The 139,060-nt window shown below is 33.6% G+C and overlaps 10 protein-coding genes and 2 long non-coding RNA genes across 14 annotated transcripts; 8 read left to right on the top strand and 4 right to left on the bottom strand.

Moving 5' to 3' along the window:
- Nucleotides 1-8,893: 8,893 nt before the first annotated feature.
- On the top strand, nt 8,894-24,592 carry LOC134267004 (uncharacterized). Of its 2 annotated transcripts, none has more exons than XM_062749326.1 (2): nt 8,894-9,157; nt 23,281-24,592. In XM_062749326.1, exon 2 carries the CDS (start codon nt 23,315-23,317, stop codon nt 24,113-24,115), a length of 801 nt encoding a protein of 266 aa, XP_062605310.1. In that variant the 5' UTR covers nt 8,894-9,157; nt 23,281-23,314; the 3' UTR covers nt 24,116-24,592. The 2 variants fall into 2 exon arrangements, with proteins under 2 accessions (XP_062605310.1, XP_062605249.1); XM_062749265.1 differs by having other exon boundaries at nt 8,894-9,335; nt 23,281-24,560.
- Nucleotides 24,593-39,463: 14,871 nt separating this feature from the next.
- Nucleotides 39,464-56,487, top strand: LOC134267620 (fatty acid synthase-like). Its single transcript, XM_062749857.1, has 29 exons — nt 39,464-39,565; nt 39,829-39,999; nt 40,378-40,518; nt 41,502-41,675; nt 41,775-41,975; nt 42,111-42,221; nt 42,595-42,825; nt 43,031-43,464; nt 43,743-43,973; nt 44,291-44,480; nt 44,784-45,013; nt 45,362-45,663; nt 45,748-46,130; nt 46,249-46,518; nt 46,798-46,977; nt 47,132-48,371; nt 48,461-48,582; nt 49,764-50,017; nt 50,204-50,564; nt 52,730-52,840; nt 52,969-53,186; nt 53,331-53,678; nt 53,758-54,001; nt 54,312-54,560; nt 54,701-55,051; nt 55,136-55,254; nt 55,362-55,619; nt 55,868-56,107; nt 56,287-56,487. Exons 2-29 carry the CDS (start codon nt 39,861-39,863, stop codon nt 56,410-56,412), a joined length of 7,458 nt encoding a protein of 2,485 aa, XP_062605841.1. The 5' UTR covers nt 39,464-39,565; nt 39,829-39,860; the 3' UTR covers nt 56,413-56,487.
- A 416-nt stretch (nt 56,488-56,903) lies between these two features.
- LOC134267708 (PRKCA-binding protein-like) lies at nt 56,904-65,252 on the bottom strand. Of its 2 annotated transcripts, none has more exons than XM_062750016.1 (10): nt 65,102-65,252; nt 63,874-64,114; nt 62,530-62,596; nt 62,298-62,387; nt 61,933-62,049; nt 60,149-60,282; nt 59,325-59,417; nt 58,845-58,945; nt 58,327-58,421; nt 56,904-57,894 (listed from the first exon to the last, which is right to left on the bottom strand). In XM_062750016.1, the coding sequence occupies exons 1-10, from the start codon at nt 65,146-65,148 to the stop codon at nt 57,650-57,652; spliced, it is 1,230 nt and encodes a 409-aa protein (XP_062606000.1). In that variant the 5' UTR covers nt 65,149-65,252; the 3' UTR covers nt 56,904-57,649. The 2 variants fall into 2 exon arrangements, with proteins under 2 accessions (XP_062606000.1, XP_062605941.1); XM_062749957.1 differs by lacking the exon at nt 65,102-65,252 and adding an exon at nt 64,562-64,846.
- Nucleotides 65,253-67,803: 2,551 nt separating this feature from the next.
- Nucleotides 67,804-69,585, top strand: LOC134267871 (SPRY domain-containing SOCS box protein 3-like). Its single transcript, XM_062750100.1, has 3 exons — nt 67,804-67,936; nt 68,267-68,416; nt 68,765-69,585. The coding sequence occupies exons 1-3, from the start codon at nt 67,804-67,806 to the stop codon at nt 69,148-69,150; spliced, it is 669 nt and encodes a 222-aa protein (XP_062606084.1). The 3' UTR covers nt 69,151-69,585.
- Nucleotides 69,586-73,468: 3,883 nt separating this feature from the next.
- LOC134266949 (uncharacterized) lies at nt 73,469-79,266 on the bottom strand. Its single transcript, XR_009992072.1, has 2 exons — nt 78,985-79,266; nt 73,469-74,566 (listed from the first exon to the last, which is right to left on the bottom strand). It is a non-coding gene; the product is annotated as an uncharacterized LOC134266949 (long non-coding RNA).
- An 11,744-nt stretch (nt 79,267-91,010) lies between these two features.
- On the bottom strand, nt 91,011-97,887 carry LOC134267528 (zinc finger protein 107-like). Its single transcript, XM_062749759.1, has 2 exons — nt 97,772-97,887; nt 91,011-95,209 (listed from the first exon to the last, which is right to left on the bottom strand). The coding sequence occupies exon 2, from the start codon at nt 95,130-95,132 to the stop codon at nt 91,743-91,745; it is 3,390 nt and encodes a 1,129-aa protein (XP_062605743.1). The 5' UTR covers nt 95,133-95,209; nt 97,772-97,887; the 3' UTR covers nt 91,011-91,742.
- A 196-nt stretch (nt 97,888-98,083) lies between these two features.
- LOC134266850 (baculoviral IAP repeat-containing protein 5-like) lies at nt 98,084-108,830 on the top strand. Its single transcript, XM_062749090.1, has 4 exons — nt 98,084-98,240; nt 99,038-99,147; nt 100,522-100,642; nt 108,520-108,830. Exons 1-4 carry the CDS (start codon nt 98,127-98,129, stop codon nt 108,607-108,609), a joined length of 435 nt encoding a protein of 144 aa, XP_062605074.1. The 5' UTR covers nt 98,084-98,126; the 3' UTR covers nt 108,610-108,830.
- On the top strand, nt 100,865-106,063 carry LOC134267424 (putative nuclease HARBI1). Its single transcript, XM_062749665.1, has 5 exons — nt 100,865-101,331; nt 101,729-101,841; nt 102,362-102,473; nt 103,428-103,801; nt 105,781-106,063. The coding sequence occupies exons 1-4, from the start codon at nt 100,905-100,907 to the stop codon at nt 103,799-103,801; spliced, it is 1,026 nt and encodes a 341-aa protein (XP_062605649.1). The 5' UTR covers nt 100,865-100,904; the 3' UTR covers nt 105,781-106,063.
- Nucleotides 108,831-109,446: 616 nt separating the features above from the next.
- On the bottom strand, nt 109,447-120,123 carry LOC134267267 (coiled-coil domain-containing protein 57-like). Its single transcript, XM_062749522.1, has 21 exons — nt 120,034-120,123; nt 119,646-119,800; nt 119,342-119,510; nt 118,536-118,657; nt 118,124-118,212; nt 117,816-117,973; nt 115,660-115,734; nt 115,003-115,203; nt 114,669-114,827; nt 114,007-114,169; nt 113,579-113,713; nt 113,212-113,383; nt 112,914-113,117; nt 112,427-112,527; nt 112,111-112,311; nt 111,901-111,960; nt 111,565-111,784; nt 111,075-111,226; nt 110,543-110,654; nt 109,909-110,187; nt 109,447-109,677 (listed from the first exon to the last, which is right to left on the bottom strand). The coding sequence occupies exons 1-21, from the start codon at nt 120,105-120,107 to the stop codon at nt 109,487-109,489; spliced, it is 3,192 nt and encodes a 1,063-aa protein (XP_062605506.1). The 5' UTR covers nt 120,108-120,123; the 3' UTR covers nt 109,447-109,486.
- On the top strand, nt 116,096-117,157 carry LOC134267364 (uncharacterized). Its single transcript, XR_009992150.1, has 3 exons — nt 116,096-116,309; nt 116,573-116,752; nt 116,942-117,157. It is a non-coding gene; the product is annotated as an uncharacterized LOC134267364 (long non-coding RNA).
- Nucleotides 120,124-121,280: 1,157 nt separating the features above from the next.
- Nucleotides 121,281-129,015, top strand: LOC134267172 (leucine-rich repeat protein soc-2 homolog). Its single transcript, XM_062749427.1, has 8 exons — nt 121,281-121,525; nt 122,885-123,973; nt 125,054-125,202; nt 125,418-125,549; nt 126,724-126,864; nt 127,111-127,399; nt 128,488-128,613; nt 128,787-129,015. The coding sequence occupies exons 2-8, from the start codon at nt 122,887-122,889 to the stop codon at nt 128,972-128,974; spliced, it is 2,112 nt and encodes a 703-aa protein (XP_062605411.1). The 5' UTR covers nt 121,281-121,525; nt 122,885-122,886; the 3' UTR covers nt 128,975-129,015.
- A 2,014-nt stretch (nt 129,016-131,029) lies between these two features.
- On the top strand, nt 131,030-139,056 carry LOC134266749 (DNA (cytosine-5)-methyltransferase 3B-like; the record flags this gene model as incomplete). Its single annotated transcript, XM_062749006.1, has 16 exons — nt 131,030-131,176; nt 131,501-131,616; nt 132,121-132,429; nt 133,261-133,758; nt 133,918-134,076; nt 134,315-134,428; nt 134,574-134,685; nt 134,953-135,045; nt 135,209-135,253; nt 136,655-136,740; nt 137,057-137,104; nt 137,327-137,391; nt 137,785-137,839; nt 137,951-138,082; nt 138,351-138,423; nt 139,045-139,056. Coding segments are annotated over exons 1-16 (2,038 nt in total), but the record flags the coding sequence as incomplete, so codon positions are not given.
- Nucleotides 139,057-139,060: the final 4 nt, after the last annotated feature.

Genomic DNA, 139,060 nt, shown 5'->3' with positions numbered 1-139,060 from the left:
AGCCCTTGACAATCCGATTTTGCCTCTGTAGACATTTCTTCAAAGCAAGAGTATATATAACCATGTGAACATTCACGAAGAAATAATGGTCAACCCTTCTTAAGGAGGGAATTGATTTGAAGTGACTCTAGTTTTTACGACTTTTAAGCAAAAGAACATATTTGAGCATAGAATTTCAATAAATGCTAATGATTCAATCCTGCGCAAGAAAAAGCTCTTTGAATACATCAACAAGTAAAATTTTATTAGGATTCACTTTTCAAATACATAATTTTTTTCAATCAATGCTGTATTTAAAAAATTAGAAATATAAATGAATTTACCTGAATTGAATCCATTTTCTGATTTTAAAAAATCCTCGCATTTTTCCTATACGTTTATTTGTCCTATTCTATATACCTGCCTATTAAGTAACAAATAAATGAGAGTCTACCTTTAAATACATTACTAGATCATAAATCAGTTTTAAGAAACCTTCTCGTATATGAAAAAAATCTTTCTAAATGTAATTTCTTTATTTTGTTTTACTTTATTTTATCTTTTTAACCTCCACCTTCAAAACAACCAAAGTAAAATGTCTATCTTTAAAAAAATATTTAATGAAATTTTCTTGCCTGACAAATAAAAAAAATTTGATTTCTTCTGCTTTTAAATACGTCTAATTCTTTTTGCTAAGAAGTAGAGATTCTTTTTTCTCCTTCGTATTAGTAGAATTTTAATCCATTAGATGTTCTCCCATTTATTCTTGCAAAAACTAGTTTATTACATTTTTTAAAACAAAAAAGCTATGCTTTTTGCCCCCTGAATAAGCATTTGTTGTCTTTTACAAGCTAAACAGTGAAAAGAGAAAAATACATCGACATTTTTGGGCAAGGTTTCCCGATAGGATTCATAAGAAATACAATAAGTTTTAATTAAGAAGTTGTAAATGCTTAGAAAGAAAAAAAAACAATCGGCAGTAGCAGACAAATAAAAAGAACAATTTTCGGAAGCAAATGACAAATCGATGTTGATGCTAGGGGCTGGTAACATATATTGGTTAAAACTTGAACCCAACTAAGAATAAAGATTGTCTAGAAGTCATGATGTCAATACTCAAAAAAGATGCATTTTCTTAAACTGAAAATTAATCATAAAGCAAGCAGTCGATTCTAGAGAAGTGCATGTAAGTTTGTCTTATGCTAATTATACCCTCACAACGGATATAGTAATGCAGTTTATAAGTGAGTTAGCGCTTTACAAAACGGAAGTTAATTTGCATTGGGAGGATCCAATAAGCGACGGGCAATATAAAGGTTTATTGTGAGGAAAGTAATGAAATTAACTCTACAAAAAAGACCAAAAAATATGTCTTTAACACAAATCCCCCCATAAGTCAGCTTTAAGCGGAGTTAAAAGTTTCTTATATTCGCATCAAGATCCAAGGTCGAGGTCATAAGATGAAAAATTAGGTATGCTATAAAAATGACTCAATAATTATATCTCTGAAATATTTATGCCTAAACAACAGCCATTCAAATCTTATAACCAAGATTAAATTTCAAAAACTGTAGGTCAAATTCCAAGGTCAAAGAATCAAATAAATGGTACTCAAAGAAAGTCCTTTTCATTGAAAATATACGTGTGAAATAATGAAGCCCTAGCACTAACTGTAATGTCAATGTCAGGTAATGTTTTTCCAAAGTAGGTCATCTCCAAGGTCAAGTTCAAAAAGCCAAAATAGGTTCGTAAAAAACAAAGATTATGTCACAAGAAATGTATCTGTTAAATATGAAAGTCCAAGTGCTAACTGTTCGAAAGTTATGACCAAGCTCAAAGTTTATTTGAAGTGGGTCAAACTCAAAGATCAATGTTAAAATGTAAAACATATTTATTTCCCTTAAAAAGGACTTGTCACAGAAAACATACATATAAAGTATGAAAGCCTTAACATCAACTGTAAAAAAAAAAAATAATGACCAAGGTTAATTTAACCTTTTTAACAAAATAAATCAAATTCTTAGATCAAGATCGAAATATCAAATATGTTGGTACTCAGAGAAAGGTATTGTCAAAAGGAATACACTTGTAAAAAATGAAAGTCATAGCTTCAACCAATCAAGAGCTTTGAGCAAGGTTTAAGATTTTTCAGAAAAATAGACAGACCGACTGACAGGGAAAAAACTATTTACCCCCGAACCTTCGATTACGGGTTCATAAAAATGAAACAAAAATATATTATGCAATACTTGATATATGAAAAAGTTCATTCCTAATAAATAATGTTTAAACTTAATTACCAAAACTGCTATGACACGTACATCTGGTTACCGGAAAAAACACACGTTTACGGATGTTGAATAGATTTAAGTTCAGTCAGCGAGCATTTTAGCGAATATGTTGGCACACGCTCATAGTGAAAACAATAGAAGTACAGGAATCGCCAAAACCTAGACAGATGCTGGGTGTTGAGTTGTTGATTGTTTGAGATATCGGCTAGGCATGGCTTCTAGCTGCAATTAATATTAATATTTTGGAATAATCTTTTGCAGTTATAATCGGGATTTATGAATTTTTATGCAGAGCTTTTCTTACTATATGTAACATTCGTGTACTTTGAGAAAGTTAGGTCTTTGACAATGCCAACAATAAGTCATTATATTTTTCAAAAATGTCCAAAAAAGCGCGCTTCAATTTTGAAATGCTCGGCAACTGAGTCTTGATGGTAATTATATTCCTTTGTGATGCTAAGAGTTTTCATAGATATATTAATATTTAATTATTTGATTAAATGAAATCATTTATTTTGTTTAAAAGCAATATGAGCTGCAACTTTGATGTCGGAATTTTTGTTGCAAAATTGTAAATAACTATTTCAATGACAGAAAAAAAAACGTTAATAAACTTCTGTTGTTCATATTTGCGATCGAAGAACTATTTATAAACTTCGATTGGATCAAGATTACATTAATGTCGTCCTGTACAATAATGATTTTTTATATAAAACTGTATATTGGATTGTATATAGAAGTCTTTCTTCTACTTTATTTTAATCTAATTGATCATATAAAGGTTTAAGTTACATACAAATTTATCATAATAGCACATTTTAACAGAAAAATAAAATTTTCAAAAATGCAGCTCATATTGCTTTAATTCTATTTTTATATAAACACGCATTATAATGAAATGTGTAGAGATAGCGAACAATTTTCGAGCTCAAAAATCCATTAAATAATACAAAATAAGAGCGGAGCAAACACGGACCTCCAAAATATCAGAGGTGGGATCAGGTGCCATGGAGGAGTGAGCATCCCCCTGCCGACCGGTCACACCCGCCGTGTGCTTCTTGTCATGATATAGGTAGCTGATAAAGTTTGACTCAGAAGTTTGTCGTGCCTCTATGTTATAATTTTGGACTAAACATTTGTTTAAATTCTTTACAAAAAACCTTCGTAGCAATCAAATGTATATTTATTTTCAAGTTAACAATGTGGACCTTACTTTACCTATTAAAAAGAATAGGGAATACCGGTTGTTTAACTACTGTAGAATTTCTTTTTGTAAAATATTACGCAAAAAAAAGATCCATTGTTAAAAGAAAATCTACACACTCTGCCAAAATGGATACTAAAAATATATATAATAGATCTTGAAAGCTCTTGTTTAAACGATTGAGGGGTAATATGACTTCCTTCTGACTTAAAAAATGCCGAAGTGAAAAAAAACCCAGAGAAAATACGATCAATATGTACTGGTCGCAACTGACAGATATAACAAGATGGTTTCAGTTTGTAAGACAGGTTATTACAATTGCATTTAAGTGACTTAAGTTCAAATTAAGACTTATTTCCCTTTCTAAGCTTGAAGGAGACAAAAGCATGTTTACGTTTAAAATTTGTCTTTAAATTGCTTTCAAACAACCAAAATTGATAACTTCATAAAAATCCTTACACATAAAGACACATAGCGGACTCTAGTTTATAGATACATGTATACAGTGACGTGTAGATATTCTTCGAATGTAGCATAATTATGCTTTAAAGACATACACAACGTAGTTTGAATGTTTTGGTCTTTTTTCCATAGAGTTGAAGAGTTCCAACTCTTGAAGGAACTATGTGCTATATTTTAATGTCTATGAATGGTGTTGTACACTTATTTTTAAAACAATATTTGATAAAAGAAACACCTGGAATATATGTTTAGTATTTCTTATACATTTTTTTTAATCATCTGCGAATTTCCATAAATAGATATCTTTCTAAAACCCCTGGTTACGCATGCTGATTTTTTTGTCTATGAACATTTTAGGACACTATAATCTTAATTTAGGAGTATCTGGAAAATTTATCAGTAGGTAAGGTACGTTGCGTATGTCCTTAAGGTATAGAATGACGGACTTATACCTCATATACTGGTGATAATGCTTGATTGCTACATAAAAAAAGAAAGTTGACAACCATTAAATTTTTCATTAACTTACTACTCACTTGTCTTTCTCTATTAAAACAATCAGATATGATTGCATGCTCTGAGGATAATGCTGCACAGTTCATCAAAATGCTACATGGTTTGAATGATCTGAGCGAATTGGTTTGCACGAAAAACTGATCCGCTTGCAATGAAAGGTTGCACTTTGTACTAGATTCTATTACGCTCTGAGTTTCTTTTTTGTCGTGATTCCCGTTCTAGAGTTATAAAAGGTCTTATAAAATAGCAAAAAGGCAACTCTTTCATACAAAGCAGCATTGCAAATCTTCTACTCAAGAACATTCTAGGAAAAACTACACGCCAACTCATCCTGCTGGACACGTTATTACTGGACGTAAATATAGTTAATAATGGAGGCCTCATATCCCATTTTCTGATAAAATTAAGGAATCTTGATCTTTCAACTGACTTCATAATTTCATAAATATTATGTATTCCGTGGAAGATTAAGTGATGGACAGCAAAAAATAGAAGACTAGACACTTCGTTAGAATGGATTAAATGTGTAAGATGTATGTATAAATCTCTCATTAAGCGATTGAGGAGAATACGAAAACTATCTATTTTTCTCTGTCCCATAATCCAGAAGTGAAAAAAAAGAATAAAATGGATTACACGATCAGTATTCTCAAGAGAATATTCTTCAAATATCAGTTTAGAATAATTTTTAGTTAAAAGAAAAAAAATGAATAACGATACCTATAATGGTTTCCAAAACTTCATAAAATTCCTTTCAAAGATCCATAACAAGTTCCGATAAATGTTCTACCAAGCCTCTCTTTACTCCTACAAACATTTCAAGAAACGTTTGGAAAATGTGAAATCATGAAATTTACCAAAATCAGTAACATCAACAACTTGGACTTTTCAATTTTTATATAACCATTCCCTACGATAAATTGAAGTCCTGGCTTTTTGACATCACTGAGAGCTATTTTTTTAATGGAACTCTTAAATTTACTTATCAGGTCATTAGTCATTTGCAAAATTATTTTGTGAAAAGTGATTGTACACACAAGTACTCTAAAGTTGATAATAAAGATATGCTTGAGATCCTGACTGTCAATGTCTATGTTTTATTAAACCAGGTCTTCGAACAATATGTCGAAATTCTCAATGATATCAATTACATCTGGTTTTTAGCAGACCTAATTTTCATATGAATCAGACTTTATTCAAAATCTGATACATGATAAGAAGAAAACACTTGTCGTGACCTTCAACTCGACTTTTAATATACCAACGACGTTTTATCAATAAACAATTACAGTTTTTTTTGCGTTTATATGTTGACAAAATACATAGTTGTATATCCCTGTAAGCTTGAAATAAAAGATTTACAGAGTTTGACTCATATTTAACATATGAAGGTATTTTACTATACGGTAACCTATCAATAAAGCTGTATAATAATAGTAATTCTTTCTTTTTCAACAGTCAAACTTCCCTTATGTAGCAATATACCCTTGAACCCCTTTTCACCTGCATAAGGGGTTTCTATCTCTCAGTTGATTCAATATGCAAAAGCATGCTTTACGTGCTAACAGTTTCTAAAACAAATGTAGTCAAGTTGATGACAAGGAGCACACGGCAGCAGAGAATGGTCGACAGGGGATGATCACCACTCCATGGCTCCTGATCCCACCATTGATGCTTTAGAGGTCTCCGTTTGCTTTGCTCCTGATTTCTATTGTTTGAATAGACTTCTGAGTTTTAATGTTTTACTTTTTGAATACTAGTGTGTAGGAAGTTAGTTTCCGGATTGCTTTTTTTCTCATATAAAATATTCATGTTATATCTTGTTTCTAAAAATCATATGTCGTCACATACTTGATATTAAGCGTATGTTGTATTTTTTTTTAAAATTTTTATCAGACGACCATTAAAAGGTTTATTTCTATGTGAATTTTATTTCATTATTATTAACATAAAACTGCAGATAAAACAATAGAGAAAATTCAAACAAATTGATAAACCAGCTTTAAATCCGAACAAATGGTATATAACATTCACTCAAGTTAACAATCAACAGCATTAATTTGTAGTTCATTTTCTGTGTGTACGCATTACTCACTTTAAGCATCAAGAATCGAATACAACCCTTTCGCCCACTGCCTCTTAATGTAAACCAATTCATATAAACAAAGAATAAAAGAAATTTTTGTGTATCGTCCACATGATTTAATTGCCAGGCATATGCTCTTTTATTGTCGTAGCAATATATTCCTAAATAACAGCAGACAATAACATGTACAATAAAAGAATGGCATTTAACAAGTGAAAAATATCATTATACAATCAATAGAATTTTACGACATGTGCGGAAACTGAGATAATTAAAAATGTTGAGATATGAAATTGTCGACAGCAGTATTGAAATAAAGCTTTCTTTTTTAAGATTATGAATTCTACATTGTGGGTATTATATTATGACTTTCTGGTTTTCTTTGTTTCCAAAACAAATGGCAAGAAAATATTTGGTGATGAGAAATCGACCCTCAGAGAATACAAGGCTCCATAATTTGATGTCTTAAGAGAAATCAAGGAAAATCCATTATAGAGTAACACAAGATCCCTAAATGGTTCCCTTGATTTGAAATCAGATGCAAACTGATTTTCAGGAAAGCAAGGCTCTTGCTTGGAAGACTGTTTCGAACAATTATACCATCTGTTAAAAATGGAGTGCTTTCACTTTTCTAATTTACGCTGCATTGGAATATTGCACGATATAGTAAATGGGTAACACATGATGCGGTCAAAACTAAGAAAGTAAAAGACTTGTAAACATGGTAAAGCAAGATAAGCTGTGAATTCTGTATATCAGTCGCAAATTTACCAAAGAAAGGAACAACAAGTCTGTTTGCTTGTATGCGTGTGTGCATCCTCATCTTGAATTATCTGCATTTAGCGAAAGCAGTTGGGAGCTAATGTACATTTTCCCCCTACAAAAAGATAATCATTTTGACAACCAAGAGTTTGTTATTAAATGATTCAACAATATGAATGTTGAAAGTATACTTTTGGTGGCTACTTTCTTATGACTTTTAGATATTAATATAAATGATTAATTTTATATGTTCCTATCATTAATTTTTTTTTTCAGAATATGTATAATTTCATACACGAACTTGTTTGCATAAATTGTGCCTGTCATTTTTTTTTATGAAATCTGTTTGTTTGAAAGAACCAAGAAAGGGGTTTATCTTGGCTTCGAAACCTAAACATCACATGTACAAACAAACCACTAAATGCTTAAACATTTCCTCTTTACAATTCTACAGGTACGTACGAATTCGCCGGTAGATTGAGTATATTGTTCAAGATGTGAACAAGCGAAATGTTTTATGGCTTGTTTATTTTTATAATTCCTGAACCTTTGTTAAGGGCTATATAACTTAGCAGTACCAAAGAAGACCTCGGTCGTTTATTTGAGTTAAATTACATATTCTGAGAACAGATAATCTGCAGATAGCATATCATTTTTTTTCGAAGCCCACTGTGAAACTGGTTTTCGAGTTAGTTACGAAAAAACATGCATCTCAACAGAAGATTTCGACGGCTCTTAAACAATGTCTCTGGCTGCAAGAATTTAATGAAAAGTTATTGGGAAACGAAAAAATATCAGCATGCTGTTGATATCAACCCCTAAATAACACAAGTGCATTTTATAAATCGAAATTATATGAGTTATTTTCATATTATAAAAGCTTTTATGAATTTCAAAAAAAAATCTTCCCACTGCTTTTGAGATTATCAAGTTACGCTTACGTTTGCATGCTTTAAGCTCTTTTTATTTGCCATTTTCATGATAACTTCATCAGAAAAATTCAAGTGCAAATTCAAGTATTTATGAAAAACTTTTGATATTTTCAGTTTTTCAATTCAATTAAGAAATACCATTATTTCTGATAAAACTTAATTATGAATTATCCATTCTATAGTTCTAATGGACCCTCATCACTTTTACGTTATCCTATAGAGCCTGCATGATAAAATTGACGGACTAGTCTATCATTTCAATGTTGCCCTTAGAGTTCTCAGCTGACCCGGAAATTAATTAAACGTATTCTTCTATTTATCGCATTCATCAAACACAAAATCATAAGCAAAAAAAATTAAACCGAGAACATCAGAAAAAAATATTTAACATCTATTGTACAAAACCAATCGATAAAAAAAAATTAGATCCCATTAAAAAAAGCTCCTATGATGTTCTATATTGTTCTATATTGATCAAGTATAATTACATGTGTACCCCCCGGTTTAAAACAACAGCTCTGAGGCTTAAAGGATCCCCACTCTATTTGTGTACATGTGTTAACTGTCAAGTTGTTATGATCAATATCAGGTAGGATAATGCTTTAAAAATTCATAGCCGTCATAACATAAGGAAAATATCTCAAGTTCTAGCTTCTTTTCAAGTGGAGGAAGAGTAAAGAAAAATTGAAGAGTAGATGAATTATGTATCAAAACATTGATTTCTCACTTGACAATGGTGGCTTTGGTAGATAGAAAGCAGGGAGGGGTGAATGTGTATAACCATATCAATTATTCATAAATGTTTGCTGGGTGTATCTTGAAAGTTGCTGGCAGGGAACATCTCTGAAAGAACAATTCTAATGGGACACGCCATTGTTTCTCGTAGAACTACATCGTCGACTTAGAGAAGGAACTTTCGGACATGGTAAAAATGATGTTTGGCAGCTAGGCATGCTGCACTGTATACTACCGGAAAACATATATGATAAACATGTATACATTTAACCCTCATCTTAGCTGTGTGCTTATGTCTAGATCTACAGCCCGTGATTGAAGGCTTTCTGATGATCGTTCATAACAGGGATGAAACTTTCTTAACACAGGTATGTACGGCTATTACAATAATATATACTTTTTATGATTTAAAAAAAGAAATATTATAAGAATTATGATTGTGAAGCACAAAAAAATATTATAATACTTATGATTGTGAAGCACTGTCAGGATTCTACACCAGTGTTAAAAATGTTATTTTAATCAATCTACCAGCTCAATGTACTGTTGTACAGATGATGAAAAAAAGATATTAAAAGCAGAAATATTGCAATATCTACGCAGGTTATTAGCTTTTAACTATACGCATAGAGTAAAAGGTTGCAATCAATTACGGGAGTACGTTTTTCTCACAATATGTTCAGAATACAAAACGAATAATCCATTAATGATTAAAAATGTACTTCATTAAAGAATCATTCAGCCAATAAATAAGGAGAGGTATTTAAAAGCATTTCAATAATCGATACTGGAGTTATCTCAGTTATGGATCTATTTTATTAAACTAATCAACAGCTGGGTATGTATAACATTGATAAATCGACTGCTGGGCTTCGAGACGTTTCAGTCATCATATTAATTGTAAATACTCAAAAAACGTTCTTGTAAAGCTATGTCAGGCTTTTCTTTAACAACAGGTTATGTATCCCTTGAATACGAAATTGTTGCTAACTAATTTATTAATATGATATTATTAACCATTTTGTCTTAAATTTATATATCTTGAAGTTCAGATTCTTATCTAAGCCTATTTTTTCCAATGAAAATAAATGAAATTTTATTAGTGCTGTTAACTTATTTTGATTGATCGATTGTTTATAACAATAAAGAAATTGTTTTTTCAATATGTTATACAAGTCTATAGAACGTTTCCAACTTAAATTTCTTTCTAAATACATATAGTCATGCCGCAGTTTAGTACATTTTCATTCAATATTTTAGTTTTTTGGAATACCGAACTGTTTCTGCATGTAAGGTCGAACGTTAGCAAATTTAAAAGTTAAGTTGCACCCCGTAGCCATCATCCTTTTTTAAAATACTTTCGAGCTTGGCTTGGAAAATTTACCTTTTCTTGCCAAACAGATTGTTTTTGGTACCCCACCACCACCATTACCACTCTAAAACTGTTGCAAGGGCCTTAATGTGTCTGAAATTTTCAAACACATGTATCATTTTACGTGAATCTTTGGATTGATTTAAAGGTTTCAGAACCACACCAGACTATCTAGCTGCTGTGTCCTGTAATTTGTAACGTCTCCTTCGTCGTAGTACAAAGTATACTGTTATAATTGATAAGTTACCAAGAAACCTGTTCATAGAAGATTAATGGGAGGACATGTAAAGTATTTTTTCTATCGAGCTTATTACGATTTATCACCAAGAGATTTTTTTTTCCTGCGTCGTCGCAATGAGTAGCGAATTATAGCATTAATTTCCCTAGAGAATGTTTACATAAATAATTTAGTATGGAAAATTGAAAATATAACTGATGATAGTTCCAGATGATCCGTTAATCCTCGTGAGATGTAATTTATAAAAATTCAACATGAATGTTTATCAAGTTTTAAACCAATGCACAAATAGTAAATGTATTTTTGGTATGATGACCCTACCTTTTGCGAAATATCATACAGTTACATTATAATTTTCAGACTCTGTGGTGTAAACTATGTTATTTTTCGACATCGAGTGTTACTTTTCTATCTGAGTGGTCTCTAGAATGTCATTCCTGCTTTGTTAACGCCTCTGAAGATTTCTTTCACGCCACAGTGGTGTTAAGAAATCATTTTGATATTTAGGTCCCTTTGTTTAATTGAAGCAAACTATTACTACAGGGGATTTTTTAAAATCGTGTTCCTAATTAATAAAATGTTATATTTTTAATTTGAGTTAACATAAACGCAGAGAAAAATATTTAATTAAAATTAGAAAAAGTTCAGATAAATTTATTTCTGCTATAAAGGTACATTTTATTACTTTATACCGTACAACCTTTGTTGCCTTCGAAACAAGGATTTTTGTCAAAAAAGCGTATCGATCCGCTTGCCGTAAATTTGGAATTTTATACATTTTGTAGTCATTAAGAAAAGAAAATTGAATTATAAACGATGAATGAAATATGGAGGTAGTGAACATTAACCTAACTCAAAGGTCCATTTTAACTATACAGATCGCAATCAGAGCAAGCAGATAACCTCTAGCAATATCGAATCTGGGATCAGGTACCATAAAAGCGTAAACATTCCTTGTCGGTCGGTCACACACACCGTATGCTCCTTGTCATTGTCGGTCAAACGGAAAATCTGTAGAAAATTCGGTGTGTAAATTATGATTTTACATTTGGTATGTTAAAGACAATCAGAATTCAGTGTTAGGTTGTATTTGCTGACAAAGCCATTGTTCCAACCAAAGAATTTCCTAAATGAATGCTGATCTTTGTCAATATCTTCCTGCGATTTAGAAATCGTTTCTATATATACATAGAGAAAGTCTTTTTGTTTGGAATCAACTGGTTGGCACAATCCCCAAATTTAGAAGATAACCTTCAGGGTATGTTGGTACAAAGAGTAGGGATGCTGACAATAGAAAAGCTGAAGTCAGCTCGTTTAACATAAATTGCTATTGTTAGTTTACCATTTACATTTTTCTAGTAACATATCCAAATATGAAACAAATGTTCTAGTCTCTGTGGTACCTCAAACCCATTATTTAATTCGCCAGCATATCCATTCATTTTTTTTTTTTGGTACAATAAACGTCTAAAATTTTTAATTTAATTTTTCAATGAAATGAAACTCGATAGATCCCGATCCAATTTCCACCAATCCAATTTCTCTTTTCATATTTAGACGAAAAGTAATTAACAAGTTATGAATTAATTTATTAAAACAACTACTCTGTCCCATGATACCGTATGTTCGGGTTATTTTTTAAGGCCTTATACACTTACACTGTAAATTGAAAAGATGCATGTGTTCCTTTTTTTTAAATCAGCTTATTGTCAATTATATAAATGGATTGAACATCAGACATTGCCTGTGCAAGTCCCTTAGCAAAACATTTGTATCTACAATTAAAAATAACATATGTTTTTTCACTCGTCTTTTTAAATAGGTACAAAAGTTGGCTACAAAAAATATTCATCATTCAAAAAATAGTAATGTATCGATTTTAATGTTGATATATACGCAATGAAATAAAACAAAAACAGCTACCTATTAATTATTTTACACATGCTTCCCCTCCCATCTCTGCTTGGTAACAAGTAGACATTATCAAGATTTGTAGACATGATTATAGTTTGTAAAAGAAATATATATAATGGACCGGAGTTGTTATACATACAAATTTTTTTTTAATATTTTATGATCTGTTTCCCATAGCTCTGGTTCTGATTTCAAAAAAACTTATCTAAACCAGTAATATCCACGTCTTTTCAAATTGACCTGAATGTACATGTATACTTAATGAACAATTAATCTGAATTTATTTCTAATAAACAGTGAATGTATATATATATATAGCTATAGATTTAACTAATAAAGCATATTCCTAGGCTTTCAAAGTTCTTTACAAACGTTAATTATATCTTATTTGTCGATTTTTTATTTCATATCTTATGATTTAAAAAATCTATTTTTTAAGCTTTTTTTTTCAAATTTTGATGGTTCAACTATGCTCAGTGAAATAAGTCATCAAGATAACATCAGTTTTGTTCCTTTGATAACAATAAATGATGAACAAGAAGACCTATATTCCCTTTTTGCTGCTGTAATGTCAATAACTGCTTTAATTCAAAGCTTTAAAAAATATGTATCAGGAAGTAACAGAAACGCTCAATATCTCCCACAAATTATAACTAACTGAGTAGGACATTTTACCCGATATTTGCTTGTTAGTTGTTGTTTTTTTTTTTTTTTTTTTTTTTTTTGTTATGTTGTCCCCAGTTTTTTAAAACCATTGCTAGGGGCATAAAAATATTCATCATTTTTTTATCTTATAATTGCTTCCTTGCTTTTTCTGTCTCTTTTGAGTATAAGTGCAACAAGTATGCAAAATACATTATTTTCGCCATTTTATTAAAAAAAAAAAGTCTGATTAAAAAGCAATCCCTATATAATGACTGAAGTTATTTTTAATGCTTTCTTCAATGGGCTTTTTAAAAAGAGTTCTTACAATTGCCGTTGTCATTTCAAAATTCAGAAAGGGAATTAAAAAAATATATTCGCCTACTTTAAGTCTTAATAAGTGGGCTAAAATCACGTTAGAGATTCCGGTTACTGAAATTTCAGTCATGAGTCATGACTTTTGTTGAGCACTCTCCGGTCTTTTTCATGTCGGGAACTCCTAAAGGAATGATTGCAAAGACAGAGTACCTATTGATTTTCATCTTACTAGTCTTTTAGATCCTTCTAAGTAGAAAAAAGTGGCATACTTGCATGCATTATATGAAGCCATTTTTCACTTACACATCAAGAACAGTTTATATTTTATTGACTGTAAATATTTTATGAAGACGGTTCACCTCTAAGTGGGGGTATTTGCACGGATGACCGGGATGAAACAGCTTTTGGTGCTGTGAGTATACAAAATGTTGGCATTTCTAATCTGATAGTATCTATTAAGTTTAAGAAATTGTTCTGTTTGTGGTGTGATGTAGAATGGTTTTAACAATCATGATTTATCTAATGATATTGTGCAAATTGAGGGATGATATAGTTTTCTTGACATTCAATTTTTTTTTTCTGAAGGTATATTGAATACGACCCAGTCAGTGAAACTTTCATTCAATTTTTGTACACACTTATGCCATCTTCTAAAACTGTTTGTTTGCCCTTCCCGACCAACTGGTAAAAAACACGTCTTCAAGAAACGTTTTTTCTTCACTTTTCCTCCTTTATTATATTAAGAAGTATGTTAATATTTTCTGAAGAAAAATATTCTCACCTATCTACTGACTTAATTTTTCTACTATGAATCGGGAGAGGGCAAAACAAACATTATTTTTAAGATGGTCTTAAATATATAAATAACCCTTTTTTGCAAATAAATAGAAGATTAAAACGCTGCACCTGTCTAAATGTACAGATAAGGAACACTGACCAATCTCATACACCCAGTAAACAAAACACACCAGAGGTGGATCAGGTGCCGACGAGGAGTAAACATTCCCTGTAGACTTATTACTTTAGTCATTCTTGCATCTCTTTATCGGTATACGGAGATCTCCTTATCGGTATACGGAGAACTATAAAGTAGAAAAACAATGGCACAACAAATGGCAAAGAATCTCATTTGAAGATAAATACAAAAAATTAAATACAGGCAAAATATATGTAAATATAGATTCTTCATGAATTAAAGACACGTATAATTCATTTAGATATTGGTCTTTCTAACCCGTCCTTAAAATACACCAACAACCTAGAAATACTACTTACTTCCGATCATGCCGACAAATGTTCTGACTTGGGTGTTCGTCATGTCGTATACTGAAAAATATTCAAGCAGTAACATGTACATTGATAAAGCAAACTTCAATGAAAAAATAAACAAAAATTGTTCTTGGTCTTTCCTTTACATTTCAAATTAGCAGACATACATTCGAATTCATGCACCTGGTTTTACTCTTGGATCAGCTAAAACTATCCTCTGTATCGTATACTTCTTTATTCTGCTCTTCCAATTTCAGTTGATTTTTTTTCTTTGTCTGTAACCTTGTTTCAAGACATGCAATACATGGACATGCAATCCAATCTTCATGTAAGTCAATTGTGCCTTGTGTATTGGATTGTATAACACTAAAATTTTCTTTCAAACTGATGGAGAATCTCTTTATGATAAACATACTGGCTTAACTTTTCAACTGTCAACTTTTCTTACTTATGCAACACTATTCCCTTATTACTTGCATATAGAATTTTTATCTTTCAGTTGATCCTATACGCATTAGCATACTCTAAGTATTTATAAAACGAGGTAAATTATTGACAAACAAGTTGAAAGTCATCCTTCGTAAGTTCTTTGGTCGATACAGTGACCTTGTCGGCAAATATAATCTTTCATTAAGTCAAATACTGACTGTCGTTTTCCACGCATTGGTTAGACCATTATTTACACACAGGATTGTCGAAGGATTTTTCCGTTATTTCGCGACCATTACAAGGAGAAAGCGGTGGATGTGACCGGTTGGCAGGGTATGATCACTCCCCAATGGCACTTGATCCCACTTCTGCTGTTTTAGAGGTGTTTGCTCTGCTCTTGATTTGTATTGTTTAAATGGAATTTTGAACTCGAATCCTCATCGGTATATCCATTTATCTCATTCACGATATAGAAATAAAGTTTTACTTGCCTGTTTTTAAATCAAATATTTCTTCTTGCAGTTCAGTTTTAATGCACTATCCCTGGCTCATTTAATTTCATCTTCAAGTATTTAAAATCAGTCTGCAATGAAATTGAAGATAGTTGCAGGTAATTTAAATATAGTCCAACTTATATAGGATAGACATTATTCATATTTGTTTTAATTCATTATTCATAGGATTTTCCTTTTGTACATGTGGTTTAATTATTCAATGAGAGGTAAAAATATTTGAAGATTTGTACATATATTAATAAAAAAAAATAATTCCATCATTAGCTGTATCGTTATCACCTTTGGTTTCTTATGGTTAATTTGGTTGTTTTTGATACTAGCTTATCATTAAAATTTGTTTTGAGATAAAATATTGAATACACTCTACGGAATATGTTGATAATAAATTAACGAGCTAAATGAACTTAACATAGAGTGCAAATGTTCCATGTTTCACAGTAGCATTTACATCATCCAAAGGTTCCAAAGCGTTGAAGTTTCGTTTTAATCTGCCAATCACATGGATGTAATTTATACACCTATAAGATAAGACCTTGGAACCCATCGCAATGTATCATAAAGTTATCTCCTAAGACATCAACAGGCCGGGGTGAGGGCATGTCGTAATCGACTCTGAAATGTATAACTAAATTAAGCTGTTTTGCGTGTATATCTTACCATTTTACAATTGCAGGCGTAACAGAATATTTTTAAAACAAATAATATGCCAAATTTTAATAGTAACTAGATTCTTTTTAATGTAAATACATAAATACATTATTTTATATTTCTAACATTATATCCAATAAAATTTCGAGAAAAAATAGAAAAATTTACTGCTCAATAACTTTTAAGAAAGCAGACATACTATAATCTGCCCATACGAAGCATTCAAGTCCATATCTGCATGTGTGCCTTCGATGAGATCGTAAAAAGCCAGATCCAGTGTCGCAGTATTGGTATGAAAAAGATCACCCACAGCAAAATGGACCTGAGTGCTGATTTGCAGCTCTCTACTAGTTCTAGTCGATGGTGACGTCTTGATTTGAGTGAATAATTCTTGAAAGGGACTTTAAAGAAACAAATAAGTCTGGATTAATACACGGAATTCATTAATTTTGCTTGACTTGAAGGAATTTATTAACAATCAAGTTCTTCAAGAATTAAATTAAACATTAATTTCTTTTATAAAAAAAAAAAAAAAAGATTTGGTAAGTTCATTTCTTCACAGAAATTGAAGTGATTGAAGATTAAATTCATATGAAATAAGCTGAGAGAACTTTCCGAGTATTCACATGTACAAGTACATATATGCAAGAGTGCAATTAATCATTTCCTTTAAAGTACTTATTCGTTGTCTACCCTAGAGGAATAATCAAGTAATTAGTTGGCATAGTGAAATTGCAGTAAGAGGATTAGGCAACGAGAGATCCAACTCTGTGTTCTTTCTGGCTACACGAAATAAGCTAATCATTGGTTAATCATGATACATAACCTCTGGGGAATGTGGAAAAGGGGGTGTTGACAAATCAATACAAATATATTGACAGTTAGGTATAACACTACAAATGTCAAATGTAATGATCAATTGTTTCTTTATAACAATCAGTAAGAATATCTGTCGATTTGATTAAAATATATCAGATTGATTTGTGTTTGTAGAAAAACAGAGCAAAATGAATACTTTTCTTGACGCATTATTAAAAAACCTTATTTTCAAGAAACAATATATATTAATACAATAAAGAGCATACAAGCCAGAGATCCTGTATCCCTCTTACTCCATTTCTTTAACTCATAAAGCCTTAAAATATATAAACACAATGGGTATTGTATTCAGATATCTTTAATCTCCTCGTTTTTACTTTCAGAGATTTGACCTGATAATTATAAGCCAACAAAATATACTATCATTGTAACAAGTTTTCTGAGTTTTTATAATTTATTTATCTATTTATTTATTTATTTATTGCATTTCGTTACAAACTTATTAATACCCCCATACGATGAGAGTTGAGAGAAAACTATATGAAATAAAAGCATTAATCACTGTCATAGGTCAAGTGTATCTCCTCAACGCAGTACTGTTTCAGTTTCCAACTGCGTAGATATCTTAAAGATCAAAGAAAGAATGGCTTACAAATCGGTTTTACGTATATGTATTTTATCCCCTCGTGTTTTAAAGAGAATGACCGTGCAAGAACGGATAAAAAACAAATACCCAATAAAAACAAGCCATAAGGAAGGCCCATACTTTTACGGATCCGGTTTTTATTTTACACATCAATATAAAATTCTGATGATGACTTGTCTATTGAAATAAAACCTTTTGGGTGATTGAAAATAATTTAGCAAGTTTATATTTGTTTATTATAGTGTAACTGTGTAAATGCACAAGACATTTAATATACAGTACTTATGGAAATTCAAACTTTGCACTCTGTCAATAGGATCTATTTATCATTTGGTACATATACAGACATAAAGTTCTTAATTGCTTTTATGGACCTAAAGCTTTTTGATTTTATTTTTAGCAAACTAACTTGAGATCTATTTTTTTAATTGATTTTAAGCCTATATCATCCCTTTAATATTTACTTTTTAAAAATTTTGCAATGATTAATTGAAAAAAATTATATTCCAAAATTGGGGGTATACGTCTTCAAAAGACTGTTTTGTTAAAATTCTCTGGTCAACCACAATAAAGTTTGTGTTTTTGTTAACTTTAGATATTATTCTTAATAGTTTTAAAGAAAAAATGGCATCTAAACAGTTTAGATTTTGAGAATGATAAGAAATAAAGATATTTTGATATTTTTTTCTGAATGACATGGACAGATTCTACATCAATTTGTTAATGTTTTGCAATAAAAATTTCAAATATTCTCTTGGCAAATGAACATTTTTGATTTTCATAAGTTTTAAAATAAATAAGATGTGATTTGGTGCATAACTTAATTAAATATGATATCACTCTTCTTGATGTTCAATTTTGGCTGTTGAGCTTTTAGAGGTATGTGCTCTGAGACATGTTGTATGAAAATTAACCTGCAAAAATATGTGTTTTATGGGTGATTTAGTAAGTTTAAGACTTATTCAAGGTATTCAAATTAAAAAATGATGAGTTTGACAGAAAATTCTGAAAGTACGGACCTACCTTAAGCCTTATGTTTTTTCTATGAAATACTTTATTTAAACGTTTCTTTTTAAATATATTGGGAGTGATATTGTTGCATATATTGTTTTCCTATTTTATCAAACATTCAGGGTATATAGTTTTGCCCTGTCCGTCTGGCTGTTGTCTATTTGATGTCTATTTGTCCGCAAAAATTTAACATCGCCCATAACTTTTGATTGGTTTGAGCTATGTCCCTCATATTTCACATGTATAGTTCTTGTGATAAAGCCTTTTCAAGAATTTACCCAGCTTTAATCTTGAAAATAACTTTTGAACAGTTGTTAGGTGTTAGGGCTTTCATACTCTACATGAGTATTCTTGTGATAATGTTAGATTTTTTCTATGAATGTAAATATTTTGACCATGCATGGTCTTTGAGTTTGACCTACTTTTTAAAAAACCCTTAACTTTGGTCATAACTTTTGAACAGTTAGTTCTAGGGTCTTCTTACATGTAAGCCACGGGTGTATTTCATGTCATACGGCCTTCTTGGATATCAACAATTCTGACGTTTTGATCTTGGAGTTTGACCTACATTTAAAAAACTTAACCATAACTGGCATATATCTTTAAACGGTATTTATCAGTTAACCTATGTTTTACAGTAACAAATGAATGTATGTTTTACAGTATCAATATGGAAATATACAGAACAGTACCTCAATTCTAAAAATTCTATTGAAACAATACTTATTGGCAGCACAGCAAACATATGTTGTTAGAATACCATCAAAGTCTTTTTCTATTAAAATTTTCAAATATGAAACAGCTATATCATACCTAGTTTTATCGTTCAGTTTGAGTTCATAGGGGGATATCAAATCAAAGAAGGATGAAAAATAAATTTAACATGAATATTAACAATTTATAAAATGTCTTTGATAAATCTAAATGTCGAATTGAATGCCACACCAAAATACCTTTATTTTCCTAGTTAGTATCCATGGGAATTCCATAAGATTGTTTGAAGTCGTGGTTTCCAAAACTTAAACATATACGTTTTGGAAACCAAGTCTTCCAACAATCTTAATTATTGTTCCTATTTTGATTCTTAAGCCACTCAACAATTTACCACAAAAAAAATAAAAATCTTAATTTAAGCGAATTGCATATCATATGTCGGAGAATTACTGCAATGAAGATTGCAAAGAGTGTCAATCGTATTAAAATTTCATGAAATGTTTTATTTTTCTTTTTCGATCAATTACCTTTCCAAGTCATTTTCAAAAATCATTGAGATTTTTTTTATAAGATCCTTGAAATTCTTGGGAAAATTAAAACATTTTATTCTTTGAAGTTAAGTATAAGGTTGATAAGTGAATTGTTTTCTGCATCTGGCATATATTTTTAAACAAAGCGTAACAGATGCTGGAATCGTTTACCAGTTAGCATTGATTATGCAGCATATTTAGTTAATTATAGGATGTAAAACATTTTGTGTTAAGTTTATATTGCATTTAAAAAAGAATAATACAAAAGAGCAAGGCTGGAAATGAAAATAAAAATTTGCACATGGATAAAAAAAAGTTAGAATGACACTTCAGATACGCTGTGTTCGTGTTTCTTTTAGAATGAGGAGCTAACTTGTGAGCAAAATGGCGAAAAGCAACATATTTACAGAGTCTGAATCATTTAGAACTCAAAATAACGATTTGCTCTTTTGAACTTTGGAAAAGTAGATTTTAGATGATTTCATGTTTATGATGTGTAGCATTTAGCACGAACTTGAAAGTTATAAAAACTAAGCACTAAAAGATTTAGCTAGGAAACTTTAAAACATCACGGAAAACCGTGCCTCCATTGATTATTCTACACTGTGTAATCTTGTTTTTATTAATAAAACATGAACTAAACGGCACACTCCGGAAATTTATTTCTAAACATAGTTTATTGACTTACTGGATTGAAAAAAGTACATGTTAACAGGTGTCCCTATGTGTAACTATAGGTATTGTCCATTCCGCCGTCACTACGCAAAAGAATAGAAAGAATTAGGCGTTAGTTAATTGCTTACTATCTGATATTCTTCATTATAGACGTTTCTTACGTCTTTGATGATTCATTTTCAACGTGATGATGTGTTTCTGATACAAAATCCCTTTTCGTCAATTTTCTCTTGATCGGATATAACTGACATTTATTGGTGTTGTGTTTTACTTTTGGTATTTACAAAATCATGTATAAGCAAATTATATCATGATGTTGCCAGTCAGTTCCTTCTCTTAAAATTAATTCCGTTTTTCGAGTTTCTAAGTCGAGTGATGAAACACAGGTCTAAATTCTAAAATGATAAACTAATAAGGCATGTGACAGCATCTTCGTTGGTTTTCTCTAATTAGATTGTAAGTTTGCTATTTATTTTTTGCCGACTTACCTTGGCAAAATAGCCTTATTTTCATTTTTAAGATTTTTAACTTTGGTGAAATATGCTATATTACTAAGCTTTTAACTTTATCAATATGTCTGTTAGCTTTTCGCTTTTTGACTTTTTAAAATCCCTTTCTTTTGGTTCTTCTTTTCTCCCTACGTACTGCTTTCTCGTCTGAAGTCAATAAAACTTGGTATAAAAGTAAACCGAACCAAGATTTTATCTTCTGGTCTTGACGTAGGTACATGTACTTATTTTCACCCTCTTTTATTGTAAATTCAAAGCAGTAGAGCTTAAATCCAAATGAGATATATCTTATCATTTTACTTGATTTTTTTTCTCGTTTCTTCTCTGTAATGATACAGCTTGTAAATCAAGATGCGGAATTCTCTCGAGTGCAATTAACTGTGTATTTCAATGCTTCTTTAATGTTCCTTTCATTGTTTAACTTTCATTTTATGGATTCTCACTGACAAAAATATATCGTTGAAATATTGATTATCTTGGAGGCCTATGCTGTTTTCCCTTTTATTTAATACTCATTCAGTTTCATTCTTTTTAGTTTCATGTTTTTATCATCGTCGTTAAATCAATACATTGTTCATTTTACAAAGCAATGGATAGAATATTTACTTTCTTCAATTTAGTTATCCACAAACAAACCCTGATTACATTTGTTTGTGCTTCAGTCCCTTTCTGTATAAAGAGTTGTTGCTGTTTAATTGAATTTCTATAGTTTCTGTCACATCCTAAGCTTTGATTAATGAATTACATTAATTAAACTTGTCGCCCAAATCCTGAAAAAAAGAAAAGCAATTTCGCCCAAAGTATTATCCTATGCAAATCTAAGTTATATTGATCCTTGGTTTCATTTGTTAAGTCTTGCTGACCATTATCGTATATGGGTGAGGAATTTCCATTTCTGTCATTCTGTATCGACACAGGTTCTCGGATTGGTTTTGTGCAAATGAAACACAGTATGATAGTCATTAACTCATTGACCTTGTTTAATTGTTAGAGAACTATACTAGGGTTGTAAATGTACTTGTCCTTTATGATTTACTCTGTTTGGAAGTAGATTTTTCATTTCAATTCAGGTATCGTAATTAAATGATATGCTTGTTAAGTATTATTTTTTGCATAAATTTGACATAAAATATGATACTACGTATGCAAATCAGATAAATGTTGCTCCATTTTGAATGATGCAGAGTTACTTTGTAAAACATTGATTGTTCAAATGAATATTGGGAAACACATGGTGGGCTTTTTATCAGGCCTATGTGTCCATAATATTTCTTTTTTCAATACGTTTGGAAAAGATTTAATTAACAAACGAAGACGAATTCTTGACATTTTTTTTTTTCAAATTTAAATAACAAATATTTTTACTAAGATTTTTACTTCTCACGAAAACATTTAGTCTTTGTGATAAACAAAACGGATATATTACAGGATAGTCTCTAAACGAGTCAAAATAAAAGGCGTTCAATTTTATCATGCCATGCAAGTATTTTTGAAAGTCATTCACAAAGACAAATACTAACCAACATTAAATCCGTGGGAAAAAGCTAAACGGTGCACAAATATTTTATATTGACAAGGCATAGGAGAAGAATTTTTCAAGAATTTTGTAAATAAAAACCAATTACTTTACTACAAGGATTCCGAGGGATTGATTTGTATAACGGTTTTAATGGGGAAGAGTGAATAAAATGTCGAACCGTGTATATCAATATAATTGCAATAGTGTACTAAGTAAATTTAAAAAAAAAAAAGTGCTTGACAGCAATCTGCCATTCATGAGATGAATTTGTAAAATGTTACCATTGTCAGTTTATGAATCATGATCTATATAGATTTTTTTAAAGTTAATTGAGTTGGTTCAACTTACTTGTAAGTACAGCTGTAACGTGTCGTTTCAACGTTTCAATTCAACGTATCATTTGTGACAAAACATGGCTAAACTTTCAGCCTTATATTAGAAATAAATTGGAATTTTAACTAAGAAAAAGCCAAATCTCTCTGATTTAAAATTAACAAACTCTCTGAGCCGTGTTTATCCATTAATGGATTCATTATCTGTTTCAGCTTGGGAAAATGTTCTTTCCGCCAGCTAATTAAGATGGTCCCTAACAGGAACACGACTCATAGCTGTTCCACCGAGCAGACTACCGAGGCCAATATAGCGCCACAAGAGTCGGAGATCGAAGCGGTCCTGTATATAGTGGTAACTTTGTTATTTTATTCGCTGGGTATTATCATTGGAATTATTCTGTATTTGAAGAGAGAGAAGCAGGAGATCGAGGAGGATAAAGTATATGACGAGTTTTTATCTTACGCAGAAGATCCGTATACGGCTCTGCGGTATGCGAGGGTACAGCAAGTAGTAGCGAGACTTAATTACTTGGAACAGCAGAAGAAAAGGAGGGAAAGGGTCTCAGCAGACAAAAAGTTATCAATAATGGACGACAGGCGGGCGAATTGTGAGAATGTTACAAAAGTGAAGGATTTGAATGAGGATAGTAAAAAAGTTGGGTATCCGCCTAAAATGTGTGATCAAGATTGTGATTTTGTCGATGAAGGTGAAGAGACAGGGGATTACAATGTGTTCGAACAAGACGGGGAATCGATCACTGCCGTCGTTGCCAAATTAATAGATCCGGAAAAAGATAAATATCTACTCGAGGATTCAATTGAAGACAATGTTAAAGTAGGCATTCCAACTTCGAGTTCATTGCAGTCCATTAAAGATTATGAAGAGGAGCCGCGGCGAAGTGAACGATCTTCTGTGTCGTCTGCAAGTGAAGAAAATGTGTCTGGTGAAGAAAAAACTAGATTGATGAGTGAAAACGACTCTGTTTTTGAAGACGCTACAGAACAAAAACAAAAGAAAATCAAAGGTTGCATCGTCACAAACGTTTAGCAGTAAGAAACAGACGTGTGGATGCGAGAAGTCTAGAAAATTCAATTATCATGCAATGTATTCCATGGGAATGTAATTTGTTTACGACGTTTTTATTACTCGTATGAATTCAACAGGGCACTGATATTATTGATTGGGTACAGATGTAAGAGAAATTATTGTTTGTTGTATGGTTTTCAAGTTGACCTCTGTGAGACAACATTTTCATCGAATAACGATATAAACTCGATTAGCAAGTAGACCTCAGACGAAATCACTCCTATTTTGTACTTGTATTTTATTTTCCATGTTTTGTAAAACAGTATTGATATTTGCACGATTTTTACAAGTAAAAGTGAAATAGTCATAGAATCGACTTGTACGCTTAAGGAATTTGACAGATTGGAGTCATGTAAAAATCACATTCAAATTTTATCCTTTCCATGATACTAGTATAATATTTAATGATATACATGTACAAAGTTTTGCCAAAAGTCAAGGATCTTCAAACCGATTCCAATATAGCCTTTACAGTAACAAGTACGTTTTTTCAACTGTTTTACTAAATTTTGTCTTTGATTATTGGCAGAGGATTTAAATATAAATGTGGTACATTATGCAATGGTACGATGTATGCAAGTATAAATGTTTTATTTTTTTTAAGGGGGTTAAAATACAACACGAAGTCTTGCCATCCATTATTACATTATATTGACAAAGTTACTGCCATGGAATGCTCTAAATATATTTTGTTTCAGATGGTTTTGACGTAAATTGGAATTCTAGACACTTTCAACGGTGAAAGTTTTAACAAGTTTTGTACATGTTGCAGACAAAACTATTAGTTGTTGCAATATCCAAGTATCCATTTTCTTCGAGAGTGAAATTAGAAATTAAAGTAGACCTTGAATCATATTTTTTTACCTAAACAACACCATCACAGATCATGATTTATTTTTTAAAAGAGACAACAAATTTAGAATTTTTAAAGCATCTCTGATATGATCTTTTTGTATTAATCAATCGAATATTTCTTCAAAATCTTAGGGGATAAACATGTATGCAAGTGAACTTCTAATTGTGTTCAGGATAAGACAAAAAAGAATGAAAAACTTATTATTCTAAATGAATTTTAGCTAATATTAAATGAATAAAGATTAGTTAGGCAACAAAAATACTTGGCGAGACGATATACATACGAGTACATGTATGCAAATGTTCAAATAGGGAATGAAATCTCTAAACCTCAGATTATAAATGGTCTTAAAGCTATCAACATATACTATTATGTAAAGATTTCTCTTATACTTGTCCATGCTTATTGAGTTTGCGAAGAATTTTGTCTGCAAATAAGCCGGACGATTTCTACCCGGCCTCCTTGTAAGTACAGCATCAAAGACAAATTTGTTTATTCGGAACCAATATAAAAGCAAAGGGAAATTTAAGTAAGAGTTCTCTAGCATATAAACATGCATTTTGTTGCTTCAAAACATCATAAATTTGCCTCTTCGTTATTCCTAGAAGAATGTCAAGAAAAAATGAATTCAATGATTTATTCTGGTTTTCAAAAACTACTAATGAACTAGAGATAGGAATTTTTAAAACCCGACATAAATCAGTTCGCGTAATGATTACTAATGTACAAAAACCCCGTTATAATTGAACAGAAGATTTCACACGAAGAGTTTATGAATAACAATTCTCAAAGATCGTTGAGTCTGAGTTTTTTTTCCGCAGAGTTGTTAGTGTGCTTAACAACTTTGTCTGAAGAATAAGATGCAAACCCAATAAGTCATGAAATTCTGTGTCTATTGAAGCTAGCTGTTTTCTGATAACTTATGCATAGTTTGCTAATTTTGCTGGTTCCAGAGGACAAAATCAGATTTTCTGGACAAGTCAGTTGTCGATAAATAATTTTTCAACGCTATAATCTATGTCAACATTTTCATTTGTCAAACATGTGCTTAAAATCAAACAGACAAATTTAAAATTCCATTTACAGTGCGTGTAATCTGAAGTCAGACGGTTACTTTTACTTACGTAGCATGTTTGTTTAATTCGATATATGCTCTGGTAGACAATCTTATTTCAATTTTAGATCTCATAGTGTAAAGAATACTGGATATATATATTTAAAGTGGTAAGGAAAAAAGGGTCGAGGTTCACGGTGAAAAATACAATACAGGTGTCAGATTGGATAGGTTTTCTGTATTCGCCCATTCTCGGACATTAAAGCTGACATGAATTCTGAAAAACGCAACATTTTCATCTATGTACGACTTGTTTCATACCAACGATAGCCGTATTCCGCCATATTTCTTTCAGATACCTTGTCTCATTGTAACGATGTATACCCCAATGCGCTCGTTACAGTTCAATGATTTTTTGGTTTGGGTATCGACTTGTGCACATCTCCGATGGTAAAGCATATATGAGATCACATAAGGATATCAAGACATTTCAAAACCACAATAAACAAAATAATAATCATATTTCTGAATAATTATTGATTTGAATCAAAAGAAAAGAAATGCAAGTTTGGTGAGAAATTTAGATGCACGAGTACGTATTTTTACAGTGCGACAATTTATGCAGAATAAACTTGAAATAAAAAGCAGTAAAATCTGCAACACATTTTGAAATTATTATTATTTGAATGGCGTAAAACAACCAACGTCTTTGATTTGCAGCCCCTATGCAATTGGTGCATATCGAGAAAACGCCTCGAACGCTGTAAACGTACCCATGTACCTGGTAAAAAGGTTACTGCATCGGTTCGAAGATGTGCACAAGTCAAGTGATATACACCCTGAATTCCATTTATTGAAATATGCATCACAATAAAGAAATAAACTCCGTAAAAGCTCAATAGTAAACACACTGTCATTACTCCGTACAGACAAGCACGTCGATACACCTAGTCCGTGCTAATCAATCATATTTTGGTCAGGGAAAATATCACAAGTGGAAAGAGAAGTTATTTGGTTTTTGCGCGGCTGAAGGGGGGGGGGGGGTTATAACTGCTGTTCAGAAGCTATAATTGTGAATTGTCTTACATGTAGTTCTAATATACATTATAATCAAAGTCATGTATATAGTCTGCAGTTGGTTTGCGTCGCAAAATTCATTTGTCAATTATCATGATTATAACTGATAATTGTAGTACTAATCTCAAATCTAAACCAAGTAATTTGATGTACGGCAATTATTTACTACAAATCTTAAAAGCAATGACCCAGAATATTTTTTTTATGTGTATATAGATCTATACGTTCTTTAACACACAAACACACGAAGAAATGCCATCCACTGTTCAGATTGACATTTAGGCATTTGATTTTTTAGGCGGGGTGGGGGGGGGGGGGGGCGTGCAAAAATAATTGACATGACCGTTATCAAAATATTCTTGGAAGACGGACATCTTGCCGAATTCAATTTTGAAAATTTTATTTTTAAATGTGTCACTCCGACCACAATGTATGTGCATTTTGAGGTATGTATAAATGTTCTATAATTATGGTGTTATAGAGAGGCTTTTGAGATTTCACTATCCTTGTCTGATAGTGTAGGTACTTTTTTTATATTTAAAAATTATCTCTGTAGGAGTATTTGGGAGATAATTCTAAAAGCTAAGATACAAAGTCTTGACACTGGTTGAATACGGATAATTTTATTTACTAATTGTATATTGAACTAACTCTCTCTCTCTCTCTCTCTTCTCTCTTTCCCTCTCTCTGTAACCATCTGTAACCATCTCTTAGGGCAATAATAAGTATAAGATCCTACGCACTTTGTGCCGTCCATTTATTAATCCTTAGGACAGATCAAGGGTTTTTAAACTAGAGGTATTGTGAGCAATGAGCTCACTAAATGATACCCCCGCCGCCCATATGGTTATAAGAGGATTTGCAGATAGGAGATGGGTACCCTAAAGCGTAGCAGACCTACGGACGGACATAACTATTATATATACCCTCCCACTTTTCAAGCGGGAGATAAACGTGAAATATACATCACAGGAATGGGTACATCGGGAACTTTCTCAAATACCTTCTCAAACGCATTGGCGTCGGAAGCAAATTGAAACTGGGGGGGGGGGGGCTAAGTGCAAAGAAATTTTTTTATACATTCAAAATATATAACACAAATCTCCTATTTCGTGTGGGGGAAAGGGGGGTGGGGGTGGGGTGGGTTCGAACTTCAGTAACAAATTTTTTCTCCAAACACCAACACATTCCTCTTTTTTAACTTATACTGCGACTTGTCTGTGAAAAGCGGGGGGATGGGGAGGCTAAACCTACGCAGCAATATTCAATGTCTATACTAAGTATATATTTGTAACCCCCCCCCCCCCCCCCCCCCGGTTCCGACACTCTAATGCTGAACCTGGACAAGAAACAAGAGAATTTTTAAAAAGCTAATTGTAGGTAGAATGTGGATTTCTCACGGGGAGTTTCCTCTCTCTTTTTATCTGTTTTTTCTAGTAATCATTAATTACTTATGTCTAGAAATTTAATTCACACTAAATTATCATTTCATTATTATTGTACCACAGAATCAAACTAGTTTATTATACTCCGCGCAACAAATTGCGTGAGGTAACATGTTTTGGACCCATCAGTCAGCCCTTTTTTTTGGGGGGGGGGGGGGGGGGGGCAGCGCAACTTCTTATAAACTAATGCACAGAGTTTTGTTGAACTATGCTGATATTCATAGGAGTCAATGTGTCTGTATTTGTACACCACCAGGAAATTCCGAAATCTTTATTTTTTCGGGAATTTCCGCACTTTTACATTTAGATTTTGACCATATCTTGAATATAAAGATGAGCAGTTTGTCAGCACAATTCCTCATAAACCGGTGCATATAATTTCGTCAAACTTAGCAGATAATTAGGACACAACGTGTATAGATGTGCATATTACAAGGAAATTACGATTCCTTTATTTTTTCTGTGAATTTCAGCACTTCGACTTTTGTGGGAGCGTGGGGTATGTGAATTTACTCACTTTTTCTTTCATTGTGCATAAAATTATAAATAACTTTAAATCAAATTATATTTTGTCTAATAAAGCCAATACACAGTATTTATTTGATTATATTTGATCACAAAGAAATCCCATCTGTTTCAGACGTTTTTCTTAAAATGTTTTTATGAGAGGATATGCATGTTCTATCCCCCCCCCCCCCCCTTCACAGGAAAATATCTTCATATCTTCAAAAGTTGAATGATTCGTAATGATGCATGCTTTATTATAAATTTGATGAAGTTAAACCATGTTTTAAAAATTTTATTTACACCATTTACAGACAAGAGTAATGTTTATTCTTGAAAAAAAAATTATTTGCATTTTCTTCAGTCAGCCCCACGGCGCTTTCAACCTTTGATATTTTCCCTGAACAAATAAAATGATCGGCATGGACCACGTGTGTCCAAGCAGTTTTTTTTACTGTTGAGTTAGCAATGGATAACATGATTTCTGAGATGCATTTTTCAATAAAAGTAAAATAGGATAATTCTTTCGACATGTGCACATCCCTGTAACGATAGCAGTATATATTCAGGTAAATATTTCTATCACTGCGTTTGACGCGTTTTATCGACTGACCTGCATGGAATTTTTGCTCTACTTGAATGTTTTCCATGTAAGTGTATTTTCTATATTGCAGCAAATGCATTCAAAAATAATTTTATTCTCGGTATAGTTCTAGTTTTTGTTGAATTTTTACTTTTCAACCATGTATTGCATGGTCAGTTTATGGACTCCTCTTAAAACTATGATATCGGAGATGTGCACATGTCGACAGCCGGGATAGAAAATCACTCAAGTGAAACAGTTCTAAAAGGCTATATATAGCAGGTACAAGTGGCCAAAAATGTTCGATTAAATATGGCGGAATCGAAGAAATATGGCGGACAAAGGCGTACAGGAATGAAGTAAATCGTACAAAGATGAAAAATGATGCCTTTTTAAGAGTTCATGTCAGCTTTAAGACATAAATCGTCCGAATCGTGTTTTATTTATACTTTCAAACATCATGTGATGTAAACTTGTGACAATTACAATTTTAGCCATCTCCGGTTTCATTAGTTGTTGGTAATCAATATGGTAGCGTCAACTGTAGGGACCCTCGATTAATTTACCGCGTTGTACCACGTATCCCTCTGTTTGTGGAATCGATTAAAGTTTTGGTGAAGAGCAAGAGGAGGGGAGAAAAACTTAATCCATCACAGAAAATCAATGACAATGAGACAAACAACTTCCGGTCCTTATCATTTATGACGAATTTCAATTTATTTGCATCTCTAATGTTTCATTTTAAAGCAAATAACTACATCATTTTACGCAATTTTAAAAATAATTGCATCTATAGGTCAATGGTTTATATTAGTATTAATTTTTATCTTTGAAATGTTTTCGTCTGTCACAGAGCATCGATGCCAATAAAAATGTTGGTCTGATAGATTAAATTTCAATATTTTTTTTTTTTGAATTCTTGTATGACAACAAATGAGAAATTTACAGACTAGCATAGTCATCATTTTTACTGGCAGTGTTCATAAGTACAGACACAGGGAGGCAGAAGGGGTAGAAAATATTATAAAGTGTATGAATGTTTTTATAAACAGAAAAGTCATGAATATTGCTTGTGTAATAATATTGCCTATGTTGATAATTTTCTTCGAAAACTAAGGGTGTTTTCGATCTCATTTGTAATAGGACTAGGCTTGTACCGGTTTTTCATTAGATAAAAATTAATGACTGTACGGGCGCTGTGTCAGGTGATATGAGTAAGTGGGTTTGATGCCCTGAAATGAAAGAGTATAGGTACATATAGAGCAACTGCATTAATTCCACAGTCACTCTAAAGGATTTTTAAAGAGGACAGACCAAGTCAAAAATTCAGTGACTGGAAAATGAAGTAAAGGACAATTCTAACATGGCGTTTCTAGGAGATATAAGACCACATCAATATGTAGTCGCTGTAAAAGTAGTACAGCATGCTAGAATTACATTAGTATTACAAGTATTAGGATATGAAAGAGCAAATATACAAAAGATTTGATTGTTTCCTCAAGTTATTATTAAGTTTTTCTTTAATATCGGACATTTGAAATTACTGTATTTTATTGAAAGCACTGGTCAATATCAAATTTATCTCTTTTTCACGATGAATACTTTCATGAGCTATAGCATGTGATATGCCAGTAAATTTTACAGGAAGTACTGCAAAATCGCTAATTTTCGTTGGGGTTAATTTTCCCTGTTTTCCATGTATTGAGAGATCCACAAATTTATGACAACCACGAAATGTAAAATTTCATTTGCATTACTTATTAAACATTTCCCAACCACGAAATCAAATCCCCACAAACCAATATTTTTTCCTCAAATCTCGACATTTGACCCCATGAAAATATGTGATTTTACTTCCTTCAAATTTACTAGCATATCACATGCTATAAGCTCATGAAAGTATTCATGTTTAAAAAAAATAGATGTAAAAACCAAAGAAGACCATTTCTATTACAACTCTACTCGTACGATAAAAGTTTAACAATAGTAGATCCTCATTTCATTGTTTTAGAATTTTCGTATCTATAGAAATTTAAACATGGAGAGATGACCGACTATACCTTTTAAGGATGCTATTTAGAGCTATAACATTCGAATCTGAAGTAAATAAAACGTAAAGATATACAAGCCAAGCTTATGATGACAACACTTGTTACGAGACAAAACCCGATGCGGTTTGTACGGATTCAACCTCAATGAATTTATTTTATCATAGAGGATTATGAATACATTTCTATAAAATATATTTTGTATCAGCCAAGTCCGATATCACCAGTAATCAAATTGATTCTTAGATATTGAAGGTTTAACCTATTCAAACGAATCCAGTAAAAGCACAAAAAACAATATTGTACATAAATGCTATTAGAAAACAAGATGTTTGTCAGTGAAACACTGATGCCCCCATATGGCAGCTTACGGCGAAAGTCAAAATTTCCCAAATGCAAGTCAAACTCCGAGAGATCAAAGTGGTTGTTACCTAAAGTTTTATGGCATCCCAGACAAACTGGTCAAAATGGTGAAACTCCTATACGAATCATTCCAATGGCAGTCCTAGAAGATGGAGAAGAAACAGACTGGTTCCAGGCAATAACAGGAGTGAAGCAGGGTTGCACAATGTCTGAATTCCTATTCTTGTTGGTTACAGACTTCGTAATGAAAAGAACTACAGAAACAGAATCGACTGGAATAAGGTGATAAGATCTAGAATTCGAAGGTGATCTTGCTCTACTTTCCTCAAAATTTCTAGACATTCAACAAAAGACACAAAGACTAAATGAAATTGCTAGACAAGCTTGTCTCGGAATAAACATCGAGAAAAGTGATGAGGCCCAATTCTAACATAAAAGAGCCAGCCGAGAGCTGGAAGATGTAGAAACATTTACTTACCTTGGGGGTGTGATTGCAACAAAGAGAGGATCTGATGAGGACATTACCAACAGACTGGGAAAAGTAACGTCTCAATTTGGAAGGCCCAAATCTGGAGCTCATCAAAATTTTCCATCTAAACAAAAGTCAAGTTATTTAACAACTTGGTCCTGTCGGTTCTCATGTGTGGAAGTGAGTATACATAGTGCGAGTATACTCGAATACCGAGGGATGCACTCACAGTAGAAGAAGAATCATGGAAAACAAAGGAAGCGAGACAAAAGAAAAATTGACACCTTCCAGAATAGATGCTTTAGAAAGATACTGAGATTAAGATGTCCTGAGAAAATGTCAAATGAAGAACTCCGTCATAGAGCAAAGACAGCTAGAGTAAGTGATATAATAACTCTTAGGAAGTGGAATTGGATTGGTCATGTATACTAAGGATGGATAACACCAGGATATTTACCACCGCATTGGCATCCAGAAGGAAAGAGCAAAGTAGGCCGGCCAAAAACAACTTGGAGGAGGACCACGGAGCAAGAAAGGCTACAAGTGGGATGGAATAGCTGGGCGTCAGCGAGGGCATCAGCCAAAGACAGAGATACTCAGTAGTCATACAGGTGGAGGCAGTGGGACCTTATGTAACGGCGAAGAGTACGAAGAGGATATGTGAGGTGGGGCCTTCTTTAAGATCATACATTTGAGATTACTGTATTTTATTGCAAGCACTAGTCAATATCAAAAAATTTACTAGCATATCAAATTCTATAAGTTCATGAAAGTATTCACCGTAACAAATAGATGTAAAAACCAAAGAAGACCATTTCTGTTAACCCTTCGATAACAGTTTAACAAAAGTGGTTCCTCATTTCGTTGTTTTAAAATTTTAGTAACTATAGAAATTTAGCGCGGAGAGAAGACCGACTATAACTTTTTAGGATCCTATTTAAAGCTATGGCATTCGAATCTGAAGTAAATAAAAAGTAAAGATATACAAGCCAAGCTTTTGATGACCAGTTTACCAGTTTATTAATATCTCTTTAGTTGTTATTTAACAACCTAGAAATCAAACATATTATTATAACATTTATACATACATGCGTGAGCATAACATATATACAAAGTGTACATATAATCAAGTATTTCCATATAATAATTGTTTACATTGATGTTAACCTGGAGGTTTGACTCTCTCGTTTACAATTTTAATAAATGAACAAAGTTTACTCAATAGTCCAACATTTTTGGAAGAAAACAATTCATTAAACTTGATAACATTTGATCTTAAAAAACAATATTTTGGAATATACAATTTTCTTTCATCTTTTAACTTTTCACAGCATAGAATATAGTGGAATTCGTCACCAAGATAATTTTTACATAAAAGACATATTCTATTAATTCTTTCAGTACCTTCCCATCTTCCTGTTTCAATTGGTAATTTATGGGTTGCTGTTCTAAATCTAGCTAAAATTTGTTTCTTATAATTACTTAAGCCGCTATCTAAATAAAATTGGCATCCAAAGTGTAAATTTGTAAATAGATTATATGTCACACCTTTTGAAGAATCATTACAGGTTGAATTCAAATTTTGTTGAAACTGATCTAGTAATTTTTGTTTCAAACTTTTAATAAGCCAAGATGACAACACTTATTTAAAGACAAAAGTCGATGGGGTTTGTACGGATTCAACCTCAGTGAATTTATTTTATCATCCAACACAAAAGCCCTTGATCTTAATTTCGGGGCCAAGAAAACATTTTGGGAAGAGGCATCCTTGCGAATCATAACCATGCACATACTACTAAGTATATGTTTTACAAATCCCCGGGAGCAGAGAGGATTTTCAAAGAAATGATTCATATTTTTCTGTATACAAGTATTAAAAAAGCCCCACCCAAAAGACAAAATTCCTCTCACAGGGATTATGAATATCTTTTTAAGGCATTCTTGGTCAGCATAATCATGCAGTTACTAAATAACCAGTAAAAGAGAAGAAATAATGCATTTTTATCTATACACATATTTCAAACAGACCCTCTGTATCCTTGATCCAGGGACCAAAAATTTCAAAATTTTGGAAGAAACAGCCTTGCTTATAATAACTATGCACATAATTGATCTAATTACCGGTATTTCCATGGAAAAGATAAGACTTTTCAAGCTTTTAAGAGAAACCCTTGCTTATCATAACAATGCACTTGGTTGGTTCGTTTGGGATCCATGGGCAGAGGAAATTCTCAAATAAATAAAACTATTTCGCTATGTACCAATACATTACTCTTTCCAACAATAAACTCTGACTTTTAGGCCATACATTTCACAGCTCTTGATAATCATAACCATGCTCTTATCTGCTAGAAGTACAGGAACAATGCACTAATAACATTTTAGCATCTTTTACATATAAAATACATTGATACATTATTTTATATTTTCAAAGAAGGGCCAACGTACCTGACTCTTTGCAATCCTTCAACGGCAAGTGGTGGGGTTTCAATTAATATGATTGAAAAATTCTTAAAGGGACGCCAAACAAACAAACCATTTACGGGTATATAACTATTTCTTCGGAGGAAAATTCTTGATTATTTTCTAGCCCGCAAGAATAATTTACCTTTTTCCAATATACAGTGGAGTCGCCAATTCCGGGTCGTCTCCAATTCCGGGTCACTCGTGTGTATTTTATGCCTAGTGTTAAAAACTTAATGAATACGCTGTTCATAAAGAACTGGTCTTTCTGTATGTAATTAATTACAAAATTTTGAATATAAACTTTAAGAGAGCATCCGACAATCGAAATTCTGAAACGCACTCATTAAAGACTTGGATGTTTCTGCTGCGGTGACAGGCTACTTTCGTTTTTGTTCACTGCAGAAAGGCTGATATAAAAGATCTAGATAAACATTGATAGCTCGAAAGTATGGCAAATGCATTTAGTTTTAACTCAGAAATCAATCATAATGATCGCTGCTCAAATAAAAGTATAATGATTATTAAATCAAACTGTAGTAGTTTCTCCAATTACTAGTAGTCACGCAATCTCGTGGCATGAACATGTCAAAATTATATGGACAAAACCAATCGACAACCATGTATTTACCTTGATTATCAAAAGTATTCTAACTGGAAAATATTTTTTCTAAAAATTAAAATCGAATTAACCCTTCAAATGCATTTTTTTTAATAAATGAATTTAATTGTATTATTTTTAATCCTAATACATTTTTTTTAATTCAGCATGTTTTGTTGTAATTGTTTTAAAAATAATTTAAACATATTTCTGTGGTTGTTTTACTTTTTTCCCAAGCTGCATGAATTGTTTACGGTGGTATATTTAGGACACGCAATTATTTTTTTTTAAATACCAGAAAAAAATTATCTTGTGAAAACGAGATAATATCTTGTGAAAACGACTTATTATCTTGTGAAAACGAGATATTATCTTGTGAAAACGAGATAATATCTTGTGAAAACGAGAAATTATCTTGTGAAAACGACTTATTATCTTGTGAAAACGAGATATTATCTTGTGAAAACGAGATAATATCTTGTGAAAACGAGAAATTATCTTGTGAAAACGACTTATTATCTTGTGAAAACAAGATATTATCTTGTGAAAACGAGATAATATCTTGTGAAAACGAGATAATATCTTGTGAAAACGAGATAACATCTTGTGAAAACGAGAAATTATCTTGTGAAAACGACTTATTATCTTGTGAAAACGAGATAATATCTTGTGAAAACGAGAAATTATCTTGTGAAAACGACTTATTATCTTGTGAAAACGAGATATATCTTGTGAAAACGACTTATTATCTTGTGAAAACGAAAAATTTATCTTGTGAAAACGAGATAATATCTTGTGAAAACGACTTATTATCTTCTGAAAACGACTTATTATCTTGTGAAAACGAGATAATATCTTGTGAAAACGAGATATTATCTTGTGAAAACGAGGTAATATCTTGTGAAAACGAGATATTATCTTGTGAAAACGACATAATATAATAAGTCTTTTTCACAAGATAATATGTCATTTTCACAAGATAATATGTCGTTTTCACAAGATAATATCTCGTTTTCACAAGATAATATCTCGTTTTCACAAGATATTATGTTGTTTTCACAAGATAATATCTCGTTTTCACAAGATAATTATGTCGTTTTCACAAGATAATATGTCGTTTTCACAAGATAATAAGTCGTTTTCACAAGATAATATCTCGTTTTCACAAGATAATATGTCGTTTTCACAAGATAATAAGTCGTTTTCACAAGATAATATCTCGTTTTCACAAGATAATGAGTCGTTTTCACAAGATAATATCTCGTTTTCACAAGATAATATGTCGTTTTCACAAGATAAGTCGTTTTCACAAGATAATATCTCGTTTTCACAAGATATTATGTCGTTTTCACAAGATAATTATCTCGTTTTCATAAGATAATATCTCGTTTTCACAAGATAATATCTCGTTTTCACAAGATATTATGTTGTTTTCACAAGATAATATCTCGTTTTCACAAGATAATTATGTCGTTTTCACAAGATAATAAATCGTTTTCACAAGATAATATCTCGTTTTCACAGTCTTCTCGTTTTCACAAGATAATAAGTTGTTTTCTTGTATTATGTCGTTTTCACAAGATATTATGTCGTTTTCACAAGATAATATGTCGTTTTCACAAGATAATAATTCCAATCTTAATTTTATTTATCGATTCCCTGTGTTCTGATTGGACGAAAACAAATTCAAGAAAAAGTTTACACATCGATGAATTCTTCAATCAGAACTACTTTCTTGACTGTTGTAAAAACAATGAAAACAGATACTTCAAGTCCGTTTTAGCTACAAGAAACTTGAAATAAAAAATAAATGAATGATCGAATGAATAAAAAAGGACTGACAGACGGGAATATTATGTTTATGTCACTGTCGCATCACGAGTGTGAATTTTAAAAACTCGCTGATCATGCTGTCATTTTCTCGACGTTCCATATCAGCTCAGTTGGTATCGTTGTGATAGGGAAAAGAAACGTACCTCAGACTCTTGCCTTTCTGGCATCAAATTCATATGTTTACATCCTACAGATCCCATATTCTCCCTAAATCTTTGAACGAACCAGAGCAAATCGAGGACGTCGTCGGTCTTCAACTTTCGTCATGACGTCAACATGGCCATGGTCAAGGACGAATTATTCTGGAGAATACGCGTATTTACGATATTTGTTGACTTAAACAACATTCAATGAATTTTTATAAGTTTATTTATTGATTGTTTTGACAATTTAAGTTGGATTTTATCGATATTCATCTTGTACACGTTTCTTTGTGGCATCGGTGGCATTAAAGTATTCCTACGCCGTACAAAATAACGGATTGTATGGCGGCCTCAAAGGGAAATAATTTTAATAATTTAAAAACTTCGTAATTGGAATTATAAGAATTAAACGTTCTTTTTTCAGAATTTATCGATGTGTAAACTCTGCCTTTTTACTCACAAACTTTACATAAAAGTGCTTCGCACTTTTATTCAGTTTGTGAGCAAAAAGGCAGAGTTTACACATCGATAAATTCTGAAAAAAGAACGTTTAATCCTATAATAAGTCGTTTTCACAAGATAATATCTCGTTTTCACAAGATATTATGTCGTTTTCACAAGATAATTATCTCGTTTTCACAAGATAATATCTCGTTTTCACAAGATAATATCTCGTTTTCACAAGATATTATGTTGTTTTCACAAGATAATATCTCGTTTTCACAAGATAATTATGTCGTTTTCACAAGATAATATGTCGTTTTCACAAGATAATAAGTCGTTTTCACAAGATAATATCTCGTTTTCACAAGATAATATCTCGTTTTCACAAGATAATATCTCGTTTTCACAAGATAATAAGTCGTTTTCACAAGATAATATCTCGTTTTCACAAGATAATATCTCGTTTTCACAAGATAATTATGTCGTTTTCACAAGATAATATGTCGTTTTCACAAGATAATAAGTCGTTTTCACAAGATAATATCTCGTTTTCACAAGATATTATGTCGTTTTCACAAGATAATTATCTCGTTTTCACAAGATAATATGTCGTTTTCACAAGATAATTATGTCGTTTTCACAAGATAATATCTCGTTTTCACAAGATAATATCTCGTTTTCACAAGATAATAAGTCGTTTTCACAAGATAATATCTCGTTTTCACAAGATAATATCTCGTTTTCACAAGATAATTATGTCGTTTTCACAAGATAATATCTCGTTTTCACAAGATAATATCTCGTTTTCACAAGATAATATCTCGTTTTCACAAGATAATAAGTCGTTTTCTTAAGATATCTCGTTTTCACAAGATAATTATGTCGTTTTCACAAGATAACTTTTTTTTCTGGTATTTAAAAAAAAAATAATTGCGTGTCCTAAATATACCACCGTAATTGTTTTATTTTTCAACATCATAAAAATCGTGTTCCGAAACGTTCCATGAATATTCCAGGACCGTAAAGTCACATGACCCGAAAATGGAGAAAATGATTCGTAACTGGGGAAGCTAGGCCTTGCTGAAATACCCCTGTAAATATTGTTCCCGTGCAGCTACTTTGAAAACGAAAAGGTGTTTGGATGACTCACTATCTGTTCTTTCAATACATATATTGCATAAAATATAAATTGAACAGATTTGCAAAATATCAAAGAAACACCCTGAAGTGACCCGGAATTGGCGACTTCACTGTATAATCTGAGGGTCCATTTTAACTTTTCCGAAATTTCGATGAAAATTAAAAATTTCTGTTTATCACTGAAATATTTTCTTTCAAAGGCCTAACAAAACCCAACCTTAAAATGTCCAATACATTTTCACACCGTACGTCATGTCGATGAAGAATGTTATGTACAATCCGAAACGGCAATTAAGCCCCCATATGGAACCTCTTAGATTGGCTACCAGACTTATTCACGCACGAGTGATTTCCCGGTGAAATTGGACTTCTCAGTCGCAGATGGATGGTATGTTATATTTCAGATTATGTTATTCTTGGTAATTTTAATTTTATGACATTGATCTTAAGAATACACATATATTCGAAATATTTTTTTTTTAAATACATGTATATTCAAAATCATTTCAAATAGGAATTAATTATTAAATCACTAACTTCTCCAAAACGTGATTCTTGAAAAAGATTGACGACGGGTAGTCTGAAATACCCGACATCCATAGACACCATTTTATTTAAGATGTTCAGAGTTAATTCTGTCATTACTTTCAGAAAGTTTAAAAACGACGAGGTAACCCGTAAGCATGGAGGAGGAGGGGGAGTCTGTCGTGATATCGGGGGTCTCCTGTCGTCTCCCCGAGTCAGATAATGTGGAGGAATTCCGCAATCATCTGATTAAAGGACAGAATATGGTCACCCACACAAGGAACCCAGAAGATATTGGTAATGCATACATAAACAAGCTGACTTAGCTAAAAAGCTCATATTAGCATTATTTTGCTAAAAAATGTAAAGTATTATTTGGCTATTCGAACACACTTCTCTCTTTGTTTAGTATTTCATTGATTAAATTGTAGAATGCATGAAAAAGAACTGCTTTTTTCCTAAAGAGCAAAAATTTTATTTTGTCCATCCTTTGCTAGAATGAGCATTGTGGCCCAAGGGATTTTTGTGCAACAGTGTGATAAAAAAAATACTCATAACTATTTCTGAACAATTTGAACAGTTTATTTCAACCATTTGAATCATTTTATCACAGTATCTTTATACTAGTAATACATGAAAATTTAGTATATAGTTTTGATTTTAACTACAACACAGCTCCTCCAGTTGGAGGTACCATCAGAGATTTGACCAAATTTGATGCTGGCTTTTTCGGAATCCCTCCCAAACTGGCTAATGTCATGGACCCCCAGTTAAGGATGCTACTGGAGATTACATATGAAGTGTTTGTTGATGCTGGTAAGATTACTCCAGCATGCTAGAGGTTCACGGCGAGATACTTTTGACTTGGCGCCGCGTAACCTCTGGCATCCATTGTAAAAATTCTCGCTGCTGAAACCAAGTGGCAATAAATTATTTTATTAAGAAATAAGGCTTTGTATATTAACGAATGGTACGAAATAATAAAATACTCAATATTTACGATAAAACTTACGCATAAAACCCTGTTAACCTCTCGCATTAGCAATAAATCCATTATTTTTTAAATCGAAGCAGAAATTGAAACAAGTCGTCTGTTTTAAATTCGGAAATGGAATTCAGAAAATCTGACGAAATGAAACTAGTGTAATGCAATGAAAATTTCGTTTTCTGACAAGCAATCCGTAAAATTAATGTGAGGTGAAATCGAAAGTACTTCTGGTGACAAATTGGAATAATGACAATTTTCATTAATTAACAATAATAATGCACAATGAATAAAAGGGATTTTATTATTTCGTGTGACTTTCATACCCCATGCAAACACGTAGGTACCTGAAAAATACTTGTTAACAATTTATTTCACGCATAATACGTTCCGCCCAAAATCTCAGGCGGAACAAGCTCGTTAGAAAATGGCCTTCGGATGTAAGAGTCCGAGGTATATAAGGAGCGTAGGGACGTTAACCGAGGCTCTTACTTGTAGGAGTACTGATAAGATATACTAAAGAGCATGTTAGATTTGCAAGACTAAATAAATTCAGTTTGTAAATATATCTGTGGGCAATCTGTGTACAATGTACATTGGTATAGCTCCAAAATTTAAAACTTAAAGATACAATCAGAAAAATTATTAGTTATTAAATTAAACTGTGGGCAAAGTGTTTTTTTAACTTTTAAAACATTCTAACTGAGACTTAGTACTTTATCACATTTCTCCTGTACTAGATTTGTTTCAATATGATTGTGATTAAAAGATGGTTAAAAAGAATGAAATAAACTCTAAATGTTCCAATGTTCAGGTGTGAGCACTGAGGCAATGAGGGGTTCTAACACTGCTGTTTTTATTGGATGTGGACTCTCTGAAGCATTGGAAGCATATGTCAGTGATCCAGATCACATCAATGCTTATGCCCCAATAGGAGCCAGTTCCAGCATGCTTGCCAACAGGATTTCTTATGCTTTTGACTTGAAAGGTATAGTTTTAAAATGGTAAGTTCTTCCAACTTAGAATAAACACTTCCTATGGTATGCATTTTGATGTCAAGTCATATTTGTGGTACATTGACTTTTAGGTCCTAGTTATGCCTTCAGAAATGGGAGTGGGACTAGTTTTTTGGCACTAGATAGGGCCCTGGATAGCATACGTCAGGGTCGATGTGATGCGGCCATTGTTGGGGCCTGTAACCTGTGTATGAAGGCGGCCACTTCCTTCCAGCTGATGATGCTGGACTTATTGTCTCCTGATGGAAAATGCTGTTGTTGTGATACCAACAGTAAGTATTAAATATTGAATACTTTCATTTGAGATGATTATAAAGCATCACCTGCAAAAGATAATACATGTGTTGTAATTATAGCTTTGTTTGTTGCAGATATAAAAGTTTCTGGCTTATTGTTTCTCTCCTCAGGTTGTGGTACAAATAGAAGTGATGGAGTAGTTGTCGTGCTGCTTCAAAAGCGCAGGTCTGCCAAAAGAATCTACTCCACCATAAGGCACCTCAAATGTTCCTCTATGAAAAGTAGGTGTTCATCTAAATTTTTTTCACCTGAGCCAAATGCTCTGGTGAACTTATCTGACTGAACTTTTTTCAAGTGTCCTCATCTGTACATATTTTTTTTCAATTTTGAAAAGAGACACATTAAGTAACATACTGAAATTCTCTTTCTGTATATCTTAATTTTATCCTAAATTTTGGAGGACTTATTCTCTCCAGAATCAGTGTTTTATTTCCTACCAAACTCTGTTTGGAGAGAAAAAAAAAACAAATAAATTGCCATGTAGAAAATTTCCAGAAATCACCATTGCATTATAATGTTTAAATATTTTTATTTCAAATTAGTTAATTGTTGAATTTATAATTTAAATAATCATTAGAATTTATTTTCTTAAAGAACCCTATTACCCATCACATGAAGAGGAGAAGAAGCTTTTCAAGGAAGTTTATGAAAAAGGCAATGTTGATCCAACTAAAGTGAGCTATGTTGAAATCAATGGCAGCTGTAATGTTAAGGCAGATGCACAGGAAGTGAACAGTGTAGCAGACATATTCTGCAGAAATAGGGAGAGACCTCTGATGATTGGTTCTGTCAAGACAAATGTAGGAGACACAGAAACGGCTTCAGGTAAAGTGCAGTTGAACTTCAGAACTTAAAATATGTTTTTGAGCAACCTCTGTACATTAAATTGTTAAGAGAAAATAATTGCAAGCTTCGTTGCACTTGGCATAATAGTACACAAGGTGTGAAAGTCATAATTTTGAGCATAGTTCCATGTACCCCAATTAAAATTCACTGCTTTTGAATCAATTAAGCTTCTTTTTCATTTTAGGCTTAGTCTCCATTCTCAAAGTGTTGCTAGCAGCCCAGGATGGGATGATGCCTGCAAATCTTCATGTCAACTCCCTTAACCCCTTAATTCCATCTCTCTCAGATGGACGAATAAATTACCTGACTGAGAGAACTAGATGGTCACCTACAATTGTGGGGGTCAACTGTTATGGAATGGGCCATTTGAATGGTCACTGCATATTAGACTTTACACAGAATCCCACTCATGTCGAAAAATCAAGGGAGAAAAGATTGGCTGTTTTCTCTGCTACTACTGAACATGGGGTTGGATCAATATTGGGACACTTAGAAAAGAACTCAGCAAATTTAGCTCTTCATAGCCTGCTGAATGAGAATTCCAAATCTCCTCCAGTCCAGCATCAGTTCAGAGGTTTCACCATTTTGAATTCAGTGCTGAAATGTCAGGAAGTACAGGTAAGGAAATGAAAACTTGTCATATGATTGTACGAGGACTGCACTGTATAGAATTAACCTGCTCTGGTAAATATGTGTTAAATTCACTTGGCATGCATGAACACTGCATGCATTGGATAAACTAGCAATTTTATTAAAGAAGAGTAAAGCACATTATGAATTGACGTGTAGTAAAATGTGGGTTAAGACTAACATCCCTGGGAAAGTTGAATTTTTATAGACTGTTTTAAAAGAATTTTTTAGATTTAAAAAAAAATTTACTTTCTTCAACATGATAGAGATGTTTGGACACAAACTGCCCGCTCTGGTACATTTTCTCTGGTATGGGATCACAGTGGCCCTCAATGGGGAGGAAAATGATGCAGATGAACATCTTCAAACAGTCCATTATGAATTGTGACTCCATTCTACAAAGTCATGGAGTATCTCTGTATGATATCATCATGAAAGGTGGAGATAGTATCTACGATAAATGTCTGAATTCTTTCCTTGGAATCACTTCCATCCAGGTAAATAACTCATTTTGAAATTCAATTTTATGGAATAGGTATAATCCAGTACTAACGAGATAAAAATGAAGATAAGGTTGCAAGTACTTTTATTCCTGAGTTGTTCTTGTAAAATAATGCATGAGTAATTACTCCCTTACAGTCATGCATGGTTTCTACAGTAATTTCTTAAAGTTGGTGAATGCATGTTTTAAAAAGTTTTAATACTTTCCTGAGTTTAGAATTGAGTCATCAATGACTTAAGTTAAATCGACACACAATTAAAGACTGAATTGGTTTTTTTTTTACCATTGTTGAAAAATGCAGTCTTTTAAAAGATAGCCATGGTGGACATGTTGAGGAGCATTGGTATGGAGCCTGATGGTATAGTGGGACACTCGGTGGGGGAGCTGGGGTGTGGGTATGCTGATGGCTCCCTCACTGCTGAGGAGACTCTACTGGCCGCTTACTGGAGGGGGAGGTGTATCCTGGAGGCAGACCTCCCCACAGGGGGAATGGCAGCTGTTGGTAAGATTTTAGTCTTACAACTTAAAGCAAATTGGAGCATCTGTTTGTTTGGGATATTAGATGTTGGGTAAAAAGAAGGGAAAGGTCAGGGATGAAATTGTTGATATAATTGTGATATATGTATGCCTCAACTGTTTACTTCTATTGTTAAACTTAAAATCTCATGAAAATATTATTACCTGGTAAAACATACACTGTCTGTTTGGACTTTTATTTGTCATAAAAACCAATAGTCTAAATGAAAAATAGAGGACTTGTGCTCTTTAGAATATCAACTGTTAGGAACAATAACTTCCTTTACAGGCCTTACATGGAAGGAAGCTAAGGAGCAGTGTCCCAGTGGAGTGGTTCCGGCTTGTCACAACACTGAGCACACTGTCACCATTTCTGGACCTCTGAAGGATGTGCAGGAGTTTGTGAAGACCCTGAAGGAAAGAGGGGTGTTTGCCAGGGAAGTCAACAGCTCAGGGGTAGCCTTCCACTCCTACTTCATGGAGAAAGTGGCTCCACTGATAACAGAAAATCTAAAAGAGGTTGTACTTTTAAGTTCTTAAAAAGGGTAATGAACGTAAATTTTTCATCATCATCAAAAGAGAATTGGTAAAAGAAATTCTGGCTCAACAACATACTTGAAAAATTGTACTGTTGAACTTTGGTATCTGGTAAATTGATGTGCCGAATGCTAGGGATATGTCAGAGGAGTTTATAGTACTAGCAATACAATTTGAGTTTGAGATTCAGATTCATTGTACCACAAAACAATATACTGTAATGCACAATGTATCTCCAAGGCTTCATTTGTCAGTTTCACTTAGTTAAGATACAAAAGAGCTCTAACTGTAAATAAATGTAAGAAAAATTGTGATGTGTATAATGAACAGGTAATAGTGCCAAAGAAGAGGAGTAAGAAGTGGATAAGCTCATCCATTCCAGAATCTGAGTGGTCCTCAGATCTTGCTCAGATGTCGTCTGCTGATTACATCGCCAACAATGTGACACACCCAGTGTTGTTCCAGGAAGCTTTGAAGCACATTCCAGATGGTGCTGTTGTCCTGGAGATAGCTCCTCACTGTCTGCTGCAGGCTGTACTGAAAAGGTCACTGGGGTCAAAGTGCACAGTCATACCTCTAATGCAAAAAGACAATGAGGATAACTCAGATTTCTTTTTGTCTAACATTGGAAGGTAAGATTAGAAAAAAAAATTGTAATTTTCTGAGAATTTCGTTAAGAGAAACAAATTGTGAAATGATCATGCCATTCTTTGCAGGTGCTTTAACTCTGGCATCAACATCAACCCTCTTGGAATGTTTGATCCTCCCACCTTCCCTGTCCCCTCAAACACCCCAAACCTCTCCTCCTACATCCGATGGGATCACTCCACCTCTTGGCAGATCCCCCAGCAGGAGGACTTCCTCAGCGGACAGTCAGGCCGGCAGACAGAGGCCGAGTTTGAGATTGACGTCTCACCCGAGAGTAGGGACAACTTCCTGGTGGATCACTGTATTGATGGCCGGGCTCTATTTCCTGCCACAGGGTATCTGGTCCTGGGCTGGAAGATCCTGGCTAAATCAAAGGGGCTGCTCTATGATAGGATGTCTGTGGAGTTTAAGAATTTTAGCATACATAGAGCTACTGTCCTTCCTTCTGTAGGTAAGTGTAGGTAACATTGCATTTAAAAGACTTGAATTTTCAATTTGTTTTCTTGTTGCATAGGGTCTGTGATAAAATTGCAAAATCCAGTACCCAGAGAATTTTTTTCTCTATACAGGTGTGGTTAAGTTTACAGTCTCTTTAATACCTTCCACTGGGGACTTTGAGGTTTGTGAGGGAGGGACCCTGGTGGCTAGAGGGGTAGTGGAGGCTCCCTATAAGCCCCTCACAACCCTGAGTGATGAAACAGAGTATGTCCTGTCACCAAGTAAACAGACCAAAAACGTCACACCAGAACTAAGCTTGGAGGAAGTCTACAGGGAGTTTAAACTACGAGGATACGAATATGGAGCCAAGTTCTGTGGAATACTTAAAGCCACAGTAAATGGTAAAACATTTTGACTTCTACTTATTCATTGTTATACCTCAAGTCCAAAAGAGAGAGGGTAGTGTACTGTTTTACCCTTGTGTGTCTCTCCATCTATCTGATCATATGTTCGTTTATCCACAACAACAGTCACATAAGAGCAGATTTATAACTAGTGAGTAATGGCTAGCAGTTCTTTCAGTTCATATCATATTTTGACTATGAAGATTTTGAAAATAATTATGGTAAGTAATGGCAGATATTTATTGTGCGTTATTATTTATACCTAATTCATTGAAGGTGAAGAAGGACACCTGCTATGGGAGAATAACTGGGTGGCTTTCTTGGACACCATCATGCAGATGAGTCTTCTGAGTCAGCCTGGAAATCATTTGATCCTCCCCACTGGAATAAAGTATTTATCCATCAACCCACTGCAACACAAGAATAAGGTCTTACCCATAACTGGAAACAAAAGTGGTAAATAAATTACTTAAATATCTAGCTCTGTGAGAGAGGCCTTTCAGAAGAAAGGGAATTGGTCAGTTTTTAATCAGTTTGAAAAAGTATATAGTAACAAAAGAAAATTTGCATGTGTTGAGTTTGATCGCAATCTTTAATATATTGTTTTCAGGAGTATTGGTGAAAGTTTATAAGTATGCTGATACCACAGTGTCTGGAGGAGTAGAAATGCAGGGCTTGGTCACCAGGAGGGCACCTGTTAGGAGGACCCAGGAACCCCCAGTCCTGGAGGAGCATGTCTTTGTACCTTATGTGGAGGAGGGCACAGATTCCTTAGTCACAGCCAGTCTACAGAGGTACTGCCAGATCTGTGTTGAACAAGTGAAACAGGTGCTGAAGAAGTTACAAAATCAAGGACTGTTGGCACAGGGAAATTCTTTTCTGACTTCTTGTGAAAAAGAGTCCAGGGAAGAGGATAATAAGCAAATGGAAGAGGACATTCAGATTTTCAGGAAGAAGATGGACTGTGTTTTGCTACAGACATTACTGAAGGTGAATTCTGTGGACCAAAATGATAACTTTATGACAAATGTTAAGAATATTCTCTCAGCATTTAAAGGTGACCTGTTGAAGGACAGACTATTGTCAAATCACTTGCAAGCAAGGTTTTTGAAGACATGCATTGATGTGGCAATAGAAAACTCAGAAAATCACCTGAAAGTTCTAGAGGTGCAGATTGCTGAAGCAGGACTTTACAAACAAGTACTGAATTACCTGAAGGTTTCCCCTGGTCTACATTACAGCTACACAGTGGCTAGTGCTTCAGTGAAAAGTATTATTGAATTAGAAATTCCCTCAACAGAGATTGATTCCATTCAGTGGGATATTGGGGAGAAGCATGTGAAGGAGGAAGAATATGATTTGGTAATTGTCAGTGACATTTTGCATGAACAGAAAAATGCAGAAAAAGCAGTAGCAAATCTTCATCAAGTGATAAAAGAAAATGGTTTTCTATTGGTTACTGAAATTACCCACAATGCAATTTTGCCAAAGACTTTGGACATCATCAATTTTAGCTCCAAAGAGCCTGCAGGAGAACCCCAATACATGTCTGAAACGGAGTGGGAGACATTGTTTGAGAAGAGTGGTTTTTGTCTTGTGGCTAAAAAAAGTGATTGTCTGTTGATGACCACTTTCTTGCTAAGAAAGATGTGTCAAGAACCTGAGGGTAAAGTTTTATCAGTTAGTGGCTCTCACAGCTCATGGCTCAGCAGACTGAAAGAAGAAGTAGCTGCCATTCAAGAGAAGTCCATTGGATACAATTTATGGTTGACTACTGATTCAGTGGAGCCTTCTGGCATTGTGGGAATGGTCAAGTGTCTGAGGAAAGAGCCAGGAGGGGAGAGGGTAAGGTAAGGACACCTTGTTGAAGAGTTTTGGGGGATTAATATTCTTTTTAAATTGTTACCAATGTTATTTGTATGTATTTTATAATTTTTAGGTGTATTTACAAGATGGATCACAGTTCAACTCTTACTAAGGTGCCAGAGTCTTTGAAGAGTAAAGATTTGGTCATGAACATCATGAGAAAAGGAAAATGGGGTTCTTATAGACACATTCCAGGTAAAGTTGTGAACACAATGAAAATCAATCTATACTGTTTTTAGGTCACCTGGGTAACTCAGGTGACCTATTGCTATCCGTTTTCGTCCGTCGCCGTGCGTCGTGTGTCGTGTGTTAACATTTGAACATTTTCAGCTTCTTCTCTGAAACCAGTGAAACAATTTCAACTAAATTTGGTACACAGCATCTATGGGTGAAGGGAAATATAAATTTTGAATTTTATGGTCCCCGCCCCCCTGGGGCCTGAGGGGAGGGGCCAAAACCACTAAAATTATTGCAATCTTTAAAAATCTTCTTCTTTACTCCTGGACATCAAGCAGGCAAACTGTTGGTATGAATGTAATGAGCATTGAGTCCTCTACCAAAATTGTGAATTTTATGGCCCCAGGGTCAGGGGTTCTGGTGTTAGGGCGGGGCTCTATTGATCATATAGTGAAAATGCATTAATTCTTTGAAAATCTTCTTCTCTGCTTCTGGGTATTAAATAAAGTAACTAAGTACATAGTTATGATGAGTTAGAGTGCCTTTTCCAAAGTTGTGACATTTATGGCCCCAGGGTCAGGGGTTCTGGTGTTAAGGCGGGGCCCTATTGATCATATAGTGAAAATACATTAATTCTTTGAATATCTTTTCCTTTGAATATCTTTTCCTTTGCTTCTTTATGCTAATGATCCAAGGTTATATATTTATGATGAAGAAAGGTGCATCTAGCAAAATAGTTATTTTTTTGGCACCCCTAGGTCAGGGGGTGGGGGTTTACATAGTTTGAAAATAAATTAATGCTTTGAAATCTGCTCTTTGGTATTAATCAACCATTTTATGATAAAATTTGCAAAATTTTGAAATATGTGGCCCCAGGTTCAGGGGTTCCTTTGGGGTGAGGTGCACAACTGGTTATAAAGTGGAAGTGCATTTTCTCTTTGTTACTCTGGTCTACCTCTGGGTATTAAGTAAACAGAGTAAGCATGCTAAGTTTATAATTATGATAAGCAATGTTGCCTCTTTCAAAATTGTGAATTGTTAATTTCATGGTCTCTGGTTTAAAATACGATCCACAATTTAATTCTCTGAAAGTTGTTACACAATACTCAGGTGACCTATAAGGCCCGTGGGCCTCTTGTTATAATATATAGAGTGTCTATTTTTATGCTTTAATTTTTATGCTTTCATCTTCATTATAGTCACTAATGAAAATCAGGTCCCCAGAAAGAGTGATAGGTGTTTTATGACCCAAGCCCAGTCTGGTAAGGGCTTTGTGTGGAGAGAGCTGCCAATGGAGTCAGAGAACAAAACAGAAGATACTGAGGTGTGTCAGGTGTTCTATGCTTCACTGAACACAAAGGATCGATACAGGGACCAGAGGGGACCAGGACTCGGGAGTGAGTTTGCAGGAATCACCAGCAGTGGACGAAGGGTCATGGGACTACACTGTCCAGTAAGTATTGATTTTGCATATCTGTTAAAAAGTATTCTCAAGGGAATTAATAATGGAAAGGTTGGTCAAATGTACTGAATTTTGACTCTCAATAAAAGGTATTTTGAGGTAGGAGCATGTTTAGTCTATTTGTTAATATGTAAACTTTATATTATCTCAAGTTCTGAAAATCTGCAATATTTTCAGGCAGTGGCAACAATTGCAGTTGTAGAGAAAAGGTTTTTAGCTGATGTACCTGAGGACTGGTCCCTACAGGAGGCTTCCTGTGCATTATGGGCTTATGGGATAGCTATTAAGGCTCTGATTTTGGAAGGAAAAGAGTCTGCAGGAACAAAAGTTTTAATCTGTGAGGGTCACACTGATATTGGTATAGCTGCCTTGTCAGTGGCCTGTAGTTTGAATTGCAGTGTTTTCGTTACTGTCCCCTCCGCAGAAAAAAAGAACTACATCCAGACCTTCTTTACAAAACTGAATCCCAGCCAAGTAGTTGTCGTGGAGGAACCTTCCATGCCCGAGTTTGAAATCTTACGGCATACTGATGGGAAAGGTAATTCAATGGCAAAACATTTTTTAACTCGCTTCATTGAATTTAGGAAGAGCTTATGTCATTTTCTTTTTTTTAGCTCACCTGAGCCAAAGGCTCAAGTGAGCTTTTCTGATCAAAATTTGTCCGTTGTCTGTCGTCGTCGTCATTGTCGTTGTTGTCGTTGTTGTAAACTTTTCACATTTTCATCTTCTTCTCAAAAACCACTGGGCCAGTTTCAACCAAACTTGCTACAAAGTATCCTTGGGTAAAGGGGATTCAAGTTTGTCCAAATGAAGGGTCATGCCCTTTTCCAAGGGGAGATAATTATGAATTAGGCCATCCTTAAAAAAATGTTTTTTTGCGGTAACGCGACCGACTCACCAAAATCCACCCGACTGGATTTTTTTTATCGGTTCAAAAATCTTTTTTTTTTTACGTATCCATTTTCCGATTTTATCAGATTGTTATTTTTTTTTTACATCTTGGTTACACCGACGCTTTATCTTTCCCCCAAGTACTATTAAAATGTCTTTGTGATCTACAAATTTAGAGATGGCGTCCGAGAAGATTGCGGGAAATATTGACTCTATAGTTCTGTCAGTTACAGTAAATTTTAAAGGAAAATCATCTTAATTACTAGGCCAAAAAAAAATATAGTACGTCAGTTCCACCTTACAGATACATGGTATGATGTTTACGAGATCGCCACAAAATTGGTGGCAGACAAAATTCCACGTGGGATGATTGCGGATTTGCAGCTAATTAATAAACGATCAAAATCTTAAACCTCGTAAATATCACACCCCCGAAACACTACATTAGTGTGGAGTCAGTTATTTGAGGTACGTGGCTGATGGGAGTCACTTTCTTAGAAAAAGTTTGCCTAAAAAGAACTGATGTGTTCTGATATTTGAGCAATAAAAGATTGAATTCATTTAGAATGCTTTAATTTTCCTGTTTGATAAGTAAGGTGAAAATTGAGACATAGTTAATACCTCTATATCATCGAAATTTATTTCTGACATTTTGTCTCAAAAAAAAAAAAAAAAAACCTACCTACCTACTCACACCTAAAATGATGAGGCGCGTTACCGCAAAAAATAAATTTTTTAAGGATGGCCTTAGAGAAAAATTAATGGCATTTTTAAAAAATCTTCTTCTCAAGAACCACTTGGCCAGGAAAGATGAAACTCATGTGAAATCATCCTCAGGTAGTGTAGATTCAAATTTGTTCAAATCATGACCCCTGGGGGTAGGGTGGAGCCAAAATGGCCGATCAAAGTTTTACATAGGAATATATAGGAAAAATCTTTAAAAATCTTCTTCTCAAGAACCACTGGACCAGGAAAAATGAAACTCATGTGAAATCATCCTCAGGTAGTGTAGATTCAAATTTGTTCAAATCATGACCCCCAGGGGTAGGATGGGGCCAAAATGGCCGATCAAAGTTTTACATAGGAATATATAGGAAAAATCTTTAAAAATCTTCTTCTCAAGAACCACTGGACCAGGAAAAATGAAACTCATGTGAAATCATCCTCAGGTAGTGTAGATTCAAATTTGTTCAAATCATGACCCCCAGGGGTAGGATGGGGCCAAAATAGTTTTACATAGGAATATATAGGAAAAATCTTTAAAAATCTTCTTCTCAAGAACCACTGGACCAGGAAAGATGAAACTCATGGGGAATCATCCTCAGGTAGTGTAGATTCAAGTTTGTTCAAATCATGACCCCCGGGGGTAGGGTGGGGCCAAAATGGCCGATCAAAGTTTTACATAGGAATATATAGGAAAAATCTTTAAAAATCTTCTTCTCAAGAACCACTGGGACAGGAAAGATAAAACTCATGTGAAATCATCCCCAGGTAGTGTAGATTCAAATTCAAATCATGACCCCCAGGGGTAGGATGGGGCCAAATGGCCGATAAAAGTTTTACATAGGAATATATAGGGAAACATTTTAAAATCTTCTTTTCAAGTACTTCAAAGCCATGCTTAGTGATATTTATAGGCAATCATTCTCAGGTAGCGTAGATTCTAGTTTGTTCAAATCATGACCCCCTGGGGGGTTAAAATTCAAGCTCCCCCCCCCCCCAGTAAACTTTCAGTTCTGATCTGATATGTGCTTTTCCTAGCCAATTGCTCAGGTGAGCGATGTGGCCCCTGGGCCTCTTGTTCTAATTTAGGTGTGGATCTTGTGATGAATACTGCTCTGGACAGATCACTGTCAGTTGATGTCAGCATCTTGTCCTCTGGTGGAAAAGTGATGGATTTTGCTCAAAATGCAGTGCAGAAAAGTAAGAGGCATTTCACTCTGTAACTTGTGCTTAAATGATCACTATAAATTCATATTCTTTTACAATAAAAAATTATATTAAATATTATAAAATTATATATAGTTATTTTGTGCTTGTATTTTTTGTAGATGTGGTCAGAATAGTTGATGCTATGGAGTACAAGAAATTGGACTTGGAAAAAATTAAAATTGATGACTTCCAGGTGATATTGGAACACTTTTCTAGAGGAGTAAAGTCAGGGGCTTACAAGCCAATCCCTCACAAATGCTTCAACAGTGACGATATACAGAGAGCTATGACAGATCTAGAAACAATGAAGGGATATCATTCTAAAACTGTTATTAAGGTGCTGCATTGTACTAGAGTAAATTACTTGTTAGAAAAGACTAAACACAGTTTTTTATAATTATCTTGCATATACTTATTCCATTTTCTTTTACATTTCAAGATTCTAAAGTGCAGAATTAGTGGTAAATACTTTCATTAATAGATCCGGGATGAGAAAGACCAAGTTGGCAAACCTGTGGACTCAGTCTTAAAACCAGTTCTAAGCACAGCTGGATGTCATCCAGACAAAATCTACATCATAACAGGAGGATTGGGAGGTTTTGGTCTGGAGCTGGCTAACTGGTTAGTAGACAAAGGAGCCAGAAAGCTGGTTCTCACATCCAGATCTGGAATCAGGACCGGGTACCAGGCAAGAAAGGTCAGGCTTCTGAAGGAGCAGGGAGTGGTGTCTGTGTTGACTGAAGACATGACATCAGAAGGAGGTTGTCGCTGTCTGATAGAGGAGGCCATGAAACAAGGACCTGTGGGAGGAATATTTCATCTGGCAATGGTAAGTCAGTAAAGTTGAACTCTAGAAAATGAAGTATATGGGTGGAGTACAGTTGAATTCAAAAGGCAATTTTTTTCAGGTGTTGAGGGATGGTATGCTTGAAAACCAGACCAATGAAAATTTCAAAGATGTCCTTGATCCAAAGGTTCTGGGTGTTGTTCATCTGGACAACTGGAGCAGGACCTTGTGTAAGGATCTGGATTGGTTTGTTGTCTTCTCTTCAGTGACCAGTGGCAGAGGCAATGCTGGTCAGACTAACTATGGTTATGCCAACTCATTTATGGAGAGGATCTGTGAACAGAGGCAAGCAAATGGATTTCCAGGTAAAAGAGGCACTAATAAGATTAAAAGTTACTTAAGATTTTAAAGCACAAAGGAATTGGAAATTTTGTGTTCTATAAACAGGAAAAACTAGTCACCAGTGGTTCAAAAAATATTGGTTTGATGAGACAGTCAAATGAATTTACCAATAAGGACTTTTAAAAGTTATCCTCATATTTGGCAAGGTTTCAGAATACACTCTATTCATATAAAACAGGTTTTACTGTACAGTTGTTGAACTGTTTCTGTAGTTAATTATAGCCTTTACAATTTAAGCATCTAAGAGAAATCATATTTCTGTCATTTTTACAGCTCTAGCTATCCAGTGGGGTGTGATAGGAGATGTGGGTGTGGCAGTTGAGAAGTTTGGGACCAAGGTAACAGCTGTAGGAGGGACCCTGCCCCAGAGAATGTCTTCCTGTCTGGACTCCCTTGACCAGTTCCTTTGCCAGTCTAAACCAGTGGTGTCCAGTTTTGTTCCAGCTCCAGTGTCCATGAAAGCAAGAGCACAGGAAGACAAATCTGAAAGGACATTAATGGAATCTGTCATGAAAGTCTTGGGTAGAACTTCTTCTTTCTTTTTTGATCAGGAAGTTTTTGTAAAAAATACATTACATAATCATTTCAGAAGTACATTTATCAAAAAGGGAGCTCATTGATTTAATTGTTAGGTATGGGGGTGAGGTTCTTTTCTACTTCAGGTTTAAAAGATCCTGCAGCTTTGAGACCAGAGTCCACACTTCTAGATCTTGGTATGGATTCATTAATGGGAGTAGAAATCAAACAAATCATGGACAATCAGTATAACATTGATCTGGCTGTCCCAAATATCAGGAAACTAACCATTCAAAAACTCAGAGACATGTCTGAGGCCAAGAGTGGAGGTAAACAAGAGACTGATATCAACCTGAATGAGGTCAAGGAGGAGAATGCAAACATAAATATAGAGCTGGAGGAGACGAATTCATTCAGCATTCCCTTGGATTGTGTGGTTCAGCTATCTCCAGGACAACCAGACAAAACCTCCATTATCATCCTACATGGCTTAGATGGTATGTCACTGTCATATGAATGTCTCATAAAGATCCTTTTTGATGATGATGATAATGATAGATTTGGTTGATCTTTCTTGAAAGGTACTTTTGGATCATGGAAGTCACTTGGTCAGTTCCTAGACAACCCACTATATGGAGTTCAGTGTACCCCAACAACTCCTTTGGTATCAGTGAAAGCAATGGCAGGATTCTATATTACAGTAGAAATCTATTATGTAGTTGAATTTTTGACACTGATGCAATTAAGTAGCATAAATTGTACAAAATTTTTATTATTGAACACCTGCAATAAAGAATTGTTTTGCAGAAATTGGCTCCTCTTCTGGAGAAGGGGTGTTTCCTTGTTGGAGTGTCCTATGGATCTCTGTTGGCTTTACACCTTGCTCAGATGGTCCAGACATACTGGAAGTCTGCTGTATGTAAGATAGTTGCTGTAGACAGCAGTCCTGAGGTACTGCCAGATCTGTGTGGGCAGACACTGAGGGAACAGAGACACCTGAGTGCCAGTATGTGTGATGATGTCATTCTACAGAGCTTCCATCAACTTGTTGGACTGGATACATATGTAAGTTGTCTGTTAAAATTGTGAAATATTTCATGATTGAAAATCTGTTATTTCAAAGGTTTATGTATTTCATTGTCATGCAAAGTGTTAACTTGGTGTGCTTTTGGTAATGAAATATCATTTAATACTCTAATATTTTACACTTTGTTCAAATAAATTCAAGATATCTATTAAGGTATAACTGCAGATGTTATTTACCAATATAATTTCATTAGCAAAATGAAAAAGATATCAAATATCCCTTACAGAATTACCAGATGGAGACTTCCTTACATGAGAAGCTGAGACAGACGGTCCATGCTGTGATAGATGCCGGCCTGGTGACCAGTGCTTCTGATGCTTCCTACACCATACAGAACTACCACAAGAGGGCGCTCAATGCCATGCATGACCACCCCCCTACTGTACAGTGTGATGTCATTCTCATCAGACCTCAATATTCAGGGTTTAAATTTTGCCAGTTGTATAATGACTACAAATGGAGTGAGGTGGGTTTTTGTTTTGATATTGCAAACTTATTTTCTTCCAGAGCTGCATGTCAGAGCAATGTATAACAAGGTTTAACTGAAATTCAATCTCTGATCTCTTTCAACCTTTGTACTTTATGGAGTTTGATAATGTTCCAACCCATATGTGTTGAATTTTTCCTCCATTTTTATGTCTTCAGCACTGCAATGGAAAGGTGACTGTTCACATGATTGACTTTACACATGAAGAATTTGGAAGGAACAAAGAGTCCTTTAGAGAAGTGGCCAACATCCTCAAACTTGCACAATTCTTGGACAGTGTATAACATTTTCTGTCATTAATCAGCCAGAAATATGTGCTATATTGTTTTGCTCAATTATTTGGTGTACAAAATTATTAAATTTGCAAATTTCCTCAAGAGTTGTCTATTTTGTTTACCATATTAAGTACAGATTTATAACTATATTTTATGCTTTGTTTAAAATTATGATAAGTGTAGTGCAGTTTTGCATTGATATATACTCCTCATCGAGAAATTCATTGCAAATTAGAACTTTAAAAATACATGTACTTCCAATCTGCAACAGCCAGGGGTGTAGACAGAGACAGAAATATGATTACAGCAAAACTTGAACTAATAAACAGCAATGTCCTGGAACTGTTCAGTTTTTTTTGTTTTTTTTACATTATATCCATTTTTTGTCTCGGTAAAAATTTTCATTGTATAATGGATAGTCTGAATACACTTTTGACTTCACAATTCATCATGTCATTATACCAAATTGTACTCCTTATTTAATATAAATTAGAACCAAGTCAGTATTTCTACTTTTATTACACAACAAATTCTATAAATAACAACATTTAATAATAAACAAGAATTGTATAATCTGAAATAAAGGATTTCAACAAAAAGAGATTCAAAATATAGTACCCCAGTAAAAAAAAAAATGAAAAAATTAAATAGAGATTACAAAATTAATGTAGAAAATAAATCACAATAACTGGAAATGCCTTTGGAATGATAAGATCAAAAGTTACCTCCAAAAAAGTATTTCAAGATTACAATAATATTGGAAAAATTGTTATTTTGTGGACCAAATTGCAAGAATGTATGTATTTACAATTTCAAAACAGACATCTCAACTTTCAAGGTGAGCTAAAAATATGATTTGATGGATTTCTGAAAGCATTCTTGTGAAGAACACAAGCTTGTTATGATGGAAAGAGAATTATCTTGTACATTTATAATAAGAAATGTAATCAGTGAATCACAGAAAACTTTTCCTATAATTATTTTATGACAGTATTGAAAAAGAAAATATTTTGCATTAATACTTTGAAGTCAATACAACGCCATAAAATAATAAGTTTGTAATAAGTTTGTAAACTGTTCATACAAAAAACTTTTGCTGTAGTTGACATGTGGGATTTTCTTTTCTCCAATGGACAATTGCACAAAATGAAACTTGTGGCAAAACAAACTTTTTCTTTTCCAGTCCATCCTGTTAAGATATCCCATTAGGTTCTGGCTTCCTTTCCTATCACCTCTTCAATTGGTTTCAATCTGTACTTATAAGGTCACCTGTTTGAGTCTCGCTCGGTTCTGTCACTTCTCCTTCTTCCTCCTCCTCCTCCTCATCTTCCCCATCATTAAACTGATTACTGGTGTCGTAGGTAAAGGTGCCTCGTGACAGGTCCACCTCAATAGGGAACACCACCGCCTCCTTCATCACTGTGTGACAGTCATTGTGATACTTAGCCATGGCAGACACAAACCTTTGTAGCTGGAACACAATGTCTTGCACTGAAAGTAGAAAATGTATTATATTTCAACTACAATAAGCACTGAATGCTTAGATCATAAAAAATTCTATGGTTACAGGAAAGTACCTTGGAGAGAATTGGAGTCATATGAATTAAATAAAACCCTAAAATAATGGGATTTTTCATCCAAAAAAAAAACCTGATCAAATTTTGACCTTAGCTAAGGTAAAAAAAGAACAGATTTCATAATTGAAACATCAAAGTCAAAGAAAAATTACAAAAGTTTTCAAAGAGTCCCAATTTATGTTTCACCTTGATAAAGTGAAAGAGTTGTCATCCTTTCCAAGAACTATGGAAAATTGACATATGATTTTTTTCAGCCTTTTAAGTATGTCTTACTCCTGCAATACATTAACATACTGTCACTTTATTCTACATCTTACGATGTATTATAAATTCAAATAATATTTACCATGTTTTTGATCTAGCAATTCAATCTTCACTAAAACATCAGACCTCATCTTGGCAAATCGGACCCTTGCGTCTTGTCTACACCTAAGGACTAGTCTGTAACAAAATGAAATAACATGTACAAAATTTAGAATATTTTATTGATAATGTATGCATGAGTAAGGGACTCACATACAGCTAATTTTTACTGAGAAAAACAAATGTCTAAGCAACCATGCTTTCCTAAAGAGTTCCTATTTCAAGTTTGAAAAGCATTCATAACTACCGGTAAGACATATTACACAGGATAAATTATCACAGGAAGTGAATGTACTGAATTATTTTATATCCTGATTCCTCGCATCAAATTTTTAATTTTGCAGATAAATTGCAGCATCAATGGTCTGACTAAGATTGGATGAAACTATGTTTGAATAATGATGAGGATTTTAAGGGAGATAACTCTTTCTTTAATTCTACATTTTTTCAAGTCAAGTGTCCAATTCCTATTGCCTCATCTCCCCCTTAGCAGATGCAGACCTGTACTCATAGTTTCCAGTTTCCACCCTATACAGAGGTTCCTGAAGGGCAGCGTAGCTGTATTCCTCATCATCCATCTCCTTCACTTTTAGGCAGTAGGCCTAAATGAACAAAAGCAAATATCCAGTGAAATTTTTATAATTACCAAATGTACAAATTCTGAAAATTCTATAATTGTAACTCACTTATATCAAAGTGTATAATTGTAACTCAATTATTTCATGAAATAATACCATATTTCAGCAAAACAATTAATTTTGATATTATCATTTATATTTGTTACTATGAGAATAAGATTACTAAATTGCAGACTTTTATGCTTGATGGGATAGACATGTTAAAATAATCTTCCAAATTTTCATTTATTTTCTTGTTATTTTCTTGTTACTGAGAAAAAAATTGTGCCTAGAAACAATACAAATAATGATTGATATAGAAAATATCATTAAAAAAACAAAAAAAGAAGAAAAAGAAAATTACCAAATATTCAAACTTGACATCTAGATATTTCTTTATAGTAAGCCGTGTGTCTGGAACTGCCTTATTTAGGTATGTGTTCAGATCACTGATCATCTGGAAAAAAATACGAAAGTTCAGTAAAATGCAATTACAGGGCAATAACTCTTGCAAAATGCCAAACATTTTCCAGCATTAAGCATATTTTCTCTATCAGGAAGTTATTTCAAATGTGTTTATAAAAGTCATAATTATATAGCTGTATAAATGCATTTTTTAAATCATTCGTTTCATAAAGCCATTTAATTTTAAGTATACAGTAAAACTCGGTTAAAGATAAGTCCTGGGGATCTGTGAATTTAATTCGCTATATCCGTAATTCGTTATATCCGTATCACAAATTCCTATAGACATAACGAATTCGCAATATGCACGTTTTCCTTCAGGTATTACTACCAAATATGTTAGGAAAGCAAATATCAAAAAACATATCTTCAATAACTAAGGTTATATTATGAATTGGATTTTATATACAAATGCTAAACAAAAATAGAGTCAGTTTAATTAACCATTTTTTTTATAATCTTTGAGAGTTCGTTATAAAGGATGTAAATTTCATTATATTTAACCTCAAGGGGACTCAAAATCAGTTCGCTATATCCGTAAATTCGTTCTATCAGAGTTCGTTATAACCGTAAAAAGAATTTTGCCGGGTACTCAGAAAAACTTAGCTATATCCGTGAATTCGCTATATCCGTGTTCATACTAAACGAGTTTTACTGTATATGTGAATTAATTATAATGTTCCCAAAATAGAAAGAAAATAAAATGATGTAACAAGAACTTACAGGTTTGACTTTCTTTAACATTTTGATGGCAAATCTCTCCATATTCCTGTGTGCCTCCCCAAACCTTGTAAAGGCCTCACTGGCTGCTGGCTGAGGTTCCCTCACACCTATGGACCCAAACACTTCCCCAAACGCTGCAAAACAAGGAAAATTGATGCAGTGTATAAATATTTATTCTTTTTATGAAAGATACTGGTACATGTATTTATAATACTGTAGATCACTATATATTTGTGACACCTGATTTTTGCAAGAAAGCTATTGTTTTTAAGTCAGATAAAATTTTTGTGAGCTCTGGTGTTTGTTGTTTAAAATCCTTACTGATGTTAGTAAATGCGAAAAATTTTTCACGAGCAGACAAACCTGTGTAATTATGCAAAATAAAGTTCTCTCAAATAAAAAGTTATTTACAGTAAATCATACATGCCAACTTTTGAAAATTCCCATGGGGGATTTTGCACGTGACGACAATTTTCAAAGCTTTAAATTCGCGACATTTTGTCGTGAAAATAAATGATTATGAAATACTTTTTTTTAAATTATAATATTGATAGCACTTATTTATACAGCAAAAATAATTCAATACAAATTAAAGTTTTATTTTTCCAAATTTAAATATCTTTGCTTAATAGTTGTCACTCTATTCTATCAATTTACATTTTGTTTCTGGTATGTACCCTTAAAATCAAGTGTCACTTTATTTCCTATAAGTAAGTATATAGACACTGCATGATAATTTTTATCTCACACACAAAACAATTTGGAGAAATAGGCCTAAATAAATCATGAATTTTTTAACACAAGCCCCACTCCCACCCATCCCAAAGAAAAATTAAAATTGTAAAAGACTACATCATGAACATGATGAACTTTTGCAGTCCCAAAATGGGACTGTGGCAATGCCATATGGGTCTCTGATATTTCCTTGACATATATTTAACAAAGAAATACAATGTACAATATGAGTATGATCTATGGGAGAACGGGGGGAGGGGGGGGGGGGGAATTTAGTGTACTTAACATGAGAGTATTATTTAATCTAAATTATTTTCAATATTTTTTTTTAATTGACAAACTATACAATGATTTTATTAATAGCAGTCAAAATCAGCAGCTATATATGCTTTGAAATTTTCTACTTTCGTTTTGAAAAAAAACGATCTTCTTGGATTTCAATTTTATTGTTTGATTATCATTTTATTGACTTTAATTTTTGTTTTTAATACAATTACTAATAATTAAGCCCTTAATCTATGTGTTTCACTTCGCAAACCCCTTCAAACTACAAAGATTAATCCCCTAACTGCTCCAGGCTATAAGAGCTTGCTACCTGTACCTGGACAGCAGCGTGTGCGTTGAAGCGAGAAGTGGTTTCCTGTGGCTAATTAACTCTGCATGCTAAATAAACAATGAGACTTATCTGTGTGCATTGAATAAACAACTCTGATATTCTTATCCCAATTGACAAAATTCGGCGGTAGGGAAACTGAAAATCTGAATTTTTTCAAATCGGGAAATTGGGGCAATTTTTCTCTCCCGATCGGGAAGGCGGGATGAAAGGGTAAAATCGGGAGAATCCCGCCTAAATCGGGAAAGTTGGCATGTATGGTAAATTTAGAACTGGAGCAACCGTTACTTGATGGTCACAAATCAATGAAAGGTATAAAGTTCAAAAACTGGCCAAATGTGTGACCTTTATTACATAGAGCTTCTCTTTAGACACATGATCTGGCTAACTAACATGTAAATTGTAAGGATTGACGACTCACATAGACAGTTCATACCTTTATGTGATTGAGAGAGCTCAAAGGTAGCTCTCAGGAGTTTTTTGGTGTGATCTATTAACCCTTTGTATGTGTCTGCCACTTTTTCCAGCTCTTCAAGTTTCTTCACTAAACCATCTGAAACATGAAATCATAATACATGTCTATACATTTCAATAACTTCACTAAAAATTAAACCCTTCTGTACATTTGGTGCTGTATAGTTGTGTGACAATTTTAACAAATTAAGAGAATCTGAAAGTTTTCTGCATTTGACTACATATCAAATAAACTACTCTCCTAATATGTACTGACTTAAGTAATGACTAAACACATGGGGAGGTAATAGTAATCTCTCCGCCATGAATGTAAGAAGGAAAACCTACCATTACATAAAATAGCTCTGCTAAGACCCAGGGCGTCTGCTGTATTAGAACTCATATTCTCTACAACTCGGTGTTTTACTTTCTTTAACACTGAAATCATAAAATAAATATATTATAGGATTTATACAAATAGTGAAAGGAGCATGTTACATATATTACAAGTTTCAATAATAACTTTTATTTACACTACTTTGCATTATAATCTCGCAAATTCTGAGAACAAAATACTGACCGATATCTAGTGATTTGCCCTGTTTGGGATCTGCATGTAGCTTGTTGTAAGCTATGGACACCTCACCCTGTAACAAGAAAATCATGTTACTATCATATAAAAGTTGAGAAACTTTGCTCGCAGTATAGTTTAAATCAATTGTAGGAAAGTCCTGGGGATATGTAAATTTACATTGCTATGACTGTAATACGTTGTATTTGTTTATATCCATTTAACTACCCCATTAATTTGTTAAAGTACTAGCAATGGACAGGGGTGTACATCAAACATTTGCAGTATGACCAGTGACTTTTCTACACTCAATTTAGGTCCGAATATCGGCCCTTTCCCCTCTCAAAAATTGCCGATTTTTTCCCAATTTTCAACTGCTTTTTTCCCAAAATCAAAACGTATTGTTTTGGTTATATTGAATTTTTTATGTACGACTTATCTAAAATGAAACGCTATTGTTTTTGGTCATTCGGACGCTTCAAATAATGGCAAAAACAGCAGTTTATTTGTGTGTTTGCAAGACTTGGAAAAACACATCGATCATGTGGTCAAACTTGTATGTCAATACATCGTAAGAAATTTAATATGCATGAGAATCGGTTAAACATAGCTTTATTTGTAAATTGCAAGTACTAGTAGTTCTACAATAAGTGTCATTGATTTCAAGAAAATTAAAACGTTTCTTCATCCTGCAGATACTAGCATTGCACAGAAATCGACAATACTTTTGTTTGTTAATCATGTCAAGATTATTCCATCTCCAATGCGAGCAATAACGAGAAATCGGGAATTATTTTTTTCTCACTTATGTCTACCATTATGGCAAAAAATGAAATATAGGACAATCAAAGAACAAAAAAAGGGGGAAAAAAAATTAAAAATGTAGAATTGTGTCCATTTTGTTGAAACATTTTGAAGCAAATAAGTTTAATAAATGATATAACATTTACTTATATATTTTATTTTATTTGTCAACATAAAGATTAGTAACAATCTTATTGTTTTCCCAATTTGACACAAATATCGACAATTTTTCCCAATTGAAAAGGCCCAGGCCCCTTTTAAAAATTGTAGAAAAATCACTGATGACATATTTTCCATCATGTGACTACCATACAAGTTTAGGGAAGTATAACATATGATAATGAGTACGCAACTGCTTTGTTAAATGGCTTTAATACTGTTACACTCAAAACACTTCGGTATACTCAGCTACTAGATCCAGAATACATGAACACATTGGTCCAGTTTCAAAATTGCTCATGAATTGCACCAGTAGTGCCAAAACATAGATCTTCCTAAAATAATACACTATATAAAATTATTATAATTATTCATTGAAGACATACTTACTTTTATGGACTGTATCATTTTGGCCACTTCCACTTTGGTTCGACCTTTGGCTGTCTGTCCATTGACTGCCACAATCTCATCACCTGAGGCTAAGGTTCCATCCTTGGCAGCAGGAGTATTGTCAAAAATTTGCACCACATACAGACAGGGACAGAGAGGTGCCCCTCCCCCTATACTGATACCTATCAGGTTCTGTGAATCCTTCTGTAATGTGACCACTCCTGAGGTCACTGTCATACCCCTACAAATATTTAATAGAAAAATAAGAGTCATTGAGTCAATTAAGCATATCCTGCAAAGCATTCATCTATTGTACAGCTTTTCATGCACAAATACATGTATCATGATCAAGTCAAATGTGATAATAAATTAAAAACTCAAGTATATATTTACATTTGTCAGTTAACTTATGTACTGGACCTTGATTGATGTGAACAAAATATGATAGCAATACACAATAAATTCTATAATTTCAAAGTACAAAAAAAAAGGAAAAATGCACTTTAAAAAATGAATACAATTCCTTGCCCTAAATCCCTCTGTAATGCACTTCTAATACAAAAAGTTAAATCTCATAAATGGGAAAATCATGCTTATTGAACACTGTAACAGGATAATAGTCTTCGGTTGCAAATAAATTGAAACACAAATGCAAAACAACTATAATAAACTCCATAAATCAGTATACATTTTATCCTCTGGTAAATATTCAAAGTATCCATCTTCTTCAGGGTCATATTCATCCATATCAAAAGTTGGAACCAGTGTATATTCATACTCATGAATGTATTCATCCATTTCAACTATACTAGGTATTCAATTGTTCATGATTTTACTTGGCCTCTCCAAACTGCAATTTCCAGAGTTTTTTGACAGAGAATTTTGTATCTGATACTGATGAATATAACATGCCACGTCACATCAATACACAAATACATATCGCTATTGTGAAACATTTGCGACACATGTTGCACGCATGACAGATTTTGACCATGCTTTATCACGTGACAAAAACAATTTGGTCCTGGTACACTTAAACCCTTGCTAAAATTACAAACTATTTGCAATTATCTCTGATTTTACCTTGTTTATTTTCAAATCATCCCATAAAATTAATAGTGCACAATGTAAAATAATGTGCATAGAAAAACAGCTGGTAATGGTATAGCAATGTTTTCATACATTTTTAAAGCGACTTTTAATGCAGATAAAAATAAATAAATCATACAATTTATCCTCCTCCAGTTCAAATTCCTGACTTCCGTCATAATACATTTTCGTCTTGTCCTGGATAAACAAGATGTGATATTTTGTATCATCAACTTTCAAGCAGATTATTTACCGGAAGTTGTCGTTTTGGTCACTGCGTTCAGCGCATGTGCAAAGCAAAGGTAAAATGCGTTGACTAATCAGAGCCGATCTCACTTCGCTTCTCCAAAAATAGCTTTGCTTCGCTGAGTATCGATAATTAATGACATATTTTCGTCTCCCCTATCTGTTTCTGTTAAATTAAACTGCATCTGTTCAAAGTTTGTATGGTAAAATAATCCACAAAATAAATTAAAAACGAAGAACTTTTTTTCATAAAGCCGTTCTAATATTGTTTCAAGGTTCGTCCAATTGATTAGGTAGAGTTGTCTATCTTTGCCTGCCTAACATTTTTTATGCCCCTTGTAATCAAAGATTCGTTTGTATATTACATATAATTAGTTCATACCGTGTCCATCCGTCTGTCTAGCTATTTGTCTGTTTGTGTGTTCTTAAAAAAATACTGAATGTTAAACTTATCCATGTGCTTTTGATAGGTTGGAGCTATGTCTTTCATATTTCACATAATGTATTCCTTGTGACCAGACATTTCTTTGGGTAACAACATATTTTTCCTTCATATCAGCATAATATTTGACCTCTGACCTTGACCGTGCAGTTTGACCCATTTTTCACAAAAATTACTGGCCAAACTTTAACCTAGCTTGGTTATATCACTAGATTGGTTGGAACTGGATTTAAAAAAAAAAAAAAACAAGATGTGTATGTGAAACACTGATGCCCCCATATGGCAACATAGCGAAGGCTAAATTTTCTCAAATGCAAATCAATCATGTTGATACCCAAAGTAAGGTCTTCTCACAAGAAATACAAATGGTAAATAGCTCTAGCACCACCTGTTCAAAAGTTATGGACAAGGTTAATGTTTTTAAAGGTAGACAAAACTCCATGGTCAAGGTTGTTAATTGGTTACTAAAGAAAGGTCTTGTCACAAAGATTACACATGGGATCATACTTCCGTAAAGTATGAAAGCCCTAACCCTAACCGTTCAAAAGTTATTGCAAAGGTTAAAGTTTTTTTTTCAAAAGTTGGTCAAACTAAGAAGGTCAAAGGGTCAAAGTTGTTAGAATCCAAAAGATCTTATCACAAAGATTACATTTGTGAGGTATGAAAACCTATCCCTTAACGTTCAAAAGTTATGGCCAGGGTTAAAGTTTTTGAAAGTATGCCATGTAAAATCCAAGGTCAAAGTCATAGAACCATTGTTGTTGGTATCCAATCGATTTTAAGGTATTCCCATAGAATACACTTGTGAAGAATAAAAGTCCTAGCACCAACCGTTCAAAAGTCATTGTCAAAGTAAATGTTTGGAATTTTGGTGTAAAGGTGTGTCAAAATCCAAGGTCAAGGTCAAGAGTTCAAATTTTGTGGTACCCAAAGAAAGGTCTTGTCACAAGGAATACACCTGTGAAATATGAAAGCCATATCCCCCCCCCCCCCCCCCCCCCCCGTCAAAAGTTACGGGTAGGGTTAAATTTTTGCGGGAAAACAGACAGACATAGAGACGGACGGACAGTCAAAAACTATACACCCCCGAAACTTCGTTTACTGGGGCATAAAAATTAGATATGTCACCCGCCCCGTCTCTTGTCGTTCACTCATTTTACCAAGAACTTTTACAAGGGGTGTGCCTCACATGTCCAATCATCGAGGTGTTCAGTAGAACGTTGCATTTTGACGAACAAAATACTGTGGGTTCTGTGGAAAATAAATACGTCTATTGTCTGTAAAATGTGACACTAGTTTACCTATGTAGGTATGTGACTAAGTGCACGTCAACGCGAAGATATTGTTTACATGGATTTGGGATTTTGTTATCTCCTATGTTCAGGTCAAGGACGTTGGAAGTAAACACTGCGCACGATAGGAATATATAAATTGTAAACATTAGTAGATATTTACTTCACCAGTTTACTCTCAAGAGAGGACTGTAAGTACATTACAGTTGTGATTGTTATAAACATTATTGTATGATAACATATATTCTTGACAATGTCTTTTAATGCTGCACAGACCTTTTATCAATGTAAATGTCATAAAATATGCGTTGATTTCTATATCATTTATAACACTTCGAATTCTTTTTGTAATAAAATTTTGGATCCATAGTATAAAATTGTTTTACTATGGGTCAAAAATATGACAGAAATAAGTGCCTGTGGCATAGATATATAATTGTAGCTATATATAGATACACAGCACCCCCTCCCCACCCCCCATTCTCGTTAGAGAAGTGGGCAGGCTTTCGTCTGCATGGATGTAGGCAAAAGCCTGTCCACTTCTCTAAAAGAATTAACCACCACCCCCAACCCCCCGAGCTACACCCATCAAAAAATGTTTAGATTGTTTATACTGACCCACTATATTGTTGAGTTATCTTGCATTAATGTATTAATTCATGCATTAATTTTATTGTAAATGCTTAATAGAATTTTGTTAATTAATCAGCAGTTTGGCATGTCTCAAAGTAATAAAATATAATCATTTAATCTACACATGATATAATGTTGAATCATTCATTCATGCATAACAATATTTTATGAATGTGCCTTTTATACATTTTCTTACCTGTGCTTTAAATGTAAACTTGTAGGAATAATATGTTCAGTGGATTTCAACAGGAATATTGGGTTTGGGATCAAGTTGCCAAATCTCCAGAAGTTTTGCTTTCTAAAGACAGACATAGTGCTTACTTCTATATTGACCCTATATATGAAAGCACAGGAACTGCTGGTATGATATGTAAATTTATTATTAAAATTATAAATCAATTATTAGAAGTATATATTCATACTTTTCTTCAGTGAAAATCAAGTTAAGTGATACTTTTGTCTGATTTTGAGCATGGTACTTTTTTAATATGCATTTTAGTTTGACCTTGACTTAATTTAAGCTTGAAGTCAGAGGATTTACACCCCCTCCCCCAGTTTTAAGAGCTTACGCAAATTTTCAAATGTCTGTTTTCATTTTCATTAATTTATCATAATTCTAATTAGTAACTGAAAAAAAAATATATAAATGTATATTTTCTTATGCATGGTTGCATTTATATTTTATTTTCAGGAGTTAGAGGCTCAAAGGGGTTCACAGAGGGAGAACACTACTGGGAAATTGTTTTCCTGGAACCCCCATGTGGAACCTCTGTGATGGTGGGTGTAGGAACTGAAAATGCAGTTCTACACAGAAGTAATTATGAATATGTAGACCTGATTGGTGAGTACCATTTTAATAATTAATATTTGATTGAATTAGTTATTTCATATCTTGATTCCTCTGAGAGAATGGTTGTGTGATAAACTCAAGGAAGTAATGAGAGTTTTGTTATCAGTAGTTTGTGTCAGGAAGTTGGTAAAATGACAGAGGTTAAAGTACATGTACATATTGATTGGTTACAATTTATTAATTTCCCCTGAGCATGAAAAAGTTTACAAATGAAGAAATTTGTAAATTATCCACATACATATAGTCACGTATCAGCTGATTAAAATCCACTGTTTCTTTATGAGCTGCTTAAAAAAAAAGTAAAATAGATTTTAAGATATATATTTTTTGTTTGAACAGGGTTTGATAAAGAGAGCTGGGGCTTATCTTACAAAGGCACAACATGGCATGGAGGCCAAAAAATTCAGTATTGTGAACCTTTCTTTGATAAGACAACTGTGATAGGATGCCACCTTAATCTGTACAAAGGGACCCTGGCATTCAGCATCAATGGGACATATATGGGTGTGGCCTTCACTGGACTAAACAATGCCTCAGGTTGTTTATATCCCATCGTCAGTTCCACGGCGTCAGAAACGGAGCTGGGACTGGGGGAACAGTATTGTCGATATCTGACTCTCCAGGAAAAGTGTCTACAGACCATTAAGAGACATTTGGATTATAACGATTCCGCCGAAAGCTTACCTCTACCAAAAGTCCTCAAAACTTCGCTGAAGAATATCTGAAGAAAAGTTGTGTTTCTTTGTGATAAATCTGATGAATGTACGTCACTGTAAAAATTCGTAATGAGTACTTCTATGTTTGTATAGTGCTGTACTTTTGTTATTGAGGCCAGAGGATTTTTTTTTCTGTTTTGTAAATCACAATTTTAAAAAAACACAAAACAATTATATTTTTACCAGTAGAATTATCTTTTTTATGTGTAAGGAAAATTGGAACATTGTGATGAGATGACTGATTTTGTCCTTTTTTAGTATTTTTGTATTCCTGGACTATTGTGCATTTGTTTGTTATTTTTGTTTTGTTTGGTTTCTTCTAATAGGTGTTCAAATTTTGACATTTATGCAAAGCAGGGAAATTGTCCTCTGGCCTAACCTTGACATATGCAAATTACAATGCAAATTAGTTGGTGCACTAACATATATATATATATATATATATATATAAAGCACTAAAAATGACCAACGACACGAACAATAAAAATTGTCGTTGGTCATTTTTAGTGCTTTATATAAATTTCCATCCGTGACCTTGTATCTACTTGGTAGAAACCGACATTTTGGATATACAGTGTTGTTGGTTTTTTTAGTGCTTTTTATATATATATATATATATATATATATATATATATATATATATATATATATATATATATATATATATATATATATATATATATACTAGTTTTAAATATATTGTTATAAATTAGATATATTGCATACATTTTGTAAAAATGATGACTTGTTGATTTGTTGACAATATTATATGTAGAGATTTCAAAAATCATTTTTTTCTGTTCAGTTTGAAATTACACTTGTTGATTTCAAAGCAAAGAATAATTCATATGTACATGTACTAATTTTTTGAATGTCTTTAGCATGGTTGTGACTTTGTTTAAATCAAATTGACATCAAATTTGTTTTCAGTGATCTGAAAGGCAATATTTCCATTATTTGAAAAAACAATTAATGACATCTTTTTTTTTCTTTTTAATTAATTGTGCTTGCAATCTTAAAGATGTACATTCAAGTAAATTCAAGGCATATTTCAAATAATTGGAAACTAATGTTTCAATTTGACAGATTTTCTGTTATCACTGATTGCATTTATTATTTTTCAGTGCAACTACGATGTAGAAGGATTTTAATACAATGTATATTTTGAAAAGAAATGAATATTTATTTTTTTACATTCCAGACGTTTTGTAGATTAAGTAGCTAATAACCTCAAGTGCTTTGCATTTATACATGTATTACTGTATTTAAAATGAGTATTTCAGAAAGTAGTTTATTTCAAAAGATATTTATCAAATATTTCTAAGTACATAAAGAAAATTAATGTACCAAGTGCACATTTTAATGTAATCAGAGATTTTTTGGAAAATTGTTATTCCAAGAAATAACAAAAGAATACAAATTCACATTGGACATTTAAAAAATTCAAATTAATAAAAAATATCATTCATATAAATTCCTATCAATGATTCAAAAGGTCTTTATGCAGGATCATTCATTCATATTTGTTGTATTCTTTTAAATTTTCAAATGATCCTTGCATGCATGCATTTGTTCCTTTATAAATGTTTTAACCCATAGCTTTATTACTGAACTAGCTCAAAGATTAAAATTTGTTACAGAAGTAAGTGCCTGCATGAATTTACATATGAAGTATTTATCATGATACTTGATATAATAAAACAGTAACATTTTTACTATGATTAATATAATACAATAAAAAATAATACTTAATAAATACAATATACAATAATGATGTTTTTAATGTACATCGATCATTACATTATTCCTGAATTTCCCTATTCCCATTAATGAAAAATGGTAAAGCTTACAAAGTGTGAAACTGGTTGTGATTGAAATGAATGAAGAGGATTTCTGAATTAAATGACATTAATGTGACAAATGTTTTCATTTCATTCTATGCATTTTCGTTTATAACATCCTTTTATAATGTAAATTGATTCAAGGTACATGTAAACTATTAGAAACTAGAAATATGGCCACAGAACATGAATGTCCCACTGAGGGTATATTAATAATGCAACATGAAAATTTGTATTAGTGTATGAAATTTGATCAGAATATCATGAATAGTGATGCATTTGAATTGCTTACATCAGTATGTATCAGCATATGAAGTTAAACAGTAATTTCAGAAAAGAGAGGCCAAGGTCAAAGAAAAGGTCAAAGTCAAAAATGTTGATGGAGTTGAATTGTTCTCATCAGTATGTATCAGCATATGAAGTTAAAAAATATATATGAATGTTTTTTTGAAACTGATTTAAACTCAATGATAAAAGTGAGGTCAAGGATAAATGAAAGGTCAGGGTAAAAAATGTGGATGCAGTTGAATTGCTTACATAAGTATGTATCAGCAATGACAGCAAATGAAGTCTGACACTAATATAGGAAAAGTGAGGTCAAAGGAAAGGTCAAGGTAAAAAATGTTGATACATTTGAATAGCTCTCATCAGTATGCATCAACATTTGGAGTTTGATAAAAATATCTTGAATGATTTCTTTAAAACTGAGCTAAACACTAATTTAAGAAAAGTGAAGTCAAAGTAAAGGTCAAGGTCAAAAATGATGATGCAATTGAATAGCTCGCTTCAGTATGTATCAGCATACGAAGTTTGATAAAAATGTCTTGGATGGTTTTTTTTAAACTGAGCTAAACACTAATTGAAGAAAAGTGTTGTCAAGGTCAAAAATAGTGATGCAGTTGAATAGCTCTCATCAGTATGTATCAACATATGAACTTTCTTGAAGTGTACATGTTTAAAACTGAGCTAAACACTAATGTAAGAAAAGTGAGATCAAGGTCAAATGAAAGGTTCGTCAATATCTATGGCACGCCAAATTCACAAAAATGAGCTAAACATAGTTTCACAGTCGATAAACTAGGTTTATCGGTTGTAAACTATAGTTTACGGACTGTAAACTGTAGTTAACAACGTTAATCTATATTTTGCATCTGTAAACCATAGTTAACGCGATAATCTATGTTTCACAACCATAAACTATACTTAACACCGCAAACAATCATTTGTATGGCACGCCAAATTCACAAAAATGAGATAAACCTAGTTTCACAATTGATAAACTAGGTTTATCGACTGTAAACTATAGTTTACAAACCGTAAACTATAGTTAACGATTCGTTAAGTATAGTTAACAATTCGGTAAGTATAGTTTTCATCTGTAAAACTATATTTAACGGTCGTTAAATATAGTTTACGAATGTTAATCTAAGTTTATCTGTCTGAATAAAGCGTTAACAATAGATTTTGTTGATAAACATAGATTCACGTTTGTAAACTATAGTTTACAATTATAAACTATAGTTAAGAGTTGTTAATCATAGTTTCACAAATCGTGATATATTTATCAGTTAACTATAGTTAACGATATAGTTTACAAATTGTGAAACTGTATTTATCAGATAATCTATGTTTTGCAATCGCAAATGATCGTTTTTGGTGTTAAGTATAGTTTACGGTTGTGAAACATAGATTATCGCGTTAAGTATGGTTTACAGATGTAAAATATAGATTAACGTTGTTAACTATAGTTTACAGTCCGTAAACTATAGTTTACAACCGATAAACCTAGTTTATCGACTGTGAAACTATGATTAGCTCATTTTTGTGAATTTGGCGTGCCATACATTTGCGATTGCAAAACATAGATTATCTGATAAATACAGTTTCACGATTTGTAAACTATAGTTTACAAACCGTTAACTATAGTTAACGATCTGATAAATATAGTTCACGATTTGTGAAACTATGATTAACAACTCTTAACTATAGTTTACGATTGTAAACTATAGTTTACAAACGTGAATCTATGTTTATCAACAAAATCTATTGTTAACGCTTATTACAGACAGATAAACTTAGATTAGCATTCGTATATAGTATAGTTAACAACCGTTAAATATAGTTTTACAGATGAAAACTATACTTAACAAATCGTTAACTATAGTTTACGGTTTGTAAGCTACGGGTTTACAGTCGATAAACCTATTTTATCAATTGTGAAACTAGGTTTATCTCATTTTTGTGAATATGGCGTGCCATAAATATCTATCAGCATATGAAACTGAGCTTTGAATTGAGCTAAACGCAAAGTGTGATGGAAGGACGGAAGACGGACATTACAAACACTATGGCGAGGCATAATAAATAACAAAATTATTCTCACATATAGAATGTAAATTTTCTCTAACATGGTATACATGTATTACAGTTCAACAAAAAAAAGTTAAAAGACATTGTAAATATATAATACAGAAATGAATGAAATCTTCAATTCGAAGGTTATTCTGAAAAAAAATCTGAGAGGCCTTTGACCCACATTGCACACCTGAGTAACTTTCCATATTTCCATCCTTGCAATACCTATTGTAGTCTTACCCAACCCCAGGGACCATGATTTGAAGATCAACCCCAAGGTGTTTATGTATCAGTTTTAGCATTTCTGGCTACGTGGTTCTTGAGAAGAAATTTTTTAAAGATTTTTTTCAATATTTCAATGTTCAATGGATTTCCTATTTTAGCCCACCCTACCTCCAGGGAGTCATGATTTGAGCAATTTAGAAACTTCACTACCCCCTGATGCTTCCATACAAGTTTCAATTTTTCTGGCCCAGTTCTTAAGAAGAAGATTTTTTTTATTAAAAAAAATTCTAAATATTTCACTGTTTTAGATTACTTCTTATGGGCCTGCCTTTATCCAGGCGGTCATGATTTGATCAATTCATAATCTACACTACCCCAGGATGATTCCACATGTTTCAGCTTTCCTGGCCTAGTGGTTCTTGAGAAGAATACTAGTATTATTTAATGACCCCAAGCTATGTTTGTCTTTTCTTAATTATCTCCCCTTGTAAGGGGGATTGTCCCTTCATTTTAACAAATTAAACTTCCCTTAACCAAGAATGCTTTGTGTCAACCTTGTTGACCCAGTTGTTCTTGAGTAGAAGTCGGAAATGTGAAAAGTGTACAGACGGACAGACAGCTGGACAGAAAACTATTGATCATAAAAGCTCACTTGAGTTCTCAGTTCAGGTGATCTAAAAATTATTCTCGTTATTAAAACTTTCGTGCACAAATGGACTTTCGTCTGGATTAGGGTTATATGCAGCATTTCCATTTCGATCAGAACAAAGAGTCTCTCCTATGTTCAGGTTATATTGACATGTAGTGTAGCCAAGGTTGTAGTTGAATGTACAGGTTTCTGCAAAACCACATTCAAAATTCTTCGTGCAAGGTTTGGCTGGAAAACAAAGTCCATTTTGACAGCTTCCGTCCGGACACGTGGGATCGCAATGGATGATGGGGTAGCAGATTTTATGATAAGCACAGAATTCGTGAGGACAGCATCCCTCCCCGCAGTATTTGTACTGAAACAACAACAAAAAAATATGACAAAAACCAGTGTTGTACACATGCATTTTAGGAATACTAGTATTTAATTCAGAAAAAGCTAAACGGGCAATTTGAAAAGTATAGTAGTTCTTATATTGCATTTTAAATGAACTCACCCCATTCTTTAAAATAAACACCCTTTAATATTCCATTGAAATGTTCACTATTAATATAAATGATTTATGGGTGTTGTTAGTTAGCATTTCATAGAGGGTCCTCTTTGATTACTGAGTGCGTCGTTTTAGAAATTATGTTTTTACTATTAGTGCTCACAAAATGCATCAATTCTTCGACAGAATGCTGCTTCATTAGACCAAAATAAATTTGAAGTTTATAATCTTTATCCTGTGTGTCCAAAGACAGAGGAAAGCAACCTTTAAGAGTACATATAATAAATGACTGGTAACAGAAAGAGCCTGTGACGTACGACTTCCTTGATTTAAGTAGTGCATTGCGTCCAGGATGTCTTGATCTATTTTGGCACAAGTTAAATGTCAACTGGATTTATTTTAGCGTACAATGGGATTCCCATGTACCAAAAGCCCCTGAACAATCTATAATTATACTTTAAAGATGGCGTGATAATTTTTTTCTTCTGAAATTGATGTATTGTTTTTGATAAACCACTTGCTATTCCACAACTTTCCTTAATCGTGGTGGCCGATCCCGCGGGAAAAATGACATGTTTGGGCTTAGAATTAGGTTTTCTGGATTTCTTTGCCGTGATACATTTATTATTTATGACTTGGAAGCCAAAGCAACTTCAAGAAGGAACAGATAAAACCATCTTATTCAAAGACCGAGGTTACAGAATTAAGGAGTGTTCGGTTGATATTGCTTTATAACTTTTTATCTGTGTCATATTACAATATTTTATGCAATCTCGAGTACGTATTTCTTTTCTTGTATCTAGACTATGATATTATGCAGGAGGATCAATTTGACAAAAAAATCTCTTCTATTATTGAAAGAGATGCCATGTGATAATGTCTTTACTGCTATCACCAAATACTATCATTTGATATTCCTCTCATGTAGTCATCAAAGTTTGAATGCGTAAATCTAATATTGTTATGCCAGAGTTTTCTGGATTACAGAATAATCGCTTAAGATGATGAAAATGTTTAATATGTCCCCGTAATCAAAGATTCGAGGTATATAGTTTTTGCCCAGTTTGTCCGTCTGTCTGTTTTCCTGCTAATCTGTTTGTCCGCAAAAAACTTTTAAATAACTTTTGGTTTGCTGGAGATACTGGTATATGGCTTTAATATTTTATACGTGTTTTTCCTGTGACAAGATCTTACTTTAGGTATGAAACTATGAATATATTTGACCTCTTGACCTTGGTTTTCTATTCACACGTGCATTCATTGTAACAGACATTTCCTTGAGTGTAAATAATTTTGACCTTGACCTCAGTGTTTGACCCACTTAAAAAATGAACTTGGCCTTAACTTTAAAACAGTTAGTACTAGCTGAAGAACAAGATCTTCATTTGATCATCTTTTTTTTTTTACCTTGACCTCGGAGTTTGACTTTTTTTAAAACTTTAACCTTGACTGTAACTTCTGAATATTTGCTGCTAGGACTTTTATATTTCACCTGTATATTTCTTGTGACAAGTCCTTTCCTTGGATTTCATCGATTTTGACCTTCAAATTATTTTTTTAAAAAGTAAGGGGAATCAGTGTTTCACAAATACAAGATGGACATTTGTTCAATTAATTATTTTTATGAATTACTGGGGTCTTTCTTAACCTCGTGGCTAGCCGCAGGTCTATAGCCCACTAATTTGGAAAAAAATGGATATGGTCATTCATACCTATTTTTTCAGACCAGTGAGCTACATGACGTTCAGTTTAATAATGGTTCGATACCCTATCTTGTCTATGATATCAAATTTTATCCATATAATCTTCCACTCTGTTTCATTGGGTTTCACTTTTCCCTCTTAAATTGTCTATAATTTTATTGAAATGTTTTTTTTTTATTCTAAAAGCAACTAAATTAAATTAGTTGTATCAATCTCGGTGGAAATTGGAAAAAGATAAAACGAGATGCTTCAAAACAGTACAATTGACCACGTTTTTTGTTGTAAAGCACTCCTCAGGAAACGTTTAATATTGACCTATAGACAAATAAAGCACAATTTGTTTGAGATGTCGAACGTCTGTTCTATCGTAGACTGCCTCATGAGATGACCTGTCTTCTCCAAGCTAATGGACAACTAAATGAAAATATCGTTAGTCCTCGGAGACGGAATATAAAACATTCATGTACACCAATCAGCATGCAGCATGGCAGGCATTGAGTGTCATCGACAGGCTGTTCAAGAAATGAAATTTATTAGCTTTTGTCAGTGTTATGACTGGATGTGGGTATATTCCCCTAATCTAATCAATCTAGTCCGATCGATACACGATTGTACAAGAAGTGATACTACATCCGTTTGATAGCACCGGAGATTTCCGTTCTTCTCCAAGGGACGTTCAAGGAGAGAGTTTTGGTAAATTTACTTAATAGTCTGATTAACAACAATTTGGCAACAGCATACCGCAAACAAAAGGGACCATTATACCATGTTCATACCACTAATAAGGATACTAGTTAAATCCATATAAAATATTACTTCAAAGACTAAAAGATCACACGATGAAGGGGCAAAATAGATCGCTAAGTCACTTTGACACTTGTCTATGGAATCCGGATAGGGCCACGCACTTCACTATCGCATCATCGCACCATCGAGGTTTAGGTCGATAGTGCGATGAAGAGATAATGCCATGACGATGAGGCGATGGTGCGATAGCGATGAAGTGATGTTGCGATAGCGCGATGACGATGATGCTATGGCGCGACAATGCAATGACGATGGTGCGATAATGCGATGACGCGATGGTGCGATAGTGATGACACGATGATGCGATGACGATGGTGCAGTACAGTTATTCACTATCGCTCATGATCGCACCATCGCCATCGCATTATCGCGCCATAGCATCATCGTCATCGCGCTATCGCATCATCGCTTCATAGTTATCGCACCACCGTTTCATCGTTATCGCGCCATCGCATTATCGCGCCATCGACCTTTAAGTTGATGCTCGATGGTGCGATAGTGAAGTGCGTGGCCCTATCCGGATTCCATACTTGTCAAATGATTGTCCGTAATGGATAGTTCATATTAGCAACTTAAGTCTGTGCTTTGGGTTCATAAGCACTTGGCACCATCCACTGGTAATGTCATGATGCCACAGTGTAATTATTTGATCAAGGATAAAAACAGAAAAAAAATGGCGTTGCTCTAGGACTGGACCAAAGTCCTTTGATTACTACGGTATAGTAATTTAGCATTCCATTCTACTGAAAAGTAGCTTTCAGTTCTTGCTAAACAGACACCTTACAAATCTGGAAATTGTTCAAAGGAGTCGACATCAATTTGTATGTTTTAAAACTGACTATTCAGTACAGCTTTGTTTTACGCCTGCATTTGCTATTGGTATTTGAATGCATATTTCGATTTTATATGACGGTTTTATGGCAAATCGCATTGTTTTCTTGTTTGCTCTTCAGAATTGCTCATTTTTACTATGATTTTGAATTTGCAGTTCCCATGTAGTTTTTTTTTTCTGAATGAGTTATGTTCTACCACGAGATTCGTTGTTTTATGTGTGCAAGTCATGAAAAACTGGTCCACATCAGTCCAGGTATATATTTATCACGATATTGTACCCTTTCATCCATTTTAAGTCATGCAACACCAGGATGTAAGTTAATTTTCGCCTAGTGTTCTTTTTTCGATCTTTGTCTCATTATCTGGTCATTAAAAGGAGAGAAAACGCACGGAATTGGCTTCGTAATTAGAAATTGTTCACAGAGAATATTGATGTTACACCATAATAGTCCTGATATGGCACGTTTTGTCATTTTGTCACTTTGTTCACATATAAGGGTACATTAAAGTTCATTGAAAAATTATTTCCATCTTCTACGGGCAATTTTATATCGACTAGAATTCAGTACTAAAATTTTCAATATTAAAAAAATATTTTTATATATTTTTCCTTTTTAACATTTGATGAATTTTACATCTTTAATCAATTTTGCTGAGGGAGAAAATTGCAAAATTACAGCAGGTATTTTGAAAATTATTCCGTTTGATTAATGATTAGCAATTACATGTCCATCAAGCTCTAACATCAACGTTTAATGGAAACATTTATTTTCTTTAATTTAGGCACAGGTCTTGATAAAAGTAACATTAATTTAGAGTAAGAATTTATACACATGTAATTAGAACCACATCTCAATTTTTGGGATACACCAAATGTACTGCAATTCTACCGTAAAACAAATTAATCAAATCTTAAAACAATCAAATGCTGACACTTACCCTTTTTGAATGTGAAATTCCAATTAATACAATAACAGAAATGAACTTAATTTTCCAATTTTTGAGATTCATTCTGTCCCTTCCAAGATCTGATCGCCCAGGTAAAAAATGTACCAAATGAGGAAAGTGACGCGCATGCACTTATTGATTCCATTTAGCCGAATGCTGAATTAGGCAATGCGATAAGTCCGGGAACTTTTGCTTTTCTTTTATCATATTATACTAAACTTTGTCAAACTTTATTTCCCTTAAAACTTCTTCTTTAATGGTGTGAGATTCTAATAAAAGCTTTCGTCGATGGAAAACACGGGCTTTGGTAATTAGATATCTTCATGGAAAAACACGACTCGTTAACGCCAGGATCAATAGTTTTAAATCCTGGAAGCCCGAATCGTGTTTCTTTTTTGAATCTTGCTCGATCCCCCGTGGATGGTCTATAAAGCCACAAGTAAATTACATTCCCCTTTTCCAAAGACACTTAGAATAAGCGTCAAAGTTTCGATATCACATACTTGTAAAAGTCAACTGTCGCACGTATCAGAGGAATCAAAACTATACAACTCGTCATGCAAAGGCGATAATGGAAAAAAAGTTCCCGAAACCGTTTGCATCAATTTTCTTGTTTCATAAACGGAGTTTCTAACTTTAAAAGTTTCGGTGAATAACTGTTTTTGACCGTCCGTCAGTGTGTTCGTTTGAGCGTCATAGTTGGTAAAAGTTTGTGCACACTTCGTCCAAATATTTCCTGACATTTCCAACATGTTTTTTTCCCGATTTATTTCTCATTAGTAATAATCAAGTTGTCCTTCATAAGCGTAGGGGAACAATCAGATTACAGTGTTTCTTGTTGATAGAAAATTTACACAAACAATTACTGAACAGAGAACCTAATCAATCTACCCTGTCAAGGCCAGAGAAAATTGGACAGTCGTTCGTCTTTCTTCGAGAAAGAAAAGATGTCTTTCTTTTATTGGAAGTCCCCGCTCTTTACTATAAGAAACATATAGTCTTAGAATCTGGATAAAATAGCGGTATATGTTTGTTTGATACTAGCTATACAATACATCTTGAATGCCAGTTTCTTTACACTTATCTTTGTATGCTATAGGGGTATTATATTGATAAGATTTTATTTTTAGTAACTACAAGTACCATAGAAATATTGTTCATTGAAATCAAGAACTTATATATAGATTTATGTATCTTAGTGAATTCTACATGTTATGTGATGTATACGAAGTTATTGAAGTCAGATCAAAATTGAAGGAGGAGTAGGCTTTGAATGTTTTTCACAGAAACGTATTATTTCAGTAAGAATGGCAACACCGTTCTTGGAAATCAAAAACCGATGCACATAATTATGTATCTTATGATGTAGTTCTACTTAATTGTGTACCAAGTTATATTGAAATCATGCAAACCAGACGTGTAGGAGGAGTAGCGTTTTGAAAAAATTGTTTTAGACGGACAGACGGATGGACGACGCACAATTTACTATTGTATAAGCTCTTCTGGCCTTTGGCCAAAGGAACTGAAATAGACTTTTTTCATAGAGCTAGTTACAGTATTGGAAATATAACATGCTACTGACGCGAAAAATTAAGTGCTTTTAAATGATTAATGCATTCTTTATTCGCTTGGATGAAATTGATAAACTTTTCTATAAATGTCACTGATTATCATCCGTAATCTGAGTTGTTAATTACGGTGTGTCTATGAAAACTGACAATCCGAGACAAAATGCGGTTTAACATCGCATTTTTTTCTCGTAAAAATTAACAATTTCAATCAAATGAATATTACTAAAAAGCAAGATGGAACTTGTCTGAATGAATATACCCGTGAAATATCAAAGTCCAAGCTCAACCAAAGTCAGGATTAAAGTTTTTAAAAAAAATATTCAAAATTCAAGGTCAAGGTAAAAGGGTCAAAAGACTCAAAACTAATGGTACTAAGGGAAAAAACTTCTCAAAAGGAATACAGATCTGAAATTAAAAAAGTCCTTGCACCAATTGTTTAAAGGTTATGGACCAGGTTAACGTTTATCAAAAGAAGGTAACTCTAAGGTCATAAGTTAAAATTGTTGGTATCCAAAGAAAGGCCTCATTATATGAAATTCACTTATACATGTAGAATATGAAAGCCCTAATACTAACAGTTCAAAAGTTATGGTAATGGCTGAAGGTCAAAATTGTTGGTATCCAAAGAAAGGTTTTGTGACAAGAATACATCTGTGTTTGTATTCTTTCAAAGTTTGTTCTAGTCTTGTCTGACCCCCTTATAATATGTTTATATTTTGTTTTGCGTCATTTACTTCAATAAATGACAATTTTTCACTTTCACTACTGTTGTTATTTTAATTTTGATCCATCAAAAAACTAGCTCAGTTGACTTGGCTTCGGTCTTGCATAATAACAGAGGAACATAAATACATCTGTGATATGTGCAATGTGTATACTCCAAGAAAGGTCTTGTCACAGTAAATACACATGTGGAGTATGAAAGCCATATCGCCAACTTTTTAAAATTTATGGCTATAATTTAAGTTTTGAAATTTTTGGTAATTTTTAAATAACTGGATAGAACTCAAAGGTCAAGGCCAAAAGATAAAATTTGGTGGTACCCTAAGAAAGGTCTTGTCTCAAGGAATACACCTGTGAAATATGAAAGCCATAGCCTCAAACAAACAAAATGATAGACGGAAAGAAAGACGACAGAAGGACAAAACAGTGTATATATATATATCTTTGATTGAGGGAGGCATAAAAAGATTTTAAGGAGGCTGGGGGTCAATAAACCAACCACCAGATTTAACTTATTATTATTTTTTTAGATATGATATCTTAAGCTTTCAACTATCATTTGGCAAAGAAAATTTTCATATATTTTTGTTTTAAAATTTGATCATTTTTGAATATCTTTATATGGAGCCGTTCTTCTAAAGGAGGTTAAAGTAGTCTGAAAAATGGCCACAACACCCCAGCCCCCTTTAAAATAACAAATCAAAATGTTATGATTACTAAATAAGATGTTAAAAGATTCAAGATTTAAGGTTCATATATAAGTTTGTGTGTTTGCATGTTGTTTAACGTCCCTCTCGAGAATTTTCCACTCATATGGAGACGCCACCACTTGCCGGTTGAGAGCTGCAAATTTTGTCCTATGCTTAGCACTTAGGGCCGTTGAGCAAGGAGGGATCTTTTTCGTTCCAGCACGTACTGCGACACGGGACCTCGGTTTATACGGTCTCATCCAAAGGACCGGTTTCCACGTCCCACGGTGGGATTCGAACCCGCGACATAAGGATTGACTCCGTACTTCGCGACTTTAGAGCACACGCTCTAACCACTGGCCACGCGGGCGACGTTCATATATAAAAGATAAAGCTTTCACTGGAACTTGCGGAGTACTGGTAAATATCTATATTTACTAAATCTAAATCATATTTTGCATTCAGTTTTGCAGTTTTATGTCCACGTAAACGAAGATTGGTGGGTAAACAGTTTTTGCCCTGTCAGTCTGTCTGCCTGTTCGTCCACAAAAACTTTAACCTTGTCCATAATTTTGAATGGGTGGAACTATGGCTTTCATATTTCACAGGTGTATTCCTTGTGACAGGACCTTTCACAGGGTACCACCAAATTTGAGCTCTTGACCTTGACCTTTGAGTTTGACCTACTTTTACCACAAAAAAAATACAAAACGTTAACCTTGGTCATAACATCTGAACAGTTTGTGCTAGGGCTTTCATACTTCTGTCACATGTGTATTCACTGTGACAAGACCTTTCAGTTGGTATAAATATTTTTGTTCTTGACCTTAGAGTTTCACCCAATTCGTAAAAATATTTTTACCTTGTCCATAACCTTTGAACATATACTAATAGTTCTAGGGCTTTCACATTTCACATGATTATTCCTTGTAATAAGACCTTTCTTTTGATACCAACAATTTTGACCTTTGAGTTTGACTTGCATTTGAAAAACTTCAACCTTCGGCATAAGCTGCCATACGGGGACATGAGTGTTTCACAAGCACATCTTGTTTTTTATGAAATTATTTAACTCACTTTCCGATTTTCATGATTTTATGCAGGTTTTCATCAATTGCACAGCACATTTTGGTTCAGAAGAACATCGAGTACAAGCTTACGTTTCTACAATGTTTACTTTTTCATGCACCAGTATATCATACGCATGTTGTGTATAAACTTATGCTCTATGTTTGTTGACGTGAAAAGTATATCAAATGTGATATATTTCCATTAGAACTGAAGAAATTTGGTAAATGCCTTACTTTTTAGCCTTTCTGTATCATTTGAATAAAAATAAGCGCTAATTTTATAACAAGAAACATTAAAGTTCTCAACTTCAAAATATCATTGTTAACCGTTTTGATTTTTCCATCAAAAGGGGCCAAATCTGATCATTACCATACCTTGTCCTTTGTCACTCTTGGTGAAAAAAAATAGCAAGGATTGATTTAGGGCACATATGATCAACATTAAGTTTTTTTTTAATCCGCCTCTTTGAAGAATTTACTTGCTTTACACTCTCAGATTCATTATCCTCTTACCAAACAAGGGGTACAAATACATATAAGGAAGAGGGAACACAATCTCTCTCTCTCTCTCTCTCTCTCTCTCTCTCTCTCTCTCTCTCTGAAAATAACTCTTTTCCCATAATTCTGCTGGATTCATATTCCTCTGATAGGTAATATATTATTTTACAAATATGTTTAGGTAATTTTATTGGTTTGCTTGATTAGTCTAATACTTTGTTATCACCTATTACCATCAGAATAGTACTACAGTATTTCAAGGTTTTTGACTTTAGAATATCTGAGGTAATAAACTGTAAGACAGGTAGAATTTTCTGCATTATAACTATATAAAATACAAGGGCCCCTAAGAACTGCATGATTACTTTAAACATTTTGCAACTCCCTCATTTATAAATGAGTAAAGGAGTGTTTGTATAATTTTCTTCCTATGTTTAAGTTATTTATATGTGTTAAGACAACAATCACCAAATTACAGATATATTGAAACCAAAGTAAAAAGCCAAGCCCCAAATTGAAAAAGTCATACTCTAAATTATTCAACAAGGAAGCGAAGCCTATTGATTCCCATCATTAGAAACACCATACAAAAGCAATGTGGCTAAGTATGGGGGAAATCTAATGAAGGTTTGATAGTCAATATGCCACTTTAGTGGGATTCTCGAAAAAGGAAGAGAGCAGGCCGGTGACGGATAAGGTTGCAAATTTTTTCGGAGTCCAGCGTGAAATATCAATCTTTCAATAAACCTGATGAATGGGGAGTTCATAGCCACGGGAACGTCGAGGGAGGAAGAATATGCAGCGATCTGTTGTATTGACCGTTGGTTTTCATTACTAAATCAAGAGGTCTCACCAATAAGTTCCCAGGCACCAAACTTCGCCAAGTAGATTTACCATAGGGGATACTCTGTCAAAATAAGATTAACCACTTTCCTCTGGAGTTCTTTCAGGAAAGGTTAAGTTTCGATCTCACGTTTAACAGTAAATAGTACTAGTAATGACAATTTTGAATCCAAACCGTTCTGAATAATTTTTTTTCAATAAATTGCATGTACAACCTCTATGTATGTATTTTATTATAGGTTCTATTGAACTAATCTATTGAACCATTTGTTTTTATTTACTTAAGTATTCCGAATGATATACTTTGCTGATGGATTTGGGTTGATTTTAATTAGATCAAGTTCGGGTAGAGATTCAATATACACGTATTTTCTTCTACCAGGAATAAACATCTTAATTTTGAATTTACCGGGTGTGAGTAAAAGCGCCTTCCAACCACATATCCTTTAAAGCCGTGTTCGCATTGCTTACTTTACTTGGGTTGGGGACACAAGGCGAGAACAGTGCTGCTGACTAATGGCAGAAATATTACCAATGGATTTACGTAAAAAATTTTGTACATTGTTAAGAAAATAAATAACTAGTTTTAATTGTAACGGGGACCGTTATTTGTGCCATTTTCCTGTAAGACATTTTTAAAACATGCTCAGTATCCAAGGATTTCATATAAGAATTATAAAGCTATAACGATACAGACTATATGTCATTTAACTCATTGCACGCGCATGCACGTGCATGCACATGCAAGATTGTCATGGCATGTTGTTTAAACCATTAGCATTTCTTAATGTCGTTAGAATCAATAAGAAAAATCATAAAAATATAATTGTACCGTTTTTCAAATAAATTGGTCATTTTGAGTATTGTGCGCGTGCACGTGCATGCATGCGTGTCCTTGCATTCAATTCTGATTGTAGCATAATGTAGTAATCTATAATACCTATCCATATTCTAAATTTCGTCCCGTTCTGTCGAGAACCAAAAAAGTTTTAGGCATTTAAAGTTTCAGCCAATCAGATTGCAGCACATGTGCATGCGCATGCTTTTATGATAATTGTTATATATCATGCTGCAGATCTTCATAATGTATGACTATGTTCAAAATTTCAAAGGATTTTGTCAAAAAACAAGAAAGATATTGAGACTTTAGTTTCAGCCAATCAGAGCGAAGCGCACGTGCATGCGCGTGAGATCTTGCTATTTTGACCATGCCATCATGTCTATACTACTAATATATCCTCACATTATGAGTTTCAAAGCATTTCATCAAAAAATAGAAAAGTTGCGGTTATATCTATTATATTGGTCATTTCACGTGTTGCACGTGCGCGCTCTTGCAAGCACGTGCGCGCAAAATGACCTTGATTCCGCAGATCTACATTACATGTCTACTGACCCTAAAAAGGTTTTACCTACATCGGACGAACAGTTTACAAGATCATTCCCGGACAAAAAAGTACCCAGGAAGAAGAAGAAGAAAAATAATAATAATAATAATAATAATAATAATAAGAAACAGAGTAAAAACAATATGTTCCCCAACTTCGTTTGGGGAACATAATAAAGTTCTCGGTATATACGAGGGTTGTCCCGTAAAATCGTGGACAAAGCGTTTTTCTCGAAAAGTAATGGGCGCACTAAGCTGAAAATTTCAGTAAATGTTTATTTATCATATTTAAGTGCATGATAATTTTTTTGATAAAATATAGGCAAAAATAAAGATTTTATTATGCTTGAATGTGCACGAGGTATTGCCCTACGGCGCACGGTCAAAAAACCAAGGTTTTATTAAAGAATACACAAGTTTGAATTCAAAATAAAAGTTTGAAATACATAAGATTTGGATTAAAATTATCCTAATTCAATTCCACAATCAATTTTGTAGTCTTTATAAAAAATTTAAGGCATTTGCTTAATTTCTGGCAGTTTCTCGAGCATTCAAAATTGGAAAGTGGTAAACATAACACACGAAAAATGGCAACGTTTTATGACGTTACGGCGCACCGGAGAACAGTTCAGTTTCATTTCGATGTTGTAATGACACCTTTAGAGACTTGAAATGACCATAGAAGAAAAAAGATTATAAAAATATCAGCATATCTTAAGTATACAAATGAAATAGGAGTTTTCTTAGCGAAGATTTTTTTAACGAGTCCCTGGGGAGTACAAAACATACGGACAAACTCCTAATGTAAAAGCAAAAGACGCTGTCACAGTAGACCGCCGATATGAGACTTTCTATTAGTTGAATGATGGTGAGAATATTGTCCGTAACTTACTAATAAATCTTCAGAAGATCGCATGAGGGTGCCATTTGGTTCTTCGGCTGTTTATGGAGACTAGAGAATGTGTATCAAAGAAATTCCTAAATTTAAGTCGGACTCATCCAGCTTCATTTTCAGCAGAGATAAAACGTGACGCTGTTTTAGACACTTCGATCATCAATGTGCCTTAAGGCAATACAATACATACCATAAAATCTCATAATTTGTTTATTTATGCATATATCTATGTGAAATTTGCTGTGTATATTATTACTAAAATATGTACTAATTAATAATGAAAATTTCAAAACGCAGTTATGTTTATTTTTCACACTAGACAACTTGTCCACGATTTTACGGGACAACCCTCGTACAAATACTTTTTTCAGTATCGACAAGAAAAATGAATTCTCTGCAATAAAATATCGATTTTGAGCTCACAAGAGCTGAAAGCTTTTCTGATCACATTTTGTCCGTCTGTCTAGCTGTCCGTCCGTCTGTGAACTATTAACATCTTCTCTAGAACCACTGGAACAATCTCAACCAAACTTACCAGAAAGCACCCTTGGGTAAACGGGATTAATATTTGTACAAATGAAGTACTACAACTTTTAAGGTCAAGATCTAGTAAATGAAAGGTGCCTACAGATTTATCAAACTTGAGAAATAAATTCCCTTACTGATGCTTTTCAACTTTAGATTGGTCTAATAAGGTGTTTCGGGGCATAATTTTTAGGTAAACAAGATGAAAAACAGTATTTTAAAGTGTCATTTTCAATGAAAAAATTAGAAAACCAGTCATGAATACGGGAGTTTTTCTCATATTCGACAAAGGAAATGTATCCAGATTGCCTACAGTCTCTCAGAAAACGGTAATTAGTATGTTCATGGCCTCTTCTTTAAATCAACATCAAATTTAATATAGGTATCCGGTTTACTTTTCATACGATTTCAAATTGAATGTCATGAAAATACCCTATTTTCTACATAATTCTGCTAAAGCCGAAAAGTACGGGAAAAAGAAAGTTGAAATTGATTATGACGTCATAATGGATCTAGCACCAAAAAAGTAGGCTCAAGTTATTTACTAGATCCTTGACCTTAAGGTTTGACTGACCTACAATATGTAGTAACTGTTCCGTCGCCAATGCAAGCGTTCGGCACTCGAAAGTGAAAGTTGCGGGTCCTTCGAGTCACAGGCACCTGAAGTATGGATCGAATACCCCCCCTTTTTTTAATGAAAAAAAAATGTAAAAGTGTATAATACCTCGAAAATATAAAATTTCCTCGTCAAACACATCTATATGTTACGAAAGACGAATAAGGCCACATAAAAAAATATCTTTATCTCGTAATTACGAGATATTTTCTCGTAATTACGAGATAATTATCTCGTTATTACGAGAAAAGATCTCGTAATTTCGAGAAAAGATCTCGTTATTACGAGATAATTATCTCGTAATAACGAGAAAAGATCTCGTTATTACGAGATAATTATCTCGTTATTACGAGAAAAGATCTCGTTATTACGAGAAAAGATCTCGTTATTACGAGTTAAAGACGAATAGGGCAACATAAAAAAATATTCGTATCTCGTAATTACGAGAAAAGATCTCGTAATTACGAGTTAATTATCTCGTAATAACGAGAAAAGACCTCGTTATTACGAGTTAATTTTCTCGTTATAACGAGAAAAGATCTCGTAATTACGAGATGATTATAAATATATATTTATGCCATATCTTGGAATTTTTTCTTTAATAAATTTCTTTTACTAATTTTATGAATTCCGTAGGTTCATCCATTTTACATTAAGAGAGAGTAGAACAATGAAACGCACCATTTTTTATAGATCTTTTCTCGTAATAACGAGATCTTTTCTCGTAATTACGAGATAATTAACTCGTAAGATCTTTTCTCGTTATACCGATATAATTAACTCGTAATAACGAGATCTTTTCTCGTTATTACGAGATAATTAACTCGTAATAACGAGATCTTTTCTCGTTATAACGAGATAATTAACTCGTAATTACGAGATAATTAACTCGTAATAACGAGATCTTTTCTCGTTATTACGAGATCTTTTCTCGTAATTACGAGATAATTAACTCGTAATAACGAGATTTTTTCTCGTTATTACGAGATCTTTTCTCGTAATAACGAGATCATTAACTCGTAATAACGATATCTTTTCTCGTAATAACGAGATCTTTTCTCGTAATTACGAGATAAAAATATTTTTTTATGTGGCCCTATTCGTCTTTCGTAATATGTCGTTATATGCAAGCAGATTGCACCTTTTCTCACGTTTAAAGAATGGCCCTATTCGGTATAATAAAAATACACAAGGTGAATTTTTATTATACCGAATAGGGCCATTCTTTAAACGTGAGAAAAAGTGCAATCTGCTTGCATATAACGACATATAGATGTGTTTGACAGGGAAATTTTATATTTTCGAGGTATTATACACTCTTGCATTTTTTTCATAAAAAAAGAGGGGGTATTCGGTCCATACTTCAGGTGCCTGTACTTCGAGTGGCATTGGCGCGATTAAGAACCTTCAGCACTCAAAGGCCCTGAGTGCCGAGGAAAGGTCTAAACTCTAGAACTGTTACATGGTGACGTCTTAATATGAATGAAAAATTCTCGAAACAGCAATCAATCAATCAATCTTCTCAAAAACACCAAAGCATTCACATGACATATGTATATATCGAAGCATCCTCGAATAGTTTACAATCAAGATACTGAATGGTTCAAATCATGACCCCCAAGGGTAGGGAGAGGCCATAATTGGTGATCAAAGCTCGAGAAAGCATGAGAATATAGAGTAAATCAATAAAAATGTTTACCATATTGATTTAAAATCATTCTCAGGAAGTGTTGGTTCAGATTTGTTAAAGTCATGATATCTAGCTGTAGGGTGGGTCCACAATGGGAGATCGAAGTTTTACAAAGGAGTACATATATAAAGGGGGGTTAAAATCTCATATCAAAGCATCTTATCCATTTTTAGTCAAACTGATAATACATTGTAGAAGCATCCTCGGGTAGTGTAGATTCAACTTTGCTCAAATCATATGACCCCTGGGGTCAGATGCAGTCAGAATAGGGGAAGTTTTACATATGAATATATAGGAAAAAATCTCCAGAACAGTTAGGATATTTTTAGAAATATCAATTGAGAAGCATCTTTTGGGTAGTGTAAATTCAAGTTCGTTCAAATTATGACCCATCCGCTCGGGAAGGGGGGGGGCAATGAGGGGAATTAATATTCTACACCTAAAGAACAGAAAAACAATATACGATCCTCAGGATGTTTAAAATCAAGTTTGTTCAAATTATGACCCTGGGCCCTGGGATTTGGATGGGGCAACAAAGTTACAAAGTACAATCAAAGTTTTACAGTGTCCTATCAGTTTGTTCCTATCATGACCCCTAGTGGGTGGGGTTGGGTAACAAAAGGGGGTCAACCTATGCAAGGGAATATATTGGGAAAATATCAACACGTGTATTTTTTTCTCATGAACAGCAAAGCCCATGATTAGTCAAGTTCATTTAAAAGCATCCCCTGGTTATCAGATTCAAATATATTCAAATATTTCCCTGGGTTAAGGGCAAGGCATCAATACAAGATTCATTTTTTGGGACCATTTTATGTTGAAACTTTTCAATACTAAACTGACTTATTTTCCAAACCTGGATTCTCATGTGAGCAATGTGGCACATCTGCCTCTAGTTGGTAATAAAAAACCATGCTTTTCAAATCATCTTTGGGGAGGATGGGAGTTAAATTGTGTAAGTCTTCGTTAAAATTTTAATTAATCTAATAAGAAAACCAGGCATGGATCCACCATTTTTTTCCAAGTGGGGATGGGAGTGTCCACCAATTCTAACAGAAGTCAGACTTGCAAATCTTACACAAGCCTTAAAAAGTTAATCAACTTCCTCGAATCTGAAAATCCATTTTTGGTCGGGTAAGTAGGGTGGGGAGAAGTTACATTCCAAATTTTATTTTCTTCAAATAGTCATTTTTTCAGTGGAGGGTTGTGTCCAAGGTCATTTGTATTTACTTTTACATTACCCAGAACATCTTAACACTGAAAAAAAACGCATGAGGAATCCCCCTCAAGAATTGCCATTAACAGTTATCCAAGAGGCAAGCGTTCTGGTCAAAGGGACCTAATCTTCATTTCAAACTAATCAATAATATCTTTTATTGTGTATGAAGGGTATTAATCTATGGGATGATTAAAAAAAAAGTTCATATAATTGCAAAGTGAAAAGGCATACTAACATGAAGTAAAAAAAAAGCACAATTAAAGGGAAGTAATAAAAAATCTCAATAAAAGATTGGTGGATTTTTATGTCTTTATTTATCAGTGTTTTCAAGTTCAAGCAGGTAACAATAAAGAAAAACATGTGCAAGTCATGCATACCTTGAGTTTGACAAATTTAACCAAGTACAAAATAAATACACTGGTACAATGTACATGTGTATTATTTTCTTAGAACAAAATATGCCAGAATTTGTGGATTATTTCCATTGTAGTTGTCAACATAGATTGATCACCTTTTTGAATATGGAAATATTTTACATGTACATTTAAATATATGTATTTCTATCATACGTAGATAAATTAATGAACGAACTCCACCTTTGCAAGGCAATTTATCATAGGCAATATATATTGTGTGAACTGAATTAAATTTAACATGATAGATTGATAATATATAGAAAATGGCAGATATATGAATTATATAACCATATTATAGATAGTCCTTTACAATGTAAATAACAAACAAACTGAATAGGTAGATCAAAAACTTTTTCTTGATGAACAATATTATTAACAGATTGAAGTTAAAATTAAAAAAAAAAGATATTCAAAGCATCAACTCAATTCATCCAAACTGCAAATCTGTAGCTCACAGGACAGAAAAGGTCAGAATGAGCAAACTGTGTTTTCAGGCAAGAGAACTACAGATCGAAGCTACTCTCATTCAAGCATTAATACAATAAATATCAAATTTTAAAAAATATCAAAAATCAGACTTCCAATCATAATAATGTATTATATACATTTAAACATCTAGAACGGGCTGAGTACCATCTTCAGTGACGTTAACATAGGAATGATCTGAGTTGGAAGCTTTAGAGGGTGACTCAAATATAACAACAGTTTCTGCTAATTGTTCAGATCCATTCACTTCTGAATGTAAAGCACTTTCTGCAAGTTGGATAAGTCCTTCAGTACTTGAAATTTCACTTCCTGCAGGGGCGTCTTCATATATAATATTAATAGTTTCAACAGATGAACTGTTGTCCAAGGGATGTGTTTTTGAACTTGATTCAGTACTAACCATTGGTTCTGCTGAAGATGACTGACGTTTGATTGCCTTGTTGAGAATTTCTGACGGGAGCTGGATATACTGTTTCCCAGATTCATCTGTAGACACCACCAATGATATGCTCTCAATTGCTTCACTCCCATCAGAGGTTCCTTCACTGATCTTACCCACAGTCATTGGATCTGGGGTCTCTTTCACCTGTGGAACCTTTGTCACAGCTTGAACGTTCTTAAATCCAACAGGTTTTGGTGTTGCACCAGCAGCTTTAGTATCCATCACAGCAACATGTCTTTCTACCATCTGGTTGCTGGAGGTAACAATTTGATAGTTTGTTGAAGTATCACTTATCATTTTGCCTTCTGCCACAGCAACATGTGCTTTTGTGCTTTTCTGATGGCTTCTTGCAACAACTTGAGAATTTTCTGATGTCACTCTTATCCCTTTGTCATTGTCAGTAACAGCATGTTTTTCTGCATTGTTTGAAATGTTGCTGGCAACAACTTGATATTTTTCCTTTCCAAATTTATCTAAAGCTACATAAAGAACATCTGGGTTTCCTTGCCTGTCTGTCTCAATGACCTGATATTCTGTTTTTCCATGAAGTTTTCTCTTAACAGAATCATCAGTGGCCATCTGCGATTCTGACCTCTTACTGCTGCCAGTTGCAACTTCTTGTACCTCAACATTTCCATCAGCACCATAAGATATCACTTGTACTGACTGGACTGTTTCTGATATCTGATTTTCGATATCATTAATGGCAATGTGTAATACTTGCTCTCCTCCCTCTTCAGTAAAATACTGAACAGCATTGGCTGGAATTTCAATTTCGGCCACTTCATCCGTACCCTCATTACTTGGCAGTAATTGTACTGTCTGGTTTTGCAGCTCCATTTCATTTGAGATGGGAACGCTGTGATCTAGCACATAATGTATTGTCTGGGACAAGCCTTCATCTCCCTCTGTCTCCAATGACTGTACTTCATGAGTTTTCAAGTGTTTTGAAAGCGAGGGACGACTGTAATAAATTTGCGAGCAGATTTTACATTGATAATTAGTAGCAACTGTCTCCTCTGAGTTGTGCAGTTTTTTGTGCTTTCTAAGAGACAGTCGATATTTAAAACGTTTCTTACACACGTCACAAGGATATTTTTTCTCCTCTTCTTTTGGTTGATGTGCATTTTGATGCTCTTTGTAGTCTAAATACTCCTCAAATTCCACTGAGCAGACAAAACATCTAAATGGACCATCGCCATGCACTTCCATATGTTTCTTCATGCCTGCCATAGTAGGATAAATTTTCTCACACACCCCACACTTGTACAGAACCTTACTATTGTGCATTTCCAGGTGCTTCTTCAGAAAAACATGCTGCTTAAACATTTTCTTGCAGAGGTAACACTTATAGGCTTTTTCTTCTGGATTGGTCTCCTCTGGGAAAATATTTTCTCCTTCCTTCACACTGACAACGGGACGCTGATGTTGTCGGATGTGTTTTTCTAAATGAGACGGTTGAAGAATCATCTGACCACAGACCTGGCACTGGTGTTTGGTAGTTTTCTTATGATTTATCATTAGATGTCTCCTTAGGTTTGCTATGGAATTGAATGGCTTTCCACAATAATCACAAGGATTAGCTCTTCCTGAGACGTGGGTTCGGACGTGTCTTTTCAAATGTGATGAACGGAAAAAAGTTCTGTCGCAGACTTCGCACTGGAACTGCTTTTTCAGCTCATGTTCTTGCTTATGCCTTATATACTCCCCTTCATCTAAAAATCTTTTATCACATCGAGCACATCTAAATGAACCAGGTGCTGATGTATGTATAAGCATGTGTCTGGACAAATGCTTGGATTGCCGGAAATTTTTATCACAATATTCACATTGGTAAGGCCTTTCATCTGTGTGTATTCTGATATGCTTCTGGACATTTGAGGGATGGGAAAACATCTTCCCACATATATGACAGGGATATGGCTTTGGATTATCATGAGTTATTCTATGAGCCTTGAGGTTTGAGGGCCGGTTAAAACCTTTTCCACAAACATCACACTTGAAAGGCTTCTCACTAGAGTGTGTGGCCATGTGAACCTTCAGAAAGGATTTGGCGTTGAAGGCCTTGTGACAGACTAGACATTTATGAGGCCTTTCTCCTGTGTGTAGAGTCATGTGTTTGTCCAGATCTACTTGATTCACAAATCTTTTTGTACAATGCTCGCACTTCATCATGGTATTCACCACCCTTTTTGGTACTAGTTTTACAGGTGAAGGGGGTACCCCAGGTGAAGGTATTTCAATCTGGACATTCTCAGGGGGAATCACTACCTCTCTTTTCACTTGCAGAATTCCATTCTCATCCGTAAAGAGCTCCTCACTAACTAAATCAGACATTTCAGAAACATCACTTGCTGCAGTTGGTGGAGGCACTTTGTGCTGTTTTCTGTGTCTAATTAATGCTTCTTTAGAAGAATATAATTTATCACAAATATTACAGGCATATTTTACTTTATCTTTATCTACATTATGAACCAAAACGTGCCTTCTTAAATGTTTGGATAATTTATAGCTTTTGTCACAGTATTCACATTTATAAGGCCTTCCTTCAGAGTGCTGCGAGCTTATGTGCTTCTTCATGTTAGACGGATGCGTGAAAACTTTCTCACAGTAGTCGCATTTAAAAGGCTTTTCCTTCGTGTGTGTAAGATGATGAGCCTTTAGATTGGAACTTCGGGAGAACCCCTTGTTGCATATTTCACAGACAAAAGGCTTTTCCCCAGTATGAATCATCATATGGACTTTAAGGAAGGACTTGGCACTGAAAGATTTCCCACACACATCACAGTTATACCCCCTGCCATATGTATGCAGACCCATGTGCTTTTCTAAAGACTCTGTGTCTTTGAACCGTTTTTCGCACAGTTGACATTTTCGATGCTCCCCGGGCTGGATGGGGGTGACAGGGATTTCTAGTGTTCCAGTGTGTAAGGGAGTAAACTTATGTGGCATCTGTTCAATGACCCTCTTGCTTGGTTCGTTCTCTAATGTAAACTCTATTTTACTATCCTCCGTCACCGTTACTTGGCAGACTTCATACTTCACGTTGTTATTGTCAATGAAAATCATTTTGGGTGTTGTTATTTGATCCAACTTGACACCAGCATGTAATCATCTGCAATTCTGGTCATACCATTTTCTGTCTCCTGAAAAATAATAGAAATATGTACTATATATATTTTATAATAAAATTCATGTACATGTAATTGTACATTTTAATTTTTTTTCATATTAGCACTTTAAAAAGCATGAATTTATAACATGTAATAGTAAATACTTTTTAATTGAAAATATTGCAATATTTGCATTATCTATTCATGTCAAAAACAATTATTTAGTAATACTCATTGTACAACTAATCATTAATATAAAATTTTTACTATTCAAATACTTAAGAGTGAAACTGTATATATATTGATATTTGCTAGTTGTGAACATATAAAATCTTACAAGGGCAACAGGGGAAATAGACAGGGTTCACATGAATAGCAAACAACATTTTCATAAATAGGTTCTTAACTAAAGAAGAAGATGCAGTCTGGTCTTTATTGATTGCTAAAATTTAATGCTTTCAAAAGTTACAAAATTGGTACGAGTTGATATGAGTACAATATGTGATAAACCATGAAAAAATGTGGCATTCCACTGAAAACTGAAGTCTTCTGCAACTTTATAGGAAAATGTTCATGGTATCACAATTATTGTAGCATTTAGGAGGTCATATGGGAAAAATATTAAATGATTTGTATGTTCTTACTGCATGAGACTTCAAATGATTCATATGAGTATGAAATGCATCTCAATTTTTGGACCTACATCAAAAAGAAACATTCTTGCATACATTATGTATGCATGTTCACAGATTGTGTTTGTCTTCAGATAAAGTGAGTCATGGTTATGACTGTTCAATGTTGATAAGAGGAAGAATAACTAACATAAGTACTTGATGTAGCAAAATGATTCAATTGTCCTTTGCCATGCCCTGGGGATGGAAGATGTGGGTCTACCTGGGGAGGGGGAAGGGTGTCTTTGGGGTGAAGACTTTTAAGGGAGCAATGTGTCCATCAGATGGTTTTAATTATGAAAATATGGCTCAGTTGAGGGGGCACCTGGCTGGGGATTTGGAGGGCCCAGCTTCAAATCCCAATCTGGTCCATCACATTTTTCTTTTCTCTAAGTACATCAATTACAGGCACGTAACATTAAGGTGAAGGGAATGGCCTATGGGGGCCTATAGGATTTTCGAATTTGGACGATCCCACCCCCCTTTTTTGTAAAGTCTTGATTTCATGGAAGTTGAAATCTTTTCCCTCCGGTTGCCCCCTTTCAAAAACGATGCTACGTCACTGAAGTAAGCATATATTTTAAAATTGCTTAAAAATATGTATATATATTAATTTATGTAATCTTTCTATGTCTGATTTTCTGTCGTTCATTATTGAAACATGTACATGTATAGAACTTTACAAAAAGTGAGTGTTGGTAAAATGGGTAGGTAAACCCAGGCTGGGGCAAATTAAAAGCTGGGGCAGATCGAGATTTTTCATATTTCCGTCTTCATACTTTATCGATTGAGCTGAAATTTTAAGAATCTTTTTAATATATGATCATTTATATTCGCTGCTAAAATTGCCCTGAAATACTTTATATTGTAGATTTTATCGGCAATTATTCATTTTCAAGTTGGTAAAATGGGTAGGCAGTTTCCCAAGTTCACAATTTAAGTTTTCAGACATATGCTGCATAAAGTCCATAACGTTCTGAATAATTCTGGCATGTAAGAATATATTCTAACAATAAATTAATATTTCTTCATTGGTTATTGAAATATTAACGTAAAATTATGTGTTTTAAGAAAAACCGGGTCATTAAAAGCGGATCCGATCACCGGGAAAAACCTGAAAATTCCGGAATAGTTGAACAGGTTATTTTTTTTACTGGAGAATGTTTGTCACCTGAAAAGAAAAACCGCCCATAAAAAAAAGGCTCTTATGAGGATATCTCCATGTAGTTAGAGCTGGGTGATGTCACAAAAGTGATAGCTAACATCCTCCAATACAAACAATTGGCCTTAATAATTTCGGAATTTTCGGCATATATTGGAAAAGTCCACAATTGTGATGGTTTAATGAGTCGTAATTAAAGAATACCATAAAATGTCGTATTGATTTAGCCTACCCATTTTACCAACCTGGAAATGAACAATCGCCCAGAAAATCTGAAATATAGCCGCATATTACGGTGATACTAACAGCGAATACAACAATACATTCTAGGCACATAATCGGAAAATTTCAGATTAATTGAGGGAGTCTTAGCGGAGATATTTGAAAAACCTCGATCTGCCCAGACTTTTAATTTGCTCTGGCCCGGGTTTGCCTACCCATTTTACCAACACTCACAAAAAGTATTATCAGTGTATTTATTGTTACCACTTCAGAGGCCTAAAATGATTGAAAAAAATAATAATAATTGATTTGATGTTGCCAGGCAAGCGGAATAACTTGCAAATGGCATCTACTGACATTTAGATAGATGATCTGATCAGCCGAGTTTTTTCGAACTAATATTTCCTATGTTAACCTTGACCCTAACATTGAGCTGGTGGGTTGTCACCTACAGCTCGCAGAGATAACGGTGAAGATCAATGTGTCCGTAGGTACATTGTACTATATAAATAAAGTTTTGATTTCAAAACATTGTTTTACCTATTAAAAATCTCTGAGCAGAAGTATACAACTTGAGAAAACACTACATTTTCTTGCAGTATACTAGTTCCCTCTTCCATAAATATGGCGACCAAACTTAAATGCTGAAACCCAATCCGAAAGAGTAAGAAAATTCCGGAAAGAAGAATCATTACTGCATTTCGAACAAAAAATTATTTTTCATGAAACAAAGTCGTCTATTTAAAATAACATTTTATTACATTCAATGTGCATATGATATAATCGAATCAAGTCGATGAAATTAATTTTTCAAGACTAAATCTGAACTCTCCTAGTATTACCCAATCCATATTTAATAACCGGAAGTGCATCTGTTGAGTGGGAATTTTGAACAATGGCAGAACATTATATCGAGGGACATGATTATATGCTGTATTTACCAAATGAAAGACTTAAGACGTTCAAAAATTGGCCTCTTGGCGAAAACTGTAATTGCACTCCGAAAAAGGTATGGTAAATTGTAATGCAATATTAAGTGAATTCAACTTATCAAGATCCACAGGCATTTGTTTCATACAGTACGCTAATTTTCAACTATACAGTAACACTGTATGAAAAAAGCGCCTGTGTCAAGATCCTCTAAATAAATCACAGGAACTTGGGTACATGGGTCTTGCACAGGTACTTGGGTCTTGGTTTATAAATAATATGTATGTGCATTATTGATATGTTAAAAAGTTCTTTTTTACATATCAAATTCGTCAATAAGGAACATACATATTTATGAACCAAGACCCAAGTGTACCTGTGAAATTAATCAAAAGTTTGAATATTTTACCTTCTTCAAAATATAGCGTTTAATTGCTGCAGAACTGTAGCCTCATGGTTTTATATATTAGTCTTTGATCATAACCACAGGGGCATCTTATCCACTCTGTTCTCTACTTCACAAATATAAATACACAAGGGAAGAATCGAAAGTAGCACACGATTTTAAAAATAAGTCAAAAAACAACTTACTTGAGAAAAGTTACACAAATCCTGAAATGAACTAGCGCAAATGATGTCCTAGTACTTATCCAGGCTAAAATATTCCAAATATATCCATCGAAAATAGCTTTTATCTAACGAAAATCCCAGCTTTCTGCACAGTGTGAAACTCTTCGCCCAAGAAAAGATAACTCACTCGGATGACAATAGGGTAGTACCCGAGGCCTTCCGAGTGCAATCTGAAGGCCTCGGGTACTACCCTATTGTTTCTATATAATTTCCTATAATTTCTATTATCTTTTTTTCATTTTTTAGTTGGCTGAAGCTGGATTTCATCACTGTCCTACAGATAACGAACCAGATGCAGTCCGCTGTTTCTTCTGCATGAAGGAGTTAGATGGGTGGGAACCAGATGATGATCCATGGTAAAAATATCAACAAAAATAAACAGTTGTCACATGCAAAAAATACAGATGTAGAGCCGCAGTCCCATCCAAAGAAAGAATGTTTATTTATTATGCACAAAAAGTTGAACTTGGTTCTCAGTTTTTTAGCTCACCTGAGCTGAAAGCTCAAGTGAGCTTTTCTGATCACATTTTGTCCAGCGTCCGTCTGTCTGTAAACTTTTCACATTTTCGACTTCTTTTCAAGAACCGCTGGGCCAATTTCAACCAAACTTGCCACAAAGCATCCTTGGGTGAAGGGGATTCAAGTTTGTTCAAATGAAGGGCCACGCCCTCATTCAAGGGGAGATCATTAGTAATTAATGAAAATTTGGTGGCATATTTTAAAAATCTTCTTCTCAAGAACCACTGTGCCAGGAAAGATGAAACTTATGGGGAAACATCCTCAGGTAGTGTAGATTCAAGTTTGTTCAAATCATGACCCCCGGGGGTAGGGCGGGGCCAAAATGGCCATAAAGTTTTACATAGAAATATATAGGAAAATTCTTTAAAAATCTTCTTCTCAAGAATGACAAAGCCATAATTCATCATATTTATATGGAAGCATGTTCATGTAGTGTAGATTCAAGTTTGTTCAAATCATGACCTCCGGGGGTAGGGCGGGGCCAAAATGGCCGACCAAAGTTTTACATAGAAATATATAGGAAAATTCTTTAAAAATCTTCTTCTCAAGAATGACAAAGCCATAATTCATCATATTTATATGAAAGCATGTTCATGTAGTGTAGATTGAAGTTTGTTTAAATCATGACCCCCGGGGGTAGGGCGGGGCCAAAATGGCCGAACAAAGTTTTACATAGAAATATATAGGAAAATTCTTTAAAAATCTTCTTCTCAAAAATGACAAAGCCATAATTCATCATATATATATGGAAGCATGCTCAGGAAGTGTAGATTCAAGTTTGTTCAAATCATGACCCCCGGGGGTAGGGCGGGGCCAAAATGGCCGACCAAAGTTTTTAAAGATATATATAGGAAAATTCTTTAAAAATTATTTTCTAAAAAATATCAAATCCATGATTGGTCATGGGACTACTTTTGGATTTAAACTTTACAATAAAAAAGCCATTTTCTACTTTTTCCTACCCTTAGTGCTCAGGTGAGCGATGTGGCCCATGGGCCTCTTGTCCAAATTCTTATCTAAGTTGCTTAAAATTTCAAAATTTCCTTATAACTTTGAAAACTTCTTGAATAGTTGACATCTGATTTGAACATAGCATGTTGAATTGAATTACCTTGACATCCAAAAAATAGTTGTCCATTCAGGCATTGACAATTTCCATCTAGTGATTTGAAGTGTTTGAAAGTAATTTAAACTCATTCTTTACTATTTAGGGCTGAACATGAGAGCCATTCACCAAAATGTCCTTTCCTACCGATTGGCAAGAAATCTATTGCATCTTGGACAGTTTCAGAAATATCAGACCTTCATCAAAAGAGCATGGAAAACACAATTGTAAGTCAATGGTTCAGTACTATAGTTAGTACTTCAGAATCCATAGATCAGGCTCCGGGGCCATAAAACTTAGCCAGCTCACTTTTGAGCTCAAAATTCGAGACGGTCTAGGTTTTTGGTCTCAGTCTCACGTTAGGTGTGCCATAAAAATTTGCCGTCTCGGTCTCAGTCTCACTTTCTTGGTTTGGTCTCACTTTTGAGCTCAAAAAGTTAGACCACATAAAAGGTGTCTAACTTCATAATTTTTGGTCTCACTTCCAATATGGCGTCTTCGGCAGCGAGATTGAATATTTTCAACATCATACAGCGAAGGAGGAAGGCACCTAAACCACGAGTTTTTCGAGATCGGTCGAACCCTTTGGAGGACATGGATGAGGAGGAGGTTTTTTCTCGCTTTCGCTTTCGACCAGCGACCATTCTATTCCTTGTCGGCTTGTTATTCAATGACCTCAACCATCCAACAGAGAGGAATGTGGCGTTACCCCCCTTATTACAGGTTCTTGCAGCTCTGAGGTTCCTTGCCACGGGTTCGTTTTACATCCTTGTGGGAGAATCCTTGGGCATTGCCAAGTCAACGACTGGACGCGCTGTTCGGTATGTGTGTCGCTTGTTGGCGGACATGACCGGTACATACATTAGTTTCCCTGCAGATACCTCAACTTTCAAGAAAAGATTCTTCGATATAGCAGGTTGGTTTCGGAACTTTTCTACTTTCACTTTGTATAGGTCCCTATACGGTTACGGGGTAATTCGTTCATATGTTCTCTGCTGAATAATGTAGATTTATCAATGTACAGACTGAAGTCCATAAAGTCTTCCAAGTTGAAAAATGTATGTTTTCATTCAATATATATCTGATTCTCTCAATGACAAGGTTCAAATTTGTCTTGTTCTATATATAAGTGATACGGCATCTATAAGCAGTTTTGTAAACGTAAATATTCACGATTTACTTCCCCTTTGTTTACAAACAAAATGATATTGTGTCAGTGACCGTGTTTGGAAAAAAAAAGAGTGAGAAAGGGAAAAATGCGGGGGAAATGTGAGATTTAAGTATTTGTTTTATTTAAGTTAAATGTTTTGAAGGATTTCCAAATGTTGTTGGTTGTGTTGATGGAACGCAGATTAAAATCAAGGCACCCAGTGAGAATGAAGGAGACTTCGTCAACAGAAAAGGTTTCCATTCTCTAAATGTTCAGGTAATTCGGAAAATAACATTAGGACCTATGCCATTCACCTATTTCTTTGCTACTGTATTGATAAACAATTTTTTTTAATTTGCAATGATTGGAAAGTTTGTGTAATTATTCATAATCTACAAAATCAATATTTGATAGTCAAATTTTCTTTTTTAATGAAAAAGTCTAATACTAGCTATGTGTTTTTATGGTTATACAATATATGTGTACAAACAGATGTGTACTAATTGCCCTACCCATCTTTTTTCACAATTTTGATATTTTAAAAAAAGAATTAAACAAAAGTTAATATATTTTATACTGAGCAAACCATGTAAATAATTAAATTACACAATTATAATTGCTGGTTTTTTTTCTTCTTTTGTCAATACAATGATTTAACTACCTGAGGAATACAATATTAACCACGCACGCCCCAAGGACGAGATAAATATTGTACTTCGAAGCCCCTCTCCCCCCCCCCCTCCGACGCCTATGAATTAATGATTAACTTATTAACAGGCTGATTATTTCATTTCAGATGATATGTGGACCAAAGTTCCTAATAACCAATGTTGTAGCCAAATGGCCAGGGTCTGTTCATGACTCTAGAATCTTTAGAGAGTCTGCTATTTGCAGAGAGTTTGAGAATGGTAAGACATGAATTAATTATTATCATGTTGTTTATTCTTATTTGTCCATCCACCATGTCAAGCACATTCTATTGGTTAAACTAAATCGAATGATAACAATTCAAAATTGCTTGATTTTAGAATATTTTTTCTTAAACATGATAAATGAGCAAATTTTCAGCATGTTAAAGAAGTAACACTCAGTCAGCTGCATGCTGTTGTTGCTGAGAAAATTTTCAAACCTTGAACACACTGAACAAAATAAACACAAAATATTATAAAACTGGGAATTCTGAGTATTCTTGTGCAGTTTTTATCTATTTCTTATGAAAAAAGTATATTCAAACATTGCTAGTCAGATAAGTAAATTAATCCATATACTGAAATGGGTGGGAGCTTTAGAAATTCACAGAAATTTTCAAAAATTCAAGAAGACAATGTCTCTAAGTGATGGTATCAATGAGATTCAATTTGACCATGTATTCTATTTTAGGAACAAAGTCAGGTCAAGGTCATTAGCCTTTTCCTAGGCATTATGTATAAAGAAATTCAGAAAATATATGTCATTTATAAAATTACCGTATAATCCCTATTAACCGCCCCGGGCGCTTAGACAATTTATAATATTTAATGTTTTTGTCATATTTAAACTTCAAAAAATCTTTTGAAAAAAAAAATAAATAAAAGGAACCACTAAAATAATATATAACTACTGTACTTTATGTGAAATAATTCATCCAAATTATGCTAAATTATTGATTTTCCACCGAGAAATTGGATAATAGACAAGTTTAATTTTCACTTTCTTTAAATTTTTGATATGAATCTAAATAGTTTTAATCACTGTGCAAGGGGGCCCTTATTTCTTGACAATTGAAAAAGACCTAAGGGGCACTTATAGGGGCAGGGGTGGTTAATAGGGATTATATGATATACATGCACTTTATTACTAATCTTTTTTTGTTTTTGTTTGAGGACATATTCAAGGTCTTCTTTTGGGAGATTCAGGATATGCCTTGAAGACCTATCTGATGACCCCATACCTAAACCCTGCAGCAGATTTCATGCAGCGATACAACAATGCACATTGCAGAACTCGTGTTCTGATTGAACAGACATTCGGCATTTTAAAACGTCGATTTTCATGCTTACACACTGAACTGCGATTAACACCAGAGAGGGCATGTGTGGCAGTTGTTGCCTGTTGTGTCTTGCACAACATTGGAATTATACGGGGGGACATCATTCAGACCCCTTTGATAGAAGAGGAAGAGGATTGGGTGGATCCTGGTGCCATGGGTGGAGATGGCAAGACAGTGCGAGATCACATTGCCCAGAATTATTTTTAGGTAACCATGATTTGTTACTATTTGATTAATCCTGATAATAATGTACTACTTGCAGTGAATATGAATTCCAAAAAACAGCAAAATTTCACTTAAAGTTTGACTATTGTCATGTGTCACTGTATTGTTTGATGATTAATATGAGAACCACAACCAAAATGTATGAACTCCTCCCTTTTTGGAGAAAAGAGCTGAACGTATGTAGACTCTTTTACTGGAGACGATCAATAGGACTGAGATCTAAATAAATACAAAACAGAAGCATCTGATTCAGTTTCAAGGTGTTTATATTTTTTCTGGATCATAAATAGTACAGACATCTATTTATACAGAAATAGCCAACTTTATGGCAAAAGATATACATTTACATTGTAATATACACTGATACAGGCATCAAAGTTTGGTTGCAGTAAAACATTCACATTTACACTGCATATACATGTACAATCACAGTTTAAGTATGAATATTGATAAGAATTTCCTCTTAAATACTATGGATGGATATGTATACCCACAAATAATAACATATAAAAAGCTAGATTTGGAGTTGAAACCAGGGGATGACCTTTAACATTTCCCATTACTTTTGATTTAGTGGATCTGTGACTTTCATATTTTACATGAGTATTCCTTGTAGCAAGACTTTCCTTTGGTACCTCCAAATTTGACTTTGACCTTGGAGTTTGACCCACAACTTTTACACAAAAATTACAAACTTTTACTTATTGCCATAACTTTTGAACGGTCCGATACAGTGTACAATATAACTTTCATATTTCATATAAATTATGTATTCTTTGTGGCAAGACATTATATAGGATACCAACAACTTTGACCTTGACCTTGGAGATTCCTTTACCAAAAATATGAAAGAACTTGAAACCTTGGCCATAAGTTTTGAACAGATGGTACTAGCTAGGGCTTTTATATTTCACAATTGTATTTCTTCTGAGAAAAACCTACTTTGTGTACCAATATAATCAATTTCCATTAAAGAAAAGTTTAATCTTTGCTATGTTGCAATACAGAGGCATCAGTGTTTCACAAACTCATCTTGTTCCCTATAGTTTTTTTTACTGAGGAGAGATATGCATTACCTGTGACAAGATATTTCAGAGCATGCTATGGTTTCTGACCCCTTGACCTTAATGAATGGCCTTATTTTTAAAAAAAATCAACTTCAGTGATACTATTTCTTAAAGATATATGATTGGTCATTCATATTTGACACAATATGTTATAAAAAATGACATCTCGCCAACAAAGATACCAAAAGCGGGGGACCACAATTCTTTGAATTTGTTTGTTTAAAATGTGCATTTTGTAAAATTTGATAATTATGCATGAAAAAGTCTTTCTTAAGGTAAGGCTATGTAAGTCAAACAAGTCATGTAAGGTTCATTAGAAAATCGCTTGGACAGACAGACATGGTGATTCTAAGTACTCCTCCCCCTCCCGCACCCCAATACCCTAATTCATTTGCAGTGGGGATAATGATATTGTAATTATAAGAAGATGTCTTTGTCACTATGTACACTCTGATATGAATAAACACAAGTTTGGTTGCAGACAGACACAGGGATGAACCAGAAATTAAACTGGATTGAAATAAAAATGAATTTCACCATATGGCTTGACTCCTGACAAAGTTTGGCTAACATTTCAAACATCATGCACTAAAGAAGTTGCTAAGAATACTGGGACAAAAAAAATTACATACAGACTAATATACATGTATAGCTTAAGACACATACAGACACACAAATGTAAAACAGTATAACCCTCCTCTCTTCTTTGGATTGGTCATATCTTTATTTGTTAATCTGTCTGTAGAAATCTTGAGACTAAAATTCAGAAAACTGCGATAAGGAGGGTAAGGAGAAATTACATGATTTGAGAGTGTTCTTCTTTAATTCTATTAACTCTATTTCTGAGGAAACTTTCTGCATTTTTAACTTAATGAACTCCATCTCTAATTTTAGTTTGTCTTTTTCGGCCTCAAGGACTTCAAGATGGAGGGTGTCTGTTGTTCTTCTCCTTTTCCCCATCCCTGTTGCAGCCACTGCAGTCACTGGTGTTGAAGAGACAGACTTTGATGGCCCTGGTTCCATCTGCAGAACTGGTCCTGGTTCTTTCTCAAGAACTGGCTGCTCCACTTAAATGAAACAAAATGTTTATTTCATTCATGTTAATAAATTACATTCATTCAGACATTAACTGACTATTTTAGAGCTTATTTTACATTAAATTTTTAGAGATACTAAATGCCTCTTGAAATATTTTTTATACCTGTGTCAGTGGCTGATGTGTCGAATCCACCCTCTATACCCTCTAATGAGGGTCTCCCTGAGAGGATGGACAGGACAGCTTCGTCCATAGGGGAGGGTGAGGGGGGCTTCGGTCCTCCTCCTGTTGCAGGGTACTTGCTGGTACTGTTTATTTTCTTTGCTGTTCAAAATTATATCATAAATTGATAAAAATATTTTAAAGATTGTGTTATCAAAATTGAATTTTATGAATAGATGTATGACATGTATAGAGATGTATGTTAATTATTAATTATAATTAATTATATGAACATATACATGTGTAATAGGATATTAAACAAATTGATTTCAAAAACAATTTCCACGAATACCAACAAGCATTCTTGAATGAATGAAGTAGTACTAGGAATAAATCTTAAACCTGCGTTAAATATCTTTAAATATTTTTTTTTTATCTTAATTACCTCTCTGCTTCAAATTTGACCATTGTTTCTTGGTCTGTTTCACTGTCCTCTTTTTAAAGACTCCCTTGCTAGAAAGATTAATTTTCAATAAATAATTGATATATGTATATATATATATATTTAAATATGCATACTTTCTGCTTAAAAATCTTTGTGGAAATTCTGAGTAAAAATAAATATGAAAATTGGATAAACAGAATGAAATTAAGGATTTTTTTTTTTAATTTAAAATAGAAATACCTAACACAAGTATTTTTCTTTATTTATAATCATGATAATTCATAATAAATTTCTCTGTCATTATTTTCCTTTTTAATTGAAGTAGTAATTCTTAAAATTTGGATCAAAATCTTGCAAAATTTGTGTTTCTGTTTCAAATGGCTTGTACAAAAACACCTTGTTAAATTAAAAAAATAAATTAAACCATTTTATAATAATATATAGTCTAGGACTGTTATTTACCGGTACATGTATAACATTTGGGTCTTAATCAAAATTTCGTTTGTAAGACGATCCTGTTAGTCTAGGAATTAAAAGTCATTTGTACCAAAATGTAAGGGAAGCGAATAAACAAGACACCGACTTGGATACGTGTGACGTAATCTATAAACAAAACAACTATTTTTGGATTTGGGAAAAACCGATAGCTGTGTCATTTTGAAGGTTGCTCGAGATTTATCGCTAGTCTAAGCCTAGCGAATTTATGAAAGAGACCTATGTAGTTAAATTTGCTTCAGAAATTTCATGCGACATGAGTATTTGCAAAAGCACTTTGTTTCTTCTGTTTTGTTTTTGGCGATTTGCTTTATTCACTATTCAGCGTAAATTTATAGCACATGATTTCACAATTAAGTTGTTTAATCTCCATAATCCACATGTACTTTTAAATACATATTTAATAAGATTCTTTTAGAGGAAATTCTAAAAAATAGAAATATGATATGCAAAACTTAAAAAATAAGGAAAGAAAGATGCAAAACAGAAAAAAAGTTCTTATTCGCAATTTCTTTTTTTAAATGAACGAGCTTATTATTTTCATGGACAGTACAATATATTATTACGATAATCAACTGCCTTTGGGAATAAAATTATGTTCATGCATTTCTTTCTTGCTTTTTCCCCTTCTTTTTATGTAGGTCTATCTGTTATAAATGTGAAAATCACTTATGAACTTACGCGTTCACCGCAGCGGTTATTTCTTCCCAGACTCTGTTTTTCTCCGCCTTTCCGGACTGTGCCCCTTTGAATTTTCCGTCTAAAACATCGCTCCGCTTCGAAGCTTCCTCAATCAATATCTCTTTTTCCAATTTACTCCAAAAGGGCTCATTATTACTCTCATTGTTTTTTGTAATCAAATAAGCAATGTCCTCCTCTGCCATGTTTACGTTTTTGTCAAAACGGACGCTGGCGGACGCTGAGGGGTAACGTAAATTACGTCAGAATGGTCAATATGACGTAACAATCAAATTTTTATGAAAAGAAAACAACAAAACAAAGAAAATTTTGACAGTACTTTAATTTTTCAAAATGATTGCGCAATACCTAGTGGGCGTGGCACTGTCACATGTAAACAATATCCCACAATGCCTTTGATATCCTGTTCAGTTTTGGTCTCACTTTCTGTCTCAAGTTAGAAAATTTAAAATGAGCTCAGTCTCCCTTTATGGCACACTAAAAGTGAGACAGTCTAAGTTAAGCCCGGAAACCGAGATTTTTAGATTGAGCTCAAAAGTTAGCTGGCTAGGTTTTATGGCCCCGGAGCCAGGCCTGGGGCCATAAAACTTAGACGAGCTCACTTTTGATCTCAGTCTGACTTTTACCAAAAGAATATATAGTGGGAAAGTGAGACTAAGATCAAAGGTGAGCTCGTCTAAGTTTTATGGCCCCCGGTCCAGTATTTAACTCTTTTCCAGGAGGAAAATATTCAATATTTCAAAGAAAAAAAAAAACAAAGGGACAGAAATCAATTATTTTTTCTTTTTCTCTTTAGAATAAAATTATGGACATACTGATTGCCACCTACAGAGAGAAGATGAAAACTAAAAGGTTAGAGATCCAGCGACATTTCAAGAAAAAGTAGTGTCAATAATCATCTTCTGCCTTATGGATACCCCCATGGAACACCATCATTTCCATGACATTTTCATTACTGTTCAAAATTTTGTTAAAAAAGAACATTGTTAAAAAGAGCAAGAGAGAGAGAGAGAGAGAGAGAGTTTATCAGCTAAGGTGTGTGAGTAAAATTAAAACATAAATACATGTCCATTGTTTTTAAACTGAATAAATTTTTATATATGTATATATTTTATCTTGATATTGATTTACTGGTAACATTTTATAGAGGCATTAGTGTAAGGTCATGTCAATGAATGAAGTAGAAAAAAATAGAATAAGAAAAGGAAAATTATGACCAATAGCTCCAGGAGCCTAACCACTCATCCTTTTGTTGCTTTATCTGCTCAAAGCTGTTAACAAAATCCAAATCTGCTTTTATTGGCAACATTCAAAATCATTTTCGAAGAGTTTCCCAAACTTGGCTACAACAGCTTTTCATATGCACTCAGCATACATAAATTCAATGGTTAATTTTTTTTTTTTTTTTTGAAAACTAATAAATATAGTAAATTCTCTTTAGAAACTGATTTTTTTTGGTTAATTTTTTTTTTTTGGAAAACTAATAAATATAGTAAATTCTCTTTAGAAACTGATTTTTTAATGCTGAGTTTTGTTAATGCTAAGGATTTTACATGTAGAATTTTAGTATAGTGGTGCATGTAACAAGTAACAATAGTAGCAGATCTTTGTTTTCTATACTACAACCCAGACTTTGTCAAAGAAACATTACATTACACTGTACTAAAAAGGTCCAGTAACTCATAAAAGTAAGAATATGTTTATCATAAAATAAATTATAAGTACATGTATAACAATAAACAAAAGTGTAAATGTTCAGTTTGCTAACTACTTCCACTATCTCTGATGTTGTAGTTTCTGGGTTTGGACTTCTGGGGGCCTTTTCTGGAGGTTTTGGGGGATTTTACGGAGGAGGGTTTGGGTTCAGGTTTCGTTCTCTGGTGTATTGTGGGTTGTTTCCCTTTAACTGTGATTTCATTGGATGATTCTTCAGAGGAATATTTCCTTGATTTCTCTGAAATAATTATTAGTCTGGTTATAATCTGGTAAAAACATGCATGAAAAAAAAACATGTTTCATGAATGCAAATTTGACAATGTACCACAGGAATCCGAAGCATTTTCAGTATATTCATTTTACCAGGATGAAAGTCTGAGCATATGATACTAAGAACATACCCACCTATGCAGAATATAAAACCAGGAATTCCTGACTTAATTGATGTACCAATGGTAATTCAACTAACCTGATTTTTCGGGATATCTTGGAGTGGTGAATGGGCTAGGGGTGGGGCGGTCTAGCATCCTCCATACCTCCTCCAATGATTCCCCGCCAGCGGAGGACATTGTAACTAATAACTGGTCCCTGTCCTCCAGATTTGAGTTCAATGACTGCTCCCTATCATCATAACTTCTGATGAGTGGTCCCTCTCTACTGAATCGTACAGGGCTAACAGGCCTATAACTGTCATTTAGAGTGTCCTGACTTTCTCGGACATACTGAACAGGCTGATCTCTGTTAGTTCCTAAAAATAATAAAAATTTTTATATAGTATGCATGTATGTGTATTTCTATACCTTTTCAAACATGTAAAATGTATGTGTTGCAAGTTGAAGGCCTTGCAACATGTTTTTCCTTCCTCATGTTTGCCCCCCTTTCAATGAAAGCAAAAATCAGAACGCATAAGTTTCAAATTATTGTAATAATAGTTTACAAGGAAACATAGAATAATTGAATTTTGAAAATGTAAATGGCCAGACTTTTTTCAGAAGGCTAGATTTTAATATACAGTGCATTAATTAATGTGGAAGGAGAGTTGTCCCCCTTTAATCTCATCTTTCATCGACAAAAATGTTTAAAATCTAGTTATAAAGACATACCAATATTAGAGGCCCTCTTCAGTATAGAGGGAGGTCTGTATTCCTGGTCAGACTCAGAGTTATTGCTGTTTCTATTCTGTGGCTCAGGGAACTTCTGTGCAAACTGAAGTTGCTGTAAGAAAAACAAGGCAATTCTTTTAAAAGCAGTGAATTTTCTGCAATCAAACTTTTGTTTCTGGACAATTCCTTATCAACGCATATCAGTATTATTATATATAAAAAAAATAACCTAATAATTTTTTGCAATCTTTTAACTTCATATAGCCTTTCCAATTCCTGTAAAGATCTGATATTTCTAAAGGATTGAAAACTTGGGATGTATACACAGTAAAACTCAGTTGTAAGGAAGTCACAAAGACTTTGGATTTGCCTCTTCTATTAAAGCAAGATTCTTTATATCTACATAAGGAATCTAGTGCAAAGTTTACCAATATCTGAGATTTCTTTTAAGCAAGTTCTAAATAACCTAGTTATACCAAATCTTCATCTGCTGCTAAGACTCTAAAACTTTATTGTCAATTTATTTTTGTACCTGTTTTGTGAGTTGATACTGCAGTTTCTCCAGTTGTGAGAGTTTACTGAGGAACTGTTGAGAGAGCTGTTGTGACATTTCATTATTGTTCACTTTCTGGATGGGGAACACAGGCTCAGGTCTGTCTTGTAGTGCGGCTGGTGGTTTAATCCCTAACATAAAACATGTAGAGTGTACTCCTCAAATTGGTTGATTTTAAATCAGATAAAATACTGTAAACCAACTTTTATTCGTGACAACTTTATTTCTTGATTTACTGGGGGTAAACTAGTTCACAACAATTAATTTTCGTGATCAAGCCTTTCTGGGTATGTTGTTAAAAGACATAGAAACTTTAAGGACCAGTTTGTGGTGAGAAATATTATCGATTACGAGGCTCTCGCATACCTCGTGAAAATTTCTTGCACGCGAATAAAAGTTGGTTTACAATAGTCAAAAATGCATACTTATCCCCCAGTGTAAATAACCACTTTTACACATTTCTACATACCCTCTTTGTTAAGCTCAGCTCGTAGCTTGTTCCCCATCTCTATAAGCTGCTGCCTCTCCTTAGCAAGCTGAGCTATGTGCTTGGCTGCTAACTTCAGCTTATTCTTTAATTCCTGTACTACTGCACTGTTGCCTGTTGTTGCACTTTCTGTTGTGGAGGCCTGAATAACTCCTTTTCTTAAATTCAGTATTTCATCTTGTAGCTGCTGAATGACCAATTCCTGCAAACACAATTGCACTAAGTATAATATAAAACCTTAAAAAATCTCATAATTTTTAATTTCCTTATATGTGTATCTTTTCTTGTTCTTGTTTCAAGTATTTCATAGCAGATTACCTGTGCACCAAAGTTTAACTCTGGTCTTTTTTCTGCAAGCTCTAATTTTAAATTTGATATCTGCAAAACAAAATGAAATAAAGTAAATACTGACAATTCAAGTATTCAGCAGAAATTAAAGTTTGAAATTCAAAGAGTTGAAGTTTGTGAAAAAAGTAATTTAATTAAATCCAAATTCTTCCGATGTAAGAAAGATTAGATTTTTTCAACCTGTTGCTGGAGTGATGTGACCTCCATGTTTCTTTCCAGAGTTGCTCTGTAGTATTCATCTGCCTCTTTCCGAGCCTCCACCAGTTGAATTTCCAGTTCTGCTACTCGCTGGTTAAGAGCTCCTATTTCTGATTGGTCCCGCCTCCTCTGAGCATTCAACTCGTATTTCAACTGGTCAATTTCAACCTGCTTCTGTCTTGGCTGTATCATTTCAATAAAAAAATGAGGATTAGAATATCATGAGATAATTTGTAAAAAAAAAATGCCTTTCTATCAAATAAAATTACCAGGATAAGCTAAGAGTAAAAGAACAAACCTCTTTGTTGAGTTTTTCTACCATGCCTTCTAAGTATTGCATTCTAGCCTGTTGTTTCTTCAACTGAGCTGTCATTTCAATTTTTTCAGATCTCATGGCACCTAAAATATATCCATATCAGAACTTTGAACAACATTATTACTTTTAAAGCTAGCTGTACATGTATATCCATATCAAGAGAAAAAGTGTGGATACATGCATTTCTATTCATGAAATAAAATGAATTTAGGCTGTCTTTAAAAAACTGTATGGTTGCCCTCTCCTGACTGATTAAAAAAGGCCCGACTACAAAATTTTTTTTAACATTCCATGACACAATATTTTTTTCTTTTTATCCCTCTTATCCCGTCAACAAATATGCTGAAATTTTCTGGAAAAAAAGGTTTTCCCATCAACCTACCAACCCAATACTTTTATTTGGAGTCAGGAGAGGGCAAGGTCACATTATTTTAAGACGACCTTAATGCAATAAAAATTGATTGCTTACCAATCTGATCATTCAGGGACTGTATGTGAGAGAGAACTGCTGAATTGTCCTTGACCTCTGCTAGTACTTCCTGTGTCTGTTCTGAGGTAGATGGAGCCACAGGTGGCACTCTGCCATACTTCCTGTACGTATCCAAATCATGCTCAAGTTCTCGGTTTCGCTTCCGAAGAGCTCTGGCTTCATTTTCTAGGCTCTGAACATATTCTGTCAAGAAATCCAAAAATGAAATGAAATTAAATGCATTACCGATAAAAGAATATGCATGTAAATCAAAAAAATTGCCTCATCATGGTTATACCTCCAGCTGTTGAAGATGGATCAGGGTTTTTTTCAGGAGAAGGTAACTCCTGTCCTAAAATCTCCATCTGGGTTCTCATCTCCTTGATGACAGATTTGAGATTCTCATTTTGATCCTTTAGAGACTCTATCTCCTCTGGATCTGCAAACTTCCACACTTTGTTTATATCCACCTACAACAGCATTTAAAAAATACTGAAATAAAATTTTTAATTCACAAAATAAGCCAAGATTGTTCTCCTCTCAGTAAAGACATTGAATCATTTTAAACATACAATTGTGGGCAGATTTGATTCAAAGCTGAATATTAGTGCATTGTTTTACAATTATACATTTCTAATATATGTGATTTATGAACTAAGATTTACATTGATGTTTTTATTGACTGGAATGCCGTGTTTCTTCAGTGTACCCAGTGCCTGTTCCCGTTCTCTGTGCAGTGCTCTGATCAGAGCTTCTCTCTGGAGAATATCTCTGTCCCGCTCTTTTACTGTGGCTAAAGCCTGTGTAATAAAAAAGAAAAAATTCTGAAATTCTATCACTGAAATCATATTTAATGCCTCAATATAGCTGTAAAGAGACAATTTTCGATAGAACCAGGCTGGTAAATCTCTTATAAAACATCCTTATGTATCTACATTGACTTACCTCATCCCTGCTCTTAGTGAGCTTCCTTCTAAGGTCCTCAGACTTCTAATAAAACATTCACTTTATATCTATTTGTACTTACTTTATCCCTCCTAATGATAAGAATCTTGATGAGGTCCTCAGACTATATGTGTTTACATGCACTTACTTCATCCCTGCTCTTGGTGAGTTTCTTGATGAGGTCCTCGGACTTCTCGTACTGATGGGACTCCTTCTCCTCGAGTCTCCTCTGCCAGTCGAGGTCCAACTGAGTCCTGCTCCTCTCCGAGGACCTCTCCCTCTCCACGGCCAGGGTCAGGTCCTTCTTATACCTTGTAGGAGGAGGATAAGGTAAGGTTGCTTATAAAGTTAATAGCAAAGTTAATTATAGAGCTCATAGGTGCATTATGTTACTGTACTCCTTATTCCTTACAGGTTAATGGTAAGGTAAGATTATTTATAGAGCTACATGTAATAGTTGCATTATGGCAAAGTACCCTAGATCTCTTTTGAAGATTTGTTTCTTACTCTGTGATGTAAAACTGAATAGAATTTAAGCAGAATATTACAATTTTAATTTATGTACAAAATAGTAGAGTTTAAAACAAGAACGTGTCTGAAAATATCTCTGCCATTAGTATTCCTCTAACTGATGAAAAAATACTTGGAGATAAAAAAATGTCAACAATTCAAGTGAGGTCATCAGGTGTCATACCTTAGTTTTTCATGTACATGTAGTTCAATTTACATGTACTCCACAAACTTATTTATCTTAACTTTACAATCAATGAAGATATTATAACCTACTAGTGCAGCCTAGTCTTATTATACCTCTCGATGTCTTGCTTCCTCTGTATGAGTTCTGCCTTTAGTTTCTCTTCGTTCTCTCTCAGTCGCTGTAGTTCCACATCCTTACTGACCTGGCTCCGAGAGGCGTCTACTATCTGTTTCTCCCACCTCTCCTTTTGCTGATACAGTTCCTCTTGTAACCTAAGAAAATATCAAAACTACATCATAAAATTTATTTTTATTTCAAATTAAACTTCAAAACATAAAGAAAGTAAAAAAGTTAATGACAACAGTTAGAGTAATTGGTTGTCCATTTATTAAAGAATGTGAGCAAGTAAGCATTTCATACTTTTGTTTTCAATGTTGCTCTACTTACTTTTCTATCTGTAGATCCTTTTCTTTTTCTAGATCCGCCTTGTTCCACTCCAGTTTCCTCATCTCCACCTGGCCGTCCTCCAGCTTTGCCTGCAGATCTCTGATGTTAGCCTGCAATGACTGCTCCCTCTCAATGTAACCCTCCTTAATCTTAGACAAGGCTGTCTCTTTCTCACGAGCTAATTTATCCAGTTCTGCATGTCTGAAAACAGATCATCATATTTTTATTGTACAATTTAAAGTTATGTACCAGAAAACTTCTGTGTAATGTTTATCAAAAATAAGGTTTTATATATTTGTCTTTGACTAACGCTACTTTGCTTTGGAAATCTTTTGGGGGGAATTTCTTTCAATCCTATTCATCAATGGTTTCTTTATAGTTGTCTCTACAGGCAATTAACTCGCTTGAAGTGCATTTTCAGAAATCTAACAAATAATTTTAATCAAATGAGTTTATCACTTGTAGAGACAATAATGGGTTGGGAGAATAAAATATACAAAAAATAATGAGCAGAGTTTTAATATTTAATTGCAGTTTTCTCCCCAAGAGTGAAAAAAATATTGCATACCTTTTTTGCATAAATCTGTGGTTATATATATAAAACCATAACGCTACAGATCTGAAGCTATGTTTATCAATAATAAGATATGTTCTTACTTTCTTTGGAAATCTTCTTTCATCCTATTCATCATGGTTTCTGTTTGCTGGGCTTGAATTTCTAACTCGGATATCCTACAACAATTTAAAACAAAAATTCAGTTTTAATGCAGTTTTGAAAAACATACTGTAAACGTGGTTACATTGACGAGTTGAAAAAATGACGATTTTTTGTTTCCAAAAATTGACGAGCGTTAATTTTGAAGAAATATTTAATCAAGAATTATATATCTTTGAATTCACGGGGATACAAAGGCAGCGTCGGAATCACTAAAATTTAATTTTTGTACAGACCATCTACAGTGTGTAAGATTGTACAAACTATCTAAGTGTGTAAGATTTGATTTTAAAAACAAATTGCCCTCTTGTAATTTGTTTTCATTACAAGCGGTGAATTGCCTGAGGTGACAAACTAGGTCAAACATGGCATCATACCTGTCAACTCTCCCGAATTTATCGGGAGTCTACTGATTTTTAACCATCCCTACCGACTGTCTACCGAATTTTTTTTAAACTGCCGTTTCTACCGATTTTGAAAAAATCTGGATTTTTTACCTACTTTGGTTCGTAAAATACCGACTAGTCAACACAAAAATGGAGGTCATGCAGTGTTTATCGGTAGCTAATCTGTTTATTGCCACTGATAACAGGTAATCAACAAGGTGTCAACTGTACTAGCAGATGTAATTACAGTTGTAATTGCTCCTTATTCTCATTAAAAGTGTATATTATAAAAGACCGAGATGCCAGATGTGAACATTTTTACAGAACATGACGGTAAATAACGATATGGAAGTACTTGATACTTTGCTGCAAATAAGTTTACAAGTGCCTAAGACAAAACTATTTCTCCATAAACAATACAGTGATCAGGAAAAATGTAACAACAGTACTCTATTATCAATTTAACAAGGAGAGGGAAACAATTTCATGGAAGCTAATATAAATGAAGAGTGAAGATTTCCCCACAGATTTTGAGATTCAATGTCTTAGTAAATCCTGCAGGAACATCAGCATATAACAGCCCCTGAAACTACAGAGCAACAAGACAGTGTCTTTAGAAGACTTCTTTAAATTTACAAAGCTAAACAGGGTAATACATTTCTAAATTAAAATTAGCACATTAGAACATTACAAAATAAAGTATTATATTTCAAAATTCAGATGATATATGTTAAGAGATTGAAAGAAAAAATACAAGGTCCATGTATTTCATTCATACTAGATTACACATTATTTTAAGAATATAAACATGAAGTTTTGACAATTATTTCAATTTCAGATATTTAAATCCAGGACACAACTCATGTTCCTTAGACTTAGTGAGAAAAATCCATTCATGCATCTATTAAAAGCTGGAAACTTAGACTGTCTGCAGAATCTTGTTAATTTTTCTAATTGCCAAATTAAACTACAACATTTGCCATGAATATTAAATAAATGATGCTCTTATGGACAGGCAGAATAGCTAGATAGTGAACATAAATTTTTATAATTTCAAAATTAAATCACAGTGTACAAGTTTCTATAGTAAATTTTATGAATTAATGATAATGTTTATATTATAATAAAGTTTTATCTTGTAAGTTGTTTATTTTTGTTCTATAGAACAATGAAATGCGCGACTTTTTGTATTTGCAAAAGGTCGTCGCACCATTTTCTCCCCCGAAAAATTTTGGCCATGTTGACAGGTATGACATGGCGTGATAATTATGCTAAGTTACGTGTGCAGTATTTGATACACTAGTTTAGATTCAATGGTTTTAAAAATGTGATTATATACTAAAAACACTGTGTTTTCATAACTAATTACAAAAGAAATTAACAGTAACTTTGATCTAGTTTAAATAGGGGAAAGCCGAGAAAATAAAGTGGTTATTGTCTGGCGTATAATGGTCAATGTCTGTTGTGACTCTATATATATGATGCAAAGTTTGACGAGTATATATTTTGATGAGAAACAAAAAATTGTCAATATAGTCAAAATTAGCATACCATCAAAATTTCCACATTTACAATATAATATGTGCTCGTAACTATTCCATACTTAAGTTCAATAAACCTAGAAGTCTCTTACTGTTTATAATCTGTTAGTATAAATGAAATCCCCCTCCCCTAATAGAAGTACCAGTGAATGTACTAATATAAGTATGTACCTAGCATCTTTCATTGAGGTGGTGTCCGCGAGCTCCCATTCCTTCTCCTTGAGTTTTTTCTCTAGCTCTCTGTGGCTGTGTTCTACATCACTTAATTGTTCGCTCTCCTTAACCTGGCTGGTTTTCACGATCTCTAATTCTTTTGCCAAAAGTTTTGCCTGTAATACAATACAGTGATCATTCTTATAATAAAAGTTTTCTTCAATGATGTGAATTATGTTTTATTCTTATCCACATTAAACATTATTTGATAAGCCTACAAACGTCAAAGTTTGTTTAAAAAAATAATTCAAATTCCAGTAAACTACCTTTAATTCATACTCAAGGACTTTAGCACTCATTTCATCTTTCTGTAGCCTGAACTCATGCTCTCTCTTCTTCACAGCATCTTCAAAACCTAAGAAAATCAACAGACCAACAGTTAATATTTATAAGCATATAATATCATGATCAGAAACGATTTAGTCATGTGAATATTTGAAATGGAATATTTATTTTTCAACAGAAAAGAAGACCAAGGGAAAAAACTTGATCAACCATCAAAGATTTATTCTTTTCCTTTGTGTTTACTTTGACTTACTAAATGCTATTCGTCCATAAATTCTTTTTATCTTTTTATATTTTTCATTTTGTTCTTTTTCTTTGTACTTTGACTTGCTTATTTTCGATCATCATGGGATTTTTTTTTTGTATTTTTGGTTTATTTTTCCCCCGACTTACTAATTGTCAGTTCTCTTTTCTGTGTATCCAAGTCATCCTCCACCTGTTTTAACTGATGTTGTAAGTTTCTCTTAAAAGTTTCAAACTCCTTTCTCTCTTTATGAATTTCTGAATCCTTACAGCTGCAAAAAAATAAAATTTAGAAAATAAAGATAATTTTCAAAAAAAATGTTCAGATTTAACAAAGCCTTTTCAAATTTTATGAACAAGAGGGACTTGGCAAACACCTGAGAGTATACAAATACCTTGACTTATTCATTAGTTATTCTTTCGTCATATACAAGTTTTCCAACCTTCTTTGTGACAAACTTGCAGCACAAGCAGGTCATAGCTAAATTATCTGTTGAGTATGATCCTTTAATGTTCTTCAATTACCAAGTTATGTTTCATGGAGTCAAAGCTAGCAAGAACCCTGGAGACATGAATTTCACTATTGCTGGAAGAGGGGCCATTGCTCATTTTAATCAAGGAAACATTTTGACTGCTACAAGATCTAGTGTATAAAAAAATTTTAAAGACTGTATTGATTTGGAGATCCAGACCATAATATTGGGCCCAGGGATAAGGAAACATTATATTGGGTGTTTTTCTTAAAATAAAATATGTTTCCCTCAACAGAAAGACAAAATTCCATCAAGTAAACCTGAAAATCAGTAAAGATTGCTTCAGCAGTTCCAGAGTCAGGATTAGGCAGCAAAAAAGACAACAATTCAGTTAGAGAGGTAAAATAAAGGAATTTCTATACCTAAAACATGTAAGATGCTGATTTTAATGGGTCTTTATGCCTGTCTAATAGAATACAGTACCTTTTAAAAGAGTCAATTTCTGCTTGCTTCTCTTTAAGCCTATGTTGATAGTGTTTTTGGAGATCTTCTTGTGCAAGAATTTCTCTGTTTACCGTAGACTTGGTATCATCTAACTGGATTTTTAGTTCACTAATCTCTGCAGTTTTCAGATTCAGCTGTGCTTTTACTTCTTTATATAAACATGCAATGAAAACATAATAATTAAATCATCAGAAATAAACATAAAATCTGTCAGTTTTTCTTCTTCTTTTTTTTTTTGGTTGCTTCAATAACACTGTTTATTAAATAAAAAGTTTAATTTTACCAGTAAATGTGACATCATATCTTTCTAATTCTTGGTCTCTTTCCTCCAGAACTTTGAGGTTGTACTTAAAATCCTCTTTAAGTTTAGAAAATTTTGCTCTTTCCTCTTGCAGCTCTTTTTCTTTCCCATTCAATGCTTCTTCCAAAGTTTGAATCCTGATTTTAAAATGAGAACGTAATGTATGTTCTTATTATTGAATAATCATAAATGAGACTGCATGATCAATTTTTCAGATAACATTACCTATAACAAAAGGGATGTTCAGTTTTATACGCAGTAAGTAAGCTAACGTTGGTAACTGCAACTGTAGGTAAATGTAAAGTGTAATAGTACAGGCCAAAATGCAATCAATATAGAAAAAAATTGCCAGTATAGGATAAAGTTATACCTTAACTCTGTAACTTCTTTCCATTCTCTCTCTTTTTGAGCAGCTAATTCCTTCCAGTTACCTTGTGTGTCCATTTCCTTTTATTTTCATCTGAAAAAGGATCTTGAATCTGAAAAACAATTTCATACCTTATATACCAATACTTAGGTCTTGTAATATAGTCTTAATTTCGGTGCCGGACAACTCACCGACAGACAGCTGACCAACAAAAGTGAAAGTCACCAACGCGTGCAAATTCACCGAAAGGACAATTCACCGACAATATTGTCGGTGAGTAGAAATTCACCGACAATGGTTTTTACATGTTCAGATAATTAAAGTTATATAAAAAGCGATGTTTTCTGTGTTATTTTTTATTCACCATGGCAAGCCCAGGGTCTTCTGACCATAATGAAAGACCAAAATACGAATTTATAAAATATTATGGGTGAAGTGTGCGATTTGATGAAAAAATGTTGAAAGGACAAAGGATTCCTTTATTCCGTACTTAGAGGGGTTGGCACACAACTTCAATTATCAAATTTAATATGTAAAAAAAAATGAATAAAGAAACGTACATTCACATACTTGATTTTTTCTTAATTTTATAAATGATGTCGATGAGTGTCGGTGTATCATATTCTGTCCATGACTTGTCTGTCGGTGACCTGTCTTTCGATGAGTTGTCGTATCGGCGACTTTTATAGTGTCGGTGAAAAAAATGTCGGCGAGTTGTCGTTCGGTGAGTTGTCTGTCGGTCACCTGTCATAGACCCCTTAATTTAATTTGAAAACTTTTTTTTTTTTTACTTTAACAGAACAATATAATATTTCTTAAAGCATGATAATTTTAAAATACTATAAAATACCTTGAAAAATGAATATTTCATTTTTCAATGATTTTTTTCCTCTAAAATGGATACAGTTTCGCTGCTATTAATGTAGAGTGGTGCAGTCACAACCAAAATTTAAAAATAATGAACTTTTGAATTATTTGAACAGTGCTGATCAATGTTGGCTAAGATTGTTCATGTTAGGGCCTGTCAAGTTCATACATTATCTCAGCCTCTTCTGTTTTCAACTAAAATTTATGCCAAAATATTGTTTATTTCACATGCAATTACCATAGTGTTGTTATTTACCTGAAAAAAGATTCAATACATGTACTTTTTAAGCTTGCATTCCGCTTCTTTTTCTGCAAATCACCTGTCAAAATCGAAAAATTGTTATTGTTGGCTTTTGGTTGTCGCAAACCCCTTTTCATTATCCCTTTTCATTCATTTTTTGAAGATTTGATTAGTTAATCATTCAAACTGTAAATATTAACCACCAAAATTATCATTTTTCTTACTATTTCTATTAGTTAGTGAATAATACATTAAAATTTGTCTCATGATTTAAAAAGTAACTATGTCGTAATCGTAAACTTCCGGTGCGGTTGAGCACATTGTCAATCATAGACATAGGCCCAACCATCATATGTGGACTTTAAAGATTGAATCCAGAACAGACAGGTGCTGATATTTTGTTGAAATTTGTACTTCAGTTGCACATTGTACAAAAAATGCACTTTTTTTACATTAATGGAAAAAATTCTGCGTTGTATCTTATTTTTATCATTCAAACAGCTGTCTTATTGCAAGCACATTTGGGGGGGGGGGGGGGGGTGTTAATATCCCTAATGGGATATAAATTTACAGTGTAAAATATGAAATAAGAATGCCCTATTGTTTACCTGTTCAGAATATATAATAATTGGTATTCAGAATATCCATTAACTTATTAAGTATTGAGTAATGATTTTTGATGATGCTACATTGAACATTCCAATCAACATGTCTTTGCCTTAATTTGAACTACTTTGGAAAACAGCTTGGATTTTTAATTAAAACCTTTAGATATTTACAGCATTGTTAAATCAGTAATCTATTTAGAACTGGTAAAACAATATCTATAAATATCGTAAATCTGTATAAGCTAGAAAATGTGATATGCAAATTTAATGGTTTAATGGGCCATGGATATCAGCTTGGGTAGCTCAGTCGCTAGAGCACTTGACTAGAGATGCAGGGGTCCTGGGTTAGATTTCCGGTCCAGCCATACATTTTCTCCTTTCCTGTTACACAACACATTTTTTTGTAGTTGTTTTTTTGTATCCTTTCTATACACATTGCAGATTGGTCCCTCAAAAGATACTAAACTTCTTGGAGATTGATCTGACAAATTTAACAGTTATAGAATAACTGGAGTACCAGTTGTTGTTGCATTCAGTGTATATTAATATGGATTTACAGTATTTATGGCCAGAAATCTCAAGTTTTTGCTCCATAAATTTATAACCCATTGTATCTCAAAAGGGTTATCGCATTTGGGTGATTGATCCCAACCTGTAAAAATAAAATGTGTTATGATTTTGATTATGTGTTGCAATTTATGTACTAGGCTAAGCTTATTATTTGCAATTGAAGGATAAAAATAGCATTGTGCCCCAAAATACTACTGTTCAATTATTATTGAGTGATTGTTTTAAATGTTTTTTTAGAAGAAGAAAAAAAAATATATAGTTATGCTCAAAATAGTAATAGGATCCAGTCTTCATTTCTAGAGAAGACTCTACCCATTTAAATGCCTTGGATTATTTCTGGCACTTTTATTACCAAAGTCTGTACTCATTCATTTATCCTAGATTAGCTGACAGAAATTTATTTTAAACAAATTAGTGTCATTTGATTCCTTTGAGGCTTTGACAATCAAAAATATAAATGACTTTAAGGACTTTGAGTGGTCATGAATACCCGGTATTTACCGATATTTGTCCCACGAAGACTCTGACATTATACTTTTGCCTTGAAACATGTTCATCTATTTTTCAGATATGGCAGATGCATCAGAAAATGAGAACTACAGTGAGAGAGTGATTGGAGGGGTTCTAGATTTATCCTCAGAAGATCTTGTCACTCTCCCTCCTCAAATTGTAAATGGAATCGGGCCAGATATTACTAAACTACAGTTGGATTTTAATGATATTAAAGAGTTGCCAGCCTCTTTTGGAGAGGTTTGTGTGAATCTCCAAGTGCTTTCATTGGTTGGGAACCAACTGAAGGAGTTTCCTCAAAGCATAGGGAATCTGTCTCAGTTACAGGAGTTACTTGTGAATGAAAATGAACTCCGGAATCTCCCAGACTCAATCTGCAAATTGTGTCACTTAGAAGTATTGAAATTGACAGCCAACCAAATTCAAATGCTTCCCAATGACCTTGGTGAAATTTGTAGCCTAAAAACCTTTTACTGTGATGAAAATAAGTTGACAAAATTGCCATTAACTTTGGGATTGTTCACCAATCTTGAGATTTTGGAGCTGAGCGATAATTCCCTTGTTGTTATTCAGGAGGGCATTGGTCAGTTAAGATCTCTAAAGATATTCAATGTGTCAAATAACAAACTGGAAAAGATTGACAATAGTTTAGGAGATCTTGAAAATTTGGAGATTGTGGATATTTCAGGAAATCATTTGGAAAGCTTACCAGATCATTTTCATTCTGTGAAATGTGTTCAAAAATTTTATGCTGATCAGAATCGACTGGCAGACATTCCACTATGGGTGGCGGACATGAGCGAGGCTTTGGAAATCTCTATGAGTGACAACCAGTTTTCAAAATGTGCCATAAATGAGAAAATGGGATGTACCTGTACCAAATTAACTTTGTTGGACATCGGAGGAAATTTCATGGATCAGTTACCAGATACTTTCGGAAGCATGAAGAATATAGAGACACTGAGACTTGGAAGTTGTATTGGGGAACTAGAAAGGAGAGCTTTTCAAAATGGCAACTGGTTGACTTATCTTCCAAGGAGTTTTTGTGAATTGACAAAAGTAACTGTTCTGTATTTGGATGAAAACTTGCTCCAAGAACTGCCTGATGATTTTGGAAATCTTGTAAATCTGGAATTTATCGATTTAGGTAAGGATAGCCTATTTGGTTCAATGGATTTTGATGACAGTTTTTTAGGGCAACTGAGTCACCTTTTGCTGCTCTCATCAGTTGTTTTGGGAACTGTGTTGTCTATAAACTTTTAATTTGTTTTTAGGTCACCTAAGTCACTCAGGTGACCTGTTTGTATCTTTTTTTCATCCATCATAACATCTCATTCATCAGTCATAAATGAGGAGACAGGAACCATGAGAATTAAAATTTTTGTAACCATTCTCCCACTGAAACTATATGCCAAAATGGGTTAAAATTGATTTACTGGTTCAAGAGAATATGTAAAATTTTTCATATATTTTCAGTAAACAATGTGATAAAAAATATGTAAAACCTGGTTCAAATACATAATATGATGCTGAAAATTCTAAAATAACTGTTTCTTTTTAATATTTTAGAAAATTTTTGAATAACAGGGCAAACATTTTCCATTAGAAGTACAATAAAGAAATATACTGAATGAAGATACATTAGAAGGAGTTATTGCCCTTAGGAAAATTTTTTGAAAGATTAAATAATTGATTAAATAAAGAAAACATTCAAGTTATAAATTCTTTTACTATTCACTATATTATTTTTACACCTATTGAAAGGTAATTGTCAAAAAGATATATTTCTACTAGGTATGTATGTAAGATTTTTGCCAAAATATATGACATTGCAAGAGGATGGAATCCTCAAGGAGTAGATAGAGCAAAAAGTGGTGCAGAATATTCCCAATACTGTGAATTTTATTGAATTATAGAATTTATAAATATCTGAGTTTTAAACAGATATTTTTATGACAAAGTGCAATGTAATATCTATCCAAAATTTGCTCTGGAAGGGCAGTGGCCAGGCTTACAAATCTTAAGTGCTTATCCTTAGTTCATGTCACATATTGTCTTCAGCTAAAAACATTCAGAACTAAATAATTAAAAGTTTAGACACTGAATTCTAATTGCTGTTTATGTGGGTTTTTGTTTAATGATGTGCAATTCACTGTTGATTTATCATCATTTAGTGAATTTTCAACACCCCTATAGTTTTGCCTACAAATAAGATAATACATTGCAGGTCAGAATGCACTGCATGAGCTGCCAGAATCCTTCTGTAAGCTGAAGTCCTTGAAAGTCTGCCAACTATCAAAGAACAAAATTCAGATTCTACCCTCAGCATTTGGAGACCTTTCTGCACTACAGGATCTTCGTCTGGATAACAACTTGGTAACAAAAAATCAATGAAAAAATAAATAATGAAACAACTTATGATCAATGAAATAAAAAAGTTTTAGGTAAACATGGTTAATGATTAATCTGGAAAATTTTTTACTTCAAAAAATTACCTTAAAAAGATCTCTGCCTTTTTGTTGAATGTTAATATATACTTATAACTTGGTATTATTTTCTAACCATCATTTTTTTTTTGCTTTGATTTTTAGCTTGAGGAACTACCAGAGTCTTTGAACAAGTTGACAGGTCTGAAGTCATTGGATTTGTTCAACAACAAGTTAACAGAAATTCCAGAGGCTTTAGGTTACTTCAAACAATTGGTGCGACTAGATTTATCAGAGGTGATTGTTTTTCTTCTTAAAGAAATGAAGATTAATAGATATAATCTTCGTATCTATATGTAATAAATCATTGATTTGTGTAGATTTTTATCTTGACAAAAATGATTTACACTGATAAAGCTTCTTGAAGTGATACGATTCCTTGTCAAATGATAACACCAATGCTTTTATCCATTCACTAATGCAATGATAGTTTGGAATAAGAGGGGACAAAATTTTATGATTTCCTTTCCATATCATTCCAATTTACATAAATTAGCATAATTTATTTATTTTGATGTCACGGAAAGGTTAAGGATCTCCTGTCACCCCAATCATTAAGAAGATTTAATGTGATAATTATGTGTAACAACTATAAATAACTCGGACATATCTAGGTGTTAATGTATCTATGTTTTAAGGTTTCTAAGTTTTAAGGTTTAGTATCACCCTCTATTAAAATTGTGAAAAATAGGAATAATAGATTCATACATGTATCCGATAAGAGTTATCTGTCTTATCAGAGGACCAGTGAACCTTAACAATGTTAGGACAACTTTAATTTAATGTATACCTATTCACATATAAATACTATGATTATCAATCTTGACTCCCAATTCCATATTTGGGTAATTCTTGCATTTTCTCTGTGTGTAATGTCTTTCCATGACACAAATTGTTAAAAATATTTATATATGATTTCCAGCTTCCCATAACATTTTGAGCAGGCTATTGTGATAATACTAAATATGTATTCCTGAGATGTTTGAAGTGTACATAAATAGCCAAAAAAGTTCCAAATGATAAAGAAACTCAAGAACATTATTGATTTAGATTGACTCTTTTATTGATGTCGCCCGCGTGGCCCAGTTGTTAGAGCGTCTGCTCTAGAATCATAAAATTTCCTCGGGTAATTTTAAAAGACGTGGAGACATCATTAGATATTCCCATGTCGCAGTAGGTGCTGGCACGAAAAAGATCTCTCACTACTCAATGACCCTGAGTGCCGAGTATAGGACAAAAATTTGTAGCTCTCCACCAGCAAGAGGTGGCGTCTGTATATGAGTGAAAAATTCTCGAGAGGGACATTAAACAACATACAATCAATCTTTCTATTGGTTTTAAGTTTTAAAATATGAATATGTTTATGTTCATTGAAGTCCGCCAGTTCAATTTTTTTTTTTTTGTATTCCAGAATTGCTTCAACATTCCTTGGTACGATGTGCCACAGATTGTCAGACAATCACACTACCCACCACGTAATCCAGACCTGAAAAATAACTGGCGAGGCCGTGCTAGACAAGATCTGTCCATGATGGAGAACAAAATCATCAAGGTACTGAAAAGCCTGTCACACAATCCTTTTTCAATTTTCAGAAATTGTATCTGTTGATACAGACCTGCTTGTGAACCTGTGTAGTGCAAGTTAATGATTATTCCACCCATTGAACACTCAGTGATTGTGCTAAATTTTGAATATGCCAATTTATTTATGCGTACACATATTTCTACATCTATAGATGAAGCATTTTAGATTTTAATTGACTCTGGATCTGTTGAATGAATATTTGTTATCTGACAGATGGATGTGACAACAGAAGAGTTGGACTTTGAGCCTCCACCTAAGGACCTTGGATTCAGTGAGAACCTCCTGCGTGATGCTGTGGAGCACGGAATGTCCTTCTGGAGATCACATGAAGGGAAAGGAAGAAGACAAAAGTTTGTCCGCAGGGATGATTTCAACTTCCTTCAGGTCGGAAAAAAGAGATACCCCCAGGAAGAAGAGGATGAGGAGGAGGAAGATGACACTGAAGAGGAGAGTGAAGAAGAAGATGACTACGAGCCTCCTATATTTCACCCAAAAGGAAATGGTGAGTCCTATACATTTTACTATAATCAGTAGAGTTTTGCCGTCTAGGTCAACAATAAAAAATGATTTATTTGATGTGCTCCGACCGACCCATCAAAATTGCCCCTACCCAATCATTTTTTCAGCACTTTGACTTTTTATTTTTTTTTCATTAATTTCCATAGAAATAGAAATTTTCATTTTAAAGCTTAGGTATACATGTATAATTTATCTCTATATGATGCTTTCAAATTAAAGTTTTTATAGCAGTAAAAATAAAGTTTGTATAGCTATCAATTAAGGAATGTTTTTAAGTCTTGCTTGAGTTATTGGTGTGTGAATCACACAGACTTGTCACGTAGGCATATTTCATGAAGCGGGCTAGTGCTTCATGAAAAATATGCCTACGTGCAGGTCTGTGTGTTATATTATATTATATTATACTATATTGTTATACTTTTACTAATGTCGCTGTAGCCCTATTGTGAAAGATTTCTACACTTGAGTACACACGAAAATGATTTCAAATCAATTTCACAGTTGGCTTAGTAGAAAAACACAGCGAATGTAAATATTGTGTAATGAAAACATCAATAAATTATTGAGTCTTCAATTTCTATGAAAGTTTTCAATTTGTTTAATACTTCTAGGCAAAAAAAAACCACTACCTACCTACCTACCCACGTTGAAAAATGTGGGTCAGAGTACATCAAACAAAAATATTTTTAATGATGACCTTAGATAAATTTTTGATGAGCTAAATATTACATTGAGATTTATGAAGTCTCAAAGTAATTTTTATTTTAAAAACCTCTATACAGGAAAATGTTGTCTGTACTTTGAAAAACAAAGTGATAAAATGCTTCAATCTACTGTAATATCACTTATTGTGGAGGAAGCAAATGTTGAGAAAAAATTACTGATTATTGATAAGTGTGGATTTGATTTCATGGTTGGAGAAGTGTTGAGTAGTAATGCATGTTAAATTTTATATCTCGTGATGGACATGAATTCGTGGGTCTCTCCATACCTTGAAAACAACGAACTTTAAACCCCCATGAAAATTAGTGATTTCACAATACATGTATTTGATTATACATGTTTTTTTAGTCTGCAGTCCGGTGTCTAGTAACATGATGGATGAGGGATATAGAGCTGTTACCGAGGCGACACAGGAAGAAGAGAACTGGGACGATGAGTTGGAAGATGTAGATGATCCTTTTGACATTCAGTATGGCAAGTCTGAAAATTATAAAGTACATTTTTAAAGTCATTGATTAAACGTGTGAGGCTGTGTAACTGTTTAGGCCCAAATGTAAGTCAAACCAGTTTCTGTACAATTGTGCTCTTCTAGTAATTTGCAAAATCTGTAAATTTTAATCTGATTGTTATTTTTCTTTTTGTTTCAGATGACAATTACTTTAATAATATCTACCAGCACCCCAGACCAAAGACACTGGCCGAGGCAGGATATGTTGTAGATGACCATTTGTGTCTTCCCTATGATATACATGTTCAACCAGTGGCTAAAGATAGGACAGAACATCAGGTGGAGGCGGGGCAATTTGATGATGACTCGGAGGAAGATGTCACGTGACCAAGAAAAGAGATCACATTATAATGACTCAGGGGAAAACCCAGAAAAGAGTTTACATGACTCTGAGAAAGAACGTGACATGACTTTGGAAGATGTCACATGATGTAGATGTCATAATGCAGAGCGATTACTATTGAAAACTGCATAACCTAGGGAATTTTTTCAATGCCCATAAATGCTGAGAAGTGAATATTATTTTAGTGTAATATAGCCAAAGGACAGAAAGATGTTTTAATTTGATTATCATTGGCATTAATGTGGGATGTCCCCCTTTGAGGAGAAATCAGTCTGTATTTTGGTGACTATTCTAAAAGAGTTTTAGATAATGTACCAGGTTGCCTAAAGGAGAAGATTATTTTAATTGGCATTTCAGATTCATCATTGTAAATGAAAATGGTATTTTTGATATTATGAAGCATCTTTAATTAAAGTAGGCTTTACCACTCTGAAAAGTTTTACTATGCAACGTTTTGTCAAGGGAATTTAGAAGCATCCTTGAAGTTAGATTTTCCCTCTCAAAAGTTACACTAAATCTTTCATTATTTTTTTCATTTGGGTGTAGAAAGCTGTTCATTGTTATGTTCTCTTTCATTATATTTTTATCTATGGCATTACATTGATAAAATGGCTGGGCTCCAAAAATTTGATTATTATTGCATAATATCCTTTAAAATGTGAATAGCTTTATATCAATATCCTTGATTTTGTACTTCTGGGCATAGCATCTTAAATCAGTTTAGATTCTGTTTAAATTTATGATGTTTAATTAGCGTGGATTTTTTTTTATTCTTACTGCTAATCATTTTTCATGATCCTGAAAATTTATGAATTTTAATTCCATTTTTAATTTAATATTATACCTTTAATTTACAAAATGGAAAATTGGCAAAGTAGCCAAAAATAGAAATAAAAATAAATAAATACCAGTCCTTTCGTAAATCACATTTTTTGAAAAATAACTTTTTTAAATGCTGAAAAATGTGGGCATTTTTGTGGAGATTTAATTAATACATGTATATATGAGGCTTGATTTATATGTAATCTGTTGGAATACAGATGCTGCATTTCTTATTGAACAGATTTGTATAATATGAACATGTACTTGATTTTATGTTGTAATTTATTTGTCTGATTAAAATCAATTGATTTTTATACTTTAAAAAATCATGACAATTGTACATGTATCATTAATTAATTTTTTCCTCCTCCGTGACATGACCTGCATTGTATCACAAAGCAGAACATTTTTCATTCCATCTCCCAGTTTGATCAAAAGTTCACCTAATGTGTTTTACGAATTTTTTAAATCATGTTTTCATCTGTACTCCAGTTAAATGAAAAAATGGCATTTAATTTAGATTTTGATCAATAAATTTCAAAGGATATGTGTTTCGTTTCACATCACTGAATTTATGAGTTTATAGTGGTGAAAAAAATCGAAAGTGCATGAAAATATTTTTAAAAAGTAGACTAGTCACGAAATTGTTGGCTATTATGGACCAAATTATGAATGATTTCAATTTCCTGCACTTAGAAAAAATGTTTTATGGCGTACCCATATATGTCTTGAGATGAGTATACAAGCTAGGCTAATGCCTACAAGGGCACTATCTTTCAGCCACATAGTATCGGGAGGGGGGGACTTTTGAATATTGAAAATGGTTTATTTTGAAAAGCTGTTTGCCCCCTCCCTCTACTTTTTGTTGTAACATTTTAGTCATGGTGATTTTGTAATTTTTTTTTAAAGTAAGTTGAAATTTCTTTGTTCTCCCCTTTCAAAAACGATGCGTTCCTCTTTCAAATGCAGGCTGGCCCCTGTACATGTATCTCTATTTACCTTTAACAAAAACAGCCCATTGTCACTTAATCAGACCCCCCTCTCTCTCTCTCAATTGTGTAAGATTTACGATGTAGTAAACTTTGCAAGAGCGATTTGCTTGCATTTGTAAAAAGCTAGGATCAGTGCCACAAGCGTTTATTTTGTACTTTAACACGAATTCTTATTACAAAACTATTAATTTTTATGATAATAAATTATTCATATTTTGACAACTCGGATACTATTCCAAATCTTCATCACAATGTGCAAACGTATGCACTTTTCCCCTGAAAAGCAAGAACCACGTGTTGCAAAAACGCGGCAAACCACACGTCTTCTGCAAACTGGGATGGACGCCAGCATGCTGCACAAGATGTCCCAAGGTACTAGTAATTTTAAAATGAAAGTTGAAATGAAACACAGGGCATATTAAATTCCTAAGAAGAACATATATATCAGAAATCTCTTTTGAATATATTGCGTTATGACGTTTTGCCGGGAAAACATCATAATGACAAAAAGAAAATGTAGCCCCCCTGCACTGTAGCACAGGCTGTAAATTCCGCTTACCACACTATAATGAGCCTTGAGAATTTTTTTAACAATGTGAAAATGCAACTAGGTAATTATTGAGGGGGAAAAAATCGCCTCCAAGGTTGCTAACAGCACAGCAATACTATTTATAGCTCAATTACTGTGTGTTGCAGCGAAAAATTTTCAGCACATCCCGGCTGAAGCTTGGTTGCCAATAGATTTTTCTCTACCCCCATCTTGGACCTCGCACTTCATGATGCAAGAAAAAGAAAAGTTCTCCATTTTCAAGGTAATTTTTTAATGTTTCTTTTCCCAATTTGAGCCTCTTAAAAGTTCACATGAAATGTGATAAGTAGTCTGCTCTCAGGTATTGCAGGACAATTTGCATTTTTGTAAGGAAATAATTTATGATCTAGAATTACGGTATGGTATAAGATATAACGACCTACTTCCATATCATTATGGGGACTTTTTTGCACCACTTGGTGTGGGATAAGCAGTTATACAGTGAGTCATCTAAGGTGGTCTAGATTTGAAAAATAGCAGACAATTTTTTTTTTCTGCTAAAGGCTGGAAATTTAAAACCTCCAATTAAACTGATAACGGTTACTGCACCGATCATAAAATGGAATAAAAGCCACTTGATGCACTTTATTTGCACTGTGGAATTGTGTGACATATTTTTGCATCTACGTGAACAGCTTAGTCTGTCTAGACAAATTTGTCAGTTAATTTTGGAAACTAGGTGAATTACCACATGAAATTTACGAAATGTGTGTATGTTTTCTTTCAGGGTTTTGACATCCCTGATCAATCGCAGAATTATTTGGAGTTTTCATTGCCGGATTCCATTAGTGACAATTACAACTCCACGAAAACTGACCCAAATTCAGCCACTGTCCCTGCTTCAGCTAAACGGCCTAGTTCCAAGAACCGCCTAGGACAGACCAGGAAGAAACGGAAGGCTCGGAGATTTAATATTAATACTCGCTCTGTCGACTCAGGAAAATCAATGAGACAGAAGCCTAAGTCAGATGAATTCAGACAGCAGAGAGACTTCCGGAGACCGTTTATGTACAGGAGATTAAAATTACAGAAAATGGTAACAAAAATTCAATCAATATTTAGAGAGATAATATAGCTTTTGTTCTAGTCTGTATTTCAATTATATTAGTGCTTTTGGAAATTATGGAAAAGCATTGCTTTCAGAGTGTGAACAATATTAATTAAAAAATTGTATATGGGAAATAATAGTAAACCCATATGATTTTTATTTTAACATTAGAATTTGTTACATTCTGAGAGCAAGTACTTGTGAAAAAGAGAAAATGTGCTGTATTTTATCAAGGCCTTGTAGATTAAAAATTTTAAATGCTTGCAAAACATATCCTATTTCTGTTGAAAAATGTTAACTTAGATGTAATAATGAGAACAAATTTACATTGTTCGTGCCCATACAGGGCTTTTTGGGGAGAGACCCTGCTTAAATTTGTAAACTTTTAACCCATCCAGAGATCAGTTTTTGCTCCAGTGATTCAATAAGGTCTATGAACTCTGTTTGAAGTGCAAATAAATTAATAGAAAAAACATGATAATATGAGTATGTCATTAGCATAAAAATTCTACGTCTTGAAAATGTTCTGAATATTGATGTATCTTGAAGGAATATGTACATTGTATAATGATTGATACTAATATTTGATTTTTAATGAAAAATTAGTGAAATCAATTATAATTTACAGTTTAACTCTGATATCTCAAACACTGATATCTTGAATACCATGGATATTTCAAAGTGGTTTGGAAGTCCCAACTGCTTATTCATTAAATATTTTATATTGGATTTCTCCAATCCTTGGATATCTTATAATGAAGTATTTTATTGGTATACCATTTGAGATAATGAGATTTGACTGTATTCTTATTTTGACAGAAGTTGAAGACCACACTGACCAATAAAAACCTGCAGTGTCACATCTCATGCACCACTTCTCTGTACAGTGTTGTCAGGCGATCCAAGGGTCACGAGTCTGAGCCACAGAAAAAAGAGGGACCTAAAGGTCATGGGTCAGACCCACAGAAGAAAGTACCTAAGAGTCGTAAGTCTGGCTCGCAGAAGAAAGAGGAAGCTAGAGTTCATGAAACTGCTGCGCCGAATAAAGAGAGACGCAGGGAACCTAAGCCTGATTCTGGGCAAAAACAGGGGTTGTCCAATGAATGTGTCAACTCCTCAAAAGTTTCAGTAGAGAAAGGTAGCTCATCTCAAATTAAAAAGGGATGTTTTACTGAAACTGAAAGTAGAAGGAAAACTCGAAGCTCTTCTGAAAGTACATGTATTGATACATCAAATGAAGACACAAATGAAGCTCTGCAATCAGTTACAGCATTATCAGATTCCTCAGTCCCAATGGATTCATCAGATGAAACTCAGGTGAAATTCTGTTTTTGGTAATAATTTGGATATATACCATTTTTGGTATTGGAATTGAAATGAAAGGTAGATGGAACATGTGTAAATTCAAAGGCTTTCACATATTGTCATGTGTTTTGCATGTTCTAATGATGTCTTATTCTGGCATTTCTGACATAGGATAACCGTGCTGGGGAAATAGTGTTTGCAAGCCTTAAAAACACTGCCAGTATATCAAGATGGTGGCCGGCTATTGTTATAGAAGGCAAGGAAGTCAATAAACCAGAGAAGGCAGGGTTTATCTGGATCTTCTGGTTTGGAGACCATAGAATATCTCAGGTAATAGAATATCTCAGGTAATAGAATATCCCAGGTAATAGAATATCTCAGGTAATAGAATATCCCAGGTAATAGAATATCTCAGGTAATAGAATATCCCAGGTAGGTCAAGATTTCTAAGAAATACATTTCAAACTTATATAGAGATACATATACTCAATATTTATGTTGATGAATCATAACTTTAGGCATTTAATTGTTTATTGTCTAAAAATTTAATGTATATATTTATATGTAGGTTATGGCCAGTAATATAGTGGACTTTCCATCCAATTTTACTCAATACGGATTGTGCAATAAAATAGTGAAGAATTGTCCAAACTTCAACAAAGGTCTGAGTGAAGCAATTCAGGTGAGCTAGTGCAAATCTTTTACTCTTCGTGGCTTAAGATCATTAGATTTTTTTTAATAATAATGTTTATTAGGATCAATGCTCTTTTGTGAGAGAATGCTCCACTTTGTGCTTGTTAAATACTGCTACATGTTGATCACTACAGATCTGTGCTGAGAGGGTAGCTAGAGACACAGAGGATGTAACTGAAGAGGAACTACTAATGTGGGCAAAAGATGGCTTCCCCTCAGATCGGGGACATTTCTTACCTGACCATAGTCAGTGATAGTTATGCGTACAGGATATACTAGATAGAGAAAAAGAGAAACTTTTTAATGTCGAAAATTTCATTTCAATGTATAGATTTTTGTTCATGATATTTAAAAATTTTCATTGGTAAAGATTGTTTGATTATGACCAAAAAAAAAAAGTTGACAAGAAAAGAAAATATTTGCCTAAAATCTTTGACAATGTATTATTTAATTATAATTTATAGCAAATTATGTAATTGGAAAATATATTATAGGAATTGAATGACTTTGTAGATGACCCTTTACCTCATATGGTGAAAAACTACCTCGAGAAGATAAAAGACAATTTGAAACATGTAGATACATCCAAAAAAAGATCTCCAAATAGTAAGGAACAACTCTCTTTTAAATACTTTGTAAACTTGAAGAAAAGATGTGCTTTAAAATGTATTGGAATATTCTAACAAATTTTAGAAAAATCTGTTTTAAAGGGAGGTAACTCCTTTTTCTCTGATAAAATTTAATATACTATATATACATCTTATTGCAGAAAGTGCAGTAAAGGCACTGAAAGCTGGTGAGAAAGAATTATCTGGTGAGTAATTCTTTTAAAAATTCTTTCTAATTATTAGGTCACCTGAGTAAACTCAGGTGACCTATTGCTATCCGTTTTCGTCCGTTGTCTTGCGTTGTGCGTTAACATTTGAACATTTCCAGCTTCTTCTCTGCAACCACTGAACCAATTTCAACCAAATTTGGCACAAAGCATCTTGGGTTAAGGGGAACAAAAATTGTGACTAAGTACATAGTTATGATGAGCAAGAGTACCTCTACCAAAATTGTGAATTTTATGGCCCCAGGTCAGGGGTTCTGGTGTTAGGGCAGGGCTCTATTGAATATATAGTGAAAATACATGAATTCTTTGAAAATTTTCCTCTCTGCTCCTAGGTATTAAATAAACTAAATGCATAGTAATGATGAGCAAGAGTGCCTCTACCAAAATTGTGAATTTTATAGCCCAGGGTCAGGGGTTATGGTGTTAGGGCTGGGCACTATTGATTATATAGTGAAAATACATGAATTCTTTGAAAATCATCTTCTTTGCTCCTAGGTATTAAATAAACTAAGTAAGTAAGTACATAGTTATGATGAGCAAGAATGTCTCCTCCAAAATTGTGAATTTTATGGCCCCAGGGTCAGGGGTTCTGGTGTTAGGGCGATGCTCTATTGTTTATTTAGTGAAAATACATTAAATCTTTGAAAATTTTCTTCTCTGCTCCTGGGTATTAAGAGATGAACTACCTATATAGTTATGAGCCCTAATCTTCCAGAATTGTGAATTTCAAGGCTCCAGGGTCAGGGGTACCATAGAGGGGGGGGGGCTGTACTTATATACTGAAAATGAATGAATTGTTTGAAATCTGCTCCTTGGCATCAATCAAATATTTCAAAATTGTGCAATGTGTGGATCTAGGCCTAAGGGTCAGGGGTTCATGTATGGTAGGGGCACTACTGATTATTGCTGAAATGCATTTTTGTTCCCCTACCCTGCCTATGGGTATTAAGTAACCAAACTAAGCAACTGCTAAGTGCATGGTTATGATGATCAATGGCGCCTCTTTCAAAATTGTGAATGCTATAGCATCTGGCTTAAAACATGAATCAAATTCAATCACTGGAAAGTTGTTGCATAATGCTCAGGTGACCTATAAGGCCCATGGGCCTCTTGTATACAAATCCATCTAATGGCCCTCATTTTTGACATTTTTTCTCATTAAAAAAAAAGGATATTGACATATGTTAATTTAGTGAGACAGATTTAAACTTTTATCTGTACGTTGGTTCTGATGGTGACATAGATATGAAATTGGTATAAATTTTTATGATTTCCCACCCAGAAATCTGCCTGTCTTGTGATGACTTGATGAATTTTATAATTGTTTTCAGAAATCTGCCTGTCCTGTGATGACTTGATGAATTTTATAATTGTTTTCAGAAATCTGCCTGTCCTGTGATGACATTGAACATGTGGAGGTAGAGGACCATCCTCTGTTCTTTGGGGGACTCTGTAAAACATGCAAGGTATACAGTAAAACATGGATATTCTGAACCAATGGGATAGGTCAGAATTGCTTCATACCATTTATATCTATAATTTTCTCATATGTAGGTAATAATTTGTTTAGATGTTATTCCAGGTGACTTTTTAAGCAACAAATAGATTTTTAAACACATGGATGAGAAATATTTTTGAATGTAGCAAATACTGAAGAATCACTGACTTCTCATGTCTTCTACAAATTAAAAAAAAAAATGACAATCAACTACCGGTATATATGAATTTAGATAACTGTACAATCTATTTACACATTTTATCCTCAGTTATTTTCTTTCGTAGGAAGAATGGAAAGAGAGTATACACATCTATGATGATGACCAAACCAATGTAAGTAAACTTCTGAAGTAAACAGTCAATTTGGAGTTTGAAATTCATCTTAATTTGTAATTCGTGACTTTCAAGTGTAATATATCATTTTCAAAATTTTGAGCAATTCATTTGAGTTGAAAAAAAATGTCATTCGTAAAGTACATACCTGAGAAGCGAAATAAAGTAGAAAGAGAAATTTATTTTGAATTATTTTTCCTCTATTTCACATTATTTGTTTAGACTTTCTGTGTGATTTGTTCAACTGGAGGGGATCTTGTTGTCTGTGAAGATGTGAACTGTGGAAAGTAAGTTTTGTCTGCTTCTCATCTTAATTTACAGTACACATGTACTGTAATTCATTTATTTTACATTGGTCAAATTTTATTGGTTTGAGAAAAAACAGGTGATTTGTGTGGAGTTGTATGGAGTAGAGATGGTAGACAAATATGTTGTTTTGAATTTTATGATTTGGTGGAGGACATGAATTTATTAACAGGTCTTTTTATTTGTTGAAAATTAAACCTACCACAACAATAAGTAATTTCACAATATCTGGTTGATGAAATAGTATCCTCTCTATTCTTATTGTCTCCTGTGAATTACAAGCACCAAGGCCACAAACCTGTCCTTCCACCATCAGATTTATCCTTGTATCTTTCTAAACCTCTGATTTTACTAACAGTACCTTCTACTAACAGGTCGTACTGTGTGGAGTGTATCAAAAACTTTCTGAGTGAGGGGCAGCTGAGAAAAGTAAGATGGACATTTCTTGTTGCATTAACCAGTAATATTTAACTCCAAAGGCAAGGTACTTTTAAATGGAGTCAAACTAATAATGCATGTATCATAATGCTGAAATTGTAGATAAAGGACAGTAAGATCTGGAACTGTTTTCTGTGTACTCCGTACACTAAGCCCACCCATGGAGTTCTGATCCCCAGGCCAAACTGGAGGGACAAAACTGTCCACATCTTTGATTCTGGATACAGAACTGATGTAAGATCCTACAATTAAATTGAATTAAATAAAATGATGATGTTTCTAGACAATTGTTATTGTGATTAATGATGTATTCTTTAATTTTTTTGTTTTTAACATTTCATAAATGTGTCTATAAAGCTTTAACAAGTTCAGTTTTTTTGTGTGCATTTTATGTGTTATTTTGAAATGTATTCTTTGAATTATTATTACATATAATTTTTTTTATTTTAGTTCCTTGAAAAAGGAGTGTAAAAGTGACTTGTATTCATGAAAATTATTTCAGATTTCACCTTCATTTTTCAAAGGTCCCAAAGAGCCAGTAAGGGTATTGTCACTCTTTGATGGAATTTCAACTGGTAAATCTATACGTAACTAACTTCTACTTTTGCTTTGTTGCATGGACCTGGTAATTTTAATATAAATACAGAGCTATGTATTACAGTAGTGAACAAAGATCATTTTCAGGTTAATGTATTAGATATTGTCTCAGTTTCATTATTGAGTGCTGTAACGAGGGACATAACTCTGTGTTAAAATTTAATTTGCTATTATTTGTTTCTTTGATGGGTCCAGAAAGATTTAAAGAAAAGGATAGGAAGGGTATTATTTATTTGCTGAAAATATTTAAAACACCTTGAAGAAATGCTTGATATTTGCAAAAATTCAAGTACCTGTGATCAAATAAGCAGAATTATACTGAATTTAAACACCTATGCCCCATCGTGCACATAATGCATTGCATGATGTAAACTTGAATCTGCAATTTTAAAACACATTAAGGTACCAGTACACTTTTCATACACAAAATACTTAACAGAAGTATTTCTTTTTTTATGGAATGTAAGCAAACTTTCCTATAGATAGAAAGTGCATGGTCTAAAATTGTGGAATCTTAATTTAGAGTTTGCCCAATAGCAGCATTGCTTAAAACTGCAGTTAACCTTAGTGACGTACTTTTATAAATTTTTTTCTGAAAGGAAAGGTGGTTTTAAA

This window comes from Saccostrea cucullata, unplaced genomic scaffold (genome assembly GCF_032062105.1).
Source record: "Saccostrea cucullata isolate Sc308-1 unplaced genomic scaffold, CSIRO_AGI_Scuc_v1 ctg1176, whole genome shotgun sequence".
Classification (NCBI taxonomy): domain Eukaryota; kingdom Metazoa; phylum Mollusca; class Bivalvia; order Ostreida; family Ostreidae; genus Saccostrea; species Saccostrea cuccullata.
This window is presented reverse-complemented; position numbering and strand designations above follow the sequence as displayed.

Excerpts from the sequence above, each read along its gene's own strand:
- LOC134267004 (XM_062749326.1), top strand. The coding sequence starts at position 23,315 with ATGGTCCCTAACAGGAACACGACTCATAGCTGTTCCACCGAGCAGACT.
- LOC134267620 (XM_062749857.1), top strand. The coding sequence starts at position 39,861 with ATGGAGGAGGAGGGGGAGTCTGTCGTGATATCGGGGGTCTCCTGTCGT. Across the intron at positions 41,976-42,110 it reads CTGTTGTTGTGATACCAACA|GTTGTGGTACAAATAGAAGT; the intron begins GTAAGTATTAAA and ends TTCTCTCCTCAG. Across the intron at positions 55,052-55,135 it reads CATCCTACATGGCTTAGATG|GTACTTTTGGATCATGGAAG; the intron begins GTATGTCACTGT and ends CTTTCTTGAAAG.
- LOC134267708 (XM_062749957.1), bottom strand. The coding sequence starts at position 64,671 with ATGGATGAATACATTCATGAGTATGAATATACACTGGTTCCAACTTTT. Across the intron at positions 64,115-64,561 it reads TATTTACCAGAGGATAAAAT|GGGTATGACAGTGACCTCAG; the intron begins GTATACTGATTT and ends AAATATTTGTAG. Across the intron at positions 57,895-58,326 it reads ATTGCTAGATCAAAAACATG|TGCAAGACATTGTGTTCCAG; the intron begins GTAAATATTATT and ends TTCTACTTTCAG.
- LOC134267871 (XM_062750100.1), top strand. The coding sequence starts at position 67,804 with ATGTTCAGTGGATTTCAACAGGAATATTGGGTTTGGGATCAAGTTGCC. Across the intron at positions 67,937-68,266 it reads TGAAAGCACAGGAACTGCTG|GAGTTAGAGGCTCAAAGGGG; the intron begins GTATGATATGTA and ends TTTTATTTTCAG. Across the intron at positions 68,417-68,764 it reads TGAATATGTAGACCTGATTG|GGTTTGATAAAGAGAGCTGG; the intron begins GTGAGTACCATT and ends TTGTTTGAACAG.
- LOC134267528 (XM_062749759.1), bottom strand. The coding sequence starts at position 95,132 with ATGATTTTCATTGACAATAACAACGTGAAGTATGAAGTCTGCCAAGTA.
- LOC134266850 (XM_062749090.1), top strand. The coding sequence starts at position 98,127 with ATGGCAGAACATTATATCGAGGGACATGATTATATGCTGTATTTACCA. Across the intron at positions 99,148-100,521 it reads GAACCAGATGATGATCCATG|GGCTGAACATGAGAGCCATT; the intron begins GTAAAAATATCA and ends TTTACTATTTAG. Across the intron at positions 100,643-108,519 it reads AGAGCATGGAAAACACAATT|AATAAAATTATGGACATACT; the intron begins GTAAGTCAATGG and ends TTTTCTCTTTAG.
- LOC134267424 (XM_062749665.1), top strand. The coding sequence starts at position 100,905 with ATGGCGTCTTCGGCAGCGAGATTGAATATTTTCAACATCATACAGCGA. Across the intron at positions 101,842-102,361 it reads TCCATTCTCTAAATGTTCAG|ATGATATGTGGACCAAAGTT; the intron begins GTAATTCGGAAA and ends ATTTCATTTCAG. Across the intron at positions 102,474-103,427 it reads TTGCAGAGAGTTTGAGAATG|GACATATTCAAGGTCTTCTT; the intron begins GTAAGACATGAA and ends TTTTTGTTTGAG.
- LOC134267267 (XM_062749522.1), bottom strand. The coding sequence starts at position 120,107 with ATGGACACACAAGGTAACTGGAAGGAATTAGCTGCTCAAAAAGAGAGA. Across the intron at positions 118,658-119,341 it reads GAAATTGACTCTTTTAAAAG|CTGTAAGGATTCAGAAATTC; the intron begins GTACTGTATTCT and ends ATTTTTTTGCAG. Across the intron at positions 118,213-118,535 it reads GAAAAGAGAACTGACAATTA|GTTTTGAAGATGCTGTGAAG; the intron begins GTAAGTCGGGGG and ends TGATTTTCTTAG.
- LOC134267172 (XM_062749427.1), top strand. The coding sequence starts at position 122,887 with ATGGCAGATGCATCAGAAAATGAGAACTACAGTGAGAGAGTGATTGGA. Across the intron at positions 126,865-127,110 it reads TGGAGAACAAAATCATCAAG|ATGGATGTGACAACAGAAGA; the intron begins GTACTGAAAAGC and ends GTTATCTGACAG. Across the intron at positions 127,400-128,487 it reads ATTTCACCCAAAAGGAAATG|TCTGCAGTCCGGTGTCTAGT; the intron begins GTGAGTCCTATA and ends ATGTTTTTTTAG.